Source organism: Acipenser ruthenus, chromosome 7 (genome assembly GCF_902713425.1).
Source record: "Acipenser ruthenus chromosome 7, fAciRut3.2 maternal haplotype, whole genome shotgun sequence".
Taxonomy (NCBI): domain Eukaryota; kingdom Metazoa; phylum Chordata; class Actinopteri; order Acipenseriformes; family Acipenseridae; genus Acipenser; species Acipenser ruthenus.
Genome location: NC_081195.1, coordinates 48923118 through 49067296, shown reverse-complemented (window position 1 = coordinate 49067296; position 144179 = coordinate 48923118). Strand labels below are relative to the sequence as shown.

The following is a 144179-nucleotide window of genomic DNA, read 5'->3' as shown; positions in this document are numbered from 1 at the left end:
GAATTATGAAGTATGTATATATTGTAACAATCTCGGTTCCCGTAGGCGGGGTTTCTCACAGGCGGAGGTGCGACGCAAACCCGGGACCTCCCGCACTGAAGCATAGCGCCGATACCGCTGTACAAAAGAGCCCTGACCCCTACCCCTGTGCACACTACTATTTATATATAAAGGGGCATTCAGAACAGAAAATAGGAGGCACTTTTTTACACAGAGAATTGTGAGGGTCTGGAACCAACTCCCCAGTAATGTTTTTGAAGCTGACACCCTGGGATCCTTCAAGAAGCTGCTTGATGAGATTCTGGGATCAATAAGCTACTAACAACCAAACGAGCAAGATGGGCTGAATGGCCTCCTCTCGTTTGTAAACTTTCTTATGTTCTTATATATATATATATATATATATATATATATACTGTATATATATATATATATTCAAGCTAAAATCTTTGATCTTTGTAACTTTATTTGTATGAGTATAATTGTACTTACTTTTTCATTTAGATCTTTAACATTTAGCTCATTTATTTTTTTCTGCAAGGCATCCAAATCTTCTGGTAAACTTGCTTTATCAAGCAGACCAATCGCCTTTTCCCTGGTGTTTCTCGATTGATCGATGGTAGGCTGGGTATCTTTTACTCTCTGTTCAGTATTGTTGGAATCCTTGTAGTGCTTTTTAATGGTGTTGTAGACATCTGTCAATTAAAATAAACATATTACTCATATACAGCAATAGCTTTTACAATTTGGTTTGTCAGCAAAGATTCAATTTATTTGATGAACATTTAAAACATTATTTTCCAAAGTAAAGCAATTTTCAGAAAACATATTTTTGCCAATAGCTCTCATTCATCAGATCTATGGGGAAAGCAGAGAATAAAAAAAAAAAAAACAGGAGTAACTTTTCTTAACTTTTAAATGATACAGATGAAGCAAGTTGCTATGGAAACAAGATGACACTTTATTCTTCTACATCCCATAAATTAAAAGAACCTACCCAGTAATTTTGTAACATCGAATTTGAAAATCAACTTCACTCTATTTTTCAAATCATTGAAATGCAGATTAAGTTCATTTCTAATGCTATTAATCTTGCTGTTTAACACCGGCGTATCATCCACAACAATAGAGTTTGGATCAATTTGATCAGTTGTTCGTCTAAAAAAAGAGGAGAAAAAAGGAAGTAAGGATGCACATTTCCACAAACATTTGAATAATAATAACAGATCACACAAAATGCCATGTCTGTCTGTCTTTTTTTTTGTCAGAAAGGTGTGGCCAATCAGGGATGGTTGAAGAATGGATAGTTTGCCAGAGAGGAAATCTATATCTGTAATTTGTAATAGCCTTCCACCAGAAATTACAAAAAAAATTGTTCAGCAATAAATATTAAGTTTTTGATGAAAGGCCTTCTGCACAGTTTGAAAGAGCTTTCATTTTCAAGCTTCTTGGAAGATGTTAAACAGCAATATTGTACTGCAAGCAGCCTTAAATAATAAACAGGTTTGGAGAAATGTACCTGATTTGGTCACATAATTCTTCTGCCTTTTGAACTTCCTCTAGAGATGCCACTGGGCTGTTCAGAAGCCTCTGAACTTCAGCCAGTTTCTTCTCCAGCTCTTCAAACTGTTTTTCATAAGTGGGGAGCTTATCATCATGTGTAACTGATGCAGCTTTAATCAGTTTCTGAAGAGTTTGACGAATGTCACTGACATTCTTGTCCCAGAGCTCAAAGCAGGGGTGGCAGCCAGTGCATGCTGGGAACTCTGGAAGAAACCCTCGAGCACACTGATCGCAGAACTTCCCTATGACGCCAGTTCGGCAGTTACAGGTCCCAGTGTATTGATCACACACGGGTCTTTCTGTTCCTTCAATTGTACAATTACAGGCTGTAATACAATAAAAGATTTAGTGACCAACAGTAACATGCCTTTTATTAAAACTCAAGCAGTGTTCAGGACACATTCTGTCTGTCCATTACCTGTCTGAGGTACTTAAAAAATGTATTGTCACCTTAGGAGTAATTTGTATTATCAGCATATAACTGTAATCAATAAGTGATCTGTGTACTGTAGAACCAGTTTCAAGTCTCACTCTTGTTTTTATTACCAAGCTAAATACTTACAAATACACCCAAATTTGGGGTTTCCAAAAAAGTTTTGGCCACATTCATTGCATCGCTTTCCTTCAAATTCTGGTCTGCATTGACACTGTCCAGAAAACTGTATAACAAACAGACACACCATTTTTAAATACACTAGACTGGATTGCTTTGCTTCTATATGAACTAATATAATTTCCTATTGAATCTACAAATTGGTTATAAATTACATAATTATTTATAAGACCAGCCTTATTCACAAAAGCTGCCACTTACTGTAAAATGTTTAGCAAATGTCAATATTCACTGAACATAATTAGCACTGTAACAGGTTTCAAAACATTAACATCAGAATGAAATACTGTAATACTGTATAATCTCCCATAAACGTATCTATTTAATAACATTTTATGTGTCATATTTGACATGTTCTATAAATCAGGGCGAAATTATTTCTTGAATTAATATTATATTTCAGTTTTGATGATATGGTCTTCAAGCAATTCATGCATTTTTACCCTTTTAAGGTACTTCTTGCAATCTAATCCTGAGACCTGTAAATTATATAGCACATGACAAACACAAATAGTTGCCTAACCTGATTGCACTGGTTGCTTAGAGAGTTCCCAGGCACACAGTCACATGTTTGGCATCCTCTTCCACTGCCCATGTCCCAGAACCCAGGTGCACACTCATTACAACTTGTACCAACCACATTTGGTAAACAGGGACACTGGCCAGTTGACTGGTCACAAATACATGTTTTGTTACTTGGGCAACTGTTGCAATCAGTGCCCAATGGATTGCAAACACATGCTTAAACAAACAAAAACAAAAAAAAGAGACAATTAAACCCCCAGAACTTTTCATTAACAGTATTTGGAGACAATGTCCCTGTGCAAGGAACTCCCTTACAATTGTTACAAGATATCACATTATTTTTACATACAATTACCCATTTATACAGTTGTGCTTTTTTACTGGAGCAATCTAGGTAAAGTACCTCGCTCAAGGGTACAGCAGCAGTGTCCCCACCGGGGATTAAACCTACGACCCTCCGGTCAAGAGTCCAGAGCCCTAACCACTACTCCACACTGCTGCAGGATAATCATTCAGTAATACTGTGTAGGTAACTTTCACAATATATTAAACTTCTGTGAATATAAGAATACAATACATTACTTTTCTTCTGCAAAACCACAAAAACTCCAATAATGATAAAATTCAGAAAGGAGACAACCACCAATGAAATTAAATGAATTATTTATTGAAATGACAGATAAACTTGATAAATGATACGTTATTTGAATGTGGCCCATGGCCTTGCCCATTGGAGCTCGTTATCCGCCTAATGCCAGCGGGCAGGACAATGGCACCCGAGGCCACCTTCCTCCTAGACAAGGCACGCTGCAAGGTGGAGGCAGGGGAGGAGGGGGACCAAACAAACAACGAACGATAAGGGCCATAGATGAAAGAGGGTATTACGTATTTGATTAGGGGGCAGTTTCTCCTTTCAGAAATACAACTGCATTTCCAAAGGTTGAAAATAAATCCTTTAACACAAACATTTCTCCCAACATCTTAGGCACAATCCTTTTGTATAATAGTTTATAAAACTTTATGAAGCATTTACAAAATATAGCAGTCACACATTTAAATGCATGTGTTTGCTTTGCTAACAAAAATGATCAAACCTGATAAACCATGATTAGAAAATGTCTGGTTTGCTTACTGTACAGCGCTTGGGTTACAACATCACAATAAAAAAAAGAACTCTTCCGATGTCCCGTTACTTCAGGCAACACAAGGTGCCCCAAGAAACCAACCATTATAGACTCAATGCACATTTGTTCAATCGAAATGTGAAAACGCACTTCTCAGATATACAGTAGGATAGAAACATATTTTGAGCTTGCATACCTATACAGTTCTGTTGGAGAGCTGATCCAAAATAGCCTGGCCTGCAGAATTGACAGTTGGGTCCATCAGTGTTGTAGAGACATTTCAAGCATTCCCCTGTTAACCCATCACAGGCATCCGGTTCTGTCGGGTCTATGTTGTTGTTACAATGGCACTGCTGACAGCGATCCTCTGCTCGAGTCAAACTGCCGTAGTACCCAGCAGGGCACTTGTCACAGTGGGCACCTAACATATAATCAAAACATATTGTAATACATACAATTCTCATGGTCAACATCCAAGATATATTTGTTGGTTTCTGATAGCATGATAATGTGTTTAAAAAAAAAAAAAAAAAAAGTGTATATATTTTTTCTCTAATTTGTACAATATATTTCAAAACATAAACATATAGCGTATAAAACAAGCAATGAAAAGTAAGGTTTAAAATTGAACTGTTAAAAAAGGTTGAACATTCTAATCCCCACCTGCATAGCCTTCAATACAGTTACAGACTTCTTGTAGGGCATTATGATCCTTGTTACAAGAATGAGCAAAGTAACGACCACTAGCCTTAGTATCAGGGCATAGGCAGGGTTCACAAGGTTCTCTAAAAGTGGGGTCTCCGTGGTAACCTTCCAGACATCTAAAACAAATGTAGTAGTTAATATTTAGCTTATATCTGTCCTACACTGCACCTACACAATTTGGAATAGTGTAGCTTAATAATGAAGTACCAGTTTACCTTTCACAGTTGTTTCCCATTGAAAACCCTCTGCAATTGAGACATGCACCAGTTCTAGGATCACAGATCTCTGAATTGCCATTGCACTGGCATGGGCGGCATTGAGGGAAACCAAAGTACCCTGGCTGGCACTGGCTACACTGCCGTCCATAAATCTCTCTCCGACAGGGACACTGTCCATTTGCCTGGTCACACATTTCACTGACAGAGCCCTGCGGGTCACAGTCACAGGCTAGTGCAAAAAGGACAATGTTAGTACTGTTAGAATGTATAATGTTTCATTAAAATCATATTTTTCTTTAAGAAGATATTCAAAGATGATCGCTGAACACTAAATTATGCTAAATCGGATCTCTTGCAAATCAGATTTTTGTGGTATCTGTAACTTTGTTTTCTACACAGAGGCAAAAAATAAGCTTGGTTGAAGTCAAAGTGTTACTTACGTGTACAGCCACTGGATCCAAACCCGAAGGAACTGGGAGCACATGTATCACAGCAGCGCCCAATCACATTGGGCTTGCACTGACACTGACCTCCAAACTTACTGCAAGCAGCACTAACAGAGCCTTGAGCATTGCACTTGCAGGCTGGAATGTTACAAACAAAAGAACACAATCAGAGTCTGCAATTTAAATACAGTACATAGGTAATGACCTTTACCTCTGTGATCCTATCTTGTTTATGATATTGGCAGTTTCTTGCAGTGTCTGATCCAAATGTACAGTCCTGTACAGGCAGTAGTCTGTCAAATTCATTACAGAGAACTACATTTTCAGGAAAAAAAAATTGTGTTTACTTCAGATGAATTCATGTAAAACAGTTTAGTACTTACAAACTGCCCCGTTGTGTATTCGTGCTGACATGCTTGCAATAAGTCTCTCGCACACCTCTGGTAGCAGCTGGGATCCAACTTCAGAGGCAATCTCAATGCACTGATAACGCCGATACTCATCTAAATCAGTTCTTGAACAGAAATTCTGAAGGGACTCAATCTTTGGAATAAGACCAATCTAGAAAATAAAAATTGTAATTTTACATTGTAATATACTCAATGTTCAAAAGTGATTCTAAAATACACACATACACACACGCACGCACGCACGCACGCACGCACGCACACACACATATATATTCTTTTTATTGCTGCGACACGGTCGACCCAGGATATGATAATGTGTTTCTTGTAAACTTGTTTCTTGCAAATACCTACATAAATTTCTAAATGTAATCAAAAGTGAAGAATTGCAGCAACATGCTTACTGAATCAACAAGGATGTGGGAGTCTGTACCATAAGGCTGTCTGAAAATAATGTCCACAAAGTACCTCCCGTCACTGTCCAGGCACACAGGAGTATCCAAAATAGCAATCCTGCAAAACAGATGTTAATTTTCTTATGATAAGGTCCAACAAATGACACGAAACATCTATATTTAAACTAAATTCAAATTGATTAAGATATCTGTGCTTCTTATTTTTTAAGGGCACATGTGTCGGATCCTGATATGGCATGGGAACTTGGTTTTTATTTAGATGTAAAAAATATATCTGATACCAAAACGGTTCCTCTAGCTCTGTAAATTGTACTTCAACTACAAGAGTAAGTCAATTTATATTGCGTAATTGTTAGAGAGATGGACTGGTAGCCAGGAACTAGTAATGAATTCCACTAAACCCCCTTAACTTTCTCTGCAAGACACATATAGAATCCCCAGAAATCAATAATGACAAATAGATATGGAGAGAGTGTTTGCCATAATATGAGCTTATCTGAACACTTTTTGAGTCTAATCAGATCATCTAATTGGTGGCCTAAATACCACCATCATTAGGGGGAGATTGTGAAAACCACCATCTATAGCAGTGTGTGAGAGTCTCTTTAGTGTATTTTTGTATTTAAGAGTAAGTACAATTCCATGTTTGATCCTATATCAATATTCAAACAATGACATTATTGAGAACTCATTTTTACTTGTACATTGCACAGGCTCTGTCATAGCTCCTCCTTTTAGAACTCATTTTTACTTGTACATTGCACAGGCTCTGTCATAGCTCCTCCTTTTAGAACTCATTTTTACTTGTACATTGCTCAGGCCCTGTGATAGCTCGTCCTTTTAGAACTCAATTTTTACTTGTACACTGCACAGGTTCTGTGATAGCTCCTCCTTTAAGAACTCATTTTTACTTGTACATTGCACAGGCCCTGTGATAGCACCTCCTTACCTTGACGAAGCCGATAGGGTGGCTGTTTTAGTCTCAAGTTCCTGATTTGGGCAACGTCCATCACTAGGTATACTAATGGGGGTGACTTTGATCTCTGCTGTCCAGTCATCTGAAGACTTCAACAAGGGAAACAACTATATGTGTTACCAGTAGAACCCCCAGTTTATTAACAACTATATGCATTGAACTGGGGAGAAGCTATTAAATACAAATCCAGTTATTTTAAGCAGTTCACTTTTACCTTTCTAAAGCAATATTTGTGCTTCAAGAATGTTTACTCTAGCTAAGTCTATGGACCTATTTTAATAATCAAAACATCAGCAATTTTAATATCACCACTCTTTAATTGTATATTAATCCCCCTGGTGCTTTCCATCATACGTGCTCTACTGGCCCCCATAATAAAATCACAAAAGGCAATAAAAAACAGCATCACAGGTGAGAAGAACAGCATCACAGTACAGACTGTGTTATCAAGAGAGTTGGGCCACAAAGCATCTCTCAAACCTTATAAACTGGGCTCTTCCAGTTGTCTGTTTGAAGCCATGCCATGAAAGTGTATCCCTTCTACATAGAATAGCTTTCAATCTGGCTTTGACTTAAGTCAAGGAGAGGTGATTTGTCCTTAAGAGTACACAGTAAATTAAAGTAAATGGGATTTGAAGTATTTGGCTCACAAGATTAGTTGACTACCTACTGACTTGCCCCCAAGGGTCTCACACCAAGCTTCCAGCAATTAAGCCCTTTTAAGATTCTTACCTCAGGTTCATAGCGGATAACAATAGAATAGTCCAGGAATGCAGGGATGTTATTAACAGTGAATCTCAGCCCTGCTCCATCCTGGACTCTCACAAATCCAGGGCCAGTCCATGTGACAGGCCTGTCATGGGAGCGCTGTCTGAAAATAATCTGTAACGGGGACCCTGGATCAAGGGGGATTGTGTTCTGCTGGCAATTTAAAAATAAATAAATATATCAATAAATACAGTAAAACCTGTCTAATCCAGGCCCTCTACAAACTGGCATTCTGAATGATTCTGCAATATTTTGGGGTCCCGACCAAATTCCTATTGAAATGAATAGCATGTTCCTCTACAATCTGAAACCTGTCCAGTCTTGAATCTGGCAGTATAAATCTGACTGTTCAGTCGAAGATTAAATCATGTGATTTTTCTTTTCTAAGTTCATAATCAAGCATGTTGATTCCACAAGTATGTCATGCAGGCACATCTGCAGTAAAATCCTTTTTTATAATATGGAGAAAGTAAAATTAAAATTGATACAATCCTTCAATTACAGGATATACCTGGACAGTACTTCTACTGTATGTACTGTAATAGAGTTTTTTAAAAGTGTGCAAATGATTATACCTTTTTTGTTTCTTTTAGGTACAGTATTAGATTTTACAGTATTATTATTTGTTTATTGAGCAGACGCCTTTATCCAAGGCAACTTACAGAGACTAGGGTGTGTGAACAATGCATCAGCTGCAGAGTCACTTACAACTACATCTCACCCGAAAGACGGAGCACAAGGAGGTTAAGTGACTTGCTCGGGGTCACACAATGAGGCAGTGGCTGAGGTGGGATTTGAACCAGGGACCTCCTGGTTACAAGCCCTTTTCTTTAACCATTGGACCACACAGTACCTCTGTAAACCATCACACTGTACAATCCTACACAATTTTCCGGTCCCAGTCACTTGCATGCAACTGCACGGATTTAAATCCTGCTCTACCAGTGAAATACAAATACATTGTATTAAAGTCACAGATATGAAATTTATAATTAAAGTTCGGGAGGAGGGTCAGACACCAATCTCCGCATCACCAAATTGAATCATTCAATTTACACATTAGCTAATTTAAATTGTTAGCACTATAAATACCATCTTCACTTATCTCTCAGTTGCGTTTTGATTTCATCGTAACCCACCACCTCCCCATCTCCACCTTTCTTAATAACAGTTTTTATGTTTTATCAAATGGGGGTCTTAGCCTCGTCCAGTTGGCCAGGCAGCGAACCCTCAAACCAAGTTAGGTTTGATGCCAAATGAATGTGTATATACAGCATACTTTTCTGTTAAATCGCATACTCCGCATTCTCTACAATAAATATTTGTACTAAAACATTTTGTGATTGGTGTTTGTCCCGAACTACTGAAATATTTGTAATCACATATTTAATTGCAGCTTACGAAACCTAATATTAAAAACTATTATTATTAAAATGGAAGAGTAATAGTGCAAACTCAAAGCCTCCGTTTCAGTTAGTTCTCATACACCCCCTTTTAATCCCTGCTTGGTTATTTGTATTTTTCCGTTATTAAATGTATTTATTACAATGTAAATAATATTACCTGAGCTTGCTGCTTTTCCTGGATGCTGCGTTTAGCTATCTTGGTTAAGACAAATTTACCATTACGAAATTTAAACGCATATCCTCGCTGTCGGAAATAAGCTTCACACTTAGGAAGGGATGTTGGATTGACCTGGAAAGAGAAAATGGTGGACCAGTATAATTTATTATTATTATTATTATTATTATTATTATTATTATTATTATTATTACTTTTATATATTGTACATATTATCTTACCAAAGAAGCAGCATTTCCTAAAGGAGCAGCATACTCAGCTTCATAAATGTAGTAGTCTAATGGAGCAAAGAAGTAGCCAGGTGCTGGGTCATTGCATCTACGACCAATAATGTGAGGGAGACACTGACACTGTCCATCAGTCAAAGAGCACCTAAGAAAAAACAATTTACTTTAAAAATGTCTTTTTTAAATAAATATGTCCTCACTGCAAGTTCAGCTGTTTTTTTTTTTTTTTTGTATATCCACCAGGGGCAGTGTTTTGCAGAGGTTACACTCTTGTGTGTCAGCTATGCTTAGAGAGAATGCCTCAGAGCCCTTTTGAGATGACACGGATGCTTTAAAATTATTTTTAAAAAGTCACTAGGATGTGATGACTAAAAGAAAAATAATAAACAAAACGATTCTAAAAAAGAAGAATTAAAGTTAATATAATTGTGATATCTCACACCCATACCAAGTTGTTCTTTAAGAGGACACACTTTAAAGTATATACAAGAACATACATGACATACTTACATATCATTATAAGCTCCGCCAATATCACAGTCACAGAGAGAACAGCTATATACTGTATTTCCAAGGCCCCAGTATCCTTGCTGCAAAAGTGAACAAAACACATTAAGGCTTTCTGCATGACAAACAATTAAAGCCCAAAATAATTCTGTTTAAAAAGATGCCTACCAAGCACTGATCACATAAGGGTCCAAAAGCAAAGCGTTGGCAAAAACATTCTCCAGTAACTGGGTCACAGGGTGATGGAGTTGAAACACTTCCCAGCCTGTTACATCTGCAGTCTACAAAGATTTGAGATGTTAGAAATACATTCTTATCAGGTCAGAAAGAAAACAAAAACTAGTATGAATTACATCATTTAATTTCTGTAGCAAGCAGAACACAAAGCAAGACATATTTCTGAGTATTATCCACCAAGACAAAGCAAATGTCTGCATGTAGTCTCATTAGATAGTGTAAATAAATCAGTTGCTTAGCTTGACCAAAAAAGTTTAGTCTAATGCCAATAACTTTAGGTATAAAAACAAATAATTATTATACCATATTGAGTAGAAATACGTACATTGGCAACCCTGTGGATTGTCTCGGCTTATCCCAAAAAACCCACTCTTGCAGCGATCACATCTCACTCCTTCTACATTCTCCTTACATATGCAGCGGCCAGCCACTGTTCTGGAGCTGGGATCCGTGCGAGACTCACACATTCCATTATTCAAAGAGCCTTCTGGGTCACAGTCACAGGCTGTTTAAATCAAGGGGGGCACATCAGAAAAGACACCGTATGCAATAGCTCATGAGCAAGTAGAGGGAATGTAATTCTCTTTGGCACGAGGGTGCAGGAGATAGTTTGAGTCCTTAAACACCCCAGGGGAAATGTCAGGATGGGGTTATAAAGTTACAAAATGAATTAACAATATAACAAATTTCAGTAAATTGGTGGTACTGTAGTGCTGCAGCAAGAAAAGACCAAGAAGGAAGCTGAGCAGAAGGTGTAGGCTTTGTTTTTTTATTGACTTAATTTAATGTGAAATGTGCATTAAAATACCATTTGCATATGTTAAACAGACTCACAAATGTGTGGATGCATATATATATATATTCTGTTTGAATATATATAGTAGAAAGTCATGCATGAAATAAATACATTAAAATTTTCACAATTTAGTACCTGTAGTCTGTGCTGTTTAAATGTTTAATAATATTAGCTTCTACAAAACCTAATTCAGTGAGGTTCCTCTGTAGAACACGTAGTTTGGAGGTGTGTAATGCATTTAAAATTATGTTTTGTAAAAAAAAAAAAAAAAGAAAGAAACATCTTATTATGCAAATTAGAGCTTTTTTTAAATGCTTCGATTACTGTTTCTTCAACATTAGCAAACTTACGGATACACGCATAAGGATCTTCATAAAAGAATGGTCTGCACTGCTCACAGTTTGGTCCGATTCTATTGTGTTGGCAATTCTCACAAACACCTCCACTGACTCCACCACTAGCTAAATACACTGCCATGTCAAAATGGCAGCTCTCTGAATGTCCATTGCAGTTGCATTCTGGAAAACAATAGTTTGCTCATTAGTTCTTTTATTTTTTTATTATTTTGTAATGCAATTTATTTATTATAGCAATGAAATGAGAGAAAACAAACAATTAATTATATTGTAAATGGTCTATAATAGCACATCTGGACTAACTTAATATTATTGTATAGGCCATCTGTACAACTCATGTTTACAATATAAGAAACAACTAAAGATTCAAGTTATAATGCTACAGTTGTGTAGTACACTAGAATCAATAAAAGTAATCGCATTACTTTTACAGCCATTTATGCTTGATTTCTCAGCTGGCCTCCAGGGGGCATCATTGTAAAAGTCTTTGCATCTCTCGCAGTTCAAACCATCAGTGTTGTGCTGGCAAACACATCTTCCATGGACCTGCAAGAAATAAGTCAAATTGCTGGGTAAGATTTAAATGTTGCTCTTAGCATAAATGAAAAACCTGTCTAACCAGATAATGTGCATGCACTATTAACTTGTTATGACTAGGCCTTTTAGCCTTCGCTACTAGTATATCCCTTACCATTCTTTGTTCTCTAAATACATCTCCTCTTGCATTGTCCACTGGCATACACTGACTGGCATGGCCATTGCAAAAGCAGCTCCCGCGGACAACCATTTCATAGAGAGCGTAGTAATACTTCTCTTGAGGATTCCTCTTCCGTCTTAATAGCAAAGTGTCTCCGAGTGTCAGAAGCCTGGTGAAGTTTACTCGAAGGTTTGTCATAGTTATGAGCTCTGAAGTGAATAAAACAAACCATTAAAAAGAAACTGCAACGTTAAAATGCTCAATACTATACAATGTCTCAATATTATAGTTGAATTTTTCTTTACAATCCCCTATTAATAAGTAAACAGATAAGTGCAACATTGATCTATAGTAAATAGATAGACTACTTTTTTTGGTATATAATTGTGACTCTTAACACTCTATGAACAGTACCTTGTTCCTTCACATATTTTTTGTTGTACATGTACTGTATATTTAAAAATGGTGTGTGTAGACCTTAACTTTGAAACCACTCCTATATCAGAAAAAAGAACAAATAATAGAAAAAATCCCTAAATGATACCAACCTTGTATATGTGGATTATAAGGATTCTCTATTTGAAAGTTAGGATCCAATGCTTTTAAAACAACCTGTAAAATAAATATACCGTTGCTTGTTAAAGTAGCCATTGATTTGGTCAGTTACTGCATTACCTGCATTAAATATGAAGTTTAGCTCAAAGAGACTGTTACTACCTTTATCTTTATTAATGTATTTATCTGGGCAGAGTGACCCAAGGTTATATGTATTGACATCAGACATGATCAGCGACTGAAACAATTGTCAATAAAGTGACAGCACACAGAAAACTGAAAGCAGTATATAGTATTACACTTTTAGACCTGTTTTTTTCCTAATGAAGATATTCTTTTGCCAGATTGTTTTCCAAATCTTTCAATCATTTTTAAAATACATTACAGCAATATAACAAAGTCACTTTGGCTAAGCATACCTCTCCATCAGTGGACGGCTCTGTGCCAGAGTATTTGGAATCACAAATGACATCTTCAATCCTTTGTGCTGGGCCAGTTGGAATACCGGGGAAAGATGATTCACAATCCTGAGAAAAATATCGGAACACCTTCCATGTCTGACCATTGTCTCTGGATCTTTCGATTAGCATTTCAGCAGGACGAAAGGTCTGTTTTATGGAAGGAAAAATGTATATGTATACAGTATATACAGCATTTTAACATTAGATTCTACCCACAGGCTTTAAACAAATAACACAATAAAAGTATGTTGGCTCTGTGTTCTAGGCACATCGTGTAAAACCACATGTGTCACTTATCAGTACCTGGACTGAGAAACGTGAATACTGCTGGTAGAATTATGTCCCATGCATAACATTTAGTTATTGGTTTGTTGGATGCATACTATTCTGTAATGCTAAAAGAGGAACCCTTTACCTTAAATGTCAGAACAAGGTGGCTGAATTGAAAAAGTGCTTCCAAATCTAGCCGAATACTGACACGATCAACACCTGCAAAATATATTTTAGAAATTTCTCAGAGAACAAAAAGGTACAAAATAAATACTTTTAAAATGCTTTAAAACTTGCTGTCAACAAAATTTTTGGTAAGGTAAAACTCATATGAAACTAAAGGGCTGATTTGGTGGTAAACCTATACACTGCACAGATATGGATGGATTTGTTTTTTATTTACAATACCGAGGAATAATCCCAGGTTTACCTCTAAAAATAAGTGGTGAATGCACTTCCTCGTCCTTTCTTGTATTTTACTTTTATTTTTATCTGCCTAAGAGTATTCTTCATGTAATGGCGTAAATAACCCCTGCGGGTTAAAGGTTGATCAAACCACCCCTCAGCTGACAAACATTTCAACTAGTGCCTGAAAAATAGTGTGAAAGTCTGAACACAGATAAATGCCTATTAATACCATCTAGATATGTGGACACTTACTGGTCTGTTCATACTGAAAACAAAGTGGTACTGCCTTCTAACAACACTGCAGGGTTATCAGAACATATCCATCTGTTAAAAAAAAACTACAGGGCCCATTTTATAGCTTTGACTTTAGAGGTGTTTTTTTATTTGGTCTTTTTGGATTGGTTACATGAATTGAACTTCAATACTAATTATTAAAATAATCAAAAATAATCTAGAACAGTTTAATGACTGCCAAACTATTTATTTCCATCAAAGCAGATTCGTTGGTTTTGAAAATAGAGTCTATAGTTTGGTATAAATTTAACCTTGCACAATTTATGCTTCTAATATTTAAGCAATCAAAAAAAAAAAAAAAGATATCTAAGTTGCTTCCACAGTTCTTGTAATAAATTTTAAAACAATTCAAATTAAATGGAAAATATACACAAAAAGTACCATTTTCTGATTGCCACCATTTCAATTTTCGATCAGGTTCAAAAGTTGTGATGATGTTCTCGATTTGATGGCTATAAGGGTTGTTATAGCGATTATAAGGGTAACTAGAGTCGCAAGTGAAGCATTTCTGTTCATTCTGTGAAACAAAACAAATATGAAATTAAAATTTAGATAATGTAAAGCAATTTCAATGTTTAAGTTGAAGTAAATAAACAGATATTCTACTACCAACATTTAATAAATCAAATACATAGACTGTAAATATCTCAATGGATACACTTTCATTAAAAGCAAACACAAAACATAGTTCATGTCTAGCCATGCTATTATATGGGTCTACAGAAATAATAATTTACAGAAAAATGAATTTCATCTAATTAATTTATTATTCTCAGATGAATTTCAGAACTTTGAATTAATCCGTTTTAATTTGTGTTCTTGTGTCTTAACCCATTAAGTACCAAATACACTTCCTTTAAAAAAAATCTGAACACAAGCTGTATTTATGTAATTTGATACATTACTTTTAGACTTAACTTTTGCGGTTAACACAATTAGAGTAAGTTAACATAGCAATATAGTTAAAGAGAACATTGAAATAACAGGTAGATGCCAGTTAAAAATGTTTCAAAAAATGTCAAAGTAGCCTGTCCTCAAAGAAGGGTAATGGCACTTAATGGGTCAACGGTGTTTTGGAATAGATTTGTTTTTGAGGTATACTTTTGTGCACTTGGCCTAGCTCAATAAGTATGACTGGAAAAGAAGATAAAGAGTTTAAGTTATTGCTCATATGGTAATGTCATGTGAATTGGCTGTACTCTTCTTTAGAACTTCTGTCAGCATTTAACCCAGTTGGAATGCTGTCTGGATGGAATTCTGCTCTATCCATTCCTCCTCTGGCTGCAGATCTGAACATGTTCTGTGTGCATCTGTACAATAAAACCCGGAGGTGAGATCTAAATATGCATCCTGTCATTTGGAAACGCATTTGTACATTTGACTCAAAGCACAAGCCAATGGTGGAGGGGTATTCACTGCCCTAGAAGAAGAGATTTGCTCCCCAACCTCTCAGGGCTGGGAGAGGCTGAATGTCTGGCTTCCCACTCATCTTCCCTGTAAAATAAAAGCTGACTCCACAAGGTGTTAATCTTTGTAGTTATTATTGTTACATTGATGTGTACATGAAAGAGCCTCTCGTTAGTATGTCAGGAGCAGCCGGTATGAACAAGGACAATTAGAAAGAAATCATTTTGTGCAAGTCATTTTGGGGTTGCTGAATAACAGAGGTTCCGTTTGTATCCATATCCATGGATGGAATTTAATGCACAATTGTAATCTTGCATAATATCTTACAAACCATTTTTCTAATTATCCCTTTTTAGTCTATAATACCCCTAGATTGCAGATTGCTTGTCAGTGAGTTGTTTCTGTTTCTGATAAAGATATATATTGCATTACTTTATTTCCATGCAACAGTGTTGAGTAATATGATAATCATCCAAACTGGCATTTTTTCATTTCTGAATTTACTGCCTTTCTGCTCATACTGTACTGACCTCTAGGTATCCCAAGATGCAGTACTTCTGAGGTCCATTCAAACCACAGGTTGAAGTTGCTGAAAGCTGAGAGCTGCGGCCTATCAGCAGATCTCCAAGTTGTGGATGACACGAGTTCCTGATACATTCATCTTGAGCATAGACAACAGCAGCCAGTACTAGAAATACACAATACCCATGTTAATATCCTGGGCTGGATTAGAACCACAAAACAGTATCATTTTTTAATACTTTACAAATTGGTTTTGGTGCTCCACATTAACTACTAACAGTAATGTTTATTTGTTTCTATTATGAAATAAATAAGTACATATTCTATAAATTGGTAAAAGCTTTCTTTTGTGCTAGTCAAGTTGGGCCTTGTTTAAGCTTGTGTGTATGAATAGTTCAAAAACTCTGTTATGGAGTTTATCACTAACTTGGCTAAACTTGCAGATTCAGAATAGAACAATGCAAACCAACCACGAAGCAGCCGACAGGACACGAATTGCAGTTACTTACTGGATTTAAACATTAACAAAAGTAACATGAGAATGGCATTGTGCAGCTCTCAGCTGCTGCAATTGCGGGGAACCTGTGTTATGACAGTATAATATGTTTCATAAAGCTAAATCTCTTCTTAGTTGGTTAGGTTTAAATACTGTCCTGACATTTTTTACAAACAAGGGTTTTACAGTTCCAATCCTTCTGTAGTGGATGAGGGTTTACTTAGAAGAACCATATCCACACTTGTTTAAACATAATGTTTAAATAATATAAAACAGAAAATGTCTTGTTTCATATTTTTCTCAAATTACGAATTTAAGTATTCAAGTATAAAACATGCATTCCTAACATATGTAGAAATACTACAATACACTAGTAAACTAGTCTTATATAAACATTAAACACAAACACAAATGCTATTAAGATTGTAATAGTAACCAATAAATAATGTATACTAACAAACAACATTTATCAGTTCATTGGTATTCTACCACTGATTTGATCATACAAATCCAGCACCTTCCTAGACAAGCCCTATTGGTTTTTGTAGTAGGTGTTTCCACAAGTCCAGTATTTTAGGTGGTTCCAGGAACAGTAGATGATATATTCTTGTTTGCAGCAGTCAGGCCATCCAGTGAGAAAAGAGGAGGCTGCTCACAGGAAACACCCTCAGGAGAAGGTGTCATATGGACTGCAGTGCCAATGAGAATGGATAAAACCTAAGAGACCCTAGTCCAGAAAGGAGCTAATACTGGACAATTCCTGATCGAAACAAAATAATAGCTGCCTGCAAGCTCCCGCTGGTTCAAAAATGGATTTCCTTTGTGGGAAGTGAATAGGCATGGAAACCTAACCCTTTTTATATACTTATTTATAGATTACACATAACATTTGACCTCTCAAGATTTATTTTCTTCTTTTTTTCAAACAACATTGCCTTCAAGTGATTTCAACAGTATGGAAACAAGAAAACAGAACAATATCTATACTTGAAGATTTCAGATGTTGTTTTGGGACCTTTTAATACTTACAGATAATGAGCAGCTGCATCTCTCGAGTTCTGCTGAAGAAAAAAATATTGCTAGAAAAGAGAAAAGATATTTTCTTTTAGCAAACTACATCTGGGTAAAAGAGAGAAACCTAATTGAGTTATCTGGAAACTCGCTGAGGCACTGTGACAAAGACAGAATGATTCTTGGTGATAAATCTCCCTTCCGACCTTTGAGAGCACTGTGTATAGGGAACAGAGAGCCCTGGACTGGACGGAAGTCGGTCATCTAGAAAGGGGGTGGAGCTACGGTACACTAAATCATCGACCTGGAAGGGAAACGATGTGGCATCCGCGGATTGGAGGAGCGGTTGCAATCGTTAAACAGGGGGGGCGTGATTGACGGTACAAAAGGGGACGTAACAAAGTGATCTGTTCCTTTGTATGGTTAAAGCTGGACCGGAAGGAGAACGTGTATTGTAATCATGAGTGTTTGTTTGTTTTGTTGTGTCTAAGGAACCACTTTGTTTGTTGTTATTAGACGGTTGAACACGATCCGGAGCTGTGGCGAAAGACCAGCACTTACCCAGACATCACTGCACATCGTTCACAAATAAACTTTAATTACACCAGGAGCACTAAACCACTCACTGTGGACTTGTGTTTGTGTTTTGTGTTACATGTGGGTGTTTAGGAAACGGGACTGTTATTATTTTGGGACCAACCCGTGGATTAAAACAGAGCAATACACGCCGCTGTATTGCCTGTTAGCATTGTTATTATTTACTGTCTTTGTGTCATCTGGATTATCATTGTCTGTCTGTTTCTTGATAACCGCTGCATTCCTGCATCTGCACACTGTTAACCACTTTGCCATAGGCACATACTGTCTGTGGCACACACAGACAGTTACTTTATTATTATTTGTATTACTACGTTTTAAGCTTCAAGGCATATTCTATTGTAACTCAACCAAAAAACACAACAGTAGCACAATCATACATTTTAAACAAAAGGGGTCTACAACAGACCCCTGTAGCATTCAGATGTAATTAAGTAATGAGGTCACACCCTGCAGTGATGTCAATCAGTTGTTGCCTATTTCTATGATTCAAACTTTTTCATCAAGCCAAGTTATACAGAAAATGAGACAGACAATAGGATGTAGCAGCTGTGAACAATTCAAATAATCTTCAAACCATAATGGGTTTGGAGCTTAGAAGTGGTCATCATTCACATAGCATTTAATAAACGGTTGGTGTTGTTGTGTCTGATATATACACAAGATTCTATAATAACCAGTTATTGCTTTCAATATTAACACATTTGGACATAATAAAATGCCCAGTTACAGCTACATGCTAATATGTATTTGTAATAGGGTAGCGTCACAGCCAAGCTGTTACTGTCAGGGAGAGAGATTCAGAGATAAGAAAGCTGTAGTGACGCACTAATGCGCACGTTTATGTACAAAAACACAGGACAAATAACAAACACACCAAACAAACCAAATAGGCGCAGTGGCCAAAATAAACAGGTGAAACATAAGCAAAACTCTACACATTTGTTCTATTATACATTTCCCAACACCATATATCTCCACTCCCCTAAACACCAACTAGTACCAACTAACATACATTAACCTCACCCCACACTCAATTCACATTCAACTCTAACATTACCACCCCTGATTCACCCTTTTTATACACCCGTGACTGGAGTCTAATTAATCATCATTTATTCAATTCACGGCTCCAGCCACATTCCCACGTGATTTCTGGCAGGGAGGAATTTAACCCCCTTCCTGCTAACCCAATATTCCCTACACACCGGCAGTGCTTTCACCTTGCCACAATTTCAACACATAAACAGCATTTCAAAATAAAACACACGGTAAACTCAGTTAATAATTTGGACACACCCAGACCTGCCCACACATTACGAATTTCACTGCCTCCAGTTGTTATTTGTAAACAGCATCTCAAAATACAGCTCTTGTTTTAAACATCCCTTTTGACCCCATCACTGTTTTCCAGGTTGTGGAAGTTCAAAATGTGATTGTAACCTGCCAGAAGCACATAGGGTCAAGCTCTTTGTCTAAGCGTGTATGAAGACAAAGAGTCTTATTGTATGTTCACCATATTGTTATAAATTGGCCAGCATGTTCATTACAGCATCATAATTTATTATTATTATTTGCTTCTTAGCAGACGCCCTTATCCAGGAAGACTTACAATTTTTACAAGATATCACATTATTTTTACATACAATTACATTTTATTTATTTATTTATTTTATTTATTATTTTTTTTTTTGTGATAGGGTTAATTTGGATTAATTTGCTGTTAATTTTAGCCATTTCTGCTCAGAAAGGCCCTACGAGCCTTGAGAATGTAATAGCACACTACAGAAACTGCCTTGGAAATGTATTGCCAGGACAGTAAGAATCCTACACTTTCACTTTATGCGAATCCTAATTTAAGGGCACATTCACAATTCTCCTGAAAAATATTTAAACAACATTAGTTGTGGATAAAATGCTCTTTTGTATTGAAATGTACAGTGTGCACAGCAGTTGTACATGTGATATGAATAAATGTGGTCTAAATCAAAAAGACACACATACATTCTCTAGGGATTTACTATACTGAATCTGAGAACCCTAGTACTTCTGTAGACCAAAAAACCTTAAAACAACATAAAAAATTCCATAAATTCTGGACATAAATTTAACAAGCTAAGGGCCTGGCAGCTGCAGGTTCACACAGGTAATGCAAGACAGGCCCAAGCAAATAGCAAAAAAGCAATCACCAAAGATTTTTTCATTACAAAAACATTTCCTGATTTAAGCTATTTTACAAATAATACCAGAACATGAAATGAATTAAATCAAGAGCGCTGATTCTTTTTTTTTTTTTTTTTTTTATGGCACGGTTTACAAATTGATGTTTACTTCATATGAATTAAAAAGGAAATTCATTCTACAATTAACTGTAACTGTGCTATTGCATTTGTTTTAGAATAAACCAAATGTGTCTGGTCTGGTTGAAATGTCTGATCTACTGGAAAAGCTTTCCTAGGTTTCTAAAATGTGTACTAAGATTATATTAGTGAAATAAAATGGTAAATTGCAACAGAACTGCAATAAATAATTCTGCATTTTTAATGTTCTTCTGACTATGCCCAGGTATTAAAGTTGAACAAGTTTTCTAAAGGTCTTCCAAGCATTTATCTAACTGCAAATTCAAACAATTCACATGCAATAAAGGGAGCATATACTAATTTTAAACATTTTGATAAAAATCTATGCATTAAAGCCCATTATACTTGTAAAAAATGCCTTTTCTGTTAAAAGAAATAGTAAAGAAACTTACCTGCTCTTGGCAGTGCTTTGTAAGGCTATGAATCCCTGCAAAAATAGCTTCAGCATGTAAAGACACACCTGAGCTACTCTCAAATAAAAAAGAAATGTTTCCCCTCAGGCTGCAGGGTGTCAAAGATAAGGTTTCTTGCATATCTGACAACTACAGATGTGATTTATGAATTACTATTTGCTATTTGAATGCAACAAATATATGTTAGTGAATCTAGGGGACTATATTATATCCGTCTCCTGAACTGATTTAAGATTGTATGTGACTTTACTGTACACATATTTAAAATGCCTTGTATCACTTTTCACATTTACAAGAGTAAAGGTAACACTGAGCTATTGTGTACCTCTCATTGTCACAGCTCCGCTTTTACCAGTGAACTTCAAAATGTTATTATGTTTCGGTCATTTTGGAAATGTGGGGGTTTGTGTCATACAGTATGTAGTATATCCATTAAAGGTTCTGCGGCACTTATTTGTATCTCTTATTAGTGACTACAACATTATATCTGCCCTGCTTCTCTTGTGTTAAATATCTTTCATTCTTTGCTTGTTTGTTAGACTTTCATTTAGGGTGTACAGCTCAATTACAATTGGCAGCTTCCAAACTGGTGGTCATTTAAAAATGAAATATCTGCCTTTTAATATGGGCTTTAGTGATGAACCTGGAGAAGTTATGGAAATACATTAGATGAAAAGTTTAACAGCAATCATAATGGTACTAATGTTAGGTGATATGTTAGTGGGACTGTGGCTGGAACACATCAAGTCGAGTCAGTTTAAAGGGGTACACTTTTTGAAGGAAAGAATAAACTGTTCTATATGTGTTGTTGTAATGTAAGTTTTTCCAAGCTGCAGGCACATTTGAAACAACTCTATTCACTGGATAATTTTGATCTTTGACATCTATTGCACAGCAGTTAGAGACATTCCAGGCTTCACTGGTAGCTTAATTAAACCTGCCTGGGCTTGTGTCTTTAATATTTTCTTAATTTAATTCAGTGTGACTGTGGCAATGTGCTCCGCCCCTGTGTGCGTTTCTGTGTTGTATGTTGCATGTGGTGTGTTTAATGTTGGTGTATAGAGATGGCTGCACGGGATATAAATGGGTGTGTGCAGCACAAGTTATTTAAAATGTATAATTGTATTTAGGCTCTGGATTGCACATCACTTCACGTGCATTTAAAGTATATAATATGTGAGCACGAGGTTGCACATAATTGATTCACGTGGTGGGATTAAGTGAATAATTAATTGGTAATTGAATCCCAGCACAACAGTATATATAGATGCACGTTTTACTCACTCGGGGTTGGGTGTTCGGTGAGTAGTGAACGGGAGAGAGGAGGAGGAGAAGAAGAAGAAGAAGAAGAAGAAGAAGAAGAAGAAGAAGAAGAAGAAGAAGAAGAAATAAAGTTAACGTTAAAGTTTAATGTCAATTGCTATTGCGTGCTGGTACGACCAGCACGATACTTGTTAATTTAAACTCACCGTGTTAGTTTGTGTGTCCGTGCACCGTTTGTTAAGTGTTAGTCCGTTTTGTTTGTCTATTTATTTTGGCGTAAAGTGCCGTGTCCTGTCTTCTGTTTAAACCTTTTATTTATAATAAACAGCGCAACAGCGCTTTCATCATTTCACCTCATCTGTCCTGTCTCTGTGTATTCATTTCCTGGTTCTGACGTCACCACTCAGTCAGCCGTGTGACATATGGTGTCCTGCGTGGGATAACGGCGCCTCCAAGCATCAGACCAGGAGAGGTGTTTTTGTGAAAAAAAAAATAATAATTCTTTCCCCTTTTGAAAAAAAAAAAGGGGAAATGGAAGGCTGGAGAGAAGGCTGCCGGAACCTGGAGGACCTCCTCGGGGGCCTTGAGGACCAAGGCTGGTGCCTTGCCTGTGTGGTCTATGGACACACAGTGAAGATCTGCCCCTTCCAAGAGGAGGAGGAGGAACCAGCCCAGGTAGGGAGGAGGAGTAAGAAGAGAAGGGGGAAAGGAAAGCTGCAGCAGCAGGTGTGGAGAGAGGTCCCGGAGGATCCACAGCCCAGGAGGGAGGAGACAGAGCCTTTCCCATCCTCTGAGGAGATGCTGGACTGGGTGTCGGACCCAGAGTGGAACTGGGAGGACCTCCCAAAGGTTGTTGACCTGCTGTGGGCCAGAGATGGGGAACATTGGGAACACTGGGAACAACACTACTACCCAGTGCCCTTTGTGAACCCGGCAGCCGTGGTAATCAACTACTTGGCTGCCGATATGGGTCTTCCCCAGCAGGTTGACTTCCAAGTAGGAGGAGCCACGCCTACCTGCACCCTCACTGGGCTCGAGGGAAAATGCCTGCTGTCCCCATCTCAACCAGCAGAGGAAGAATGCCTGCTGGTTTCCCCTTCCGAGGCAGAGCCGCACCAGTCCCCTGCAATAGGGGGAGAGCCACACCAGTCCCCTGCAATAGTGGGAGCACCGCACCAGTCCCCTGCAATAGGGGGAGACTACACGCTGCTCCCACCTTCGTCGCCAGGAGACTACACGCTGCTCCCACCTTTGTCGCCAGGAGACTACACGCTGCTCCCACCTTTGTCGCCAGGAGACTACACGCTGCTCCCACCTTCGTCGCCAGGAGACTACACGCTGCTCCCACCTTCACCGGCAGGAGCAGAGCAGCAGGAGCTGCCTCTACCTCCGCAACTTCCACCAGAAGAGGGTGAATGCCTACTGGGTCTACTTCCACCAGCAGAGGGTCAATGCCTGCTGGGTCCACTTCCACCAGCAGAGGGTCAAGGCCTACTTCAGGCGGACTAACTTTAGGACAAGAAAAACTGTAGGAACTGAACAAATTTAGTACCAATTGCAGTATACTAATCAGAAGATCCAGTTAGTTAGTTTATTAGTTTAGCTGATCTGATCAAGTGGACCAAGTTAGATTGATCATGGGACCTAACCCATCAGCCAGTGTATAGAAAATATAGACCATCATTTTAGATGATTTGAAGAAACATTTTCTGCGCGCTGCAGTGCAAATATAATTGCACAACAATTCCGCCCCTCTATATTGATTATTGTTTTTTTCCCTGTATTCATTTTTAACAGCGGACGTAGATTAATATTATCTGTCATAAAAAAGGTAAGGGGAATCCACCGATCTACACAATGTGCATGCTCTAAAACAGTGCACATTAGTATGCAAAAAAATCCCATCTAAACTGAAATTAATAATATGTATAATTTGCATGGGGAATTTTCAGAATAAAATATACTAAGAAATCAAAGATACATTTTAGTGAGTTCATAATTTGTTCCGTTCTTAATATTTATAGACTCAACACGGTTTATTGTTATAGATTCTGTATTACTAAGGTTCAAAGCTGAAACAACATTCATATTTTTTGAGGTGGGGGGGGGGGGGGGGGGGGGCGGCAAATTCCTTTGTTCTCGCCGCACACGACTGTTTCCCGAGACACCTTTCCTCATTTATTTTGCTGCATATTCGGAGTGAGGCTGCAAGAGATTTCATTGTGTGATAGTAGGCCTACAACGCATTGTAACCCAGGACGAGTATTAGGCACTGTTTTCTTTATGCTTATTTTTGGCTTATGGTTTTTGTTTACGCTTGCTTTGTCAGACTTTTTTTTAACTGCACTTTTACATAGTATTTTATTTATTTTGAAAATCTTTGTTTATTAGTTGAAACACTTTAATAATATATTCAATTTGAATGTATTTTGGCTATTGGCTTTCTTGCATTGAATATATTATTAGTGGAACTTGCTTGTATGAAATAATCCATCTTGCTTATTGATGTTAATTACTATCTAGATCCATGACTAATAGCACACTACTCGACATAATAATGTTTTGGAACTCAAATTTTTATCCTGTGCTATATTTTAAGATACAGCTGATAATTCAGTTATTCTGATTATATTGTAAATAACTTTTTATATATCAGTTATCTCTTATTCTTTAAGAAAGTTTCTAGAACTTTTACACTTAAAATGCTGCTGTATGACACATTTTTTATCTTTTATCTTTTAATTGCCTCATCCTTCATGTTGTTTAATTATATTTATAAAAGCATATTATATTTATATTAAGCATATTTTTATGTTGATATATATATATATATATATATATATATATATATATACATCAGTGTCTCTGTATTTTTCATTTGATTGAAAAGCACCCACAGTGGGTATAGGTGTTGTGATCATCTGATTGGCTGATCGGGCTTTACACCCTTGGTTGTTACAGTATTAAAAAAAAAAAAAAAAACATAGCTGTGTAATATGTGAAAGCCTTGTAAAGCACGAATTAGTAGAACAATAACCATTAAAAAAACTGTAAATGCACAGCATTAATATTGGAAAAGCAATTGAAAGTATAATGTAAAATTACCATGACCATTTTTATAAGGGCTGCAAGGCTGTACTGTATTAGAAGTTTAAAGCACTTAGGTTTATTAAAAATATAACTTATTCCAGGGAGATGTAAAATAGACACAAGAAACTTAAAGAATAATGTTTTCATGTGCATAATCCATATTACACAGATTTGCAAATACATATTGAGATAAATGGGAGAAATCAGAGGAAGCATACTAGCGTAGTCAGGAACTTCACGGTACTAACTTATTCTATTTAATGTGAATCCTTTTTGTGGCCGCGTGGGTCTGGTTTAGTACACTGCACTTGATCTGGTTTAACTGATGATCACAATGATCTAATCGACTTTTGGTACAGTGGAATTGGGATTAGGAATGGTACTAATGTTAGAAGATAAGAACATAAGAAAGTTTACAAACGAGAGGAGGCCATTCGGCCCATCTTCCTCGTTTGGTTGTTAGCTTATTGATCCCAGAATCTAATCAAGCAGCTTCTTGAAGGATCCCAGGTTGTTAGCTTCAACAACATTACTGGGGAGTTGGTTCCAGACCCTCACAATTCTCTGTGTAATCTCCATTTGTGAGCCCTTTTTTCAGGTCGAAAAAGTCCCCTGGGTCAACATTGTCAATACCTTTTAGAATTTTGAATGCTTGAATCAGATCATCGCGTAGTCTTCTTTGTTCAAGACTGAATAGATTCAATTCTTTTAGCCTGTCTGCATACGACATGCCATGATAGTCCAAGCAAGTGGAGCAAACTCACATAATCCTTGTTGGGCAAATCAAGTGGACTAAATTTGGTACTCTGCAATTGACTCTAAATAAGTTTAAATGTTTTTCTTGTTTCTTTTTCTGGTATAGAATTATGTCTGGATATGGATAGCTAGTGTACAGGAATGATGGTACCAGTTTTGGCTGTTTTTAATTTTATTAAATTTAAATCCTTCAACTATTCCTTATGTTCCCTGGTTTACTTAGAAAATGTAAACCAGTAAGCTTAGCTTCTGTGTTATCAGAAACAACTGTTTGTAATTGTCAAAAGGAGTCATTAACATTAAGAACATCTCACAAAATAAAAAAATTAAATTTTAAATAGCATCTTGTTTGTTTCTGTATTCTATTGTGTATATTAAATGCAATTACACATTATAAAAACATAATCCTTTCTATCTGCTAAAAAAAAGCCATACTTATAGACTGCATATGCTCTCCCTTCACATGTATGTGTTGAATAAATAATATACACAGTAATTATATGCAAGAAGTTTTATTGATTTCAATAGTTTAAAGTAAACAGAGGTGCCCTAATAATACCATCACCAGAAAGAGTTTCATTGTAATTTAACTTCATCAGCTTGTTACTGGAAATACAATAAGAGAAATGTTTTGAATTGGAAATTATTTCCCAGGACAGTCCTCACAGTTACAGCCTGTTACATAAGTGTACTCAAAACGCCTGGTATTAGATCCAGAGCAGGCCAAAGTTGCAATTCTTTTTTCTTCAGTCTTTGGCTGGCAACACTTGCAAATTGTCATCATAGATCCGGAACTGGAATCCGTGTTTAAAAAGAAGCTACAAAAATAAAAACCCAAGTGAGTATCAGTGTTTGACCGTATACATTAAATATGTTTGATTAATACACAAGCAGTTTTTGGTCAGCTATTTAAGGAAACACTGAAGGTATACAGTACATTGGTGAGGCCTGTCAGTTGTATGCTATGAATCACTGCACTAAAAAGCAGCATTGTGAAGGTCCTGATATAAAATACATCGTAATGCAGATTTTAAATTGCAGTCCTATCAAATTTAAATTACCATATGAATAGTGGATAGAGGCCACAACGAAATGAATAAATATAGAATCAAAACTGTGTGTTAATAGTGCACACACACACCTGGCCATGTAAAAAGTTTCTATTTAGTATTACTGTAAATTACATTGTTTATGGTTATGAGATGAGACACAAGACTATAATTACAAATGATGATCTTCACAGTGCAAAACACTGATATACAGAGCACAGAAAAAGATGTATGAAACAGCTCAGAAAAATTATTCAAATATAAGCAAAAGGTTTAAATGAGCATACCTTCTCACAACTAAAAATGCTAACTGTAAGCAAACCTAATGTAATTTATTAAAACACAAATAGATATGGTGAAAGCTGATTTTGGAAATTAATTATGTAGGAGCTTTGAATACATTTTGACAAAGGAGCCTGATTTTTTGCAACATGGTCATTTACATACCTTGATCCAGATTGGCATTGGCCTTCACATTCGGTCACTGTCACAACTGCTGAACAATCTTCGATCTGTATAGTTTTATTAGAGGTCTTTGGTACACATGATTCTTTACCTAAAACAAGAACATTGAATATAAATTGTGGGGTACAAACCTCTGAATTGACTTTTCTAAATATATTTTTAAAGTGGTAACAAATTGCTTTATATTACATTATATCAAAAAGATACATGTTTAATTTTTTTTTTTTTTTTTGTTCACTGAGACAGTAACTTAAGGTTTCAAAACTAGCAGTCCAACTGCAGTCAATCACAGGAAGGATACCTACAGTAATACACTGAGCAATTGATCACAGAGCCCTGCCAAGCAGACCTGTTGAATATGGCTTCCTGAGGATTCTGTGGAGGATATGAGCATGTGCTTGAACTGTACACTAGCATGCTTACAGAACAATAGCATAACACTGACGTGACTGGGAACAAAGGTACAACGTGTTAGCACAAGAACAGGAACCTCGAATTGTGCGCATGCTTCAAGTACTGATCTTGAATAATATTGTTAACGTGTGTCAGCAGATAAGACCTGGTTGTTTTATACACTGATGATGTTCACTTTGGGAATCACGGACAGTTCACATACAGTCTCCTCTGGTCTTTAGATACTGCTCTTTAAACTTACATGTGTAGCAGCACTTGTTGTCGTCCCAAACTTTATGGCTCTAAAGATTGAACACAAAACATAATTAATAAGGAATTGTTAAAGCAATGTTTAGAAACTATACAAATAGATAATTTAGATTAGTAAATAGTGTCAGCACTGTAACAATAATGTCCCTCTTTTGAATCTATATTTAATATTTTATGCTTTCAAATTTCAATTTTACACAACTAGAGAATACATACGTCAAGGCAGTTTTGTGCAGGGCACACTTGAATCTTCTCGTTAATGCCACTCTTGACACAGCTGTAAGAATGGCATGGCTGTTTTGCATCACGCCATTGATCTCCAATCTATATGAAGGAATCCAAACACAAACAACTTAGTACTGAAAAGGTTATTTTATCAGTGCATCATTTTAGTTGCCCAATTCACAAAGCTTTAACTCTCTCTCTCTCTCTCTCTCTCTCTCTCTCTCTCTCTCTCTCTCTCTCTCTCTCTCTCTCTCTCTCTCTCTATATATATATATATATATATATATATATACAATATATATACAGTATATATACAGTATATATATATATATAAAATAGCCTAGAAAAGTTGCACAGTATGCAATAAAGTTAAAACTGTATTTAATCCATCTAGTTGTGTTCAGCATTTTCTTTCTCATATATAGTTGGCCATGAGTTCTGATACCCTCAAGAAAATCTGCTAAGGAATGTCCCATACAAGTGTCACAATTTGTTAAACAGGATATAATGAATATTTTAAGTGGGACTTACATACTGTATGGTTTTGTAAATTGCAATTTTCTATGACAAACCAAGCGCCTTTTTCCTTAATAAATGTGATAAAATAATATATTTAATAAATAACACTGTGTAACAATTTTTTTTTTTTTTTTTTTGGTTCCTGGGTAGTAAGTGTTATTTCCTAATTGCTTATGCCTCAAAAGTATAGAAAATGGCTATTATTCCCCACAAACTTTGCTTTTGTGACCAGGATAGTGATATTTTGAAATTTACCTATTTCCAGAACTTTCCTGGTAGATTCAGTGCTGAGTAAACTTGGAGTAACTTCTAGAACTTTCTAGAACTTTCCAGTAATATAAATAGTAGTATAAATACAGGGGCCTTAAGCCCACCAGTTCAGTTTAGTTCCAGTTGCCTAATTGGATACATATCTGCATTTTTCTGAGATGGCATCAAGGTCATAGGAGACTTCAAAATTGTGGCATTCCTGATGGGTCTCCAAGGCGGTTTTACCAAGTTTCCCTGCTATCTTTGCCTTTGGGACAGCAGGGACACCAAGGCGCACTACCACAGGCGGGACTGGCCACAGCGGACCGAGTTCTCTGTGGGGAGGAACAACGTCAAGTGGGAGCCACTGGTGGACCCCCGGAAGGTGCTGATGCCACCACTGCACATCAAATTGGGCCTTATGAAACAATTTGTCAGAGCTCTAGATAAGGAGTCAGCAGCCTTCAAGTACCTTCAACACTTCTTCTACGGCACAATGGGCTGTAGGATGTCCTTCAAAGTCCATATCCTTGATGCTCATCTTGATAAATTCAAGGAGAACATGGGAGCGTACTCAGAGGAGCAAGGCGAGTGCTTCTACCAGGATATACTGGACTTTGTACGCCGCTACCAAGGATAGTATAACGAGAACATGATGGGAGACTACATTTGGGGGCTGATTCGTGAAAGTGATTTACAGTATAATCGTAAATCTCGAAAAACTACTCACTTCTAAATCTTTTGTAGTCATTTTTGTATTATTTTAGTATAAATACATGTTAATTTGGATTCATATGTTGTTTTTTTCTGACTTTATGTGAACGAAAAGACACAAATTCGCCCGTTTTCTCTTTGGAAATAGGTAAATTTCAAAATATCACTGTCCTGGTCACAAAAGCAAAGTTTGTGGGGAATAATAGCCATTTTCTATACTTTTGAGGCATAAGCAATTAGGAGATAACACTTACTACCCAGGAACAAAAATTGTGTTACATAGTGTAATCGAATGGGAAAAAATACCTTCTTGAAAGACCTTTAGAAAAAGAGTATATGTATTACTCCAGTTCCAATTATCAGCCACATATCTTTCTTTTTAAGGACATTTAGCTTTTGGCAGTAGACCAAATGTAAAACAAATTAGAAAAAATAAATAAAAGTACATTGTTGTTTACCTGATATGTTTGCCCTCCATGCTCACAGGTTATATTGACTAGAAAACAAAACAATATGTTTACTGTTTAAACAAATAAAGCCACACAATGGGAATCAATACTGTTATTAATATTACATTTGGTTATGTTTCTTTTTTAAATATGTATCTGCATTAAATCCTTATTTTTGACCTAGATTCTACATATTAAAACACTGAACTTAAACATTAAAGGGAAGTAAGTCCATAACACATTAAATAAAAATATGTCTGCATCATAGCAACTTTACATCACTTAGGAACACACAGTTTCATACTTTACTAAAGTATAAGGAATACGTAATACACTTCATAATAGTACTATAGTGACATACCAATACATTGTGATTAACTGAGCCATTTTCTTATAAAAATAAAATAAAAAGACTATATATTTATTTTTTGCGTGACTGTGTATGTATGTCTTGTTTCAACTTTTGAGAGCGTTGTATGAGCTATATAAAATTCTTTTACTATCTTCTTCTGACTGCTTTAAAATGGACCACTGTAATTTGAACCACAGACCAAGGAGACAAAGTCAGTAACTACAACTCGAGGCTGCACACTAGAGACAACTTTCCATCTGCCTTTTTCTGCTAGAAATACCAAATGAAGCCTAATGTGTTCAAAGAATTAAAAGTACAAACCTTTCCCAGGTTTCATTACTCAAAACTAGCTGAATAGCAATTACTGTATGTAATGTCAACTTTTTTGAACCTCATACATAGTTTGAAATGCTTACCACAATGTGGAATTTCACAGGAATCAGTTGCATTGTTGACTACCAGAGTTTGATAATCCTCACAGGATGGTGTTACACGCTCCTCACCAACACATTCTTCCATCAGTGTGCTTTTGCTACATGTGCAATTTTTGCAATTGTATTTCCATGTCTCTCCAATCTAAAAAGCAGCAATGTTGTAATTATTATTTCTATTTACCCTTCAATATTTTTTTCCTTTTAAAATCCCTACATACCACAATAAAGTCAAAAACAAATACTGAAGTCAACCCTCCCAGTCAGTTTTATTACTTTTTGTATTAGTGCTTGCACTATTAAGATTTACCTGTGCTGACCCTGTGGGCACAAAGTGAATGAACTGAACTAAACTAAAACATGTCGAACACAAACCTATTGAGGACAGGAATTGTTTTTATCGATTTTTATACTTTAACATTGTTAATATGACATTGCCAATCATGAAACTACATCAGTACATTTAAATAGACATTTAAGTAAGTATTTAGACAACAAGGAAGACGAGCATTACAGGTCAGCAAAGGGTGCTTGTTCACTCTAGTCTGACTTGGCTGTAGATTACAGAAGATCTATTAAGAACATCTAGAATTGTAAATGCTGACCTCTCTGTGCTCTCCATTTGGTCCTTTGCAGTCTACAAAAAGGAAGAAAAGGTATTATTTTTTATTGCATCACCCAACGTCAGTTTTATCTCACAGAAAATGTTTTTTTTTTCATATTTGTGTTTGTCTAATGGCCATTGACCTACACATTTTCAACAGAGACAACAAGATTATTGTGAAATAAAACATATTCCACAATATAGCTAGAACCTAGAGCAGTGTTAATATCAGTTACTTGCAGCTGCAGGGTAACCCTTTGTATATCCTGTGTGATACTTAAAGGACTGATAAGAGGAATCCCCATTTTCACATTTGTGCCCATTATAACATTGCACTCGCAAGTGTCAATATTAGACAGCTTTGCTTTTCTGTTTAAAAGTTGCTACTTGTATCAACATAATCAAATCCCACCCATGTGCTTCTGGTTAATTTTACAGCACAAATCTTTTTATATATTTGTTTATTTATATAAATTGTTACTTATTGCTAATATTATGAGCCAAACAAGTCTTCATCATTCTGTATGATTTTAAATTTGTTTAAGTTTTATATTTTGTCATGTAACCAATGTGTTGGTTTCCATTATTTTCCCCTTACTCCTTAATTGTATGATTGTACCACCGAGAACTAGCTGTATCCAGAGATGTTCAAATCTACGTCTTGAATCTCTCTCACACATAATAACCATTCACAATACCATACAGGTTAACATCTCCCTTAATGTTTTTTTTTTTTTATTTGGAGGATGCGGTTATTGACTCTGAACACATGCACAGTATATGATTACTTACAGGTGCAGTTTCGAATACATTTAGCACTGTTTTTATCAGCACGAATTAGACCATCAGGGCAGAAGCATCCAGATGTCATTTCTCCCAAGTCGTGTCCAGATTTACGCTCTCTGAAGAAACATTTTTAAATAAATTAGGAAACTTTAAGAACACAAATTAACCAAATGTTTTCATTTAATTACTGAATCAGTTTTATTCAGTGAGATGCAGCATCTTGTTTAATACATTTGAGAAGGCTGACATTTATCAAGGCCCAGGGTTCTACTGGTAATTGTCCACAATGTAGACAGCACTTACTGTAGCACCTTGGTTAAAATGTTCAGGCTCATCCAATTAATATTTTATAATAGAAAGCTATTGGATGCAGTGGATGCTTAGTTTTAAATAAAAGTGCACCTTTGGGAAGAAGTCTAAAAAAGAGTGTGCAGTGTAAAAACACATGGTGAAAGGCTGTTTACATTCTGTACATATAATGTACACAATGTCCAAAAGGTGGACAAATCATTAGAACAATAATGTAATCCTGGGTTTGAGAAGCAATGCATTTATACTTCCACATTGCATACCAAAACACTGCTAATATGCCATCCTCCACGTTTAAGACACCCTTGGTAATTATGTGAATTAGTTAAGTGAATTTTGTTCCATGTATAAGTGAACTTGCACTTCACTCCCAGAGTTGAGGAAAAACACGTGTCAATAAAAAAAATTCAGACCTCAAGGTACAAAATAACATTTATGAACTAACTGGTCTATCTACTGTAAGCTTGTCTGGTTCCTAGTAGCGGATTGATTTCAAAGCTTTGTCAGAATGGATCTTAAACGATCCAAGTGGTTCTTCCTCAACAACATGACTAGGTAACCCATTCCATACCCTCACCACTCTCTGTGTGAATTGAAGAGTTGCTTCTTGTTAGTGTTGCAACTGTTTTGATTAACTGGCACATACTGTAGTAAAAATACTGCTGACAGTATAAAAATATGTTAATTGTTATCTGTTCTGTTGATTCTTTAAGCATGAAATACTACAACACAATTGTACTTACCCTGCCTGGCAGTAATCATCCATCCCTTTGCGACATGCACCATAAACCAATCCCTCGGAGCAGTTTTGATCTGAAATATGAAACCCATGCTCTTTAAACATTACTTACTTTAATGTTAAACTTACATACAACTAAATAAATTGTTTTATTTTATTGACTATTCTGGTTTGGCTGTGAAGGTCTTTCTCTATGGTCTATGACTTTGCACATTCATCGGTTGTTGTAAATAATAGGAATTTAGGTAGTGGCTTAACTTTTAAAATACACAGTATTGTTCAGAATTATTGGTATGGTTTGTGGTGCTGGAGGTGGGATGTTTGTTGACTATTTATTTATTTATTTATTTTGCAACTTAAGACTGCTTATCGTTGCCCCTTCAAATATATGCCAATAATTTAAAGAGCAAAATCTCACAAGAGCAGTGGTACTGGGAAATGTTATCAGTTTCTGGCAATGATGGGGCTGGGGTGGGGTGTTTTATGGGCTGGGGTGTTTTATGACCTTTTAGCCCCAATGAGACCCTTGTTTATTACACTGCTTGGTAATTGTCCCCAACATTAGGCAAACGTTTTTAATAAGCGATATGACCCACAAAAGTACTGCCCCCACAATTGTTACCCACTTACACCAGTTCAAAATGACTGAAATGATCTTCTGCATTTTACACAAAAAAGGTTTCTGCAATGGTGACTGTCCAAAGAGATATTACACTAAATGTTATACCTTTCTAAAATGTTGAAGAAAATTGTTTGAAACTCAAACTCTTGGTCTTAGAGAACACAGGGTAAACAGAAAGGCATTTCTTTTTATTTTTTTTTATTGGAGGGCTTCTAATGCATAAAGCAATCTTATAACTTTCTCCAAAACAGAATTCAAAAGTAATTAATTAGAAAGACTAAAAGAAAGAGCGAGAATTACTTAGACATGGTTAATATACTAAAAACTAATTTTAATTTTAAAACAAAACTTACCACATATCCCATTTGTATGTTTAGTCCATTCCACACAGATATTATTTTCCATACAACGCTCTGCAGCTCGTGCTATACTTGAACAGTCCAGTTTTGTATTGTTTAACATGCAGTGATCATATTGGCAGGCCGCTTCATAGTCTGAAAGACTTACTTGTTTTCGACATTCGGCAAAAATACTGAAATAAGGAAGATATTAAGAAACAGTTCATTTTCAATTTGACAAGGGGCATAGAACATAGTGACTGCAATGCAGAAACAATATGTGTACAGCAAACAGTTGCTGCTGCAATTATCATCGGGTTAACGTTGTTAAAGAAAATATTCTTAACCAAGGAACAAGAAAATACAAAGACTGCATTGAAAACCTTTGCAGACATACAAATAATTAAACAATACTTAACAACCATCAGGGAGACTACACATTTATTACATTTCCCTGGTGAAGCTCAACCCAATCCAGGCCAATTGTATACAGTGTGTCCGCAAGAAAGACGGTGAGGAGGTGAGGAATGCCAACCTAATTCTCCCAGTGCACTGCAGGTAGTAAAGCCAAATAATCTGTTTGCCAAAACTGCAAGTCTCACATTTTCCATTGATATGGGCAGAAGTTTCTATAACACCAGACCACTGTTCAGCATTAAACCTGTAGCTGTACTTTTTTAATTATTCTATTTAACTATACATTATAAAAAATATTGTATAGGTTGCTGTAAGATACAAGCTGCTTCCAGCCCTTACCTCTTGTGGGGTGGCTATATCAGCTTCTTTCAAACAGCACACTATATAATATTCTATAATTATTATTATTTATTTCTTAGCAGACGGCCTTATCCAGGGTGACTTACAATTGTTACAAGATATCACATTATTTTTTACATACGATTACCCATTTATACAGTTGGGTTTTTACTGGAGCAATCTAGGTAAAGTACCTTGCTCAAGGGTACAGCAGCAGTGTCCCCCACCTGGGATTGAACCCACAACCCTAACCACTACTCCACACTGCTGCCCAGTAGTTGCTGTGACACCCTATTTACACTGGAACCCGATGTGTACAAGGTATAATGGGAAATCCTGCATACACTCTTAAAATTAGTAGAATGTTCAGACAATGAAATAACTCACTGTGTTAGATTAGGAGGACCCCCTGTGTATGTGTGTGTGTGTGTGCATTTGTTTTATTATTGAAATATGTTTGCTATTCATTAAACTGTTCTAGACTGTTGCTGACCTTGTACAAATCTTTTTTTTTGCTTGTATGTTGTATTGGCTTGAACTTCTACTTCTGGAGTAAAGGTAAACGGATGCACACAAACTGCAACACTTCAAAAGAAACATCCCATGCCAGCTGTCCAAACAGAAGCGAGTTAGATGGAAGCAGGGGTAGATGAAACTGAACTTACGTACCTACTGCTGAGTAGCCAACATAAAATGGTATTATTTTTCGTTGGTTTTGAAGAGCATGGGGGTGGAGTGGGAGGGGGTTCACTGCAAGGCACGTTTTTGGGGGCTGACTTGCAGTATGGTTTACTGGCATCGTCGTATATCCAGTCAGAGGCAGTCTTGTCACAGCAGGAATCAATTTCATTCCTCCCATCTTTACGGATACAGGATGCTCCACCGCACACACCTTAATACAGGAGGGATACACGTGATGTATGTTTCATGGGATACAATAATTTAATTAAGTGTTTACTGTTAATATAATTTTTACATACCACACTGTCCTTGTGTATTGTTCTCAAAAATACTCCTTGGCACTCTGATATTGATTTCATTGTAACTCGCTAGGGATACCCTAGTTTGAATTGCAGGAATAAAGACTTTTACTAAAGTCCCTGTTGACTCCAGCTGAATTCCATCATTTTCATAGGGAAAATTCACCTGCATATTGTTGAACTTAGACTAAAAAAAGAAAAAAAGAATAACGTGAATGCTTAAACCTTTTTTTTTTCATTTTCAGGAACAGAAAAGAAAAAATATATAATTATTATACAGACAATTATAAAGATACATAACAATTATACAATTCTGCAGTAGACCAAAAAAGATAAAAATACAGTAATTACAAGTGAATCAAAGACACAAGAAAGGTGTAGTAAATACAGTATGGTCAGCTGGCGATTTAAATTGAGCGGGGAGGGCTATATAAAATTAGCAACCCATTCAGGGCAAATTACTGTACATTTCATGTTTGAGGCGGGGCATCTTAAGAAAAAGTCTCAAAGATGGAGTTACAGAATGGAGATTCAACTCAGTCCTTTTAATCCCAATGTCTGCCGACCAATAACTCATTTAGCTATATATACTGGCACGACAGATGGTAGGCCAGTGATAATGTTACTAAAGTTAATAATATCAGGGAGGTTGCTGACACATAGTTAATTCATTAATTTTTTTTTTTTTAAATAATCAGGGACTACTGATCAAATGCAAGTTTTCAATTATATGATATGATTTGAGGAAAGGACATCAAAACAAAACATTAAATTGGCATTAGAAGCTGATTTTGCATCAATAGTCTCTGTGCTGTATATTACGGGTTCAAATCCAGCTCAGGTTGCATCAGTCCACATGACAAAACCACCACATTAGTATATAAAATTGATTCACTTACCACAATTTTATAATTCACTATGCTGAGTGTCACAATATTGCTTTTATATTTTAATATAAGGCCTCTGGCACAAGATGCTTTGTAACCCGGAATACAATTATAATTGTCAACTGCAACTGAAAAATTATGTATTGGAGCCTTTTCTTCAACAAGGGTATAGGTGCAGTTCTCCAAGAAGGTATACGCTGTCCCACTAAAGGTTTTATAATGAGGATCTCCATATACTTCACATTGACCTTAAAGAAAAATAATAAAGAAAAGTAAGCGTCCTTTAAATGTGTTAATTATTCAGAAATTACACTAATCAAAACTGAAGGCTATAAAATCTAGGGTAAAGTTCATACTCACAGTCACAGTCCCATTTTTTACAACAACCATCCTCGACCAGTCTAGGCACTACATCATTCTGACACGTAGGTTTGGACTGTATCAGGCATTCATGACTTTCAATAATGTGATTATTTGTGCATGTATAGTTGAAACAAGGCACAGACCAGTTGTCACCGCACTTATATGTAATTCCACTGGGGGCGATGCAATAACAGGGTGTAGGAGGAGGTATTGTTGATGTTGTTGTTGACGCTGTAAAACAGAAAGGGAAAGATATTTTTTTCAGTTTTATTAACTATAAGCTTTAAATTTAAAAGCAAGCAATGCAATGTTATAGACAGATGTCATAATTTAATACTGCTAACATTTCCTGAAATCTCAGGTAATACAATGCATATGACTGATTGGAAAAGTAATTCTCTAAAAAAGGGTGACGTGTGATGTGCATGTATATATCTATATGTATATATACAGTATACAGTACGGCCATCATACAAGGGGAAGATCGCTTAAGTAAAATTCAGCTGAAACGTGAATTAGATATTTTACCTGATGTTATTGTTGTTGTTGTTGTTGGTGGTGGTGTTGGTATTGTGGTTTCCGTTGTTATTGATGTTGTTGTTGTTGTTGTTGCTGTTGTTGTTGGTGGTGGTGGTGTTGTGGTTTCATGTGGTGTTGTGGTTTCAGGTCCAGTTGTCGTAGTTGTTGAAGGAGTAATGGCAGCACAACAAATTCTTATCTTATAATCATTACACTGATTATTATTTTGCTCTCTATTATAACAAATTAACCCTTTGTCTTTGTCACATGTCACTTTTTGCACAGCAGAACCAGTTGTAGTAGATTGGCACTGAATGTTTTCAATTCCATTAGTACATGTGGAGTTGTTTACTGACTCAAAATCCCCATCATTTACAGAAGTTGGTTTCATCGTGTTCATCCATTCTGACCATCTCCCTGAACATGGAGGCTCTGTAAAGAAAACAAACACATGGATGGGAGTTTTTACTGTACTGTACTAGGTAAACTACAAAGCCCAGTTTTGAAAAACTTAAGAAACAAAATCTAATTTTAAAATTATTATGAACTGTATCTGGAGAACGACCTTTTTTAATTGTCATGAAACCTTGAAGTAACATTATTAGCTTAAGTTATGAAGAAAGTCGGAATCCCCTTTAATTGCACGCCTGGCTGTTTTGTACGTTGGTTGGAAAGTGTGTCGTTGCAAGTTCAAGATCAGCCACTGTCTGTTACGGTTGTGCAAATCAATGCTGACATAAACACTCCCATAGCATTCATTCTTGGGTCTCTCAGAAATAAACTGGTTTTGAAAATTGGACAGCGGGCTACTTTGAGACCACCAGATCAACAGGTTAAAAAGGTTTTACAAAATGGAAATAAGTATGCCAGAAACATACTGCACATCCCCTGCCACGGCTGTATCAAGAACTTATGCTAAGTAGTGTTAATACTGAGTTTTTTGATAATTGTACAAGTGGTTCTCCAAATGTACGTAAAAGTGACATGCAGATGCACAGACAGACACCCCTGTATATTTTCAGGATCCGATATTGTAAACTTAACCTAGATAATGATAATACCAAGTCTCATGACAATTGGATATGCAGTTCTCAAAAAAAGGGTGACATGTGACATACGAATGACCGCCCCACTATATCCCCCTCGAAGGAGAATTCATCCCAGACAGGAATAACAATTTTGTTTCTCTACTTAAGCCCATTGTATTGCCTTTTTTTCCCTTTGTTTGTTTATGAATTTCTTGAAGTACAAATGTGTCTCGTCTTTGACAACTTTTCCTGTTGTTACTTGGGGAAAGAAAATACTTAGCTATGAAAATAGTTCATGTATTTTTTTTTTAACCTTATGCACAATTTAAATTACCTATTGTAAAATCATGGAAATGAACAATCATTTTTACAAATGTTTTTAGAACCTTTGTTGGAGAGTGCAGCCAGAGGCTGATGTTGATTCGCAGGGAAGCATGCAGAGCACAGAGAAGAGTGGTGTAAAACCAATTATTTTTATTTAAGAACAATGATTAACAAAAAGCTAATTGAACCAAATATCAAACAATTTGAAGAAAGAAAAAGTGGAAACCAAAAATAACTATTTATAATCACCTAATCACAGGTACTGACTTCAATAACTGAGTCCAACCATAGAGCTACAAAACTGCTCTCTGATCTACACAAAAGGAAAATCCTGACTGAACCAAATGACAGCCTTTATACCTTTCCAGGCCTACCCCTCCCCCCAGAATAAACCATTATGCAGGTGGTTATATAAGAACAAAACAGCAAACAGTTATCAATAATAAATAAAGTATTCAAAAAGAAACAAATCAATGAATATGTATATATACTAAACATTAATCTAACACATGCATTAATACTATGCTTTAAAACAAGCAGAGGGAAACTTAATTAAAATCAGCTATCCCCCCTTTCAATATCTTCTGCAGGTACTGCCCTGCTACAGGAAGTCAGTACCCATGGAAGTCAATAAAAGCTTCCCTCACCAACATGGCTGGTTCCCCACTTCCTGTAAAGATGGAGGACCATACCACCACACCCAACTCAGGTTACCTAAACCATTGCATATCAAAAAAACATGCACATTAAAATAACTGTTGTTCATTTTATCTTACCAATAGTACTGCAATACATTGTTCTGGAAGTGTGCACCCTTCCAAACCAATTGTCTAAACAGTACTCTTGATTAACCTTTCTTTTGTTTTTCCGGACACTCCCAACCACAGGCCTCCAGTCCTGATACACCAGGTAAGTGAATTTTGTTTTTATTATTTTCCTTACTAGACCCAAGGTTCAGCAACACAATACACAAACAGTTAAAAACCAATTTGCAGAAAATGTCCAGATACATACTGAGACAAATGTGAGGGTCTCCTCCCTCACAACCTTACTTTCATTAGAAACCTTCTCTATGTCTCGGTATGTATAACTCCCATTGCTGTCAGCCACCAGACAGTACGGCCATCATACAAGGGGAAGATCGCTTAAGTAAAATTCAGCTGAAACGTGAATTAGATATTTTACCTGGTGTTATTGTTGTTGTTGTTGGTGGTGGTGTTCGTATTGTGGTTTCCGTTGTTATTGATGTTGTTGTTGTTGTCGTTGCTGTTGTTGTTGGTGGTGGCGGTGTTGTGGTTTCATATGGTGTTGTGATTTCAGGTCCAGTTGTCGTAGTTGTTGAAGGAGTAATGGCAGCACAACAAATTCTTATCTTATAATCATTACACTGATTATTATTTTGCTCTCTATTATAACAAATTAACCCTTTGTCTTTGTCACATGTCACTTTTTGCACAGCAGAACCAGTTGTAGTAGATTGGCACTGAATGTTTTCAATTCCATTAGTACATGTGGAGTTGTTTACTGACTCAAAATCCCCATCATTTACAGAAGTTGGTTTCATCGTGTTCATCCATTCTGACCATCTCCCTGAACATGGAGGCTCTGTAAAGAAAACAAACACATGGATGGGAGTTTTTACTGTACTGTACTAGGTAAACTACAAAGCCCAGTTTTGAAAAACTTAAGAAACAAAATCTAATTTTAAAATTATTATGAACTGTATCTGGAGAACGACCTTTTTTAATTGTCATGAAACCTTGAAGTAACATTATTAGCTTAAGTTATGAAGAAAGTCGGAATCCCCTTTAATTGCACGCCTGGCTGTTTTGTACGTTGGTTGGAAAGTGTGTCGTTGCAAGTTCAAGATCAGCCACTGTCTGTTACGGTTGTGCAAATCAATGCTGACATAAACACTCCCATAGCATTCATTCTTGGGTCTCTCAGAAATAAACTGGTTTTGAAAATTGGACAGCGGGCTACTTTGAGACCACCAGATCAACAGGTTAAAAAGGTTTTACAAAATGGAAATAAGTATGCCAGAAACATACTGCACATCCCCTGCCACGGCTGTGAATTCATAAATTAGAGGCATCGGAATGATGAAAAGGTTGATGACCCTGGCGTATGTAAAGTGTATTACAGAATAGTATACAATAACAATTACCAATTCAATGTTTAATCACAATTCTATAAGTCAATTCTCTAGATTAATGCAAAAATGTAAGTGTGGCATACAGACTGGTGGACGAAAGGACATGAAGAAAACCCATATTTCTCCAGAACCTGACATTATCAAGAACTTATGCTAAGTAGTGTTAATACTGAGTTTTTTCGATAATTGCACAAGTGGTTCTCCAAATGTACGTAAAAGCGACATGCAGATGCACAGACAGACACCCCTGTATATTTTCAGGATCCGATATTGTAAACTTAACCTAGATAATGATAATACCAAGTCTCATGACAATTGGATATGCAGTTCTTAAAAAAAGGGTGACATGTGACATACGAATGACCGCCCCACTATATCCCCCTCGAAGGAGAATTCATCCCAGACAGGAATAACAATTTTGTTTTTCTACTTAAGCCCATTGTATTGCCTTTTTTTCCCTTTGTTTGTTTATGAATTTCTTGAAGTACAAATGTGTCTCGTCTTTGACAACTTTTCCTGTTGTTACTTGGGGAAAGAAAATACTTAGCTATGAAAATAGTTCATGTATTTTTTTTTTAACCTTATGCACAATTTAAATTACCTATTGTAAAATCATGGAAATGAACAATCATTTTTACAAATGTTTTTAGAACCTTACTTTCATTAGAAACCTTGTCTATGTCTCGGTATGTATAACTCCCATTGCTGTCAGCCACCAGACAGTACGGCCATCATACAAGGGGAAGATCGCTTAAGTAAAATTCAGCTCAAACGTGAATTAGATATTTTACCTGGTGTTATTGTTGTTGTTGGTGGTGGTGGTGGTGGTGGTGTTCGTATTGTGGTTTCCGTTGTTATTGATGTTGTTGTTGTTGTTGCTGTTGTTGTTGGTGGTGGTGGTGTTGTGGTTTCATGTGGTGTTGTGGTTTCATGTGGTGTTGTGGTTTCAGGTCCAGTTGTCGTAGTTGTTGAAGGAGTAATGGCAGCACAACAAATTCTTATCTTATAATCATTACACTGATTATTATTTTGCTCTCTATTATAACAAATTAACCCTTTGTCTTTGTCACATGTCACTTTTTGCACAGCAGAACCAGTTGTAGTAGATTGGCACTGAATGTTTTCAATTCCATTAGTACATGTGGAGTTGTTTACTGACTCAAAATCCCCATCATTTACAGAAGTTGGTTTCATCGTGTTCATCCATTCTGACCATCTCCCTGAACATGGAGGCTCTGTAAAGAAAACAAACACATGGATGGGAGTTTTTACTGTACTGTACTAGGTAAACTACAAAGCCCAGTTTTGAAAAACTTAAGAAACAAAATCTAATTTTAAAATTATTATGACCTGTATCTGGAGAACGACCTTTTTTAATTGTCATGAAACCTTGAAGTAACATTATTAGCTTAAGTTATGAAGAAAGTCGGAATCCCCTTTAATTGCACGCCTGGCTGTTTTGTACGTTGGTTGGAAAGTGTGTCGTTGCAAGTTCAAGATCAGCCACTGTCTGTTACGGTTGTGCAAATCAATGCTGACATAAACACTCCCATAGCATTCATTCTTGGGTCTCTCAGAAATAAACTGGTTTTGAAAATTGGACAGCGGGCTACTTTGAGACCACCAGATCAACAGGTTAAAAAGGTTTTACAAAATGGAAATAAGTATGCCAGAAACATACTGCACATCCCCTGCCACGGCTGTGAATTCATAAATTAGAGGCATCGGAATGATGAAAAGGTTGATGACCCTGGCGTATGTAAAGTGTATTACAGAATAGTATACAATAACAATTACCAATTCAATGTTTAATCACAATTCTATAAGTCAATTCTCTAGATTAATGCAAAAATGTAAGTGTGGCATACAGACTGGTGGACGAAAGGACATGAAGAAAACCCATATTTCTCCAGAACCTGACATTATCAAGAACTTATGCTAAGTAGTGTTAATACTGAGCTTTTTGATAATTGCACAAGTGGTTCTCCAAATGTACGTAAAAGTGACATGCAGATGCACAGACAGACACCCCTGTATATTTTCAGGATCCGATATTGTAAACTTAACCTAGATAATGATAATACCAAGTCTCATGACAATTGGATATGCAGTTCTCAAAAAAAGGGTGACATGTGACATACGAATGACCACCCCACTATATCCCCCTCGAAGGAGAATTCATCCCAGACAGGAATAACAATTTTGTTTTCTACTTAAGCCCATTGTATTGCCTTTTTTTCCCTTTGTTTGTTTATGAATTTCTTGAAGTACAAATGTGTCTCGTCTTTGACAACTTTTCCTGTTGTTACTTGGGGAAAGAAAATACTTAGCTATGAAAATAGTTCATGTATTTTTTTTTTAACCTTATGCACAATTTAAATTACCTATTGTAAAATTATGGAAATGAACAATCATTTTTACAAATGTTTTTAGAACCTTACTTTCATTAGAAACCTTGTCTATGTCTCGGTATGTATAACTCCCATTGCTGTCAGCCACCAGACAGTACGGCCATCATACAAGGGGAAGATCGCTTAAGTAAAATTCAGCTGAAACGTGAATTAGATATTTTACCTGGTGTTATTGTTGTTGTTGTTGGTGGTGGTGTTCGTATTGTGGTTTCCGTTGTTATTGATGTTGTTGTTGTTGTCGTTGCTGTTGTTGTTGGTGGTGGTGGTGTTGTGGTTTCATGTGGTGTTGTGGTTTCAGGTCCAGTTGTCGTAGTTGTTGAAGGAGTAATGGCAGCACAACAAATTCTTATCTTATAATCATTACACTGATTATTATTTTGCTCTCTATTATAACAAATTAACCCTTTGTCTTTGTCACATGTCACTTTTTGCACAGCAGAACCAGTTGTAGTAGATTGGCACTGAATGTTTTCAATTCCATTAGTACATGTGGAGTTGTTTACTGACTCAAAATCCCCATCATTTACAGAAGTTGGTTTCATCGTGTTCATCCATTCTGACCATCTCCCTGAACATGGAGGCTCTGTAAAGAAAACAAACACATGGATGGGAGTTTTTACTGTACTGTACTAGGTAAACTACAAAGCCCAGTTTTGAAAAACTTAAGAAACAAAATCTAATTTTAAAATTATTATGAACTGTATCTGGAGAACGACCTTTTTTAATTGTCATGAAACCTTGAAGTAACATTATTAGCTTAAGTTATGAAGAAAGTCGGAATCCCCTTTAATTGCACGCCTGGCTGTTTTGTACGTTGGTTGGAAAGTGTGTCGTTGCAAGTTCAAGATCAGCCACTGTCTGTTACGGTTGTGCAAATCAATGCTGACATAAACACTCCCATAGCATTCATTCTTGGGTCTCTCAGAAATAAACTGGTTTTGAAAATTGGACAGCGGGCTACTTTGAGACCACCAGATCAACAGGTTAAAAAGGTTTTACAAAATGGAAATAAGTATGCCAGAAACATACTGCACATCCCCTGCCACGGCTGTGAATTCATAAATTAGAGGCATCGGAATGATGAAAAGGTTGATGACCCTGGCGTATGTAAAGTGTATTACAGAATAGTATACAATAACAATTACCAATTCAATGTTTAATCACAATTCTATAAGTCAATTCTCTAGATTAATGCAAAAATGTAAGTGTGGCATACAGACTGGTGGACGAAAGGACATGAAGAAAACCCATATTTCTCCAGAACCTGACATTATCAAGAACTTATGCTAAGTAGTGTTAATACTGAGTTTTTTGATAATTGCACAAGTGGTTCTCCAAATGTACGTAAAAGCGACATGCAGATGCACAGACAGACACCCCTGTATATTTTCAGGATCCGATATTGTAAACTTAACCTAGATAATGATAATACCAAGTCTCATGACAATTGGATATGCAGTTCTCAAAAAAAGGGTGACATGTGACATACGAATGACCGCCCCACTATATCCCCCTCGAAGGAGAATTCATCCCAGACAGGAATAACAATTTTGTTTTTCTACTTAAGCCCATTGTATTGCCTTTTTTCCCTTTGTTTGTTTATGAATTTCTTGAAGTACAAATGTGTCTCGTCTTTGACAACTTTCCCTGTTGTTACTTGGGGAAAGAAAATACTTAGCTATGAAAATAGTTCATGTATTTTTTTTTTTAACCTTATGCACAATTTAAATTACCTATTGTAAAATCATGGAAATGAACAATCATTTTTACAAATGTTTTTAGAACCTTACTTTCATTAGAAACCTTGTCTATGTCTCGGTATGTATAACTCCCATTGCTGTCAGCCACCAGACAGTACGGCCATCATACAAGGGGAAGATCGCTTAAGTAAAATTCAGCTGAAACGTGAATTAGATATTTTACCTGGTGTTATTGTTGTTGTTGTTGGTGGTGGTGTTCGTATTGTGGTTTCCGTTGTTATTGATGTTGTTGTTGTTGTCGTTGCTGTTGTTGTTGGTGGTGGTGGTGTTGTGGTTTCATGTGGTGTTGTGGTTTCAGGTCCAGTTGTCGTAGTTGTTGAAGGAGTAATGGCAGCACAACAAATTCTTATCTTATAATCATTACACTGATTATTATTTTGCTCTCTATTATAACAAATTAACCCTTTGTCTTTGTCACATGTCACTTTTTGCACAGCAGAACCAGTTGTAGTAGATTGGCACTGAATGTTTTCAATTCCATTAGTACATGTGGAGTTGTTTACTGACTCAAAATCCCCATCATTTACAGAAGTTGGTTTCATCGTGTTCATCCATTCTGACCATCTCCCTGAACATGGAGGCTCTGTAAAGAAAACAAACACATGGATGGGAGTTTTTACTGTACTGTACTAGGTAAACTACAAAGCCCAGTTTTGAAAAACTTAAGAAACAAAATCTAATTTTAAAATTATTATGAACTGTATCTGGAGAACGACCTTTTTTAATTGTCATGAAACCTTGAAGTAACATTATTAGCTTAAGTTATGAAGAAAGTCGGAATCCCCTTTAATTGCACGCCTGGCTGTTTTGTACGTTGGTTGGAAAGTGTGTCGTTGCAAGTTCAAGATCAGCCACTGTCTGTTACGGTTGTGCAAATCAATGCTGACATGAACACTCCCATAGCATTCATTCTTGGGTCTCTCAGAAATAAACTGGTTTTGAAAATTGGACAGCGGGCTACTTTGAGACCACCAGATCAACAGGTTAAAAAGGTTTTACAAAATGGAAATAAGTATGCCAGAAACATACTGCACATCCCCTGCCACGGCTGTGAATTCATAAATTAGAGGCATCGGAATGATGAAAAGGTTGATGACCCTGGCGTATGTAAAGTGTATTACAGAATAGTATACAATAACAATTACCAATTCAATGTTTAATCACAATTCTATAAGTCAATTCTCTAGATTAATGCAAAAATGTAAGTGTGGCATACAGACTGGTGGACGAAAGGACATGAAGAAAACCCATATTTCTCCAGAACCTGACATTATCAAGAACTTATGCTAAGTAGTGTTAATACTGAGTTTTTTGATAATTGCACAAGTGGTTCTCCAAATGTACGTAAAAGCGACATGCAGATGCACAGACAGACACCCCTGTATATTTTCAGGATCCGATATTGTAAACTTAACCTAGATAATGATAATACCAAGTCTCATGACAATTGGATATGCAGTTCTCAAAAAAAGGGTGACATGTGACATACGAATGACCGCCCCACTATATCCCCCTCGAAGGAGAATTCATCCCAGACAGGAATAACAATTTTGTTTTTCTACTTAAGCCCATTGTATTGCCTTTTTTCCCTTTGTTTGTTTATGAATTTCTTGAAGTACAAATGTGTCTCGTCTTTGACAACTTTCCCTGTTGTTACTTGGGGAAAGAAAATACTTAGCTATGAAAATAGTTCATGTATTTTTTTTTTTAACCTTATGCACAATTTAAATTACCTATTGTAAAATCATGGAAATGAACAATCATTTTTACAAATGTTTTTAGAACCTTACTTTCATTAGAAACCTTGTCTATGTCTCGGTATGTATAACTCCCATTGCTGTCAGCCACCAGACAGTACGGCCATCATACAAGGGGAAGATCGCTTAAGTAAAATTCAGCTGAAACGTGAATTAGATATTTTACCTGGTGTTATTGTTGTTGTTGTTGGTGGTGGTGTTCGTATTGTGGTTTCCGTTGTTATTGATGTTGTTGTTGTTGTCGTTGCTGTTGTTGTTGGTGGTGGTGGTGTTGTGGTTTCATGTGGTGTTGTGGTTTCAGGTCCAGTTGTCGTAGTTGTTGAAGGAGTAATGGCAGCACAACAAATTCTTATCTTATAATCATTACACTGATTATTATTTTGCTCTCTATTATAACAAATTAACCCTTTGTCTTTGTCACATGTCACTTTTTGCACAGCAGAACCAGTTGTAGTAGATTGGCACTGAATGTTTTCAATTCCATTAGTACATGTGGAGTTGTTTACTGACTCAAAATCCCCATCATTTACAGAAGTTGGTTTCATCGTGTTCATCCATTCTGACCATCTCCCTGAACATGGAGGCTCTGTAAAGAAAACAAACACATGGATGGGAGTTTTTACTGTACTGTACTAGGTAAACTACAAAGCCCAGTTTTGAAAAACTTAAGAAACAAAATCTAATTTTAAAATTATTATGAACTGTATCTGGAGAACGACCTTTTTTAATTGTCATGAAACCTTGAAGTAACATTATTAGCTTAAGTTATGAAGAAAGTCGGAATCCCCTTTAATTGCACGCCTGGCTGTTTTGTACGTTGGTTGGAAAGTGTGTCGTTGCAAGTTCAAGATCAGCCACTGTCTGTTACGGTTGTGCAAATCAATGCTGACATGAACACTCCCATAGCATTCATTCTTGGGTCTCTCAGAAATAAACTGGTTTTGAAAATTGGACAGCGGGCTACTTTGAGACCACCAGATCAACAGGTTAAAAAGGTTTTACAAAATGGAAATAAGTATGCCAGAAACATACTGCACATCCCCTGCCACGGCTGTGAATTCATAAATTAGAGGCATCGGAATGATGAAAAGGTTGATGACCCTGGCATATGTAAAGTGTATTACAGAATAGTATACAATAACAATTACCAATTCAATGTTTAATCACAATTCTATAAGTCAATTCTCTAGATTAATGCAAAAATGTAAGTGTGGCATACAGACTGGTGGACGAAAGGACATGAAGAAAACCCATATTTCTCCAGAACCTGACATTATCAAGAACTTATGCTAAGTAGTGTTAATACTGAGTTTTTTGATAATTGCACAAGTGGTTCTCCAAATGTACGTAAAAGCGACATGCAGATGCACAGACAGACACCCCTGTATATTTTCAGGATCCGATATTGTAAACTTAACCTAGATAATGATAATACCAAGTCTCATGACAATTGGATATGCAGTTCTCAAAAAAAGGGTGACATGTGACATACGAATGACCGCCCCACTATATCCCCCTCGAAGGAGAATTCATCCCAGACAGGAATAACAATTTTGTTTTTCTACTTAAGCCCATTGTATTGCCTTTTTTTCCCTTTGTTTGTTTATGAATTTCTTGAAGTACAAATGTGTCTCGTCTTTGACAACTTTTCCTGTTGTTACTTGGGGAAAGAAAATACTTAGCTATGAAAATAGTTCATGTATTTTTTTTTTAACCTTATGCACCATTTAAATTACCTATTGTTAAATCATGGAAATGAACAATCATTTTTACAAATGTTTTTAGAACCTTACTTTCATTAGAAACCTTGTCTATGTCTCGGTATGTATAACTCCCATTGCTGTCAGCCACCAGACAGTACGGCCATCATACAAGGGGAAGATCGCTTAAGTAAAATTCAGCTCAAACGTGAATTAGATATTTTACCTGGTGTTATTGTTGTTGTTGGTGGTGGTGGTGGTGGTGGTGTTCGTATTGTGGTTTCCGTTGTTATTGATGTTGTTGTTGTTGTTGCTGTTGTTGTTGGTGGTGGTGGTGTTGTGGTTTCATGTGGTGTTGTGGTTTCATGTGGTGTTGTGGTTTCAGGTCCAGTTGTCGTAGTTGTTGAAGGAGTAATGGCAGCACAACAAATTCTTATCTTATAATCATTACACTGATTATTATTTTGCTCTCTATTATAACAAATTAACCCTTTGTCTTTGTCACATGTCACTTTTTGCACAGCAGAACCAGTTGTAGTAGATTGGCACTGAATGTTTTCAATTCCATTAGTACATGTGGAGTTGTTTACTGACTCAAAATCCCCATCATTTACAGAAGTTGGTTTCATCGTGTTCATCCATTCTGACCATCTCCCTGAACATGGAGGCTCTGTAAAGAAAACAAACACATGGATGGGAGTTTTTACTGTACTGTACTAGGTAAACTACAAAGCCCAGTTTTGAAAAACTTAAGAAACAAAATCTAATTTTAAAATTATTATGACCTGTATCTGGAGAACGACCTTTTTTAATTGTCATGAAACCTTGAAGTAACATTATTAGCTTAAGTTATGAAGAAAGTCGGAATCCCCTTTAATTGCACGCCTGGCTGTTTTGTACGTTGGTTGGAAAGTGTGTCGTTGCAAGTTCAAGATCAGCCACTGTCTGTTACGGTTGTGCAAATCAATGCTGACATAAACACTCCCATAGCATTCATTCTTGGGTCTCTCAGAAATAAACTGGTTTTGAAAATTGGACAGCGGGCTACTTTGAGACCACCAGATCAACAGGTTAAAAAGGTTTTACAAAATGGAAATAAGTATGCCAGAAACATACTGCACATCCCCTGCCACGGCTGTGAATTCATAAATTAGAGGCATCGGAATGATGAAAAGGTTGATGACCCTGGCGTATGTAAAGTGTATTACAGAATAGTATACAATAACAATTACCAATTCAATGTTTAATCACAATTCTATAAGTCAATTCTCTAGATTAATGCAAAAATGTAAGTGTGGCATACAGACTGGTGGACGAAAGGACATGAAGAAAACCCATATTTCTCCAGAACCTGACATTATCAAGAACTTATGCTAAGTAGTGTTAATACTGAGTTTTTTCGATAATTGCACAAGTGGTTCTCCAAATGTACGTAAAAGCGACATGCAGATGCACAGACAGACACCCCTGTATATTTTCAGGATCCGATATTGTAAACTTAACCTAGATAATGATAATACCAAGTCTCATGACAATTGGATATGCAGTTCTCAAAAAAAGGGTGACATGTGACATACGAATGACCGCCCCACTATATCCCCCTCGAAGGAGAATTCATCCCAGACAGGAATAACAATTTTGTTTTTCTACTTAAGCCCATTGTATTGCCTTTTTTTCCCTTTGTTTGTTTATGAATTTCTTGAAGTACAAATGTGTCTCGTCTTTGACAACTTTTCCTGTTGTTACTTGGGGAAAGAAAATACTTAGCTATGAAAATAGTTCATGTATTTTTTTTTTAACCTTATGCACCATTTAAATTACCTATTGTAAAATCATGGAAATGAACAATCATTTTTACAAATGTTTTTAGAACCTTACTTTCATTAGAAACCTTGTCTATGTCTCGGTATGTATAACTCCCATTGCTGTCAGCCACCAGACAGTACGGCCATCATACAAGGGGAAGATCGCTTAAGTAAAATTCAGCTGAAACGTGAATTAGATATTTTACCTGGTGTTATTGTTGTTGTTGTTGGTGGTGGTGTTCGTATTGTGGTTTCCGTTGTTATTGATGTTGTTGTTGTTGTCGTTGCTGTTGTTGTTGGTGGTGGTGGTGTTGTGGTTTCATGTGGTGTTGTGGTTTCAGGTCCAGTTGTCGTAGTTGTTGAAGGAGTAATGGCAGCACAACAAATTCTTATCTTATAATCATTACACTGATTATTATTTTGCTCTCTATTATAACAAATTAACCCTTTGTCTTTGTCACATGTCACTTTTTGCACAGCAGAACCAGTTGTAGTAGATTGGCACTGAATGTTTTCAATTCCATTAGTACATGTGGAGTTGTTTACTGACTCAAAATCCCCATCATTTACAGAAGTTGGTTTCATCGTGTTCATCCATTCTGACCATCTCCCTGAACATGGAGGCTCTGTAAAGAAAACAAACACATGGATGGGAGTTTTTACTGTACTGTACTAGGTAAACTACAAAGCCCAGTTTTGAAAAACTTAAGAAACAAAATCTAATTTTAAAATTATTATGAACTGTATCTGGAGAACGACCTTTTTTAATTGTCATGAAACCTTGAAGTAACATTATTAGCTTAAGTTATGAAGAAAGTCGGAATCCCCTTTAATTGCACGCCTGGCTGTTTTGTACGTTGGTTGGAAAGTGTGTCGTTGCAAGTTCAAGATCAGCCACTGTCTGTTACGGTTGTGCAAATCAATGCTGACATAAACACTCCCATAGCATTCATTCTTGGGTCTCTCAGAAATAAACTGGTTTTGAAAATTGGACAGCGGGCTACTTTGAGACCACCAGATCAACAGGTTAAAAAGGTTTTACAAAATGGAAATAAGTATGCCAGAAACATACTGCACATCCCCTGCCACGGCTGTGAATTCATAAATTAGAGGCATCGGAATGATGAAAAGGTTGATGACCCTGGCATATGTAAAGTGTATTACAGAATAGTATACAATAACAATTACCAATTCAATGTTTAATCACAATTCTATAAGTCAATTCTCCAGATTAATGCAAAAATGTAAGTGTGGCATACAGACTGGTGGACGAAAGGACATGAAGAAAACCCATATTTCTCCAGAACCTGACATTATCAAGAACTTATGCTAAGTAGTGTTAATACTGAGTTTTTTGATAATTGTACAAGTGATTCTCCAAATGTACGTAAAAGTGACATGCAGATGCACAGACAGACACCCCTGTATATTTTCAGGATCCGATATTGTAAACTTAACCTAGATAATGATAATACCAAGTCTCATGACAATTGGATATGCAGTTCTCAAAAAAAGGGTGACATGTGACATACGAATGACCGCCCCACTATATCCCCCTCGAAGGAGAATTCATCCCAGACAGGAATAACAATTTTGTTTTTCTACTTAAGCCCATTGTATTGCCTTTTTTTCCCTTTGTTTGTTTATGAATTTCTTGAAGTACAAATGTGTCTCGTCTTTGACAACTTTTCCTGTTGTTACTTGGGGAAAGAAAATACTTAGCTATGAAAATAGTTCATGTATTTTTTTTTTAACCTTATGCACAATTTAAATTACCTATTGTAAAATCATGGAAATGAACAATCATTTTTACAAATGTTTTTAGAACCTTACTTTCATTAGAAACCTTGTCTATGTCTCGGTATGTATAACTCCCATTGCTGTCAGCCACCAGACAGTACGGCCATCATACAAGGGGAAGATCGCTTAAGTAAAATTCAGCTGAAACGTGAATTAGATATTTTACCTGGTGTTATTGTTGTTGTTGTTGGTGGTGGTGTTCGTATTGTGGTTTCCGTTGTTATTGATGTTGTTGTTGTTGTCGTTGCTGTTGTTGTTGGTGGTGGTGGTGTTGTGGTTTCATGTGGTGTTGTGGTTTCAGGTCCAGTTGTCGTAGTTGTTGAAGGAGTAATGGCAGCACAACAAATTCTTATCTTATAATCATTACACTGATTATTATTTTGCTCTCTATTATAACAAATTAACCCTTTGTCTTTGTCACATGTCACTTTTTGCACAGCAGAACCAGTTGTAGTAGATTGGCACTGAATGTTTTCAATTCCATTAGTACATGTGGAGTTGTTTACTGACTCAAAATCCCCATCATTTACAGAAGTTGGTTTCATCGTGTTCATCCATTCTGACCATCTCCCTGAACATGGAGGCTCTGTAAAGAAAACAAACACATGGATGGGAGTTTTTACTGTACTGTACTAGGTAAACTACAAAGCCCAGTTTTGAAAAACTTAAGAAACAAAATCTAATTTTAAAATTATTATGAACTGTATCTGGAGAACGACCTTTTTTAATTGTCATGAAACCTTGAAGTAACATTATTAGCTTAAGTTATGAAGAAAGTCGGAATCCCCTTTAATTGCACGCCTGGCTGTTTTGTACGTTGGTTGGAAAGTGTGTCGTTGCAAGTTCAAGATCAGCCACTGTCTGTTACGGTTGTGCAAATCAATGCTGACATGAACACTCCCATAGCATTCATTCTTGGGTCTCTCAGAAATAAACTGGTTTTGAAAATTGGACAGCGGGCTACTTTGAGACCACCAGATCAACAGGTTAAAAAGGTTTTACAAAATGGAAATAAGTATGCCAGAAACATACTGCACATCCCCTGCCACGGCTGTGAATTCATAAATTAGAGGCATCGGAATGATGAAAAGGTTGATGACCCTGGCGTATGTAAAGTGTATTACAGAATAGTATACAATAACAATTACCAATTCAATGTTTAATCACAATTCTATAAGTCAATTCTCTAGATTAATGCAAAAATGTAAGTGTGGCATACAGACTGGTGGACGAAAGGACATGAAGAAAACCCATATTTCTCCAGAACCTGACATTATCAAGAACTTATGCTAAGTAGTGTTAATACTGAGTTTTTTGATAATTGCACAAGTGGTTCTCCAAATGTACGTAAAAGCGACATGCAGATGCACAGACAGACACCCCTGTATATTTTCAGGATCCGATATTGTAAACTTAACCTAGATAATGATAATACCAAGTCTCATGACAATTGGATATGCAGTTCTCAAAAAAAGGGTGACATGTGACATACGAATGACCGCCCCACTATATCCCCCTCGAAGGAGAATTCATCCCAGACAGGAATAACAATTTTGTTTTTCTACTTAAGCCCATTGTATTGCCTTTTTTCCCTTTGTTTGTTTATGAATTTCTTGAAGTACAAATGTGTCTCGTCTTTGACAACTTTCCCTGTTGTTACTTGGGGAAAGAAAATACTTAGCTATGAAAATAGTTCATGTATTTTTTTTTTTAACCTTATGCACAATTTAAATTACCTATTGTAAAATCATGGAAATGAACAATCATTTTTACAAATGTTTTTAGAACCTTACTTTCATTAGAAACCTTGTCTATGTCTCGGTATGTATAACTCCCATTGCTGTCAGCCACCAGACAGTACGGCCATCATACAAGGGGAAGATCGCTTAAGTAAAATTCAGCTGAAACGTGAATTAGATATTTTACCTGGTGTTATTGTTGTTGTTGTTGGTGGTGGTGTTCGTATTGTGGTTTCCGTTGTTATTGATGTTGTTGTTGTTGTCGTTGCTGTTGTTGTTGGTGGTGGTGGTGTTGTGGTTTCATGTGGTGTTGTGGTTTCAGGTCCAGTTGTCGTAGTTGTTGAAGGAGTAATGGCAGCACAACAAATTCTTATCTTATAATCATTACACTGATTATTATTTTGCTCTCTATTATAACAAATTAACCCTTTGTCTTTGTCACATGTCACTTTTTGCACAGCAGAACCAGTTGTAGTAGATTGGCACTGAATGTTTTCAATTCCATTAGTACATGTGGAGTTGTTTACTGACTCAAAATCCCCATCATTTACAGAAGTTGGTTTCATCGTGTTCATCCATTCTGACCATCTCCCTGAACATGGAGGCTCTGTAAAGAAAACAAACACATGGATGGGAGTTTTTACTGTACTGTACTAGGTAAACTACAAAGCCCAGTTTTGAAAAACTTAAGAAACAAAATCTAATTTTAAAATTATTATGAACTGTATCTGGAGAACGACCTTTTTTAATTGTCATGAAACCTTGAAGTAACATTATTAGCTTAAGTTATGAAGAAAGTCGGAATCCCCTTTAATTGCACGCCTGGCTGTTTTGTACGTTGGTTGGAAAGTGTGTCGTTGCAAGTTCAAGATCAGCCACTGTCTGTTACGGTTGTGCAAATCAATGCTGACATGAACACTCCCATAGCATTCATTCTTGGGTCTCTCAGAAATAAACTGGTTTTGAAAATTGGACAGCGGGCTACTTTGAGACCACCAGATCAACAGGTTAAAAAGGTTTTACAAAATGGAAATAAGTATGCCAGAAACATACTGCACATCCCCTGCCACGGCTGTGAATTCATAAATTAGAGGCATCGGAATGATGAAAAGGTTGATGACCCTGGCATATGTAAAGTGTATTACAGAATAGTATACAATAACAATTACCAATTCAATGTTTAATCACAATTCTATAAGTCAATTCTCTAGATTAATGCAAAAATGTAAGTGTGGCATACAGACTGGTGGAAGAAAGGACATGAAGAAAACCCATATTTCTCCAGAACCTGACATTATCAAGAACTTATGCTAAGTAGTGTTAATACTGAGTTTTTTGATAATTGCACAAGTGGTTCTCCAAATGTACGTAAAAGCGACATGCAGATGCACAGACAGACACCCCTGTATATTTTCAGGATCCGATATTGTAAACTTAACCTAGATAATGATAATACCAAGTCTCATGACAATTGGATATGCAGTTCTCAAAAAAAGGGTGACATGTGACATACGAATGACCGCCCCACTATATCCCCCTCGAAGGAGAATTCATCCCAGACAGGAATAACAATTTTGTTTTTCTACTTAAGCCCATTGTATTGCCTTTTTTTCCCTTTGTTTGTTTATGAATTTCTTGAAGTACAAATGTGTCTCGTCTTTGACAACTTTTCCTGTTGTTACTTGGGGAAAGAAAATACTTAGCTATGAAAATAGTTCATGTATTTTTTTTTTAACCTTATGCACCATTTAAATTACCTATTGTTAAATCATGGAAATGAACAATCATTTTTACAAATGTTTTTAGAACCTTACTTTCATTAGAAACCTTGTCTATGTCTCGGTATGTATAACTCCCATTGCTGTCAGCCACCAGACAGTACGGCCATCATACAAGGGGAAGATCGCTTAAGTAAAATTCAGCTCAAACGTGAATTAGATATTTTACCTGGTGTTATTGTTGTTGTTGGTGGTGGTGGTGGTGGTGGTGTTCGTATTGTGGTTTCCGTTGTTATTGATGTTGTTGTTGTTGTTGCTGTTGTTGTTGGTGGTGGTGGTGTTGTGGTTTCATGTGGTGTTGTGGTTTCATGTGGTGTTGTGGTTTCAGGTCCAGTTGTCGTAGTTGTTGAAGGAGTAATGGCAGCACAACAAATTCTTATCTTATAATCATTACACTGATTATTATTTTGCTCTCTATTATAACAAATTAACCCTTTGTCTTTGTCACATGTCACTTTTTGCACAGCAGAACCAGTTGTAGTAGATTGGCACTGAATGTTTTCAATTCCATTAGTACATGTGGAGTTGTTTACTGACTCAAAATCCCCATCATTTACAGAAGTTGGTTTCATCGTGTTCATCCATTCTGACCATCTCCCTGAACATGGAGGCTCTGTAAAGAAAACAAACACATGGATGGGAGTTTTTACTGTACTGTACTAGGTAAACTACAAAGCCCAGTTTTGAAAAACTTAAGAAACAAAATCTAATTTTAAAATTATTATGACCTGTATCTGGAGAACGACCTTTTTTAATTGTCATGAAACCTTGAAGTAACATTATTAGCTTAAGTTATGAAGAAAGTCGGAATCCCCTTTAATTGCACGCCTGGCTGTTTTGTACGTTGGTTGGAAAGTGTGTCGTTGCAAGTTCAAGATCAGCCACTGTCTGTTACGGTTGTGCAAATCAATGCTGACATAAACACTCCCATAGCATTCATTCTTGGGTCTCTCAGAAATAAACTGGTTTTGAAAATTGGACAGCGGGCTACTTTGAGACCACCAGATCAACAGGTTAAAAAGGTTTTACAAAATGGAAATAAGTATGCCAGAAACATACTGCACATCCCCTGCCACGGCTGTGAATTCATAAATTAGAGGCATCGGAATGATGAAAAGGTTGATGACCCTGGCGTATGTAAAGTGTATTACAGAATAGTATACAATAACAATTACCAATTCAATGTTTAATCACAATTCTATAAGTCAATTCTCTAGATTAATGCAAAAATGTAAGTGTGGCATACAGACTGGTGGACGAAAGGACATGAAGAAAACCCATATTTCTCCAGAACCTGACATTATCAAGAACTTATGCTAAGTAGTGTTAATACTGAGTTTTTTGATAATTGCACAAGTGGTTCTCCAAATGTACGTAAAAGCGACATGCAGATGCACAGACAGACACCCCTGTATATTTTCAGGATCCGATATTGTAAACTTAACCTAGATAATGATAATACCAAGTCTCATGACAATTGGATATGCAGTTCTCAAAAAAAGGGTGACATGTGACATACGAATGACCGCCCCACTATATCCCCCTCGAAGGAGAATTCATCCCAGACAGGAATAACAATTTTGTTTTTCTACTTAAGCCCATTGTATTGCCTTTTTTTCCCTTTGTTTGTTTATGAATTTCTTGAAGTACAAATGTGTCTCGTCTTTGACAACTTTTCCTGTTGTTACTTGGGGAAAGAAAATACTTAGCTATGAAAATAGTTCATGTATTTTTTTTTTAACCTTATGCACCATTTAAATTACCTATTGTTAAATCATGGAAATGAACAATCATTTTTACAAATGTTTTTAGAACCTTACTTTCATTAGAAACCTTGTCTATGTCTCGGTATGTATAACTCCCATTGCTGTCAGCCACCAGACAGTACGGCCATCATACAAGGGGAAGATCGCTTAAGTAAAATTCAGCTCAAACGTGAATTAGATATTTTACCTGGTGTTATTGTTGTTGTTGGTGGTGGTGGTGGTGGTGGTGTTCGTATTGTGGTTTCCGTTGTTATTGATGTTGTTGTTGTTGTTGCTGTTGTTGTTGGTGGTGGTGGTGTTGTGGTTTCATGTGGTGTTGTGGTTTCATGTGGTGTTGTGGTTTCAGGTCCAGTTGTCGTAGTTGTTGAAGGAGTAATGGCAGCACAACAAATTCTTATCTTATAATCATTACACTGATTATTATTTTGCTCTCTATTATAACAAATTAACCCTTTGTCTTTGTCACATGTCACTTTTTGCACAGCAGAACCAGTTGTAGTAGATTGGCACTGAATGTTTTCAATTCCATTAGTACATGTGGAGTTGTTTACTGACTCAAAATCCCCATCATTTACAGAAGTTGGTTTCATCGTGTTCATCCATTCTGACCATCTCCCTGAACATGGAGGCTCTGTAAAGAAAACAAACACATGGATGGGAGTTTTTACTGTACTGTACTAGGTAAACTACAAAGCCCAGTTTTGAAAAACTTAAGAAACAAAATCTAATTTTAAAATTATTATGACCTGTATCTGGAGAACGACCTTTTTTAATTGTCATGAAACCTTGAAGTAACATTGTTAGCTTAAGTTATGAAGAAAGTCGGAATCCCCTTTAATTGCACGCCTGGCTGTTTTGTACGTTGGTTGGAAAGTGTGTCGTTGCAAGTTCAAGATCAGCCACTGTCTGTTACGGTTGTGCAAATCAATGCTGACATAAACACTCCCATAGCATTCATTCTTGGGTCTCTCAGAAATAAACTGGTTTTGAAAATTGGACAGCGGGCTACTTTGAGACCACCAGATCAACAGGTTAAAAAGGTTTTACAAAATGGAAATAAGTATGCCAGAAACATACTGCACATCCCCTGCCACGGCTGTGAATTCATAAATTAGAGGCATCGGAATGATGAAAAGGTTGATGACCCTGGCGTATGTAAAGTGTATTACAGAATAGTATACAATAACAATTACCAATTCAATGTTTAATCACAATTCTATAAGTCAATTCTCTAGATTAATGCAAAAATGTAAGTGTGGCATACAGACTGGTGGACGAAAGGACATGAAGAAAACCCATATTTCTCCAGAACCTGACATTATCAAGAACTTATGCTAAGTAGTGTTAATACTGAGTTTTTTGATAATTGCACAAGTGGTTCTCCAAATGTACGTAAAAGCGACATGCAGATGCACAGACAGACACCCCTGTATATTTTCAGGATCCGATATTGTAAACTTAACCTAGATAATGATAATACCAAGTCTCATGACAATTGGATATGCAGTTCTCAAAAAAAGGGTGACATGTGACATACGAATGACCGCCCCACTATATCCCCCTCGAAGGAGAATTCATCCCAGACAGGAATAACAATTTTGTTTTTCTACTTAAGCCCATTGTATTGCCTTTTTTTCCCTTTGTTTGTTTATGAATTTCTTGAAGTACAAATGTGTCTCGTCTTTGACAACTTTTCCTGTTGTTACTTGGGGAAAGAAAATACTTAGCTATGAAAATAGTTCATGTATTTTTTTTTTAACCTTATGCACCATTTAAATTACCTATTGTTAAATCATGGAAATGAACAATCATTTTTACAAATGTTTTTAGAACCTTACTTTCATTAGAAACCTTGTCTATGTCTCGGTATGTATAACTCCCATTGCTGTCAGCCACCAGACAGTACGGCCATCATACAAGGGGAAGATCGCTTAAGTAAAATTCAGCTCAAACGTGAATTAGATATTTTACCTGGTGTTATTGTTGTTGTTGGTGGTGGTGGTGGTGGTGGTGTTCGTATTGTGGTTTCCGTTGTTATTGATGTTGTTGTTGTTGTTGCTGTTGTTGTTGGTGGTGGTGGTGTTGTGGTTTCATGTGGTGTTGTGGTTTCATGTGGTGTTGTGGTTTCAGGTCCAGTTGTCGTAGTTGTTGAAGGAGTAATGGCAGCACAACAAATTCTTATCTTATAATCATTACACTGATTATTATTTTGCTCTCTATTATAACAAATTAACCCTTTGTCTTTGTCACATGTCACTTTTTGCACAGCAGAACCAGTTGTAGTAGATTGGCACTGAATGTTTTCAATTCCATTAGTACATGTGGAGTTGTTTACTGACTCAAAATCCCCATCATTTACAGAAGTTGGTTTCATCGTGTTCATCCATTCTGACCATCTCCCTGAACATGGAGGCTCTGTAAAGAAAACAAACACATGGATGGGAGTTTTTACTGTACTGTACTAGGTAAACTACAAAGCCCAGTTTTGAAAAACTTAAGAAACAAAATCTAATTTTAAAATTATTATGAACTGTATCTGGAGAACGACCTTTTTTAATTGTCATGAAACCTTGAAGTAACATTATTAGCTTAAGTTATGAAGAAAGTCGGAATCCCCTTTAATTGCACGCCTGGCTGTTTTGTACGTTGGTTGGAAAGTGTGTCGTTGCAAGTTCAAGATCAGCCACTGTCTGTTACGGTTGTGCAAATCAATGCTGACATAAACACTCCCATAGCATTCATTCTTGGGTCTCTCAGAAATAAACTGGTTTTGAAAATTGGACAGCGGGCTACTTTGAGACCACCAGATCAACAGGTTAAAAAGGTTTTACAAAATGGAAATAAGTATGCCAGAAACATACTGCACATCCCCTGCCACGGCTGTGAATTCATAAATTAGAGGCATCGGAATGATGAAAAGGTTGATGACCCTGGCATATGTAAAGTGTATTACAGAATAGTATACAATAACAATTACCAATTCAATGTTTAATCACAATTCTATAAGTCAATTCTCCAGATTAATGCAAAAATGTAAGTGTGGCATACAGACTGGTGGACGAAAGGACATGAAGAAAACCCATATTTCTCCAGAACCTGACATTATCAAGAACTTATGCTAAGTAGTGTTAATACTGAGTTTTTTGATAATTGTACAAGTGATTCTCCAAATGTACGTAAAAGTGACATGCAGATGCACAGACAGACACCCCTGTATATTTTCAGGATCCGATATTGTAAACTTAACCTAGATAATGATAATACCAAGTCTCATGACAATTGGATATGCAGTTCTCAAAAAAAGGGTGACATGTGACATACGAATGACCGCCCCACTATATCCCCCTCGAAGGAGAATTCATCCCAGACAGGAATAACAATTTTGTTTTTCTACTTAAGCCCATTGTATTGCCTTTTTTTCCCTTTGTTTGTTTATGAATTTCTTGAAGTACAAATGTGTCTCGTCTTTGACAACTTTTCCTGTTGTTACTTGGGGAAAGAAAATACTTAGCTATGAAAATAGTTCATGTATTTTTTTTTTAACCTTATGCACAATTTAAATTACCTATTGTAAAATCATGGAAATGAACAATCATTTTTACAAATGTTTTTAGAACCTTACTTTCATTAGAAACCTTGTCTATGTCTCGGTATGTATAACTCCCATTGCTGTCAGCCACCAGACAGTACGGCCATCATACAAGGGGAAGATCGCTTAAGTAAAATTCAGCTGAAACGTGAATTAGATATTTTACCTGGTGTTATTGTTGTTGTTGTTGGTGGTGGTGTTCGTATTGTGGTTTCCGTTGTTATTGATGTTGTTGTTGTTGTCGTTGCTGTTGTTGTTGGTGGTGGTGGTGTTGTGGTTTCAGGTCCAGTTGTCGTAGTTGTTGAAGGAGTAATGGCAGCACAACAAATTCTTATCTTATAATCATTACACTGATTATTATTTTGCTCTCTATTATAACAAATTAACCCTTTGTCTTTGTCACATGTCACTTTTTGCACAGCAGAACCAGTTGTAGTAGATTGGCACTGAATGTTTTCAATTCCATTAGTACATGTGGAGTTGTTTACTGACTCAAAATCCCCATCATTTACAGAAGTTGGTTTCATCGTGTTCATCCATTCTGACCATCTCCCTGAACATGGAGGCTCTGTAAAGAAAACAAACACATGGATGGGAGTTTTTACTGTACTGTACTAGGTAAACTACAAAGCCCAGTTTTGAAAAACTTAAGAAACAAAATCTAATTTTAAAATTATTATGAACTGTATCTGGAGAACGACCTTTTTTAATTGTCATGAAACCTTGAAGTAACATTATTAGCTTAAGTTATGAAGAAAGTCGGAATCCCCTTTAATTGCACGCCTGGCTGTTTTGTACGTTGGTTGGAAAGTGTGTCGTTGCAAGTTCAAGATCAGCCACTGTCTGTTACGGTTGTGCAAATCAATGCTGACATAAACACTCCCATAGCATTCATTCTTGGGTCTCTCAGAAATAAACTGGTTTTGAAAATTGGACAGCGGGCTACTTTGAGACCACCAGATCAACAGGTTAAAAAGGTTTTACAAAATGGAAATAAGTATGCCAGAAACATACTGCACATCCCCTGCCACGGCTGTGAATTCATAAATTAGAGGCATCGGAATGATGAAAAGGTTGATGACCCTGGCGTATGTAAAGTGTATTACAGAATAGTATACAATAACAATTACCAATTCAATGTTTAATCACAATTCTATAAGTCAATTCTCTAGATTAATGCAAAAATGTAAGTGTGGCATACAGACTGGTGGACGAAAGGACATGAAGAAAACCCATATTTCCCCAGAACCTGACATTATCAAGAACTTATGCTAAGTAGTGTTAATACTGAGTTTTTTGATAATTGCACAAGTGGTTCTCCAAATGTACGTAAAAGTGACATGCAGATGCACAGACAGACACCCCTGTATATTTTCAGGATCCGATATTGTAAACTTAACCTAGATAATGATAATACCAAGTCTCATGACAATTGGATATGCAGTTCTCAAAAAAAGGGTGACATGTGACATACGAATGACCACCCCACTATATCCCCCTCGAAGGAGAATTCATCCCAGACAGGAATAACAATTTTGTTTTTCTACTTAAGCCCATTGTATTGCCTTTTTTTTCCTTTGTTTATGAATTTCTTGAAGTACAAATGTGTCTCGTCTTTGACAACTTTTACTGTTGTTACTGGGGGAAAGAAAATACTTAGCTATGAAAATAGTTCATGTATTTTCTTTTTAAACCTTATGCACAATTTAAATTACCTATTGTAAAATCATGGAAATGAACAATCATTTTTACAAATGTTTTTAGAACCTTACTTTCATTAGAAACCTTGTCTATGTCTCGGTATGTATAACTCCCATTGCTGTCAGCCACCAGACAGTACGGCCATCATACAAGGGGAAGATCGCTTAAGTAAAATTCAGCTGAAACGTGAATTAGATATTTTACCTGGTGTTATTGTTGTTGTTGTTGTTGGTGGTGGTGTTCGTATTGTGGTTTCCGTTGTTATTGATGTTGTTGTTGTTGTTGTTGCTGTTGTTGTTGGTGGTGGTGGTGTTGTGGTTTCAGGTCCAGTTGTCGTAGTTGTTGAAGGAGTAATGGCAGCACAACAAATTCTTATCTTATAATCATTACACTGATTATTATTTTGCTCTCTATTATAACAAATTAACCCTTTGTCTTTGTCACATGTCACTTTTTGCACAGCAGAACCAGTTGTAGTAGATTGGCACTGAATGTTTTCAATTCCATTAGTACATGTGGAGTTGTTTACTGACTCAAAATCCCCATCATTTACAGAAGTTGGTTTCATCGTGTTCATCCATTCTGACCATCTCCCTGAACATGGAGGCTCTGTAAAGAAAACAAACACATGGATGGGAGTTTTTACTGTACTGTACTAGGTAAACTACAAAGCCCAGTTTTGAAAAACTTAAGAAACAAAATCTAATTTTAAAATTATTATGAACTGTATCTGGAGAACGACCTTTTTTAATTGTCATGAAACCTTGAAGTAACATTATTAGCTTAAGTTATGAAGAAAGTCGGAATCCCCTTTAATTGCACGCCTGGCTGTTTTGTACGTTGGTTGGAAAGTGTGTCGTTGCAAGTTCAAGATCAGCCACTGTCTGTTACGGTTGTGCAAATCAATGCTGACATAAACACTCCCATAGCATTCATTCTTGGGTCTCTCAGAAATATACTGGTTTTGAAAATTGGACAGCGGGCTACTTTGAGACCACCAGATCAACAGGTTAAAAAGGTTTTACAAAATGGAAATAAGTATGCCAGAAACATACTGCACATCCCCTGCCACGGCTGTGAATTCATAAATTAGAGGCATCGGAATGATGAAAAGGTTGATGACCCTGGCATATGTAAAGTGCATTACAGAATAGTATACAATAACAATTACCAATTCAATGGTTAATCACAATTCTATAAATCAATTCTCCAGATTAATACAAAAATGTAAGTGTGGCATACAGACTGGTGGACGAATGGACATAAAGACAACCCCATATTTCTCCAGAACCTGATATTATCAATAACTTATGCTAAATATTGTTAATACTGAGTTTTTTGATAATTATACAGGCGGTTCTCCAAATGTACGTAAAAGCGACATGCAGATGAACAGACAGACACCCCTGTATATTTGCAGGATTCAATATCCTAAACTTAACATCGATAATGATAATACCAAGCTTCATGACAACTGGATAAGCAGTTCTCTAAAAAAAAAAGGTGATGTGTGACATATGTACATACGTACAACCGCTCCACTATATCCCCTTTGAAGGAGATTGCATCCCAGACGGCAATAACAATTACATTTTTCTGCTTAATCCCACTGTATTTCATTTTTTCCCCCCTTTTTTTTTGTTTCTGAATTTCATAAACTCCAAATGTGTCTCATCTTTGATAACTTTTCCTGTTGTTACTAGGGACAAAAACAAATGCATTTAGCTATAAAAATTGTCAATGTGTTTTTTTATTTTTAAATACCTATTATAAAATCATGGAAATAAATACTCATTTTTGCAGATATTTTTAGAACTTGACTTTCGTTAGTTAGTTAGTTTAGTTAGTAGGGCCATCATACAAGGGAAAGAGTGCTTAAGAGCAATTTCCATTCAACTCTACAATTCCAAGTACCTGTTGTTGTTGCTTGCACTTGTGGTGATGTTACTGTTGAAAATAGAAAGGGATTCATTATTTAAATTATTTTGAAAGAAACATCAACATGTTATAAAATATAAGCTTCAAATTTAAAAGCAAACAATAAAATGTTATAGATTGATGTCATATTTTAACAGGGCTCGATTAAGGCTTGTTCATTTGCCCAGGACAGACATGTTGATGGTGTAACGTCAGAAAATGCATCCCTTTGAAAAATGCATTCCTTGGTCATATGCACATGTGCAATAGCTCTGTCGGTCATATGGGCTTGTGCAATACCTGTTTCAATAATCCCCGCTTCACTCTTTTGTCCTGCTTACTTATTTTTTGCAACCCAGCCTCTGTCAAATAATTTAGACTAGTGAGATTCAGTTCAAATAGTTTTATTGCCACAAATAATTTTACAGGATTTTTCTTTTTTTAATTTCCCAAATAATTGTACTGGGTTTATATTCTGCCTTCCTGCTGTGTTAAGAAAGCCCATTTTCAACGGATAAAATGAAATAATTCTTCCCCAAATAAAACGATCAATTATATAAAAAAAGATTTTCACAGGGCTCCAGTTATTCTGTTTAAAATGGCTTATTGAGCAAAAAAAAAAAAAAACTCCTCGCTGGTTCTCGTTGGTCGCTGCATGGTAAGATTGACAGAGGAACCAACCAACGGTCAACACGATCCCAATTGGGTTGTATATACACATTAAATATTCCAAAAAGTCTTTTCTATTTTCTTGATTGCTCCAATTTTTTTTTTTTTCGATCGAGCATTTTTTTCTTTTTCTGTAAATAAACTGTTAAATCACATTTGTTGACTGCCTTTTGATCTCAAGTTAGTTTATGTATTTTATGCTGTAGTCGTGCCGCTGCTTAACTTACTGTTAGCAGAGCTCCATCATGGAAAGCACATTACAAATGTATTAATAGTTCTATGAAAATATTATCTTGTCCGTAACACGTTTCCCGCTTTAAATATGTGAAATATCTGTCTTGCTAATATCCATTGTTCCTACTGCCTTTCCACTGACAACATGCTTCACGGAAAACACCATAAATTCTTCTGGGAACGTTTAATGTTCCTTATTTAAGATACATTCATATTTATATATGCATATGTTATTTTTACATGTTAGTGTCAGTATATGAAATATGTCTACATAACTTTAAAGTTATTTTTAATATAACGTTGGTATTAAGTCATGTATTTGAAAACTGACTCTTTTTTTTTACTATTTAAGTCAAATATTTGAATATTAATTTTTAAAAAAAATAATATTTAAAAAAAGATTTGTTTTTGTTTCTGAAAAATAACTAATGGCATTTCGATCCTTTACTCTGCATTGAATTCCCAACTAACCCCACCCCCCTTTAAAATTTAGAAATCACGCAGTATATGGGGGTATCACTAAATCCCTCTTTTTTCCTGTTTATGTGTCCAAATGTGTCACACCATTGATATATTTGTCTGGTGTGCCTGAGAAAAAAAACAAAACATACTTTGTTATAAAAAATAGTTTATGTATTTGTATTCAAATATTGTGCACAGGGTTAATTACCTATTGTAAATTCATAGAATAAATAATGTTTGCAAAAGCTAACATTGTCTGTAATTTATAACACTTATTTTATTCTCCTCACAAAAAAAAATACAGACAAGCTCCAAGTTTACTCTCCTCAAAATATGCCACAAAAATGTTAAACAGTTTTTTTTGTTTAATTCTTTGTGAAGCAGACATGTATGAAAACATATATACATTACCTATAGTGGATGTAGATCCTGTTACAGAAATTAAAAAAAGATAAAACAATTGATTAAGGCAGGCATTCATGCACACATTTTTGTTGCTTAAACAAGATGTAGCAAAAGTATAATTATTTTTACAAATGTTTCTTTTTAAATTGCACTGTATTGGGATTGATTAAATATTTTTATTGTAATAGTTACCTATCATAGTTACAACAGTTGGCCTTGCAGTTGTTCCTGTACAAAGGAAGAACATTGTATTAATAAATGTGACAAAGAAGAAAATAAACAACAGGTCAGTGAAATTCATACATATTTTGCTCAAGACAACTAAAAAGAAGTGGTTTGCGCTGCTGGTAATACCAATAATGAATCACATCAGCACAACACCACAAGATTTATTGATAAAAGTTATTATAAAAATCATTTTTAATTGAATCTAGGTTGTATCATAAAGGTCTGAAAAACTGCTACTTTGTAGCCATCTGATGATGCCTTAATAAACAACTTGAAACAATACCCTGAAATGTTGAAGACTTGCTAGAAAATACGACTTAGAAACAATAATTACTTAGCGTTCTTTTTCTTTAAGTGTATGCTATGGTCTTAAATGATCAATAGCGCTAGCAGTGTTGAAATCAACCAATCACATATTAGAATCAGATTACTGTGCTCAAGGGGTCCCCAAGTTGCTCAACTGGTAAATCTATGGCTGTGATGTCCATGCAAAGTCGCAAAGGGGATTTCAGAGAGAGGTTCCATTGGCTGTAGCGCTCCTACAGGTTAGAGGCAAAACTCTCAGGGAGTTTGCCCTCATTGCGCTACAGTGGACCCTACTGGCCAGGCGCCTGGTAAACGCAAACGGACACCTGCAGGGCTGACAGTAGCTCACTGACATCCTCTCTCAAGTTCCTGAGTGTAAAGAGCAAACAGGCTTGGTCGTGGGATCGGAGGATGCCCACTGAATTTTCAGTTCTCCTGAGTTGTGTGGGGAATGGCTGTGATGAGGGAGTGTAAATTACTAAGATCTTGTGAAAAGAACATTTGACTACATCAGATTCAGTAGCAGGAATGCCATTGGTTAACTTTTGGTTGAATTTTCAGTATAATTAAATAAAGGGTTTCATTTTATTTTTGCCTTTTGCTTCTGCTGGTTGAGGCATGATGTCTGTAAGATTTCTTTACCCATTAAAATGAGTTACAGTGATTCATATTATTAAGGGGGGGGGGGGGGGGGGGTTTATAAGGTTGTTAGAGCCATTAATAAAATCAGCATAGCTGAAACACCATTAAAGTGTTGTGTGGCATTGTAGACCTGGACAATCTACCCCCCAATAATATACTTAAATGCTACAGAATTCTGGATGTTGGTTGCTTGCTCTCTATGGTAAAATTAATGTCCATTGAAGTACATTGGGCGATCAATACTAACTCCGGCCAATAGGTGGTGTCGAGTGTTCAAGCAGCAGAGTAATAAAAGGTGAAGCTGCAATGCACACGCAGTGCCTCGTTGTTTATGCTGTAAACAACGCCAATGGTTCATGTATGATCGGCCAGTGTAAAAAAAGATATTTTTTGGTTTTTCAGGTAAGATCTGTAAATATTGTTACACAAGAAGTAATATGTTTACAATATCTTAAGTAAGATATATATTTAGTATTATTTGCCGTGTTCAAAATTATATGCAAAGTTATTTGTGATGTTTATGTTCACAACGTGGTCTGCTCGGTGATACTATAGTTGTCTTATGATTTAATTGTGTAGCTTACTAATATGGAGTATTGACGATCGAATAACGGCAGGGACACTGTAAGAGTAACGTGTTCTATGTAATGTTGTTTTAAATGAAACTGTTTATAATATTGTAACGGGCACGGCTGGACTGACTCGCCGTTGCCACCTGTCGGCGAATAAGGCGCTGTGCCCGGAGCCAGTCCCCTACATTTGGTTAATGTGCAGCAGAGGATGCTGGGAGTACGAACTATGGTAGGGGAGAAACTGAATTATTGTTGTTGTGTTTAATTGTTGTCCCTGTAAAAGTTCCAGTATTATTTCATGCATTTTCCTGTAATCGTTATTACCCTTCCTGTGTTATGTGTTAAATATGTTAATGTCACCCTGAGAGGCAGAGTAGTGCTCTGGGGTGGGGAAGGGCTGTGTGTGTGTGTTCAAGGAGGGCGCTGACGTGCTGTTAGCTGCTTATTAAACTGCATTACCTAAAAGAGCTATTGTGTGCGTGTCTCTGTTAATCCCTGTGCTCGCTACATTGGTGTCAGAAGCGGGATGGATGACACGCACTTGATCTGCAGCTGGAAGATGGACGAAGAGATCCAGAGGATGGAGCAGCAGATCGCCCAGCTGACGGGACAGATGCAGAACACCCAGCGGCGAAGCGGAGAAGCAAGACTCGCGTTTCAGAAGACCCACAGCGGCGAACTCTTGCTGCAGCAAAAAGAAGCTGGCAGCCAAGCGCGCCACCTCCGGAGAGACGCCGATGACGGCAACCAGGCGGGATGCCTCGGGAGCAGCAGCCTAGACGGGGCTAGCCGAGCGGGCTACTCCAGGAGAGGCTACGAGCACGCCGGTGGCGGGAAAGAGGACGGCCGAGAACGGAACCGAAGTGGCGTGAACCCTTATCAGCCTGGGCGGCCCCAGCCCCCTGCCGCGGTGGAAACAGCGCAACCTGCCAACAAGAGTACTGTGAAGGCAGGCCGCTATGACGGGACTGCGCCCTGGGAAGCCTACCAAGCAAAGTTCCGCCTCGCAGCCTTGGCAAACAACTGGAGAATAGAAGAACAGGCGGGGCAGCTGGCGGCGGCACTGGAAGGGAAGGCGATGCAAGCATTGCTCGATTTAGACCCAGAGGAGCCGTGTGACTTCCATACCCTATCCACGGCTCTCCAGCGCCGCTTTGGACAAGTGGAGTCAGCCGTCAGCCTGCGCGATCGCCTCGCTACGCGCAAGAGAGCCAGTGGCGAGAAACTCGGGATCCTGGCCGCGGACACTAAATACTTGGCACGGAGGGGGTATCCTGGTTTACCTCCGGCTGTACAAGAAGACCTGGCGACGGAGGCGTTTATCCGTGGCCTGAACCCCACCGCGCTCAGACAACAGGTTCGGCTCATTGCCCCAACCTCCCTAGAGCAGGCTTTAACCCATGCCCTAAGGATTGAGGCCGTGCTCGAGGAGGGTGAGCGAGTCCGGATCCCCAAAGTCCGCGCGGTCAGAGAAAAGGAAGATAGCGATGGAGACGAGGATACTGCCACTGTCAGGCAGACCACGCCTGTAAGACGCTGCTGGAACTGCGGAAGCCCGGGTCACCTGCATGCACAATGCCGCCGCCGCCGTCACCCAGTACCGGCTGAACAAGAGACGTCGTCGGCGGGAAACGAAAATGGAGCGGCGTAAACGGGGGCCCGCCGCTCCTTCACCTTCCTTCCCCCACCCATCGAGACAATGAGAACGACGCTGTGGCAATGGTGGGCCGTGTTGGCCAGGGCAACAGTCTGCATGCACCCTGCCTCTTAAATGGGGTGCAGTGCAAGGCCTTGGTCGACACGGGCTCCACCATCTCCATCCTGCGGCCCGGGGTCCTCCCCAGAGAAGGTGACGGATGGCTGGGAGGCTGGACGCCCACCGAGATTTGCCTCCGCACTGTCACCGGCCAGGTCGCGTCCATGCTGGGACGACGGCGTCTGGAGATCCAGCTCGGAGACTGCACGATCCAACACGAGTTTTGGCTGGCGGAGATACAAGATCGCTGCATTCTGGGTTTGGACATCCTGAACAAAGTAGGAGCCACCATCGACTTGGCTGAGGGAACCCTGTGCCTTGGCCGGAGCCAACTGCGCCTGATTCCGGGTCGGGAGAAGGAAGGGGAGCAACGCCGCACCAGATCCACCGTGCGGCATATTCCGACCAAGGAGTTTCGTCGGACGCGGAGGGGCAGGACCCGGCCTCTCCCAGAAGCAGAGTTTGCAAGGGTTTCAACTGTCTCCGCCCCCTCCCCTGCAGAACGTTCATCGCCCCCCGCAACCACAACTGGTGGAACTCAGGACTGCAGGATAACTGATGCGGTGAAAGCGCTGTGGCAGAGGAGTAAGGAGGGTCTATCTCAGGGCCAGCAGGACCAGTTATGGGAACTATTAAGGGGGTACTTGGACATTTTTGCTGCAAACATAGAGGACTGTGGGCGGACTGGATTAGTTCAGCACAGCATTAACACGGGAGACGCGGCTCCGATCCGGGAGCGACCACGGCGGCTACCCTTGGCAAAGCGGGAAGCGGCCGAGGGCATGATTCTGGAAATGGCCGCTGCCGGGGTAATTGAACCATCGGCTAGCCCCTGGGCCGCGCCAGCCCTACTAGTAAAAAAAAAAAGACGGGTCACTGCGGTTCTGTGTGGATTATCGCAAACTGAATGCAGTGACCCACAAGGACTCGTACCCCCTTCCCAGAATCGATGAAGCTCTGGACTACATCGCAGGCTCCCGCTGGTTCAGCTCCCTCGACCTGCGCAGCGGATACTGGCAGGTCGAGCTGGCCCCTGAGGCACGTCAGAAAACTGCATTCTCCATTGGCCAGGGTCTGTGGCAGTTTTCAGTGATGCCCTTTGGACTGTGCAATGCCCCAGCAACGTTCGAGCGCCTGATGGAGCGGGTGCTCACCGGAGTTCCACGGACCCATTGTGTTGTATACCTGGACGACTTACTGGTGCACGCCGCCACCTTTTCGGCGGCACTGCAAAACTTGCAGACTGTGTTCGAGCGCATCCGTGGAGCTGGCTTGAAACTTCACCCTGGGAAGTGCAACCTGCTGAGAAGAGAAACACACTTCCTCGGACATGTTGTCGGGGCAGACGGCATTGCCACAGACCCCGCTAAAGTGACTGCTGTAAAGGACTGGCCGGTCCCCAGGACTGTGACGGAGGTGCGTAGCTTTCTGGGCCTGGCGTCTTATTACCGCCGCTTTGTGAAGGACTTTGCTCAGATCGCCAGGCCCTTGCACCGCCTGACCGAGAAGGGGGGCCGGTTCAGCTGGGACACCGACTGCGCAGCTGCCTTTGGGGAATTGCGAGAGGCTCTTGTGAAGGCCCCAGTCTTGGCGTTCCCTGACCCCCAAAAACCGTTCATCCTGGACACGGACGCGAGCGATGTAGGGATCGGAGCAGTACTAGCCCAGGAAGGCCCGGACGGGGAACAAGTGGTCGCGTACTACAGCCAGGCTCTTAGTAAAACAGAGCAGAACTATTGTGTGACTCGCCGGGAACTGTTGGCTGTAGTACGGGCCGTGCACCACTTTCGTCCCTATCTCTACGGGCGAAGATTCAAGCTGCGCACGGATCATGCCTCCCTGCGGTGGCTGCTCAACTTCCGCGAGCCCGAAGGACAGGTGGCTCGCTGGATAGAGACACTGCAAGGGTATGACTACTCCGTCCAGCACCGGGCTGGCCGCCTACACAATAATGCAGATGCCCTGTCCCGTCGCCCCTGCTTCTCGGAGGACTGTAAGCACTGCCATCGGATGGAGGAGCGAGAGGCGCAGCGATACGTGGAGGAGCGAGTAAGTGCTGCCACTGTAGCTGTGGAGACAGGGTCTGGACAGGGTCTGGATGCTGAGCTGGCACCGCTGATCCGCTGGTTATCGGCGGGTCAGCGCCCAGCCAGACGTGCGGTGTCAGCCCTCTCCCCGGAGGTAAAAGCGCTGTTGGCGCAATGGGAATGTTTGAGCCTCCGGGAAAGTGTGCTGTACCGTGCCTGGACAGACCCTGCGACCGGGCGCAAGCAGCTACAAGTGGTGGTTCCTCAAGCTCTCCGAGAGACCGTCCAAGACCCTGGGTCGGCTTCGGGAGCGGTTCTACTGGGGGCGGTGCCGACGTGATGTGGAGACGTATGTGCGACGCTGTGACCAGTGCACCGCCCGGAAGGGCCCCTTGGACCGCTCTCATGCCCCGCTCCAGCAGTACCAGGTGGGGGCACCATTAGAGCGCGTCGGTGTGGACATCTTAGGGCCGTTCCCACGGACGGAGGGGGGCAACCGGTACGTCCTGGTGGCCATGGATTACTTTACTAAATGGCCCGAGGCGTACGCAGTCCCCGATCAGAGCGCAACTACCTGCGCGGAGGCACTGCTGGAAGGCATGTTCTGCCGGTTTGGGGTTCCCGAGGAGCTACACAGTGACCAGGGGCGTAACTTTGAAGCGCAGGTGTTCGGGGAGGTGTGCAGGCGGCTGGGTATTAAGAAAACCAGGACGACCCCACTCCACCCGCAGAGCGATGGATTGGTGGAGCGGTTCAACCGCACCCTTGCCACCCAGCTGACCATGTGGACCTCCCAGCACCAGCGTGACTGGGATCAATGCTTGCCCTTGGTCCTAATGGCCTACCGGACTGCAGTGCAGGAATCTACCGGGTGCACGCCAGCGGCTCTTATGTTTGGGAGAGAGCTCCGCACCCCAGTGGACCTTGTGTTCGGCCGGCCACCTCAGCTCCACACTCCGGAACCTGCCGGCCCGGAATACCTCCAACAGCTACAGGACCGATTGGACACTGCCCATGCTTATGCTCGGAAGCACCTCACCTCGGCTGGCCAGCGTCAGAAACGGGCATACGATACTCACTGCAAGGGCCGGGGATTTCAAGCTGGGGAGCAGGTCTGGGTTCATTGCCCCCGGCGAAGAAAAGGACTCTGCCCCAAGCTGGCCAGTCACTGGGAGGGCCCCTGTGTTGTTCTGGAGAGGCTCTCTGAGGTGACTTATCGAGTGCGGCTGCGGACCCGTAGCCGGGCGGTTGTGCTCCACCAAGACCGCTTGGCCCCCTACCGCCCTGGAACAAACTCGGTTGTCCCTGCGGCCAGCCCGGAGGCCAGCTCCCAGGACAGGGAAAGCGCTTCCCCCTTGCAGCAGTCGAATAGTTCACCAGCTGGTGGCCCACGAAGGGGCATTCCGGCTCCAGCTGACTCCCAGCCCGCTGCACCTGTGCTCCAGCGCGGCCAGCGTATCCGTCGACCACCCCCGGGACTCTCGGACTTTGTGAGACATTAAGTGTTGGGCCGACGGGACGTTCGGCCCTAAGAAGGGGGCTGTGTAACGGGCACGGCTGGACTGACTCGCCGTTGCCACTTGTCGGCGAATAAGGCGCTGTGCCCGGAGCCAGTCCCCTACATTTGGTTAATGTGCAGCAGAGGATGCTGGGAGTACGAACTATGGTAGGGGAGAAACTGAATTATTGTTGTTGTGTTTAATTGTTGTCCCTGTAAAAGTTCCAGTATTATTTCATGCATTTTCCTGTAATCGTTATTACCCTTCCTGTGTTATGTGTTAAATATGTGAATGTCACCCTGAGAGGCAGAGTAGTGCTCTGGGGTGGGGAAGGGCTGTGTGTGTGTGTTCGAGGAGGGCGCTGACGTGCTGTTAGCTGCTTATTAAACTGCATTACCTAAAAGAGCTATTGTGTGCGTGTCTCTGTTAATCCCTGTGCTCGCTACAATATATTTATATTATATGACAGAAACTGCATTGCATACGCAGTGCCTCGTTGTTTATGCTGTAAACAAGGCCAGTGGTTCATGTATGATCGGCCAGTGTAAAAATAAGATATTTTTTGCTTTTTCAGTGTGCTTGGAAATAAAGACCATTAACCGGAGAACACAGTTTTCGTCCATTGTTATTCAAAGTTGCAACAGTTGCATACAGCTATAAGAGAATAGCGAATAGCAGCTTACCAGTGCAGGCAGACTAACTTCAGGACTAGAAAATCCCCAGGAACTGAACAGAATGATTCCCAATTGCAGCGTACTAATTGGAAGATCCAGTTAATTAGTTTAACTAATCTGATCAAGTGGACCAAGTTAGACTGATCATGGGAACCAACCTATAGACCCGTACATAGAAAATATAAACCAGGATCTGAAGACAATTTGAAGAAACATTTTCTGTGTGCGTTATAGTGCAAATATAATTAGACCACATTATTTCCCACCTATTTATATAGTTAATTTACATGATTTTACCATTTTCTCCCCTGTATTCATTTTAAACATCGACTAATATTATCTTTCATATAAAAGGCAAATTGAATCCACCATACACAATACATAGGCTGTAAAAAAAGTGTATATTTGCAACACATTCTACACAACCCCTTTGGGCTCTGCATACATGTTAATGCATGCTGCAATTGGGATTCTCAGTGGTACTGACATTAGTCCAAGCAAGTAGATCAAACACTTAACCCCCCAGTTGGGTAAATCTAGTGTACTAAATTTAGTACACTACAATTGACCCTATGGCTTTAATGAATAGCTCATCATATAATTTTCAAATACCTGTTGTTGTTTTTGTTGTTGTTGTGGGCGATTCTGTAGTTGTCGTGGGTGTGGTTGTTGGTGTTTCTATAGTTGTGGTTGTTGTGGGTGTGGTTGTTGGTGTTTCTATAGTTGTGGTTGATGGTGTTTCTATCGTTGTGGTTGATGGTGTTTCTATAGTTGTGGTTGATGGTGTTTCTATAGTTGTGGTTGTTGGTGTTTCTATAGTTGTGGTTGTTGGTGTTTCTGTAGTTGTGGTTGTTGTGGGTGGGGTTGTTGGTGTTTCTATAGTTGTGGTTGATGGTGTTTCTATAGTTGTGGTTGTTGGTGTTTCTATAGTTGTGGTTGATGGTGTTTCTATAGTTGTGGTTGTTGTGGGTGGGGTTGTTGGTGTTTCTATAGTTGTGGTTGTTGGTGTTTCTATAGTTGTGGTTGTTGGTGTTTCTATAGTTGTGGTTGTTGTGGGTGGGGTTGTTGGTGTTTCTATAGTTGTGGTTGTTGTGGGTGTGGTTGTTGGTGTTTCTATAGTTGTGGTTGTTGGTGTTTCTATAGTTGTGGTTGTTGGTGTTTCTATAGTTGTGGTTGTTGGTGTTTCTGTAGTTGTGGTTGTTGTGGGTGGGGTTGTTGGTGTTTCTATAGTTGTGGTTGATGGTGTTTCTATAGTTGTGGTTGTTGGTGTTTCTATAGTTGTGGTTGTTGGTGTTTCTATAGTTGTGGTTGTTGGTGTTTCTATAGTTGTGGTTGATGGTGTTTCTATAGTTGTGGTTGTTGTGGGTGGTGTTGTTGGTGTTTCTATAGTTGTGGTTGATGGTGTTTCTATAGTTGTGGTTGTTGGTGTTTCTATAGTTGTGGTTGTTGGTGTTTCTATAGTTGTGGTTGATGGTGTTTCTATAGTTGTGGTTGTTGTGGGTGGGGTTGTTGGTGTTTCTATAGTTGTGGTTGTTGGTGTTTCTATAGTTGTGGTTGTTGGTGTTTCTATAGTTGTGGTTGTTGTGGGTGGGGTTGTTGGTGTTTCTATAGTTGTGGTTGATGGTGTTTCTATAGTTGTGGTTGTTGGTGTTTCTATAGTTGTGGTTGTTGTGGGTGTGGTTGTTGGTGTTTCTATAGTTGTGGTTGTTGTGGGTGTGGTTGTTGGTGTTTCTATAGTTGTGGTTGATGGTGTTTCTATAGTTGTGGTTGTTGGTGTTTCTGTAGTTGTGGTTGTTGGTGTTTCTATAGTTGTGGTTGTTGTGGGTGGGGTTGTTGGTGTTTCTATAGTTGTGGTTGTTGGTGTTTCTATAGTTGTGGTTGTTGGTGTTTCTATAGTTGTGGTTGATGGTGTTTCTGTAGTTGTGGTTGTTGGTGTTTCTATAGTTGTGGTTGTTGTTGGTGTGGATGGTGGTGGTGGTGGTGGTGGTGGTGGTGGTGTACCTACAAATGGTTAATAAACAAGTTATATTATGTTTTAATAAAGTGCATTCACATTGACTGGAGAGCAGTATAAGTTAAACTATTCAAATGTATTATTTCCAGAAAATACATAAAAACAACACCACAGAACGGCAATGAGATATGAGAAATATACATTCTCAAAACTGCAGACTGTTCATATCATACAGGAAACATAATACCATTAAAAACACTTTTCTAATATACTAATATGTACATATATAACCAATAATACTTCATTTTCAGTGCATTGATTTGAATCATTTATCTGAGGTTAGGCTTTATATAAATTACTTTGTGTAAAAATTACTTTATTCACATACTTTTTAGTACAGTTACGTAATTGTTCATCATTTTGAAATGTGTTTTATTGTCCTCAAAAAGGTTATCCGTGGTATATAGCTTTACCTTAGACACCAGGAGTAAATTTGTATTACAGAGACTTGGGGACAGATATAAGTAAATCTGCATCTTCAGAATTAGTCAAATTTTTCTGCTGGACAATGGTAATATATCAAACAGGATTATTTCCTTTATTCATGATATACTTGAGTAATGAAAAGTACTTACATATCAGCACACCATTTATGCATTTACTGAAAAAAAAAAACGTAGACAAATTAATCATATATGTTGTGGACGATGATTATCCAATGCTAGCATGATAAAATAATGAAATAATGTCTAAAAAAAATAATAAATAAAATGTGTGTGTGTATATATATATATATATATATATATATATATATATATATATATATATATATATATATAAAAAATATATATATAATATATATATACAGCTCTGGAAAAAATTAAGAGACCACTGCAAAATTATCAGTTTCTCTGGTTTTACTATTTATAGGTATGTGTTTGGGTAAAATGAACATTTTTGTTTTATTCTATAAACTACTGACAACATTTCTCCCAAATTCCAAATAAAAATATTGTCATTTAGAGCATTTATTTGCAGAAAATGACAACTGGTCAAAATAACAAAAAAGATGCAGTGTTGTCAGACCTCGAATAATGCAAAGAAAATAAGTTCATATTCATTTTTAAACAACACAATACTAATGTTTTAACTTAGGAAGAGTTCAGAAATCAATATTTGGTGGAATAACCCTGATTTTCAAGCACAGCTTTCATGCATCTTGGCATGCTCTCCACCAGTCTTTCACATTGATGTTGGGTGACTTTATGCCACTCCTGGCGCAAAAATTCAAGCAGCTCAGCTTTGTTTGATGGCTTGTGACCATCCATCTTCCTCTTGATCACATTCCAGAGGTTTTCAATGGGGTTCAGGTCTGGAGATTGGGCTGGCCATGACAGGGTCTTGATCTGGTGGTCCTCCATCCACACCTTGATTGACCTGGCTGTGTGGCATGGAGCATTGTCCTGCTAGAAAAACCAATCCTCAGAGTTGGGGAACATTGTCAGAGCAGAGAAGCAAGTTTTCTTCCGGGACAACCTTGTACTTGGCTTGATTCATGCCAAAGCTGCCCGATTCCAGCCTTGCTGAAGCACCCCCAGATCATCACCGATCCTCCACCACATTTCACAGTGGGTGCAAGACACTGTGGCTTGTAGGCCTCTCCAGGTCTCCGTCTAACCATTAGATGGCCAGGTGTTGGGCAAAGCTGAAAATTGGACTCATCTGGGGGTGCTTCAGCAAAGCTGGAGTCGGGCAGATTTGTCTTTGTGAAGGACGCATGAATCAAGCCAAGTACAGGTTGTCCTGGAAGAAAACTTGCTTCCTTCTGCTCTGACAATGTTCCCCAACTCTGAGGATTGGTTTTTCCAGCAGGACAATGCTCCATGCCACACAGCCAGGTCATTCAAGGTGTGGATGGAGGACCACCAGATCAAGACCCTGTCATGGCCAGCCCAATCTCCAGACCTGAACCCCATTGAAAACCTCTGGAATGTGATCAAGAGGAAGATGGGTGGTCACAAGCCATCAAACAAAGCTGAGCTGCTTGAATTTTTGCGCCAGGAGTGGCATAAAGTCATCCAACATCAATGTGAAAGACTGGTGGAGAGCATGCCAAGACGCATGAAAGCTGTGCTTGAAAATCAGGGTTATTCCACCAAATATTGATTTCTGAACTCTTCCTAAGTTAAAACATTAGTATTGTGGTGTTTAAAAATGAATATGAACTTATTTTCTTTGCATTATTCGAGGTCTGACAACACTGCATCTTTTTTGTTATTTTGACCAGTTGTCATTTTCTGCAAATAAATGCTCTAAATGACAATATTTTTACTTGGAATTTGGGAGAAATGTTGTCAGTAGTTTATAGAATAAAACAAAAATGTTCATTTTACCCAAACACATACCTATAAATAGTAAAACCAGAGAAACTGATAATTTTGCAGTGGTCACTTTATTTTTTCCAGAGCTCTATATATATATATATATATATATATATATATATATATATATATATATATATATATATATATATATATTTATTAGTCATTTCACATAATGTCTGTGGGCTATCAGTGCAAGTGGGCCAATAAAGGCAGTCACTCGCAGCATGAAACACTCTCCCAACAGCAGAGGAATGTGAGTGTTTCCCATTCAGAGTCACTGCAAATACTGGCTCAATGGTTTTGATGGTGCAAAAAAAATGTTTGACATGGTGGAGCCAGTGAACTGTTTAATGCAACAACACATTATTTTTATAAAAAGTATGAAAGCAATACTGTTAATACAAATCCATACAGTGGTATTTTAAATCATAATAGTATGTAAATAACTTACCAGGTTTGGTTGCAGTCATTTTGTATGGTTTCGCCTGGTTGCATTATTTGATTATAAAGACAGGTGCAGTCTTCTAAAGCAGAACACCGCATTGTGTTCTCATCAAGATAAGGTTTATTGTCTGGACACTTTGCATAGCAGCCTACATAAAACAGAAAATGAAAGGAGAAGATTGAATTAGCAAGACTGCAGCATCTGTGGCTAGGTTTACCCTGTTGTCATACCAAACAAAAGTTTGACCCTGCTTTTCCGACATCACACTACAATAGGACAGCACGATAGTTCACATATTTATCTCAGCACCTAATTATTTATAGTGCTACTAAATAATTCAGTACCAAGGTTGACCCATAACAATGAATTTACCTTCAAGCTTTGCAGAGAATGTCTTAGAAGTCACTTTATTACCACAGGTCTTTGTGGCAATCGTTCCGCAAGGTTTGTAATGCCAACTGCATTTTCCTGGATCATTGTAATAGTCACAATATACAGCTGTAATGAAATCACAGCATTTAGTTATACAATTTTTTTTATTTATTTACAACAGATTTAGCTTCTTAATGAGTTAAAGATAAGAGAAAAAATGTCTTTGTTCTCATTTAGGAGATGGCTACTTGCTATTTTCTTTATCACTTCTAAGTTTTATTATTATTATTATTATTATTATTATTATTATTATTTTTTATTTCTTAGCAGACGCCCTTATCCAGGGTGACTTACAATCGTAAGCAAATACATTTCAAGTGTTACAGTACAAGTAATACAATAAGAGCAAGATAAATACGTATTTATACAAATTATATTTATACAAATTAATCAACTTAAAGGTTACAAAATAATTTTGTAGAGAGAGCTATACTTTCGCTATGTTATATTTGTATAAAATACAACACAACTAGAAGCATTTTGTTTCCCGTAGAAAATTAAAAACAAAAACCTGTTAATACCTGGTTTTATGGTTTTATTTATTCACACTGAAGCTATTTAATTAGTAATTAAGTCATAAAGATAACAAAGAGATTTTGCTGTTGGCTTTTTAATAACATTGTTAAGTTATCAAAATGTTTTAATTTTACATTTATTAGCATATCATTACAGATTCTAATAAAACAGTACATCAACATGTCTTTGTGTACACACTTCAGCTCGTTTATGTGTACAAGGATATCTTCTGTAGCTGTCTATACTGTACCTTATTAGAAACCTGTCTTGTCTAAATATATAAATACTTTTACATTTACGTACATTGATTTAATGTATCCTACGGAACGCTAGATTTAAAAAAATAATGACTTCCTTTAGTAACCTAATCCTCTTGTATTTACATTTTTTTTAAAATAATATTACACCTTACTCGAAGTGTTGTTACATGTAAGAGCAAGAAAAAAGCTAGTGGTAAATATATCATAAAACACAAACCATTTCATGTAATTACACACTTATTCCACTGGTAGTTAATATGAAAAAGCATGAAAACTAATGGCATGGTTATTAATTCTCTGTAACCTAAAGTGCTACCACTTTTTTACTTTAATGTATTTCTTTTTTGTTAGAATTTTTTTTAAAAAAGCCCTTGGCCACCAATACATACGGCACAAATCTGGGGTCCGCCACGTTATACAGACATCAGCCTCATTGCAAGCCTCTGCATATGCAGCAACAGCAGTGCAAAATCCAAGGTATTGTCCCTCTAGCTCACAGACACATGACTCTTTAACACAAACATCATAATATGGCTGGGGGTCCACCTAAATATAAAAAAAATGCACAATGAAGAGTAAAATATAAACCCATGGATGAACTATAAATTTATTACTGTTTTATTGGTCCCTTAACAATAAATATGTTTCTATTTCAAGTAAACTTTTCCCAAAGAAATGAACTACTGATTAAATCCTCAAAATAAATGACTGAAGTGTTTATTTTTGATTTTTTATTTTCTATAAAAGAGTGACCGAGTCATCACGTACTTCTAAAGAAAACAGGCCCTGCAGTTGAGTGTTTTTTTACAAACTTTTATTTGCATAAAATAACAAAGTCCATGGAAACAAAAGTTGCCTATAAGGGGCTTTAACAAAATTGATCTCTTGGGTTCAGAGCTAATGATGATTTGGAGTAAAAGTTTTGGGAATCTAGACCTTAGATTCTACAGGAAAACAATAATTGCACTAAATCTTTACCTTCTTATGACATTCTTGAAAGATTTCATCAGTAATGATCTTGCACCTTCTCTCTGCCCATGCATTACAGTACCAGTGTTTCTCACAGGGGGATGTCTGGTTTACTGTATTGGCACAACTGGGATTGACTTTCCAACTGTTGCCAAATTCCAGTACTTTTGTAACTTCTGATTTTCCTCTGGTTATCATGTCATTTTTAGAGTCCCCGTCAAAGTTTCCACAGAGACCACAGAGACCTTTATTCTGCAAATAACAGAAAAAAAACATGTGCAATGTAAACTATCTAAGATATGTAAGGAGGAGAACAACCTGGTTCTCCATTGAAAAAGATAAGATGATCAAAATAAAATGTAAATAAAAATTAATTTCACATTTTATAAAATTATTTAAAAAACTGTACCCCTTCTGTCTGAAGGTGTCAGCTCAAGCACCCCATTCCAATTTTTCGCTTTTCTAAATGGTGCCACAGCTGCAACACACTCAATCGAAATCATGTATACATATACTAATACATTCTAATAAATCCTGTACCTGTGGTTGAAACAGGTGTTGATCCTGGTTTAAAACTGAGATATAGTTCAAATGTTGTTACAGTCAAGTCCTGTCTTTGGAATTTCTTATGTTTCATACAAATCATGAACACCAAGGTCCTAATAGCATGTCTTTATATCACGTCTTTATTGTTATTAGATACTAATTTCAGATTAACGACAGGCATTTCCAAGTTAAAATGGAGTTTGTTTAGTACCATGTAGAAATAATCACTATGGTAAATGAGGGACTGTGGCATCCCATTTAGAACTGCTTGTCCAACTTCAAATACAGATAAACTGCTTATTGGGTCTATCATATACTGCTTGTTCAATTAAAAAGTGAAATGTAAATTCAGACTTACTTTCCATTTGGGGTCCAATATAATGGTTACTCTTGTATGCTTGTCCCACAACAACGTAATGCCATTCTTCAGAGTGATAATTAGGTAGAGGCCCACTGTATGAACCGAGTAGTTTGTCGCTGTCCCAGCCTCACATTTGTTTGATTTCTTTTCTAAAATTTTCATATCTCGTAATTCTATTTCTTCACCCTGTATAATTGCAAATCATATTAGACAGCTGGTATAAAAATGTAAAAAAAACTGAACTCAGATAAAAGTAAAAATTCCAACCATACCTGGTAGTTAATTTTAATAGCCCTTGAGCATGTAACTGCTTCATCACAGCAGGGAACACTTTCTGCTGCTATTCGGAAAGTGCCTTTCGAACCACAGTAGTCCTAAAACCAAACAAACTGCATGGTCACATTGAAACCAAAATCTTTTTTAAAAAGGGCTGATGTAAATATTCATATTTGAATATACAGGTATTATGAATAGAAAACGCTTGTTTTCCAGCAACAACAAAAAATTAAGTTGGTAGCTCTGAATCTCTTAGAAATGCACAGATCCTTACCTCTACAAGAGTATATTCACAATTCCCATCGTAGCTGTACCACTTTAAATCAAAGGTTTGAAAGTGTCCATCTCCATAAACTTGGCATTTTCCTTTGCATTCTTCTTCTGTACAACTCCACCGTCCCCTGATGCAAGTGCTGAACAAAAACAGATTTAGAAATATTACATATTTATATTTGTAGATATTATTTGATTCAAACTGCTTTAGACATGTCTTTCACCCTACCAATTATTGCATCCACTTGTGACCGTTTCCCCTGCAGAGTAGCTTTTGACCCCAAACAAGCATGTGCATTCTTCCTGAGGAACGCATTTGCCATTCTGATCTTCATAATATCCATCTTGACAATAGCAGCCACTTTCACAGTTATCACTGGCCTATAAAAGGAGAACAATTTGAGTCTGGTCTATCTAAAAAACATTTTCAATTAATGCAACAAAAGGGCTGTTAATGTCAACTAAGAATAGTAATACTGCAAAAACAACCCTGGGAAACAGATTTTGGTATCATCATATCCGAACATGCATGGGACAGAATGTGGAAACACTTTCATCAGATTACTGATAATGAAAATCTGAGGTTAATTTGGTGTACATTTAAAAGAACATGCTCCTAGGGGGATTAAAAACCGTATACCATGAACAATCATTCAGTATTCTGTTTATACCACAAATATATTTTTAAAATAAAGAGCAATAAAATGTGTAACTTTGTATATTAAATCAATTAATTCATGGACTTATATACCTGGCAGGTCTTTACTTTCACTATCAACAGACAGTGCTTCGACGCAGATTTATTTCGAACCCTGTTTATGGCCTCTTCGCAACCATCTTTTTAGATAGAACCTTGAGCTCAGTCTGTCAATTTGCAGTCTCTCTGTTGTTTCCTATCGTTATTGGTGGTAATAAAGGGGCTACAGGCTGTTAGGAGAAGTCTGACGCAGGCAGATCAGTAGATGGCATTTCTTGACTAAACTCATTCTCAAGGAAATCGGAGTCCAAATGAAAACAACAATAGACATTTAAAATAATGTCAGATGTATCGGTGCCAGTGTTGTTTGAACTACCAAAGCGCAGTGGATTAAATATAAACAAAGACACATTCAAAACTAATCCCAGTAAGCATGTTATCCACTCATCTTATCCTACTGAAGTGGAATAACAAAAAAGTATCCCACACTAGATAAACCCATGCTTGTGGTATAAAACTCCATATTATATATCAATGTATGTATTTTAAAATGAATAAATTTATTGTGGCAGAGCAAGAGCCCTACCTGTAAATAAAGCATGGTGTTGGTCGTGGTTGGTAGGGATGGAGCTAATGCCTGTCCCTGCCAAATACATGTGAGAATGTGGCTGTTCTCAAATTGAATAATTGGTGCTAATTGGGAACAGCCACATGCTATAAAAAAGAGAACTTAAGGAGAGACTACCAGGGAGCGGGAAACAGAGAGAACGTATGGCGTTTGAAACTTACATTTGAATAAATGTTGTTTTTTTGTGACTGGTAAACAGCTTAGCTGTCCGGCGTAGCTTAGAAATGAAAAGTTAGCAGTTAGTGCATTTTTAAATTGGACTTACTGGTAAATTTAGACTTTCACATGTTTTTCCAGACGTTGGGCCTGAATAGTTAGAACATCTGATATATTTCTTGCCCTCTGTGCAGGCTAAAAAAAAGATAAACAAAGTAAAAGTTATAATCACCTAGTAACAGAGTGGGACACATACACTAGAAACATTTCCACTGTTTTGCGAGGGAAAAGTGCGCTTCCTTAGCACATTGTTTTGCACTGCTAATTTACACAATACTAAAAAGATGTATCAACTTTTCTGGTGATACTCTTTAATAGGATCAGCTAATATGTAATAAAAATATACATGCTGGCTTTCGCAACCACAATGGTCTGTTCAGATGAAAAGTGAAAATTGGAGACAAAATTCCTCTCACAGACTGAGACAACAAATTTACACCACTTCACATCAAAAGTACAAAATTATTATACACCTTACTGATCAAATATTTAAAATAGCTTATTCATATGATTGTAAAATATGTATGTATGTGTCTGGTTATACAACATACTTATCAGTGGTTTGCAGTCCAGGTTTCCATTTTGGCAAACACTGAAAGAAAATAATTGAAACACAAATGTCAGTGTACTTTCTGGTTAGCACATTATACTTACAAACACATTACGTACCACCACCACATAAATTATATTAGAACATTTATTGGACGATTTTACTATTTTTGTTCCAGTGGAAAATGTGAACATACTTTTTGTAAGTAAATGCAAACTGTGAAAATTGCAAAACCAGTAAATGCACATACATAGCTGCGTAAAATGTATATGACATCTAGGAGTCTATGACAAAAGTTTGTATAGGATTTAAGTAATCATAGTGAGACAGTCATAAAAAAACAAACCAATAAACAGCTGAGGTACAAGTTGGAGGACTTGAATTAATGAGTAGGTAATACACATAGGAAGAAACTCACCAGGAATGTCCATCAATTTCATTTTGCCCCAGACTAACTTGAGTTTGACCATAGTAGCACGGGCATTGCGTTTCTGCAACACACATCCCTTTGCTGTTCAAATGTTTTTCTAAGCAGCCACATCCATCAACTGGGACATCTTCCACTTCACAGGCAAAGTCAGACCCTGATAGTGACTGGCAGGTACTATTGCAGGCCTTCATGTTGTATGAAAACTTCTGATTGTTAGAACATTTCTTATCTATAAAAAAATTTTTTAAAAAGGATTTAGGATCAAGTAAAATGACTGCTACTTCCACTTATGAAGCTGAATTTAAAGATTGACAACCATACTGCATGTAGGGACAAAGCTTTCAGGGTTTAACCTACAGTACTATTGCAAATTGTGTAGGTGTACTAATAAAAAATAAAAAAAACTATACATTTACAGTACCCACTCAAAGAAAATGAAACTTACCACAATCGTCCTTTCTCCAGTTTTCCACAATCAAGCCTTTAGCAGCACAGGCCTTTGCATAATTACCCAGCGCTACACACGTGCATTCTGCAGGATTGGCACAGCATTTTGCGCTACTTATGCATTTCTGGGGAAAAAAACAATCAAAGATTGTAATGTTAATTTTAAAACAAAACATAAGACTACTAAAACATTACTGAGCTTTCCCCTTTTTGTAAATGTTTGGTAAATCTACTATGCTATAGCAATCTCAGGTTTTATGTACTGCATAAGCTATGTTCTCGGTTGCCATATATGACGGCCAAATCAGGGTTGACCATGTTAATTATTCATGGATGAACAAGCCTGTGGGTCTATTTTTGTAATACACGGCTGTCAATTCCATGCATTTTTAACAACAATGAAACAGCCACTTCATTACAAAAGAGTACACAACTCAATTGAAAGTACACATTACTATTGAATGTTGGTATTGTTTTTTTTTAGTACATTTGTAAATGGAAATTTGTGATTTATTATATCGTACAATTATATAATTTACCTCAAGATAAGGTGTATAATCGACATGAGAATGGCATTTAGCAAATACAGGGTCCTTCAGGTAGGCACACTTTTCTTTTCCATATTTTTCTGCAATAACATAAAAATATTACATTCTTGGGTCTGTCAGAACATTTCAAGAAAGAGAGACCCTTCAAACAGTTTACCATACAGCAGGTAATCTGCACAGCATTTGCAGTTTCATATACTTTACTCTATGCGTTAGTCAAACCCAATTACAATGCCAGGTGCATTTTAGATGTAGCATCTGTCTTTTGAGCTTATCTCCAGCCAGTCATATTACTAAATCACTAAAAAACACAAGCAGATCTTTTATCAATGCCTGTTTAATAGCTTGATGACACTTCCATGTCATTAGGAAATCAATAATCAACATTTGTACTATTATTATTATTCTGCAAAAAAACCAAGAACAAAACAAGAAATCCCTGTTTTTGGAATGACATTCTTACCATTGTCTGTGTTCATGCAGATGGGAGAGATCTCGGCACACTCTTGTGTCTGTCTCCTCCAGGATTTGGCAAAGGATTTGGAATCCTCCACAATTCCACTACTTGCCATGAATTCATCATCACTTTTGTCATTGTAGTTGCCACACAATCCTAAAGAATGTGAATTGGCAAATCAAGTAATTAATCATTTTATTTGGGCATGTGTGACAATCAAAATTACTATGTGTACTTTTTGCATTGCTCAGTGTAAATAAAAGTTGAAGAGTGAAAATAATACAAAAAATACACTATGATAGGTAAACCACACAGCAGTCCTACCTTTTGTAACCCCCTTTGCAATGGCAGGTAATGTCACATACAGCTGCATAAAAGGACTCCTCTGAATTTGCATCTTCATACCAAACTTTGTTTGAACCTGAATGTATAATGAAGACTGCGGGAAAAATTGCACATTTTCTGAAAGAAATTTACAAAAAGACGTTAACAGACGTGAAGCTAAGAAAATAAATACCATATGAAAATGCTGATGAGACAATTTCAAGATAACAGAATCTTTCAACAATGATTCATGTAACAGGAGCAAGGGCTACGTGGAGTAACAACTGGGATGGAGTAACAACTAGGAATTGAAATAGGTATGTATGTGTATGTGCTTGTGACTTTAGAAAGAGGACTGGATTTCCCCTTGGCTCGCGGAGAGCCGCCCTCGCGGAGGTGAGGCCAAACCAATTGGCCTCCAAGGCTGCAAAGCAAATGTTACTTCCCCCAAGGCGAAATTAAAAAAAGAATAGTGGATAGATCAAAGAGAAGACGAAGTCTCCCCAGCTTACAAGGATCGCCTACGATTAGGGAGGCCGGCGAAGCCAGAATTCCGAGGCTGAAACAGACAGGGAGACAGGAAATCTGAAAGAAAGGAAAAAATAACACACAAAGAAGGTGTCTCCAGAGAGGGACACTGGCACAGAAGAACGCAGATAGTTAGTAGAGTACAGGGTTTGCCCTTGGCTCACAGAAAGCTGCACTCAGGAAATTAACTTCACTTGCCCCCAGAGGGAGACCATTGCAGAGGTGGAGCAGCATAGTGGAGGAAGAGAGGAAGGTGGTGGAAAATGAAAAAACAAGCGAGAATAGGGTGAATTGCAGAGTTTAGAGGGTGATTTGGCAGTGGTGGAGATCTATTTTGAAGTACAAAAATAAAAGTACAGTACATTTTTATGGTCTTTACCTTGCACTTGCTTTTAAAATGGTTCCTTTTTTCTACTTACCTGAATTGTACCTTTCATTAGTGTCTTTCTCATCAATGTAGATGTTTTGTTCAGTGAAAGAGTAGGTGATTGTCTGTGAATATTTATGATTATTTTTTAAAATAATTAAATAAAAATAATAAAAAAAAAACTGTTCACTATTGATAAGATTTTAATTCCAGAATAAATTACAATAATGTTATATAACAGAAACAACACTATTATAGAATTCACAACATGTGAAAACAACAATAAAGAAAATATACTTGCTTAAGCTGTTGCATGGGTTAAACTACTGAATCAGTGTTACATGCAGTATTACATTTTCTTGTGGATCCACTCATGACATCCTAAATCCAGTGGACATATGAGGGTGGGGCAGGGTGGGGGTTTCTAATTAAATGTCTGACCAACATAGTAGCAAAGGCCAAGGTGTCAGATTACATTAATAATTTGACCTTACTTGCATTTCATTGCAAACACACCATTTAATTTAAAAATACATGTACCAGTATTCTCAATCTGAAAACTTACTTGGTTACCAGTGATTTCAAGTTCCACCTTTGTCAGGCAAGTCACTCTGCTGTCACACTTACTCAGCTGAATTATTAATTTCCAGTTATCCCCCTATAAGTAGATACAGAAATAATAATTTTAAAAAATGTTTAATGGAAAACATTTACATTTTAAGTTATTCAGGTGGTGGCTGAATTTGCATGGTATTTTTGCTGTTCACCAGCATTTACTGTGCTTTACAAAATGTAGCAGGGACGCAGCTGGCAATGCTAGGCATCCCCTTGCTGGGGAGTTCAGGGGCTGTACTCCCTGGCTTATATGAAAAAGACGGTAGTGGGTGGAGAATCATGGGTACCCGTTCTGTGTTATCATTCGTTGTATTTTGTAGGTTTTGGTGGAGTAAGTTACCTTTCTGGCGGTAACAACAGTAATGTGCTGTTGCAGATCTGTGACTTGGGAACTCAAATTTCAGTGAAACTTATTTCAAATGATATATGTAAACCAATGTTAGGGCAAACAAATTAAATATACTGCAGCAAGAAGAGATAGTGACACTTAATATAGAAGATTACAGCTTTGTTTACTTACATAACTGTACCTAACAATATATATATATATATATATAAACTTATATTCTGATATCACTGTTGATAGATAGTCTTGCTTTAATTTGAACAAATCATGTTAAATATAATTTTTATAAGAATATACATATGATGAAGCTTAAAACATAAGTTACCATAGCAGCATAGTACTTGCAGTTTCCATGCAATGTGTACTCTTTGCCATCAAATGTATGGATGAAAGACCCCCCTTCAATTGTGCATCTTGAAAGACAATCCTTTTTTTGACAATTCCATTCTCCACTTTCACAAGTACTGATAAAAAAATGTTTAAAATATGTTAATGCAATGGAAGAAAGTATTATTATTAATGAATTAATTAATTAATTAATTAATTAATTAATTAATGCACAAAATGGACTCACCATGATGAACACAATTCTGTACGTGTGCTATTTGGTTTATAAATCTGTCCATCGAATTTGCAGGGGCAGTCTTCTTTTTCCACACATTTATTTTGCCCAAGGCGGTCATCAAGAATTTTACCTTTTGAAAAAAATAGTTAAACCATTAACTTGCACCTTTAGTAAAAGGATGAGACACACTTTTAAAGATACTTATTTTAATAATAAATGCATAGTTTGAAGGACCCTGTTAAATCAATACTTATTCCACTCAACTCCTGGTGCAAGCTCTGTACTCTCCAGATTGGATGACTGTAACTCTCTCCTTGCTGGTCTACCCCCTTCAGCTCATTCAGAATTCGGCTTCTTGTTTTGTTTTCTCCCAACCTTGCAACTCTCATGCTACCCCTCTGCTTCACACCCTTCACTGGCTACCTATCTCTGCTTATATTGAATTCAAGATTGTCACTCTCCATCCTCCCATGCCTGCTCCTTCTCTTCCCTAGCTCCTCTGTGGTGGAACCAGCTACTGGAGAACTTCAGGACTGCTCCCTCTCAATGACTTCCGCCTCCTCCTCAAGACCCACCTGTTTAGTCTGCACTTGTTGATGTCTTGATCTACCTCTCCTATTATGCGTTGGACTTGCCTGACCTAAGCACCATGTTACTGGACACTCAGCCGATGCACTATCCTTCCACTATTGTACTACTATTATGTCTTTGTAGATACAAATTGTCTTCATCCAAAATTGTTACTTCGTATCTCATATTGTATTCTAGTAGGGCAGCAGTGTGGAGTAGCGGTTAGGTCTCTTGACCGGAGGGTCATGGTTTCAATCCCAGGTGGGGGACACTGCTGCTGTACCCTTGAGCAAAGTACTTTACCTAGATTGCTCCAGTAAAAACCCAACTGTATAAATGGGTAATTGTATGTAAAAATAATGTGATATTTTGTAACAATTATAAGTCACCCTGGATAAGGGCGCCTGCTAAGAAATAAATAATAATAATGTAGTAGTATTTGCACCTACTGTAAACTACACTGTATTTAAATATTGTTCTTGCACTGTAACCTTGTATTACCCTGTATCACCTGTAAGTCGCCTTAGATAAAGGTGTCTGCCAAATAAACTAATAATAATAACGCCTACTTCTATGTGGTATAAGTGATGTCAATAATACAAATTCCAAAACTGTTTTATGTAGTAAAAACATTTACAAATACTTAAACACTGTTCGTAAGAGTAATATCTTTGTGGAGTTTTACTGAGAGTGAGTGGACACCACCCTCCTGATTTAAACATTTCTAAATATATATTTACCTTCAGGACAAACACAAGTGCTTATTAGTTTCTTATCGGAATATGTTGGATTTGAGCATGTTCGCATGAAGGCAGGGCCATTATCTTTAAACTTCTGGTTTCCAGGGCAGGTGGGTGTAGCTGTATTTTATATGAGAACAAAAAAGGCTTAGTTATATGACAGTTTATATCAGACATATATACACATCATTCTACATTGTATAAAATCTGTAAACGTGACATAATCCATTTATGTTTCCTAAATTTTTCAAATAGCAAACAGTATTTTACAATTGGAGCCCATTTCAAAAGATTATTTTACAGAAGTGGTTGAAAAGGGCAATTCTTTCTTAAATATTTAGTACTGCTAAGTCTGGAAACCAAAGATATTTGTAAATCGATTTATTATGGTCTTCAACAGCTTGGTTTTCTTCCCTGCATCCAACAGTCCACTGTGGGTAACCCCTTTGTTTATCTCCTTGGGGGGATTTTGATTGCCTTATCACTTTATTTAAGTGGATATTGTCCTGACTTCAGGAACCATTTGTTTTCCATCTCTTATTAATTTTTAGTTTGAAATAATATGGGATCACCTGTGCTTCTGATTGCGGTGAACACCTTTATTTTCATGAACAATGTTCCCTCAAACTTTATCACAATATAATATATTAATTTCCATAATAACTTACAACAGTCCTTTCTCCAGTTGTAGGTTCTTTCTGTGACTATGTCACAGTTACGAGCCATTTCTTCAAAAACAGGACACACATGTTTCTTATCTTGTAGGCCATTACAAACCTCCATTTGGCAAATTTCAATATATTCAGAAGTTAATGGTCCACTGCAAGAAGTCAAGTAATTTGATATGGTCATCTGGCAAACCTAAAACAAAAGAGTGCACCGCATTCCTTATTTAGCTTAAAGAGAAACTGATTACATCTATTGCAAAACAAAAAAAGCACATACTGAACAGATTTTATCCTAACTTATCTGTCTGGTATAAATAACTAACAGTGCTCCAATAATACAAATCTATATTAAAACAAACATTGCATTAGTGAATTACTTTTTTTCTTTGTACAGTATCAATTGACACTTACAATGGAGTCACCTTCACATGTTTGTATAACATCAAAGTCTTCACAGTCTTCTCCACTAAAATGTTTACTTTCTTGATTACTTCCTAAATAGAAGAACAAAAAAGTGTTAAGTGTATATTACTATATTACTATGTAGTAATGACAAAGTTGTAAGATAATATGCATCTTTCCACAACTCCCCCCCGCCAAAATTAAATAATAAAAAAGATTATTACCACCAGCACATAGACCACTAGTTTTTTCTTGGTAGTCAGATTTAAGATTCATCTATTAGAAAAAAGGAAATAATAAAATATCATTTGGATTGAGCTGTTATGATATTATGGAAGCTCACATAGCAAGACCCATTCATTGCTCTACAGTACAAAACATATATCTTTACTTTTTAAAGTTAAGGCATAAGGTGCGTGTCCACAATACATATTTTAGGATATATCCATAATACATGTGTCATTAATTAAAACCTGAATTACAGAGTTGATAAAGTTTGACATCTTACCCAAAAGGCATCTATGCCATTTCCCTGATTATTCCACAGCACTGACAGGAATTCTCTCCTACTCCTCAGTCTTGTGTAAATGCCGTATTTATGGATATTAATTGATTTGTGATCAAATGGAAGGGAAATCCTGTGAATTCCAAAGTAATGTAAATATCATAATGGCAATGCTGCAATACACACACACACAGTAGAAGCGCATTCAATTTATATTCTGAAGTGACCATGGGTCAACTAAGCCTGATATGGCATATTCCTATGGAATATTTTAAATAGAATGTATGTTTTGGTAATTGTACTAGTTTAATAATAATGTAATTGAAGTTATCTTTATCACAGTATTTGTTGTTTTATACAAATATTTATATATTTCACTATTCTGTATATTTTATTTCACATAGACTTAAAATACTTACCTTGCTCCATCAACAGAAACGGTTCCATTTTCCACAACAGTTTCAATACTGTCTACAGTGATTTTAATTTTAGCCAGAATACCATCTTTCCCTCGCTGTATTATTATTTGAAACTGAGCATCAGTCTCATCTGATTGGCTGAACACAAATGCACAAGTTGATCTCAAATAGCGAAAGCTGTTTTTGAAGGTCCTGAGTGATCCACTTCCAAATGTACTGCACACCCCTGCAATCAGATTACAGTAAATCCTGAATCAGTCAGAATCATTTTAATGTACAGCAAGTCAGTTCTCTTTTCTTCAAGAACAATACATACACAAATATTATTCCTATTGTTTTTATTATGTTTGCAATTATTCAGATTATGCACGGACATTGAATACAAACCAGTGGATATCTTGTGAGAGAGAGAGAGAGAGAGAGAGAGAGAGAATGTATGCATGACTCCATGGAAACGCACACAACCAGAAACTACTACCAAAATAGAAAAAGGTGAGACTTATGTTTCTTTTTTCATGGAAACTGCCCCACTGTCTCGTGAACATATGGTACGGCTGTTGAACTTGTTTTCATGGGGGAAAAAAAAAAGCCTAGCCTTTAACCAATTTGCGCAGCCTTTAGTGTAATAAGGTGGTTTACCCACCCTTGTTTTGGCCAGGCACTTGCTGTAGCGTGAGGAATGTGTGTGATATGTGCATTCTATGTCATATTCTCACTTGAAGAGAGAATTTGGAGTTTCTAATTTGCATGTAAACCAAGCCAGTGTTTGTCTCGTTTTATAAGCTTCTCTTTAGGAGCATTCCATGCCAAATCAACCAATTTCTAAGAACATCATTAGTTGCCCCCCCTAAACCAAACTCTTTTCAGAGACAGATGCATGTATATTCAGCACATTGCACAAATAGGCCCTCATTTAGTTGGAAGTATTCATTCAATCCTTTTTACCCAGCCCGACCCCTGCTCTAGACTTCTTTTAATTAACTGTGTACATAAAAACACTGAAAAATGTAGTACGGTTTGTCTCTCAATTTTTTTTTATTTTTTTTGTAAATCTACCTTGCCAAAATCACAAACTAAACAGAAGAAATTTTTTAAAACAAATGAAAAAGTATGTACTATAAACGTGAAAATGCAAATGTATGTTAAAAACTATGCATTAACAATTTATTCATTTCCATCACAGTAAATAAAAACAAACAACTGACTATGATGAAATAGCTGCCTTAACATTGGCATTATTGACATTACTACAATTGAATTTGATGCAGATTTCCTTAACACCAGTGTAAAGAGAGCATTGTTAAATCGATTAGAGATCTGTGAGAGAATTTACTTTTTGGTATTTTGTTTTGTGAACCTTTTTAAATACAAATAAAAGTGTGCTAAGAAAAGCACTGAACGACACACCCTGGCTGAACTGACTTGTTACACGCTCTTAAAAAGTTGACATCTCTGTTCTTGTTAATTTAATGCCATGTGTGGCGACTGGTTGGTGTCTCTCAAGTGTCCCTTTTTTCCCTTTTCATCTTTACGACACTAAGGTAACCACTGAGCATGTGCAAAGTATGACACCATGTCTAGGATCCCAGCTAATAAGCCGGACAAGATACAGTAAACCCATCAAAATGCTGAATAGCATGTCTTCTGTCCTTGATAAATTATTTGATAACTTCCAGGTGTAAATATCCATAGTTTAATGTGTAATTAAACACATTCCTTTGTACTAATACTAATGTTGTACAGTTTACATAAATCCAAATGATAACATGTCCTTGTGTTTGTGTAGTTCATTGTATAAATGTTTGTAACAGAATTGACTGAGTTTGATCTGAATTTATAAAATAATTGGAACTTTTACATACCTATTTCCTCATCAGAAGCAATCATGTCTCCAATACCCTTTGGAATGCCTGAAAATACAAGTATGAAATATAATAAAACTATTTAAAGAGGACTGTAATTACAGTAGTCTGTAATAAGAATTCTCTCAGGATAAACAGTAAGTTTGTTTTTAGACTGGGTTACAAAATGTTCCTAAGACTAAAAAGTTTACAGTAACTTACCATTAGACTCACTGGTGGCTGTAATGACGCCTAGTAAAGACAAGAAGAAGCATACGCATTAACATGCTTTACTTTTTATTTAACATGATACTGAAGGCTGACATTACCTAAAACATTATTCTATACCCCCCTTATAATCCTGCATACAAGTGCTTAGCTGACATACTTTATACCTATTGTAAACATGAATCTATTTTAAACATAAGGATGACTTACCTTTGAGTAGAGAAAGTCCACTCAGAAGGACTATCACTGCAAGCTTCATGTTGTTACTTGGGACAAACACCAACACATGCAGCATAGATAGTGCCACACTTCTTGGGGTCTCTTATATTGCATTTCGTCCAGCCTAATTTGAATAACATAAGGACGTCAAGGTAACTATGTAATCAAACATATCAAAATAGGTGTCTTCCAATGGTAAATAGTATAAAAAAAACAACTTTGTACATTAAATTAGGGTTGGCCCTGATCCAGCTTTGATAGCTCTGGCTGCAGGGTGGCTCCGGGAGCTCAGCTCCAGCTCCAGGCTAGTTACAGAGCTGGTGGAGACCGCCTGATCCAGCTCCAGGCTAGTTACAGAGCTGGTGGAGACCCCCTGATCCAGCTCCAGGCTAGTTACAGAGCTGGTGGAGACCGCCTGATCCAGCTCCAGGCTAGTTACAGAGCTGGTGGAGACCGCCTGATGCAGCTCCAGGCTAGTTACAGAGCTGGTGGAGACCCCCTGATCCAGCTCCAGGCTAGTTACAGAGCTGGTGGAGACCGCCTGATCCAGCTCCAGGCTAGTTACAGAGCTGGTGGAGACCGCCTGATGCAGCTCCAGGCTAGTTGCAGAGCTGGTGGAGACCGCCTGATCCAGCTCCAGGCTAGTTACAGAGCTGGTGGAGACCCCCTGATCCAGCTCCAGGCTAGTTACAGAGCTGGTGGAGACCCCCTGATCCAGCTCCAGGCTAGTTGCAGAGCTGGTGGAGACCGCCTGATCCAGCTCCAGGCTAGTTACAGAGCTGGTGGAGACCGCATGATGCAGCTCCAGGCTAGTTACAGAGCTGGTGGAGACCCCCTGATCCAGCTCCAGGCTAGTTACAGAGCTGGTGGAGACCCCCTGATCCAGCTCCAAGCTAGTTACAGAGCTGGTGGAGACCCCCTGATCTAGCTCCAGGCTCATTACAGAGCTGGTGGAGACTCCCTGATCCAGCTCCAGGCTAGTTACAGAGCTGGTGGAGACCGCCTGATCCAGCTCCAGGCTAGTTACAGAGCTGATGGAGACTGCCTGATCCAGCTTCAGGCTAGTTGCAGAGCTGGTGGAGACCCCCTGATCCAGCTCCAGGCTAGTTGCAGAGCTGGTGGAGACCCCCTGATCAAGCTCCAGACTGGCTCCAGCTTCGGGGGTCGAGGGCAGTGTACGCTTTTTGATAAAAACAATTCTGACATTTTTATATCACTTGAAACATTCCCATGCCTATACTATACATTTACATTATACATTTCATTTAACAGTCTGTCACACAATACATGATAGCCTCCTTGATTTTGTACCAATATTCACCAAGCTTTTATTATAGTATTCAATTCTAGCATCCGATGTATGTTTCAGAATGCATTTGACTATAAGCTTTCACTCACTGTCCTCTTACCATGCGATTATGCCTGCACTGGTTTTCATAAAATCTAATGGCTGCAGATACCACAATGCATGATTCAAGTTGATAATTTTGGAGGAACTCTTATATCAATGGAAATATTATGTACATTAAAGTACTTCTGAATTTACATTTAGTTATTTGATATGCTTATTTATTTTGTTAATTCAAATGTTTAAACTGAATAATTCAGGAAGGATTTTTTTAAATGTGAAAGTCAGGAAATATTGGAGATTTTATTGTGTTTCCAAAATCTAGATTAATTGATTTTTGATATTTTCAAATTTGTCATTTCTGACTACTTTTTTATCCTTAGAAAAACAAACACACGCAATTCAAATATCAGGTTACAGTTTTTTTGTTTGTTTTTTTGTTTTACTTTTTATTTTATCCCTTTTGATATACTGTTATTAATTTATCAACTAAGATAGACAAGCTCTCCAGGAGGTAAAAAAATGACTTTTAAATAATTAAAATGTCTATTAACTAACATCTTTGTATCAAATGTTTCTTTAAATTTAAATATATTTGGTCATTCTTCATTATTTTGCTGTGTTGAATTTTTTAAATGGTAAATATAATAAACAGATTCTTGCTCAGTACTGATTAGGTTATAGGACCACATTACTGCTCAGAGGGGAGATGGCTACCATTAAGTCACTTACAAGCATTTGGTAATGTGAGATGACCTGTACAGGGATATGAAAGGGTCTTTAAAATCTTTAGACTCCAAATTATTATTTGTGCAGATATTGCAGATGTGTCATGGAAGAGGCTGATGTGAAATCAACAAAGGGTTACCTGTTCATTAAATCAGGTTAAAACAGGACTTTGTTTCACTGTATTTTTATTGTAATTATTAAGTTGGCCAATAAATCACCCCAGGAGAAAACCCCAGCTGGGCTCATATAGTTATGGTTATAGAGTATTTAGATCTGCTACTGTTTATATTATTAACATAGACCCCAAAATCACAGCCAGTCTGGTGTCTGTAATGTGAAAAAGTTTGTCACCACGAGTGAAATCAACAACATGCAGAACTTCTTGGAACACACATAGAATGGTTAATCATATTCAGTCTTCATTAGTCAAACCAATCAAGAATATAAATCAATTAAAATGAGATCTTCAAAGACGTGTTAAAGAAAGTCCATACAGAAATTGAATGTTTTCACCCCAGATATTCTGTAGTTAAAGAAATACATGTGATTTGTTAGCTGAGATGCCCAAATATTTGCCAGTTTTCAAGGATGTTCATCCCCATCCAGGATATCCCCATGTACAGGATATCCTGTTTAATATCTTTTGATGAACAGATATTACTCAACAATCATTATATATTAAATATTTGAATAATAGGTTGTGGTAGTGGTTTAACCTGTCTAACTTTCAAAACCCACATTATATCCAATACAAATTAAATTATTAGTTATTTATAAAAATGCAAGATTTAAAAGAAAATCACAAAGAATTATTCAGTTATAAACAATTTCAAAACCAATATTAGATTTCAGAGTTATAAAGCCCCTGTTTTCTGTAAAAAAAAAAATGTAATACATTTGGGATCAAGTTTATGAAGAGATTAAAATGTAGTTTGTTTACAGTTTACATATTTGCATATACTTAATGAAAAACTGACAAAAATAAAAAGACATTTAGAAATCTAACGTGAAAATACTGTACTATTATTGTGGCTTCCAGTGGACTTTTGTGATATCATTTTGTAATTTCTTGATTACATGATGTTAAATAAAATATGTAAATTATGTTCATATAGTTTTTTTTTTAAAGTATGTCTTAATCCTAAAATTCCAGGTGATGCAAAACTCTTGGCCATAGCTGTGTATTTGTAATTGAAATAATAGTCAATCATGGGGTTTCCATGCGTGTTTGTTTTTTTAGCTCAAGAAAAATGTCTTGTGTAAAATGCTTTTTGGGGTTTCCAGTCACTCAGTTTTTCACTCGGGTAAACCAGGCTTTTCACCCAGCGTCATACAAATGAATGCGAAAGGTGTACAAGTTAAAACCACCTATGTAAAGTAGAAAAAACAAAAGATGACTGACAATGGGGGACAAAAAAAAAATCAGTCGTTGTCTGCCCATTAGTACTTAAGTTTAAAGTTCATAATGAATCTTACAGATTTGATTTAATATAACGAGAAGGGTCTTACCAGACAGTAAAGCCCTCTTCTTCAGGTTTTATTGCTATTAGAAAATGGATACATTAAAACATTTGGGTAGTTTTTTCTGTTTGGTTTCTTTCGTGATTTTATGCAGCACTATTTTTTGTTGCTAATGATACAAACGTTGGTCTGGTAACCTTCAGGCTTCATTACCCCAGAGGTGGACTATGTCGTGTCGTGGGTATTTTCAATAGCCTTAATAATACCTCAATACTGGGAAAAAAATCATCTACTTACAAGGAGCTGCTCTTCAGTTCAGGTACCTCGTACACAAAAGTGAACATGTATTGTGAACTGTTTGTAAAACATGTAAAAGAATAGAAATACAGCTAATTAGGATTTCAGTGCATGTTTGTGTATTTCTGTAGTTTCAATATTTAAGTTACTGTTAGGTCCTAAAATTTTAGTAATTTTAAACATTTAGTAGTCTGCATGTGCTAATGCTGATCATAGTTTGTTCAGAAACTTGTTCACAGTGTGTTCATAGAGTTTATTCAAAGCCTCCTCCTGGCTTTGTTAGGGAAGAGAGCAACATTCTGTGTTGTTACTGTGATATGCTGAAATAACATTGCTGAAAGTAATCAGACTGCATCCTGTTTGATTCAAACCGGAGACTAGTTGCTATTGTGGTTACTCTGTTGCTGCTGACAGCAAACACTATTCTCGTGTATTTTATTTTATTTTTTTATTTTTACTTTATTTCTTAAATTAAATTGAATCAGAGTTAGGAAGCAGACTACATTGACAGACAACATTCAGAGATGTTCTTTCATCTAGCAGAAAAAAAGGTAGAATACACGAATACTGTATTTACGTGTTTTCTGGAAGATTGATTTGGAACAGTGATTAAACAAAGTTTGAATGATAACATTCAAGGTCCTTACCAGGAATTAAAGGACCTCATATTGACCAATCTCCCTTCACATGTATGTGTTGAATAAATAAGATACGCAGTAATCATATGCAAGAAGTTTTATTGATTTCAGTAGTTTAAAGTAAACAGAGGCGCCCTAATAATACCATCACCAGAAAGAGTTTCATTGTAATTTAACTTCATCAGCTTGTTACTGGAAATACAATAAGAGAAATGTTTTGCATTGGAAATTATTTCCCAGGACAGTCCTCACAGTTACAGCCTGTTACATAAGTGTACTCAAAACGCCTGGTATTAGATCCAGAGCAGGCCAAAGTTGCAATTCTTTTTTCTTCAGTCTTTGGCTGGCAACACTTGCAAATTGTCATCATAGATCCGGAACTGGAATCCGTGTTTAAAAAGAAGCTAAAAAAATAAAAACCCAAGTGAGTATCAGTGTTTGACCGTATACATTAAATATGTTTGATTAATACACAAGCAGTTTTTGGTCAGCTATTTAAGGAAACACTGAAGGTATACAGTACATTGGTGAGGCCTGTCAGTTGTATGCTATGAATCACTGCACTAAAAAGCAGCATTGTGAAGGTCCTGATATAAAATACATCGTAATGCAGATTTTAAATTGCAGTCCTATCAAATTTAAATTACCATATAATTAGTGGATAGAGGCCACAATGAAATGAATAAATATAGAATCAAAACTGTGTGTTAATAGTGCACACACACACCTGGCCATGTAAAAAGTTTCTATTTAGTATTACTGTAAATTACATTGTTTATGGTTATGAGATGAGACACAAGACTATAATTACAAATGATGATCTTCACAGTGCAAAACACTGATATACAGAGCACAGAAAAAGATGTATGAAACAGCTCAGAAAAATTACTCAAATATAAGCAAAAGGTTTGAATATGCGTACCATCTCACAACTAAAAATGCTATCTGTAAGCAAACCTAATGTCATTTATTAAGGCGCAATAAATATGGTGAAAGTTATGAGTTGATTTTGGACAATTTTGAATGTGTTAATTATATATGAGCTTTGAATACATTCTGACAAAGAAGCTTGAACACTCTTGTTTGTGCAACATGGTCATTTACATACCTTGATCCAGATTGGCATTGGCCTTCACATTCGGTCACTGTCACAACTGCTGAACAATCTTCGATCTGTATAGTTTTATTAGAGGTCTTCGGTTTACATGATTCTTTGCCTAAAACAAGAACATTGAATATATAAAATTGTGGGGTGCAAACCTCTGAATTGACTGTTCTAAATATATGTTTAACATGGTAGCAAATTGCTTTATATTACATTATATCAAAAAGATACATGTTTAAATAATACCCTAGCCCTGCTCGACTATTTTTTTCAGAGACAATAACTCAAGGTTTTGCCTCATTCTTTTGTCCTGTCTACTTATTTTTTGCACTCCAGCCTCTGTGAAATCATTTAAACTAGTGAGATTGAGATGAAATAGTTTTATTGCCACAAATAATTGTACAGTATTTTTCTTTTTTTAATTTTCTTGGTTTATACATTTGGGAAGGAGTAAAATTTGTGCCGCGGCAGAGCACTACTTTACACTCTGCCAATTTAGCACTGCGCCGGTTGATCTTGATACGTGTCCCCAATGAGTAAAAGTCAACCAATCACATATTACAATAACATTACTAATATTCCAGCTCTGTAACATGAAATACGTGACAATGCTGCTCCTGCCAAAACTAAACAAGCCAGTCAAAAGCTGGCTGCCCTCAAATCACTAGACTGGTACCCTAACTTCGATATCCCTACAGAACCTAGCCTGTAGTTACGAGATTGGGAGATGTACCACTGTGTCTCATTTCAGCTCTGTAACGTGAAATAAGTATGCCAGAAACATACTGTACACCCCCTGCCGCGGCTGTAAATTCAAAATTAGAGCTCAGTATAATGAAAAAGTTGTTGACCCTGGCATACATCAACTGTATTACAGAATAGTATAAAATAACAATTACCAATTCAATGTTTAATCACAATTTGATAAGCAATTCTCCAGATTAATGCAAAAATGTAAGTGTGGCATACAGACTGGTGGACGAATGGACATAAAGACTACCCCATATTTCTCCAGAACCTCATATTAATCAATAACTCAGTTTTTTAATAATTGTACAAGCGGTTCTCCAAATATACGTAAAAGCGACATGCAGATGCACAGACACCCTGTATATTTCTAGGATCCGATATTCTAAACTTAACCTAAATAATCATAATATGAAGTTTCATGACAATTGGATAAGCAGCTCTCAAAAAAAAAGGGAGACTTGTGACATACGTACAACCGCCCCACTATATCCCCTTCGAAGGAGATTTCATACCAGACGGGAATAACAATTACATTTTTCTGCTTAATCCCACTGTATTTCCTTTTTTTTTCTTTTTTTCTGATTTTCTTAAACTCCAAATGTGTCTCATCTTTGATAACTTTTCCTGTTGTTACTAGGGAAGAAAACAAATGCACTTAGCTATAAAAATAGTAAATGTATTTTTTTAATTACCTATTGTAAAATCATGGAAATAAATACTCATTTTTGCAGATATTTTTAGAACTTGACTTTCGTTAGTTAGTTAGTTTAGTTAGTAGGGCCATCATACAAGGGAAAGAGTGCTTAAGAGCAATTTCCATTCAACTCTACAATTCCAAGTACCTGTTGTTGTTGATTGCACTTGTGGTGATGTTACTGTTGAAAATAGAAAGGGATTCATTATTTAAATTATTTTGAAAGAAACATCAACATGTTATAAAATATAAGCTTCAAATTTAAAAGCAAACAATAAAATGTTATAGATTGATGTCATATTTTAACAGGGCTCGATTAAGGCTTGTTCATTTGCCCAGGACAGACATGTTGATGGTGTAACGTCAGAAAATGCATCCCTTTGAAAAATGCATTCCTTGGTCATATGCACATGTGCAATAGCTCTGTCGGTCATATGGGCTTGTGCAATACCTGTTTCAATAATCCCCGCTTCACTCTTTTGTCCTGCTTACTTATTTTTTGCAACCCAGCCTCTGTCAAATAATTTAGACTAGTGAGATTCAGTTCAAATAGTTTTATTGCCACAAATAATTTTACAGGATTTTTCTTTTTTTAATTTCCCAAATAATTGTACTGGGTTTATATTCTGCCTTCCTGCTGTGTTAAGAAAGCTCATTTTCAACGGATAAAATGAAATAATTCTTCCCCAAATAAAACTATCAATTATATAAAAAAAGATTTTCACAGGGCTCCAGTTATTCTGTTTAAAATGGCTTATTGAGCAAAAAAATAAAAAAACTCCTCGCTGGTTCTCGTTGGTCGCTGCATGGTAAGATTGACAGAGGAACCAACCAATGGTCAACACAATCCCAATTGGGTTGTATATACACATTAAATATTCCAAAAAGTCTTTTCTATTTTCTTGATTGCTCCAATTTTCTTTTTCGATCGAGCATTTTTTCTTTTTCTGTAAATAAACTGTTAAATCACATTTGTTGACTGCCTTTTGATCTCAAGTTAGTTTATGTATTTTATGCTGTAGTCGTGCCGCTGCTTAACTTACTGTTAGCAGAGCTCCATCATGGAAAGCACATTACAAATGTATTAATAGTTCTATGAAAATATTATCTTGTCTGTAACACGTTTCCCTCTTTAAATATGTGAAATATCTGTCTTGCTAATATCCATTGTTCCTACAGCCTTTCCACTGACAACATGCTTCACGGAAAACACCATGAATTCTTCTGGGAACGTTTAATGTTCCTTATTTAAGATACATTCATATTTATATATGCATATGTTATTTTTACATGTTAGTGTCAGTATATGAAATATGTCTACATAACTTTAAAGTTATTTTTAATATAACGTTGGTATTAAGTCATGTATTTGAAAACTGACTCTCTTTTTTACTATTTAAGTCAAATAATTGAACATTAATTAAAAAAATATATATATATATATATTAAAAAAGCTTTGTTTTTGTTTCTGAAAAATAACTAATGGCAGTTCAGTCCTTTAATCTGCATTGAATTCCCAACTAACCCCACCCCCCTTTAAAATTTAGAAATCACGCAGTATATGGGGGTATCACTAAATCCCTCTTTTTCCTGTTTATGTGTCCAGATGTGTCACACCATTGATATATTTGTCTGGTGTGCCTGAGAAAAAAAAACCCAACATACTTTGTTATAAAAAATAGTTTATGTATTTGTATTCAAATATTATGCACAGGGTTAATTACCTATTGTAAATTCATAGAAATAAATACTGTTTGCAAATGTTTTAAGAAGCAAAAAAAGCATATATTATAAACTAGTAAGATATAATTAAGTTGCAGACAGGGTCATTTATAGCTAACATTGTCTGTAATTTATAACACTTATTTTATTCTCCTCATAAAAAAAAAATACAGACAAGCTCCAAGTTTACTCTCCTCAAAATATGCCACAAAAATGTTAAACAGTTTTTTTTGTTTAATTCTTTGTGAAGCAGACATGTATGAAAACATATATACATTACCTATAGTGGATGTAGATCCTGTTACAGAAATTTAAAAAAGATAAAACAATTGATTAAGGCAGGCATTCATGCACACATTTTTGTTGCTTAAACAAGATGTAGCAAAAGTATAATTATTTTTACAAATGTTTCTTTTTAAATTGCACTGTATTGGGATTGATTAAATATTTTTATTGTAATAGTTACCTATCATAGTTACAACAGTTGGCCTTGCAGTTGTTCCTGTAAAGGAAGCACATTGTATTAATAAATGTGACAAAGAAGAAAATAAACAACAGGTCAGTGAAATTCATATCTATTTTGCTCAAGACAACTAAAAATAAGTGGTTTTTGGTGCTGGTAATACTGGTAATGAATCACATCATTATAACAACACAAGATTTATTGATATGTTATTATAAAAATATTTTTTAATTGAATCTAGCATTCTAGGTTGTATCATAAAGGTCTGAAAAACTGCTACTTTGTAGCCATCTGATGATGCCTTAATAAACAACTTGAAACAATATCTTGAAATGTTGAAGACTTGCTAGAAAATACAACTTAGAAACTATAACTACTTAGGGTTTTTTTTTTCTTTAAGTGTATGCTATGGTCAATAGCGCTAACAGTGTTGAAATCAACCAATCACATATTAGAATCAGATTACTGTGCTCAAGGGGTCCCCAAGTTGCTCAACTGGTAAATCTATGGCTGTGATGTCCATGCAAAGTCGCAAAGGGGATTTCAGAGAGAGGTTCCATTGGCTGTAGCGCTCCTACAGGTTAGAGGCAAAACTGTCAGGGAGTTTGCCCTCATTGCGCTACAGTGGACCCTACTGGCCAGGCGCCTGGTAAAGGCAAACGGACACCTGCAGGGCTGACAGTAGCTCACTGACATCCTCTCTCAAGTTCCTGGGTGTAAAGAGCAAACAGGCTTGGTCGTGGGATCGGAGGATGCCCACTGAATTTTCAGTTCTCCTGAGTTGTGTGGGGAATGGCTGTGATGAGGGAGTGTAAATTACTAAGATCTTGTGAAAAGAACATTTGACTACATCAGATTCAGTAGCAGGAATGCCATTGGTTAAGTTTTGGTTGAATTTTCAGTATAATTAAATAAAGGGTTTCATTTTATTTTTGCCTTTTGCTTCTGCTGGTAGAGACATGATGTCTGTAAGATTTCTTTACCCATTAAAATGAGTTACAGTAATTCATATTAATAAGGGGGGGTTATAAGGATGTTAGAGCCATTAATAAAAGCAGCATAGCTGAAACACCATTAAAGTGTTGCATACAGCTATAAGAGACTAGCGAACAGCAGCGTACCAGTGCTTTAGTCCGCTTTAGGCAGACTAACTTCAAGACTAGAAAATCCCCAGGAACTGAACAGAATGATTCCCAATTGCAGCGTACTAATTGGAAGATCCAGTTAATTAGTTTAACTAATCTGATCAAGGGGACCAAGTTAGACTGATCATGGGAACCAACCTATAGACCCGTATACAGAAAATATAAACCAGGATCTGAAGACAATTTGAAGAAACATTTTCTGTGTGCGTTATAGTGCAAATATAATTGAATCCACCATACACAATGCATAGGCTGTAAAAAAGTGTATATTTGCAGCACATTCTACACCACCCCATTGGGCTCTGCATATGTTAATGCATGCTGCAATTGGGATTATCAATGGTACTAACATTAGTCCAAGCAAGTAGATCAAACTCACTTAACCCCCCAGTTGGGTGAATCTAGTGTACTAAATTTGGTACACAGAAATTGACCCTGTGGCTTTAATGAATAGCCCATTATCCATATTATTCACATTTAACATACAGAATTATCATATAAGTATTAAATACCTGTTGTTATTTCTGTGGTTGTTGTTGTTGTGGGCGATTCTGTAGTTGTAGTTGTCGTGGGTGTGGTTTTTGGTGTTTCTATAGTTGTGGTCGTTGGTGTTTCTATAGTGGTGGTTGTTGTCAGTGTGGTTGTTGGTGTTTCTATAGTTGTGGTTGTTGGTGTCTCTATAGTTGTGGTTGTTGTGGGTGTGGTTGTTGGTGTTTCTATAGTTGTGGTTGTTGGTGTCTCTATAGTTGTGGTTGTTGTAGGTGGGGTTGTTGGTGTTTCTGTAGTTGTGGTTGTTGTAGGTGGGGTTGTTGGTGTTTCTATAGTTGATGTTGATGGTGTTTCTATAGTTGTGGTTGTTGGTGTTTCTATAGTTGTGGTTGTTGTGGGTGTGGTTGTTGGTGTTTCTATAGTTGTGGTTGTTGTAGGTAGGGTTGTTGGTGTTTCTATAGTTGTGGTTGTTGGTGTTTCTATAGTTGTGGTTGTTGGTGTCTTTATAGTTGTGGTTGTTGGTGTTTCTATAGTTGTGGTTGTTGTAGGTGGGGTTGTTGGTGTTTCTATAGTTGTGGTTGATGGTGTTTCTATAGTTGTGGTTGTTGGTGTTTCTATAGTTGTGGTTGATGGTGTTTCTATAGTTGTGGTTGATGGTGTTTCTATAGTTGTGGTTGATGGTGTTTCTATAGTTGTGGTTGATGGTGTTTCTATAGTTGTGGTTGATGGTGTTTCTATAGTTGTGGTTGATGGTGTTTCTATAGTTGTGGTTGTTGTAGGTGGTGTTGTTGGTGTTTCTATAGTTGTGGTTGATGGTGTTTCTATAGTTGTTGTTGTTGGTGTTTCTATAGTTGTGGTTGATGGTGTTTCTATAGTTGTGGTTGATGGTGTTTCTATAGTTGTGGTTGTTGGTGTTTCTATAGTTGTGGTTGTTGGTGTTTCTATAGTTGTGGTTGTTGGTGTCTCTATAGTTGTAGTTGTTGTCAGTGTGGTTGTTGGTGTTTCTATAGTTGTGGTTGTTGGTGTTTCTATAGTTGTGGTTGATGGTGTTTCTATAGTTGTGGTTGTTGGTGTTTCTATAGTTGTGGTTGTTGTGGGTGGGGTTGTTGGTGTTTCTATAGTTGTGGTTGATGGTGTTTCTATAGTTGTGGTTGATGGTGTTTCTATAGTTGTGGTTGTTGTGGGTGGGGTTGTTGGTGTTTCTATAGTTGTGGTTGATGGTGTTTCTATAGTTGTGGTTGTTGGTGTTTCTATAGTTGTGGTTGATGGTGTTTCTATAGTTGTGGTTGTTGGTGTTTCTATAGTTGTGGTTGTTGTAGGTGGGGTTGTTGGTGTTTCTATAGTTGTGGTTGTTGGTGTCTCTATAGTTGTAGTTGTTGTCAGTGTGGTTGTTGGTGTTTCTATAGTTGTGGTTGTTGGTGTTTCTATAGTTGTGGTTGTTGGTGTTTCTATAGTTGTGGTTGTTGTGGGTGGGGTTGTTGGTGTTTCTATAGTTGTGGTTGATGGTGTTTCTATAGTTGTGGTTGTTGGTGTTTCTATAGTTGTGGTTGATGGTGTTTCTATAGTTGTGGTTGATGGTGTTTCTATAGTTGTGGTTGTTGGTGTTTCTATAGTTGTGGTTGTTGTAGGTGGGGTTGTTGGTGTTTCTATAGTTGTGGTTGTTGGTGTCTCTATAGTTGTAGTTGTTGTCAGTGTGGTTGTTGGTGTTTCTATAGTTGTGGTTGTTGGTGTTTCTATAGTTGTGGTTGATGGTGTTTCTATAGTTGTGGTTGTTGGTGTTTCTATAGTTGTGGTTGTTGTGGGTGGTGTTGTTGGTGTTTCTATAGTTGTGGTTGATGGTGTTTCTATAGTTGTGGTTGTTGGTGTTTCTATAGTTGTGGTTGATGGTGTTTTTGTAGTTGTGGTTGTTGTGGGTGTGGTTGATGGTGTTTCTATAGTTGTGGTTGTTGTGGGTGGGGTTGTTGGTGTTTCTATAGTTGTGGTTGATGGTGTTTCTATAGTTGTGGTTGATGGTGTTTCTATAGTTGTGGTTGTTGGTGTTTCTATAGTTGTGGTTGTTGTAGGTGGGGTTGTTGGTGTTTCTATAGTTCTGGTTGTTGGTGTTTCTATAGTTGTGGTTGATGGTGTTTCTATAGTTGTGGTTGTTGGTGTTTCTATAGTTGTGGTTGTTGTGGGTGGGGTTGTTGGTGTTTCTATAGTTGTGGTTGTTGGTGTCTCTATAGTTGTAGTTGTTGTCACTGTGGTTGTTGGTGTTTCTATAGTTGTGGTTGTTGTAGGTGGGGTTGTTGGTGTTTTTATAGTTGTGGTTGATGGTGTTTCTATAGTTGTGGTTGTTGGTGTTTCTATAGTTGTGGTTGTTGGTGTTTCTATAGTTGTGGTTGATGGTGTTTCTATAGTTGTGGTTGTTGGTGTTTCTATAGTTGTGGTTGTTGTAGGTGGGGTTGTTGGTGTTTCTATAGTTGTGGTTGTTGGTGTCTCTATAGTTGTAGTTGTTGTCAGTGTGGTTGTTGGTGTTTCTATAGTTGTGGTTGTTGTAGGTGGGGTTGTTGGTGTTTCTATAGTTGTGGTTGTTGGTGTCTCTATAGTTGTAGTTGTTGTCAGTGTGGTTGTTGGTGTTTCTATAGTTGTGGTTGTTGTGGGTGGGGTTGTTGGTGTTTCTATAGTTGTGGTTGATGGTGTTTCTATAGTTGTGGTTGATGGTGTTTCTATAGTTGTGGTTGTTGGTGTTTCTATAGTTGTGGTTGTTGGTGTTTCTATAGTTGTGGTTGTTGTGGGTGGGGTTGTTGGTGTTTCTATAGTTGTGGTTGATGGTGTTTCTATAATTGTGGTTGTTGGTGTTTCTATAGTTGTGGTTGATGGTGTTTCTATAGTTGTGGTTGTTGGTGTTTCTATAGTTGTGGTTGATGGTGTTTCTATAGTTGTGGTTGTTGGTGTTTCTATAGTTGTGGTTGTTGTGGGTGGGGTTGTTGGTGTTTCTATAGTTGTGGTTGTTGGTGTCTCTATAGTTGTAGTTGTTGTAGGTGGGGTTGTTGGTGTTTCTATAGTTGTGGTTGATGGTGTTTCTATAGTTGTGGTTGTTGGTGTTTCTATAGTTGTGGTTGATGGTGTTTCTATAGTTGTGGTTGATGGTGTTTCTATAGTTGTGGTTGTTGGTGTTTCTATAGTTGTGGTTGATGCTGTTTCTATAGTTGTGGTTGATGGTGTTTCTATAGTTGTGGTTGTTGGTGTTTCTATAGTTGTGGTTGTTGTAGGTGGTGTTGTTGGTGTTTCTATAGTTGTGGTTGATGGTGTTTCTATAGTTGTGGTTGTTGGTGTTTCTATAGTTGTGGTTGATGGTGTTTCTATAGTTGTGGTTGATGGTGTTTCTATAGTTGTGGTTGATGGTGTTTCTATAGTTGTGGTTGTTGTAGGTGGGGTTGTTGGTGTTTCTATAGTTGTGGTTGTTGGTGTCTCTATAGTTGTAGTTGTCAGTGTGGTTGTTGGTGTTTCTATAGTTGTGGTTGTTGGTGTTTCTATAGTTGTGGTTGATGGTGTTTCTATAGTTGTGGTTGTTGGTGTTTCTATAGTTGTGGTTGTTGTGGGTGGGGTTGTTGGTGTTTCTATAGTTGTGGTTGATGGTGTTTCTATAGTTGTGGTTGATGGTGTTTCTATAGTTGTGGTTGTTGTGGGTGGGGTTGTTGGTGTTTCTATAGTTGTGGTTGATGGTGTTTCTATAGTTGTGGTTGTTGGTGTTTCTATAGTTGTGGTTGATGGTGTTTCTATAGTTGTGGTTGTTGGTGTTTCTATAGTTGTGGTTGTTGGTGTTTCTATAGTTGTGGTTGTTGGTGTTTCTATAGTTGTGGTTGATGGTGTTTCTATAGTTGTGGTTGTTGGTGTTTCTGTAGTTGTGGTTGTTGGTGTTTCTATAGTTGTGGTTGTTGGTGTCTCTATAGTTGTAGTTGTTGTCAGTGTGGTTGTTGGTGTTTCTATAGTTGTGGTTGTTGGTGTTTCTATAGTTGTGGTTGTTGGTGTTTCTGTAGTTGAGGTTGTTGTGGGTGTGGTTGTTGGTGTTTCTATAGTTGTGGTTGTTGGTGTTTCTATAGTTGTGGTTGTTGGTGTTTCTATAGTTGTGGTTGTTGGTGTTTCTATAGTTGTGGTTGATGGTGTTTCTATAGTTGTGGTTGTTGGTGTCTCTATAGTTGTAGTTGTTGTAGGTGGGGTTGTTGGTGTTTCTATAGTTGTGGTTGATGGTGTTTCTATAGTTGTGGTTGTTGGTGGTGTTTCTATAGTTGTGGTTGATGGTGTTTCTATAGTTGTGGTTGATGGTGTTTCTATAGTTGTGGTTGATGGTGTTTCTATAGTTGTGGTTGATGGTGTTTCTATAGTTGTGGTTGATGGTGTTTCTATAGTTGTGGTTGATGGTGTTTCTATAGTTGTGGTTGTTGTAGGTGGTGTTGTTGGTGTTTCTATAGTTGTGGTTGATGGTGTTTCTATAGTTGTTGTTGTTGGTGTTTCTATAGTTGTGGTTGATGGTGTTTCTATAGTTGTGGTTGATGGTGTTTCTATAGTTGTGGTTGTTGGTGTTTCTATAGTTGTGGTTGTTGTAGGTGGGGTTGTTGGTGTTTCTATAGTTGTGGTTGTTGGTGTCTCTATAGTTGTAGTTGTTGTCAGTGTGGTTGTTGGTGTTTCTATAGTTGTGGTTGTTGGTGTTTCTATAGTTGTGGTTGATGGTGTTTCTATAGTTGTGGTTGTTGGTGTTTCTATAGTTGTGGTTGTTGTGGGTGGGGTTGTTGGTGTTTCTATAGTTGTGGTTGATGGTGTTTCTATAGTTGTGGTTGATGGTGTTTCTATAGTTGTGGTTGTTGTGGGTGGGGTTGTTGGTGTTTCTATAGTTGTGGTTGATGGTGTTTCTATAGTTGTGGTTGTTGGTGTTTCTATAGTTGTGGTTGATGGTGTTTCTATAGTTGTGGTTGTTGGTGTTTCTATAGTTGTGGTTGTTGTAGGTGGGGTTGTTGGTGTTTCTATAGTTGTGGTTGTTGGTGTCTCTATAGTTGTAGTTGTTGTCAGTGTGGTTGTTGGTGTTTCTATAGTTGTGGTTGTTGGTGTTTCTATAGTTGTGGTTGATGGTGTTTCTATAGTTGTGGTTGTTGGTGTTTCTATAGTTGTGGTTGTTGTGGGTGGGGTTGTTGGTGTTTCTATAGTTGTGGTTGATGGTGTTTCTATAGTTGTGGTTGTTGGTGTTTCTATAGTTGTGGTTGTTGGTGTTTCTGTAGTTGTGGTTGTTGTGGGTGTGGTTGTTGGTGTTTCTATAGTTGTGGTTGTTGGTGTTTCTATAGTTGTGGTTGTTGGTGTTTCTATAGTTGTTGTTGTTGGTGTTTCTATAGTTGTGGTTGATGGTGTTTCTATAGTTGTGGTTGTTGGTGTCTCTATAGTTGTAGTTGTTGTCAGTGTGGTTGTTGGTGTTTCTATAGTTGTGGTTGTTGGTGTTTCTATAGTTGTGGTTGATGGTGTTTCTATAGTTGTGGTTGTTGGTGTTTCTATAGTTGTGGTTGTTGTGGGTGGGGTTGTTGGTGTTTCTATAGTTGTGGTTGATGGTGTTTCTATAGTTGTGGTTGTTGGTGTTTCTATAGTTGTGGTTGTTGGTGTTTCTGTAGTTGTGGTTGTTGTGGGTGTGGTTGTTGGTGTTTCTATAGTTGTGGTTGTTGGTGTTTCTATAGTTGTGGTTGTTGGTGTTTCTATAGTTGTTGTTGTTGGTGTTTCTATAGTTGTGGTTGATGGTGTTTCTATAGTTGTGGTTGTTGGTGTCTCTATAGTTGTAGTTGTTGTAGGTGGGGTTGTTGGTGTTTCTATAGTTGTGGTTGATGGTGTTTCTATAGTTGTGGTTGTTGGTGTTTCTATAGTTGTGGTTGATGGTGTTTCTATAGTTGTGGTTGTTGGTGTTTCTATAGTTGTGGTTGATGGTGTTTCTATAGTTGTGGTTGATGGTGTTTCTATAGTTGTGGTTGATGGTGTTTCTATAGTTGTGGTTGTTGTAGGTGGTGTTGTTGGTGTTTCTATAGTTGTGGTTGATGGTGTTTCTATAGTTGTTGTTGTTGGTGTTTCTATAGTTGTGGTTGATGGTGTTTCTATAGTTGTGGTTGATGGTGTTTCTATAGTTGTGGTTGTTGGTGTTTCTATAGTTGTGGTTGTTGTAGGTGGGGTTGTTGGTGTTTCTATAGTTGTGGTTGTTGGTGTCTCTATAGTTGTAGTTGTTGTCAGTGTGGTTGTTGGTGTTTCTATAGTTGTGGTTGTTGGTGTTTCTATAGCTGTGGTTGATGGTGTTTCTATAGTTGTGGTTGTTGGTGTTTCTATAGTTGTGGTTGTTGTGGGTGGGGTTGTTGGTGTTTCTATAGTTGTGGTTGATGGTGTTTCTATAGTTGTGGTTGATGGTGTTTCTATAGTTGTGGTTGTTGTGGGTGGGGTTGTTGGTGTTTCTATAGTTGTGGTTGATGGTGTTTCTATAGTTGTGGTTGTTGGTGTTTCTATAGTTGTGGTTGATGGTGTTTCTATAGTTGTGGTTGTTGGTGTTTCTATAGTTGTGGTTGTTGTAGGTGGGGTTGTTGGTGTTTCTATAGTTGTGGTTGTTGGTGTCTCTATAGTTGTAGTTGTTGTCAGTGTGGTTGTTGGTGTTTCTATAGTTGTGGTTGTTGGTGTTTCTATAGTTGTGGTTGATGGTGTTTCTATAGTTGTGGTTGTTGGTGTTTCTATAGTTGTGGTTGTTGTGGGTGGGGTTGTTGGTGTTTCTATAGTTGTGGTTGATGGTGTTTCTATAGTTGTGGTTGATGGTGTTTCTATAGTTGTGGTTGTTGGTGTTTCTATAGTTGTGGTTGTTGGTGTTTCTATAGTTGATGTTGTAGGTGGGGTTGTTGGTGTTTCTATAGTTGTGGTTGTTGGTGTCTCTATAGTTGTAGTTGTTGTCAGTGTGGTTGTTGGTGTTTCTATAGTTGTGGTTGTTGGTGTTTCTATAGTTGTGGTTGATGGTGTTTCTATAGTTGTGGTTGTTGGTGTTTCTATAGTTGTGGTTGTTGTGGGTGGTGTTGTTGGTGTTTCTATAGTTGTGGTTGTTGGTGTTTCTATAGTTGTGGTTGATGGTGTTTCTGTAGTTGTGGTTGTTGTGGGTGTGGTTGATGGTGTTTCTATAGTTGTGGTTGTTGTGGGTGGGGTTGTTGGTGTTTCTATAGTTGTGGTTGATGGTGTTTCTATAGTTGTGGTTGATGGTGTTTCTATAGTTGTGGTTGTTGGTGTTTCTATAGTTGTGGTTGTTGTGGGTGGGGTTGTTGGTGTTTCTATAGTTGTGGTTGTTGGTGTTTCTATAGTTGTGGTTGATGGTGTTTCTATAGTTGTGGTTGTTGGTGTTTCTATAGTTGTGGTTGTTGTAGGTTGGGTTGTTGGTGTTTCTATAGTTGTGGTTGTTGGTGTCTCTATAGTTGTAGTTGTTGTCAGTGTGGTTGTTGGTGTTTCTATAGTTGTGGTTGTTGGTGTTTCTATAGTTGTGGTTGATGGTGTTTCTATAGTTGTGGTTGTTGGTGTTTCTATAGTTGTGGTTGTTGTGGGTGGGGTTGTTGGTGTTTCTATAGTTGTGGTTGATGGTGTTTCTATAGTTGTGGTTGTTGGTGTTTCTATAGTTGTGGTTGATGGTGTTTCTATAGTTGTGGTTGTTGGTGTTTCTATAGTTGTGGTTGATGGTGTTTCTATCGTTGTGGTTGATGGTGTTTCTATAGTTGTGGTTGATGGTGTTTCTATAGTTGTGGTTGATGGTGTTTCTATAGTTGTGGTTGTTGGTGTTTCTGTAGTTGTGGTTGTTGTAGGTTGGGTTGTTGGTGTTTCTATAGTTGTGGTTGTTGGTGTCTCTATAGTTGTAGTTGTTGTCAGTGTGGTTGTTGGTGTTTCTATAGTTGTGGTTGTTGGTGTTTCTATAGTTGTGGTTGATGGTGTTTCTATAGTTGTGGTTGTTGGTGTTTCTATAGTTGTGGTTGTTGTGGGTGGGGTTGTTGGTGTTTCTATAGTTGTGGTTGATGGTGTTTCTATAGTTGTGGTTGTTGGTGTTTCTATAGTTGTGGTTGATGGTGTTTCTATAGTTGTGGTTGTTGGTGTTTCTATAGTTGTGGTTGATGGTGTTTCTATAGTTGTGGTTGATGGTGTTTCTATAGTTGTGGTTGTTGGTGTTTCTATAGTTGTGGTTGATGGTGTTTCTATCGTTGTGGTTGATGGTGTTTCTATAGTTGTGGTTGATGGTGTTTCTATAGTTGTGGTTGATGGTGTTTCTATAGTTGTGGTTGTTGGTGTTTCTGTAGTTGTGGTTGTTGGTATTTCTGTAGTTGTGGTTGTTGTGGGTGTGGTTGTTGGTATTTTTGTAGTTGTGGTTGTTATGGGTGTGGTTGTTGATAATTCTGTGCCTACAAATGGTAAATAAACAAGTTATATTATGTTTTAATAAAGTGCATTAACATTTGCTGAAGAGCAATATAAGTTAAACTATTCACATGTATTATTTCCAGAAAATACATAAAAACACCACCACAGAATGGCATACAGATATGAGAAATATACATTCTCAAAACTGCAGACTGCTCATACAGGAAACATAATACCATTAAAAAACTGTTCTAATATACTAATATGTACATATATAACCAATAATACTTCATTTTCAGTGCATTGATTTGAAACAGTCATTTATCTGAGGTTAAGCTTTATATAAATTACTCTGTGTAAAAATTAGTTAATTCACATACTTTTAAGTACAGTTATGTAATTGTTCATTATTTTGAAATGTGTTTTATTGTCCCCAAAAAGGTTATCAGTGGTATATAGCTTTACCTTAGACACCAGGAGTAAATTTGTGTTACATAGACTTGGGGACAGATATAAGTAAATCTGCATCTTCAGAATTAGTCAAATTTTTCTGCTGGACGATGGTAATATATCAAACAGGATTATTTCCTTTATTCATGATATACTTGAGTAATGAAAAGTACTTACATATCGGCACACCATTTATGCATTTACTGAAAAAAAAACGTAGACAAATTAATCATATATGTTGTGGACGATGATTATCCAATGCTAGCATGATAAAATAATGCAATAATGTATATTTAAATATATGTGGTCATTTCAGATAATGTCTTTGGGCTATCAGTGCAAGTTGTCCAAGAAAGACAGTCACTCACAGCATGAAACACTCTCCCAAAAGCAGAGGAATGTGAGTATTTCCCATTCAGAGTCACTGCAAATACTGGCTCAATGGTATTTATGGTGCAAAAAAAAAAAGTTTGAGCCAGTGAACGGTTTAATGCAACAACACATTTTAAAAAAAAAAAATCTGAAAGCAATACTGTTAATACAAATCCATACAGTGGTATTTTAAATCATAATAGTATGTAAATAACTTACCAAGTTTGGTTGCAGTCATTTTGTATGGTTTCGCCTGGTTGCATTATTTGATTATAAAGACAGGTGCAGTCTTCTAAAGCAGAACACCGCATTGTGTTCTCATCAAGATAAGGTTTATTGTCTGGACACTTTGCATAGCAGCCTACATAAAACAGAAAATGAAAGGAGAAGATTGAATTAGCAAGACTGCAGCATCTGCGGGTATACCACATCATATCGGCACGGTTTAAAAATGATTAAGAGTGTCCAATCTTGTCTATTTAGCAGTTAACCAGGGTCCTTATTTGGCCAAGAAATACATGACAATTGTTTTCCTTTTAAAAAGCCATTATCTGACAGCACATGCCAAGAAAGCACACAGGTTACATTTTCTATAGAGTACGTCTAGGCTGAATAGTGGAGCATGATAGTTCACATATTTATCTCCGTACCAGATTATTTATAGTGCTACTAAATAATTTAGTACCAAGGTTGACCCATAACAATGAATTTACCTTCAAGCTTTGCAGAGAACGTCTCAGAAATCACGTTATTACCACAGGTCTTTGTGGCAATCGTTCCGCAAGGTTTGTAATGCCAACTGCATTTTCCTGGATCATTGTAATAGTCACAATATACAGCTGTAATGAAATCACAACATTTAGTTATACAATTGTTTTATTTATTTACAACAGATTTAGCGTCTTAATGAGTTAAAGATAAGAGCAAACATGTCTTTGTTCTCATTTAGGTGATGGCTACTTGCTATTTTCTTTATCACTTCTAAGTTTTAGGCAAATTAATCAACTTAAAGGTTACGAAATAATTTTGTAGAGAGAGCTATACTTTTGCTATGTTATATTTGTATAAAATACAACACAACTAGAAGCATTTTGTTTCCCATAGAAAATTAAAAACATAAATCTGTTAATACCTGGTTTTATGGTTTTATTTATTCACACTGAAGCTACTTAATTAGTAATTAAGTCATAAAGATAACAAAGAGATTTTGCTGTTGGCTTTTTAATAACATTGTTAAGTTATCAAAATGTTTTAATTTGACATTTATTAGCATATCATTACAGATTCTAATAAAACAGTACATCAACATGTCTTTGTGTACACACTTCAGCTCGTTTATGTGTGCAAGGATATCTTCTGTATCTTTCTATACTGTCCCTTATTATAAACCCGTCTTGTCTAAATATATAAATACTTTACCATTTATGAAGATTGATTTAATGTATTCTACGGAATGCTAGATTAACAAAAAAATAATGACTTCCTTTAGTAACTTAATCCTCTTGTATTTGCATTTAAAAAAAAAAAATATTACAGCTTACTCGAAGTGTTGTTACATGTAAGAGCAAGAAAAAAGCTAGTGGTAAATATATCATAAAACACAAACCATTTCATGTAATTACACACTTATTCCACTGGTAGTTAATATGAAAAAGCATGAAAACTAATGGCATGGTTATTAATTCTCTGTAACCTGAAGTGCTACCACTTTTTTACTTTAATGTACTTATTTTTTGTTAGAATTAAAAAAAAAAAAAAGCCCTTGGCCACCAATACATACGGCACAAATCTGGGGTCCGCCACGTTATACAGACATCAGCCTCATTGCAAGCCTCCGCATATGCAGCAACAGCAGTGCAAAATCCAAGGTATTGTCCCCCTAGCTCACAGACACATGACTCTTTAACACAAACATCATAATATGGCTGGGGGTCCACCTAAATATAAAAAAAATGCACAATGAAGAGTAAAATATAAACCCATGGATGAACTATAAATGTATTATTCTTTTATTGGTCCCTTAACAATAAATACGTTTCTATTTCAAGTAAACTTTTCCCAAAGAAATGAACTACTGATTAAATCCTCAAAATAAATGACTGAAGTGTTTATTTTTGATTTTTTATTTTCTATAAAAGAGTGACCGAGTCATCACGTACTTCTAAAGAAAACAGGCCCTGCAGTTTTTTTACAAACTTTTATTTGCATAAAATAACAAAGTCCATGGAAACAAAAGTTGCCTATAAGGGGCTTTAACAAAATTGATCTCTTGGGTTCAGAGCTAATGATGATTTGGAGTAAAAGTTTTGGGAATCTAGACCTTAGATTCTACAGGAAAACAATAATTGCACTAAATCTTTACCTTCTTATGACATTCTTGAAAGATTTCATCAGTAATGATCTTGCACCTTCTCTCTGCCCATGCATTACAGTACCAGTGTTTCTCACAGGGGGATGTCTGGTTTACTGTATTGGCACAACTGGGATTGACTTTCCAACTGTTGCCAAATTCCAGTACTTTTGTAACTTCTGATTTTCCTCTGGTTATCATGTCATTTTTAGAGTCCCCGTCAAAGTTTCCACAGAGACCACAGAGACCTTTATTCTGCAAATAACAGAAAAAAAACATGTGCAATGTAAACTATCTAAGATATGTAAGGAGGAGAACAACCTGGTTCTCCATTAAAAAAGATAAGATGATAAAAAAAAATAAGTTAATTTCACATTTTATCAATTTTTTTTAAAAACTGTACCCCTTCTGTCTGAAGGTGTCAGCTCAAGCACCCCGTTACAATTTTTCGCTTTTCTAAATGGTGCCACAGCTGCAACACACTCAATCGAAATCACGTATACATATACTAATACATTCTAATAAATCCTGTACCTGTGGTTGAAACAGGTGTTGATCCTGGTTTAAAACTGAGATATAGTTCAAATGTTGTTACAGTCAAGTCCTGTCTTTGGAATTTCTTATGTTTCATACAAATCATGAACACCAAGGTCCTAATAGCATGTCTTTATATCACGTCTTTATTGTTATTAGATACTAATTTCAGATTAACGACAGGCATTTCCAAGTTAAAATGGAGTTTGTTTAGTACCATGTAGAAATAATCACTATGGTAAATGAGAGACTGTGGCATCCCATTTAGAACTGCTTGTCCAACTTCAAATACAGATAAACTGCTTATTGGGTCTATCATATACTGCTTGTTCAATTAAAAAGTGAAATGTAAATTCAGACTTACTTTCCATTTGGGGTCCAATATAATGGTTACTCTTGTATGCTTGTCCCACAACAACGTAATGCCATTCTTCAGAGTGATAATTAGGTAGAGGCCCACTGTATGAACCGAGTAGTTTGTCGCTGTCCCAGACTCACATTTGTTTGATTTCTTTTCTAAAATTTTCATATCTCGTAATTCTATTTCTTCACCCTGTATAATTGCAAATCATATTAGACAGCCGGTATAAAAAAGTTTAAAAAACTGAACTCAGATAAAAATAAAGATTCCAACCATACCTGGTAGTTAATTTTAATAGCCCTTGAGCATGTAACTGATTCCTCACAGCAGGGAACACTTTCTGCTGCTATTCGGAAAGTGCCATTCGAACCACAGTAATCCTAAAACCAAACAAACTGCATGGTCACATTGAAACCAAAATCTTTGTTAAAAAGGGCTGATGTAAATATTCATATTTGAATATACAGGTATTATGAATAGAGAATGTTTGATTTCCAGCAATAACAAAAAATCAAGCTCTGAATCTCTTAGAAATGCACAGATCCTTACCTCTACAAGAGTATATTCACAATTCCCATCGTAGCTGTACCACTTTAAATCAAAGGTTTGAAAGTGTCCATCTCCATAAACTTGGCATTTTCCTTTGCATTCTTCTTCTGTACAACTCCACTTTCCCCTGATGCAAGTGCTGAACAAAAACAGATTTAGAAATATTACATATTTATATTTGTAGATACTATTTGATTCAAACTGCTTTAGACATGTCTTTCACCCTACCAATTATTGCATCCACTTGTGACCGTTTCCCCTGCAGAGTAGCTTTTGACCCCAAACAAGCATGTGCATTCTTCCTGACGAACGCATTTGCCATTATGATCTTCATAATATCCATCTTGACAATAGCAGCCACTTTCACAGTTATCACTAGCCTATAAAAGGAGAACAATTTGAGTCTGGTACAGAATGTGGAAACACTCTCATCAAATTACTGATAATGAAAATCTGAGATTAATTTGGTGTACATTTGTTCATCTTATTTACTATACGAAAGCAAACCTAGATACATTTCAAGCAAATATTTTTCCATCCTGTCCAAAATGTATAATTCATTATATAAATATTGTTCATGCTTTTTGGTCATATATGAAAGTCCAATTGTTGTGAGAAAAAGTTCTTAATACTACAGCCAAAGCTTCCAACATTGTAATACTTGAGCATTGATTATTAGGAGAATGTATTAATGGTACCCCTTTCCTCCAACAACCCTTACATATATAACATCACATGCATCTTTAATAGTAAAAAAAAAACAAAAAAAAACAAATACTGGACTTAAATAATGGAAACAAACAGAGGTACCTTAATAACACATTTAGGCTATATAATATGACACATGAAGGTATATATAAACAGATACTTAATAAGTATAATATATATATATATATATATATACACACACACACTGAATAATAGTTAATGGTATAAGGTTTTTATTCGCCAAAGGAGGATGTCACAGTAAATCACGAGTCCTGACAGGGTCAAGTGGTTTATGTAAGAACATGCTCCTAAGGGTATTAAAAACCATATATGATGAACGATCATTCAGTATTCTGTTTATACCACAAGCATATATTTAAAATAAAGACCAATAAAATGTGTAACTTTTTTATAATAAATCAATTAATTCAGGGTCTTATATACCTGATGGGTCTTTACTTTCACTATTAACAGACAGTGCATCGACGCAGATTTATTTCGAACCCTGTTTATGGCCTTTTCACAACCATCTTTAGATAGAACCTTGAGCTCAGTCTGTCAATTTGCAGCCTCTCTATTGTTTCCTACTGTTACTGGAGGCAATAAAGGGGCTACAGGCTATTCGGTTGAGTCTGATGCAGATTGGTAACGGGCATTTCTTGACTAAACTTGTTCTCAAGGAAGTCAGAGTCCAAAAGTTGTTGTTTGAACTACCAAAGTGCACTGGATTAAATGTAAACAAAGACACATTCAAAACTAATCCCAGTAAGCATGTTATCCACTCATGTTATTCACTCTTATGAAGTGGAATACCAAAAATGTATCCCACGCTAGATATACCCATGCTTGTGGTAATAATAATAATAATAATAATAATAATAATAATAATAATAATATATTTATTTAGTATGGCGCGTTTCATTAAAATAAATTACAAAGCGCTTTACAATTATACATAAAATACATCAAAATACATAAATATACTGTACATAAAACAATACAATAAAAATGTAGCAGCAAAGCAGATCCTTGATGTAAGATGGACCCAGGGTATTCAAGGCCTTGAAGGTCAGCAGCAAGATCTTAAAGTCAGTTCTATATTTAACTGGTAACCACAAGAGATGCTAAAACTGGTGTTATGAGGTCATGCTTTCTTTTTCTTCTTAAAACTCGAGCAGCAGAGTTTTGAATGTATTGTAACCTCTTAAGAACATTAATGGAAACACCCGCAAACAAGTCATCACAGTAGTCAATTCTCGATGAAATGAAGGCATGTATCAGTCTCTCCGCATCAAACATTGACAAAGATGATCTAAGGCGAGTGATATTTCGTAGATGAAAAAAAGATACTCTACAGATATTTCTAACGTGGGCCTCAGAAGACAGCGCAGAGAGGTATAAAACTCCATATTATATATTGATTTATGTATATTGTATTAAAATGAATAAATGTACCTATGGGAAAAAGAATCCACTTATCTATGTTATTATTCATAATCTATTACTCTACATTTGTATATTAACTAAACATTGTACTTGAAAAATTGAATAATAAAACATAGGAACTTTAAAGTGTTAAAACTATATAGCAGTTAATCCACTTTTTAATCAGACATTTCCCCTACTTTTTCATCTTTCTCTTTTACTTGCTTAAGGTTCAATTTCTGATTCCTAGAAATGTAAATAATAAATGACTTACCTACTGGTGTTTAATATATGAATGTTTAATATTTTTTGCTCTTTTTATTGTTTATCAAAAAACCCTTTTTTTTAAATTGGACTTACTGGTAAATTTAGACTTGCACATGTTTTTCCAGATGTTGGGCCTGAATATTTAGAACATTTGATATATTTCTTGCCCTCTGTGCAGTCTAAAAAAGAAATACAAAGTAAAAGTTATAATCACCTAGTAACAGAGTGGGACACATACACTAGAAACATTTCCATTGTTTTGCGAGGGAAAAGTGCGCTTCCTTAGCACATTAATATTGTTTTGCACTGCTAATTTACACAATACTAAAAAGATGTATCAACTTTTCTGGTGATACTCTTTAATAAGATCAGCTAATATGTAATAAAAATATACATGCTGGCTTTCGCAACCACAATGGTCTGTTCTTCAGGTGAAAAGTGAAAATTGGAGACAAAAAAAATTCCTCTCACAGACTGAGACATTAAAAATCAAAACGTAAGTAAAATATTAAATAACAACAGTAAAAAAAAAAGACTAGGATTGTCCATTCACATTGGGTCACAGTCAGCTCAAACCAAAACGGGGTCAGCACTAACATTTCTAACTAAGTGAAATCAAATGTAAGTAAACTTGGATTACAGTGAGATCAGAGATTAGTCAGATCAGCCCACTGATGAATAATAATCAGGCCTGACAAATTTACACCACTTTACATCAAAAGTACATAATTATTATACACCTTACTGATCAAATATTTCAAATAGCTTATTTCTGTGATTGTAAAATATGTATATATGTGCCATGTTATACAACATACTTAGCAGTGGTTTGCAGTCCAGGTTTCCATTTTGGCAAACACTGAAAGGAGAGAATTGAAACACAAACTTCAGTGTACTTTCTGTTCAGCACATTATATTTATAAAAACATCACGTACCACCACCACATAAATTACATTAGAACATTTATTGGATAATTTTTTTTTTTTTTTACTATTTTTGCTCCAGTGGAAAATGTGAAGAAACTCACCAGGAGAGTCCATCAATTTCATTTTGTCCCAGACTAACTGGAGTTTGATCATAATAGCACGGGCATTGAGTTTCTGCAACACACATCCCTTTGCTGTTCAAATGTTTTTCTAAGCAGCCACATCCATCAACTGGGACATCTTCCACTTCACAGGCAAAGTCAGACCCTGATAGTGACTGGCAGGTACTATTGCAGGCCTTCATGTTGTATGCAAACTTCTGATTTTTAGAACATATTTCAACTATATAAAAAAAAAGGATTTAGGATCAACTAACACATTAAACACATTTCAGTTTTCCAGTAAAATGACTGCTACTTCCACTTATGAAGATGAATTTAAAGATTGACAACCATTGAATTTAAAGATCTACAAAAAAAACAAAACTATACGTTTACAGTACCCACTCAAAGAAAATGAAACTTACCACAATCGTCCTTTCTCCAGTTTTCCACAATCAAGCCTTTAGCAGCACAGGCCTTTGCATAATTACCCAGTGCTACACACGTGCATTCTGCAGGATTGGCACAGCATTTTGCGCTACTTACGCATTTCTGGAAAACAAAACAACAATCAAAGATTGTAATGTTAATTTTAAAACAAAACACAAGACTACTAAAACATTACTGAGCCTTCCCCTTTTTGTTTGGTAAATCTATTATGCTATAGCAATCTCAGGTTTTATGTACTGCATAAACAATGTTCCCGGTTGCCATATATGACGGCCAAATCAGGGTTGACCATGTTAATTATTCATGGATGAACGAGCCTGTGGGCCTATTGTTGTACACGGCTGTCAATTCTATACATTTTTAACAACAATGAAACAGCCACTTCATTACAAAAGAGTACACAACTCAATTGAAAGTGCACATTACTATTGAATGTTGGTATTGTTTTTTTTTACTACATTTGTAAATGGAAATTTGTGATTTATTATATCGTACAATTATATAATTTACCTCAAGATAAGGTGTATAATCGACACGAGAATGGCATTTAGCAAATACAGGGTCCTTCAGGTAGGCACACTTCTCTTTTCCATATTTTTCTGCAATAACATAAAAATATTACATTCTTGGGTCTGTCAGAACATTTCAAGAAAGAGAGACCCTTCAAACAGTTTACCATACAGCAGGTAATCTGCACAGCATTTGCAGTTTCACATACTTTTCTCTACTCTATGCGTTAGTGTGACAGAAATATAATGAGTTCTGGTTGTAAATCTCCCTCCCGACCTGTGAGGACGCGAAGCAGCGAGTACAGAGTTCTTTTGACGGGCTGGACTCACAGTTCTTTCTCGGGTCGGGGAGTTGGCTAGTCTGGAAGAAGGCGACTCTCTGTTGCAAGAACGTATTGACCCGGAAGGTAAACAATGTAGCAGCCGCTGATTGTAAGGCAGCTGCATTAGTTTACCAAGGGGTCATGCGTGACAGCATAAAAAGGGGACAGAGACTTGTAATCGGTTCCTTCGTTTGGTTTTCAGAGACGCACAGAACTGGAAGGACCGGTAGAGTTCCCAAAAATAAATAATAAATATTTGTGAGTGTTTTGTTTGTTTGTAGCACTGTTAGTAATTGTCTTTTGTTTGTAAATTCACTAGACGTCTCCGGAGCTGTCGCCTTGGGCCAGCACTACCCGGAACAACAACACCACAGTCACTGTTATTTGTTATCACCCACCTTGAGCACTACTGCACGCACCCGGACTGGTGATTTGTGTTAGTAGTATTGTGGGAGCGGATAACGTGTTATTATTTGTTTGTGTTTACATATCGTTATTATTTTCCTGCCGAGCTTTACACCAGGGGTGTGTTGCCGGAGGATTATTGTTTGGTCGCCAGACCAGGATTTCTGTTAAAATAAAAAGAACATTTTCCAAATTGGATTACAGTTTTCACGTGTGATTGTTTCTGCACTGCATCACCTCTGCATCTGGTCTTAATCAGCAGCCACTTTGCCACAGTTAGTCAAACACAATTACAATGCCAGGTGCATTTTAGATGTAGCATCTGTCTTTTGAGCTTATCTCCAGCCAGTCATATTACTAAATCACTAAAAAAACACAAGCAGATCTTTTATCAATGCCTGTTTAATAGCTTGATGACACTTCCATGTCATTAGGAAATCAATAATCAATATTTCTACTATTATTATTATGGTGCAAAAAAACCAAGAACAAAACAAGAAATCCCTGTTTTTGGAATAACATTCTTACCATTTTCTGTGTTCATGCAGATGGGAGAGATCTCGGCACACTCTTGTACCTGTCTCCTCCAGGATTTGGCAAAGGATTTGGAATCCTCCACAATTCCATTACTTGCCATGAATTCATCATCACTTTTGTCATTGTAGTTGCCACACAACCCTAAAGATTACATGGATAATAACAGTCAACATATGATTCTGTGAATTGGTGAATCAAGTAATTAAACATTTTATTTGGGCCTGTGTGACAATCAGAATTACTATGTGTACTTTTTGCATTGTTCAGTGTAAATAAAAGAGTGAAAATAAGACAAAAAATACACTATGACAGGTAAACCACACAGCAGTCATACCTTTTGTAACCCCCTTTGCAATGGCAGGTAATGTCACATACAGCTGCATAAAAGGACTCCTCTGAATTTGCATCTTCATACCAAAATTTGTTTGAACCTGAATGTACAATGAAGACTGCGGGAAAAATTGCACATTTTCTGAAAGAAATTTACAAAAAGACGTTAACATACGTGCAGCTAAGAAAATAAATACCATATGAAAATGCTGATAAGACAATTTCAAGATAACAGAATCTTTCAACAATGATTCACGTAACAGGAGCAAGGGCTGCGTGGAGTAACAACTAGGAATTGAAATAGGTATGTATGTGTATGTGCTTGTGACTTTAGAAAGAGGACTGGATTTCCCCTTGGCTCGCGGAGAGCCACCCTCGCGGAGGTGAAGCCAAACCAATTGGCCTCCAAGGCTGGGAAGCAAACGTTACTTCCCCCAAGGCAAAATTAAAAAAAGAATAGTGGATAGATCAAAGAGAAGACTAGAAGTCTCCCCGGCTTACAAGGATCGCCTACGATTAGGGAGGTCAGCGAAGTCAGAATTCCGAGGCTGAAACAGACAGGGAGACAGGAAATCTGAAAGAAAGGAAAAAATAACACACAAAGAAGGTGTCTCCAGAGAGGGACACTGGCACAGAAGAACGCAGATAGTTAGTAGAGTACAGGGTTTGCCCTTGGCTCACAGAGAGCTGCACTCGGAAATGAACTTCACTTGCCTCCAGAGGGAGACCATTGCAGAGGTGGAGCAGCATAGTGGAGGAAGAGAGGAAGGTGGTGGAAAACGAAAAAACAAGTGAGAATAGAGTGAATTGCAAGGTTAGAGGGTGATTAATTTTTGGCAGTGGTGGCGATCTAGCTCCTGCCCCTCAAATTAAACTTAAGTTTAGAAAACAGCTTAAATATATATGACTTACTGGGCCCTATTTTAAAGTACAAAGGAACAAAAGTACAGTACATTTTTATGGTATAAAACTAGTCTTTACCTTACACCTGCTTTTAAAATAGGTTCCGTTTTTCTACTTACCTGAATTGTACCTTTCATTGGTGTCTTTCTCATCAATGTAGATGTTTTGTTCAGTGAAAGAGTAGATGATTGTCTGTGAATATTTATGATTATGTTTTTAAAATAATTAAATAAAAATAATTTAAAAAAACAAGTTCACTGTTGATAAGATTTTAATTCCAGTATAAATTACAATAATGTTATATAACAGAAACGACTCTATTATAGAGTTCAACACAATTGAAAGCAACAATAAAGAAAATATACTTGCTTAAGCTGTTGCATGGGTTAAACTACTGAATCAGTGTTACATGCAGTATTACATTTTCTAGTAGATCCACTCATGACATCCTAAATCCAGTGGACATATGAGGGTGGGGCAGGGTGGGGTTTCTAAGTAAATGTCTGACCAACATAGTAGCAAAGGCCAAGGTGTCAGATTGCACTAATAATTTGATCTTACTTGCATTTCATTGCAAACACACCATTTAATTAAAAAATATATGTACCAGTATTCTCAATCTGAAAACTTACTTGGTTATCAGTGATTTCAAGTTCCACCTTTGTCAGGCAAGTCACTCTGCTGTCACACTTACTCAGCTGAATTATTAATTTCCAGTTATCCCCCTATAAGTACATACAGAAATAATAATTTTAAAAAATGTTTAATGGAAAACATTTACATTTTAAATTATTCAGGTGGTGGCTGAATTTGCATGGTATTTTTACTGTTCACCAGCATTTACTGTGCTTTACCAAATATAGCAGGGAAGCAGCTGGCAATGCTAGGCATCCCCTTGCTGGGGAGTTCAGGGGCTGTACTCCCTGGCTTATATGAAAAAGACGATGGTGGGTGGAGAATCATGGGTACCCGTTCTGTGTTATCATTTGTTGTATTTTGTAGGTTTTAGTGGAGTAAGTTACCTTTCTGGGGGTAACAACAATAATGTGCTGTTGCAGATCTGTGACTTGGGAACTCAAATTTCAGTGAAGTTTATTTCAAATGATATATGTAAACCAATGTTAGGGCAAACAAATTAAATATACTGCAGCAAGAAGAGATAGTGACACTTAATATAGAAGATTACAGCTTTGTTTACTTACATAACTGTACCTAACAATATATATATATATATATATATATATATATATATATATATATATATATATATATATATATATATATATAAACTTATATTCTGATATCACTGTAGATAGATAGTCTTGCTTTAATTTGAACAAATCATGTTAAATATAATTTTTATAAGAATATACATATGATGAAGCTTAAAACATAAGTTACCATAGCAGCATAGTACTTGCAGTTTCCATGCAATGTGTACTCTTTGCCATCAAATGTATGGATGAAAGACCCCCCTTCAACTGTGCATCTTGAAAGGCAATCCTTTTTTTGACAATTCCATTCTCCACTTTCACAAGTACTGATAAGAAAATGTTTAAACTATGTTAATGCAATGGAAGAAAGTATTATTATTATTATTATTTATTTACTTATTTATTTATGTATTTATTTATGTATTTAGGCACTAAATGGACTCACCATGATGAACACAATTCTGTACGTGTGCTATTTGGTTTATAAATCTGTCCATCGAATTTGCAGGGGCAGTCTTCTTTTTCCACACATTTATTTTGCCCAAGGCGGTCATCAAGAATTTTACCTTTTGGAAAAAAAAGTTAAACCATTAACTTGCACCTTCAGTAAAAGGGTGAAACACACGTTTAAAGATACTTATTTTAATAATAAATGCATAGTTTGAAGAACCCTGTTAAATCAATACTTATTCCACTCAACTCCGGGTGCAAGCTCTGTACTCTCCAGATTGGATGACTGTAACTCTCTCCTTGCTGGTCTACCCCCTTCAGCTCATTCAGAATTCGGCTGCTTGTTTTGTTTTCTCCCAACCTTGCTACTCTCATGCTACCCCTCTGCTTCACACCCTTCACTGGCTACCTATCTCTGCTTATATTGAATTCAAGATTGTCACTCTCCATCCTCCCATGCCTGCTCCTTCTCTTCCCTAGCTCCTCTGTGGTGGAACCAGCTACTGGAGAACTTCAGGACTGCTCCCTCTCAATGACTTCCGCCTCCTCCTCAAGACCCACCTGTTTAGTCTGCACTTGTTGATGTCTTGATCTACCTCTCCTATTATGCGTTGGACTTGCCTGACCTAAGCACCATGTTACTGGACACTCAGCCGATGCACTATCCTTCCACTATTGCACTACTATTATGTCTTTGTAGATACAAATTGTCTTCATCCAAAATTGTTACTTCGTATCTCATATTGTATTCTAGTAGGGCAGCAGTGTGGAGTAGCGGTTAGGACTCTTGACCGGAGGGTCATGGTTTCAATCCCAGGTGGGGGACACTGCTGCTGTACCCTTGAGCAAGGTACTTTACCTAGATTGCTCCAGTAAAAACCCAACTGTATAAATGGGTAATTGTATGTAAAAATAATGTGATATTTTGTAACAATTATAAGTCGCCCTGGATAAGGGCGTCTGCTAAGAAATAAATAATAATAATAGTAGTAGTATTTGCACCTACTGTAAACTACACTGTATTTAAATATTGTTCTTGCACTGTAACCTTGTATTACCCTGTATCACCTGTAAGTCGTCTTAGATAAAGGTGTCTGCCAAATAAACTAATAATAATAACGCCTACTTCTATGTGGTATAAGTGATGTCAATAATACAAATTCCAAAACTGTTTTATGTAGTAAAAACATTTACAAATACTTAAACACTGTTCGTAAGAGTAATATCTTTGTGGAGTTTTACTGAGAGTGAGTGGACACCACCCTCCTGATTTAAACATTTCTAAATATATATTTACCTTCAGGACAAACACAAGTGCTTATTAGTTTCTCATCGGAATATGTTGGATTTGAGCATGTTTGCATGAAGGCAGGGCCATTATCTTTAAACTTCTGGTTTCCAGGGCAGGTGGGTGTAGCTGTATTTTATATGAGAACAAAAAAGGCTTAGTTATATGACAGTTTATATCAGACATATATACACATCATTCTACATTGTATAAAATCTGTAAACGTGGCATAATCCATTTATGTTTCCTAAATTTTTCAAATAGTAAACAGTATTTTACAATTTAGAGCCCATTTCAAAAGATTATTTTACAGAAGTGGTTGAAAAGGGCAATTTTTTCTTAAATATTTAGTACTGCTAAGTCTGGAAACCAAAGATATTTGTAAATCGATTTATTGTGGTCTTCAACAGCTTGGTTTTCTTCCCTGCATCCAACAGTCCACTGTGGGTAACCCCTTTGTTTATCTCCTTGGGGGGATTTTGATTGCCTTATCACTTTATTTAAGTGGATGTTGTCCTGACTTCAGGAACCATTTGTTTTCCTTCTCTTATTAATTTTTAGTTTGAAATAATATGGGATCACCTGTGCTTCTGATTGCTGTGAACACCTTTATTTTCATGAACAATGTTCCCTCAAACTTTATCACAATATAATATATTCATTTCCATAATAACTTACAACAGTCCTTTCTCCAGTTGTAGGTTTTTTCTGTGACTATGTCACAGTTACGAGCCATTTCTTCAAAAACAGGACACACATGTTTCTTATCTTGTAGGCCATTACAAACCTCCATTTGGCAAATTTTAATATATTCAGAAGTTAATGGTTCACTGCAAGAAGTCAAGTAATTTGATATGGTCATCTGGCAAACCTAAAACAAAAGAGTGCACCGCATTCCTTATTTAGCTTAAAGAGAAACTGATTACATCTATTGCAAAACAAAAAAAGCACATACTGAACAGATTTTATCCTAACTTATCTATCTGGTATAAATAACTAACAGTGCTCCAATAATACAAATCTATATTAAAACAAACATTGCATTAGTGAATTACTTTTTTTCTTTGTACAGTATCAATTGACACTTACAATGGAGTCACCTTCACATGTTTGTATAACATCAAAGTCTTCACAGTCTTCTCCAGTAAAATGTCTACTTTCTTGATAACTTGCTAAATGGAAGAACAAAAAGTGTTAAGTGTATATTACTATTTTACTATGTAGTAATGACAAAGTTGTAAGATAATATGCATCATTCCACAACTTCCCCCCCGCCAAAATTAAATAATAAAAAAGATTATTACCACCAGCACATAGACCACTAGTTTTTTCTTGGTAGTCAGATTTAAGATTCATCTATTAGAAAAAAGGAAATAATAAAATATCATTTGGATTGAGCTGTTATGATATTATGGAAGCTCACATAGCAAGACCCATTCATTGCTCTACAGTACAAAACATATATCTTTACTTTTTAAAGTTAAGGCATAAGGTGCGTGTCCACAATACATATTTTAGGATATATCCATAATACATGTGTCATTAATTAAAACCTGAATTACAGAGTTGATAAAGTTTGACATCTTACCCAAAGGGCATCTATGCCATTTCCCTGATTATTCCACAGCACTGACAGGAATTCTCTCCTACTCCTCAGTCTTGTGTAAATGCCGTATTTATGGATATTAATTGATTTGTGATCAAATGGAAGGGAAATCCTGTGAATTCCAAAGTAATGTAAATATCATAATGGCAATGCTGCAATACACACACACAGTAGAAGCACATTCAATTTATATTCTGAAGTGACCATGGGTCAACTAAGCCTGATATGGCATATTCCTATGGAATATTTTAAATAGAATGTATGTTTTGGTAATTGTACTAGTTTAATAATAATGTAATTGAAGTTATCTTTATCACAGTATTTGTTGTTTTATACAAATATTTATAAATTTCACTATTCTGTATATTTTATTTCACATAGACTTAAAATACTTACCTTGCTCCATCAACAGAAACGGTTCCATTTTCCACAACAGTTTCAATACCGTCTACAGTGATTTTAATTTTAGCCAGAATACCATCTTTCCCTCGCTGTATTATTATTTGAAATTGAGCATCATTCTCATATGATTGGCTGAACACAAATGCACAAGTTGATCCCAAATAGCGAAAGTTGTTATTGAAGGTCCTGAGTGATCCACTTCCAAATGTACTGCACACCCCTGCAATCAGATTACAGTAAATCCTGAATCAGTCAGAATCATTTTAATGCACAGCTTGTCATTTCTCTTTTCTTCAAGAACAATACATACACAAATATGATTCCTGTTGTTTTTATTATGTTTGCAATTAGTCAGATTGCTATTGTGTAAATATTGATTTGTATGCATCTAATAGTCTGCTGTTGAAAATAGCTTTAAGTGGTACACTGTAATTTGAAGATATTTACTCTTTACAGTCTGCATCAGACAAAATGATATAAGAAAAGACACCAGGGCTTAGTTTACATTAAAAAATTAACTTTTTTGTCACGCTATTTTGGTGGTACTTTTTGGACAATTTGGATTTACATGAAGTTTTCTTTTAGGAAGAGGAATTCTCCTTCAAAATTCAAATGACCTACTTAATATTAAAATAGGGGAGGGAATATTTAAATGTTTCCGTCAGTGTTCCAATTTGGCTACTCAAAGACTAGTGTAACATGAATTGCATCTTATCTTACTGCTAAGGGACTGAAAAGTCTATGCTTAACGCAATCCGATATCCGATCACCAAATAAGTGTATTTGCTTTGCAAAGGGCTTATTATTATTATTATTATTATTATTATTATTATTATTATTATTATTATTATTATTATTATTATTATTATAAATGAATTGTGGTAGAGAAGCATTGGGATTTAAAAGAAAATCCAAACTAAAACTTTTGTTAAAAGTTTAGTTAAATGTAACAATGCCTCATAAATAATGATATTGTTTATTCAATTATCTAAAAACAGTGACAAAACACACCAAATATACAGGAGTCATAAATCTTTAATCCTTGTCTTGTCAGTCAGTGAAGGCATTGAAGTTAGGAAGCCTCCTGGGTGTTAGATATGGCTTACAGTGGAGGGGACAAGATTGCAGGAGCTTTCAGCCAACCACACAATACTCCAGAAATTCACAAGCCACATTTACAGCATTTCTAGCAGCTAGGACTGCCTAGAAAATGATGACTAATATTTTAGTTAATTACAGCAACACCTGAATTATTTTTGAATCCTAGGACGGTAAATACTATCTATTCAACTCCCCCTTTCCAATACAGTTATTGTGCAAATGGAGAGAAAAGTCTGAAAATGGGGGGAAATTCGTTCACCAATAGGGGGGTTTTATGAGTAGCATCGGGCAATCCTGGGAAGTGCGTGTCTAAAACTTTGTACAGCTTTAACGAGTGGGTAAACTGCCTTTGCATGCTAAAAGGCTGTAAAATTGACCAAAATATGTATTAAATTAGTAGAGCTGTGTTATTTCTGTGGGCTCACGACAACATCAGACTTGAGCCTAATTCATTGAGCAAGATTTGTTTTAAAAGGTCAAAAATATGAAAAAGGAAAAAAAAAAACAGTTCCGCGAATTTGTTCAAAAAGACAACTACTGGCGAAAGCCTTGCACTGCACCTGTGAAATAATTATTATTATTATTATTATTACTATTATTATTATTATTATTATAAGAACATCTTTTATGTAGGGCAGAAGTGTGGAGTAGTGGTTAGGGCTCTGGACTCTTGACTGGAGGGTTGTGGGTTCAATCCCCTGTTGTACCCTTGAGCAAGGTACTTTACCTAGATTGCTCCAGTAAAAACCCAACTGTATAAATGGGTAATTGTATGTAAAATAATGTGATAACTGTATAATGTGAAATAATGTATAATGTGATATCTTGTAATAATTGTAAGTCGCCCTGGATAAGGGCGTCTGCTAAGAAATTAATAATAATATGTAGTGGGAAATCCAGGTGAGTAGGGTAGCCTATTGTAGATATACTACCAATATTTAAAAAATGTACTGTATTAAACATTTTGACTGAATGATTTTTATATCATTAACCTAAAGTGCTGGTATTTTAGCTCAGTTTGATCAGAATTGCTGAAGCTACGGTTCTGTAGGAAAACTTGTATATATGCACGTTTATAATGGGTTTATAATAAATATGCAGTCAAAAAATATTTAGCAAATAATACAAGGATAGTACACTGTATTTCCTTAAGGAATGCTTTTTTTTTTTTTTTTTTTTGTACTGGTGGAACGCTATCTCATTTTTTTTTCTTTCCCAAAGTATTTTTATTACATTTTTTCGGTGGCCAAACGAGACAGGCTGCACTTGCGGTGCTTCAACACAAATGTATAACTTTGTGGAAACCCAGTTTAAGACAGCTGTACGATTTCAGTAGTCGCTTAATGCTAAATTGGAACTTAGATATTTAAATACACTCTCCCATATTTTAATATTAATTAGGTTATTTTCATTTTGAAGCAGAATTTCTCTAGCTAAAATAAAACTACATGGAAACATACAACTCGAAAGTACTACTAAAATAGAAAAAGATGAGTCTTATTTCCATGGAAATTGCCCAACTGTCTGGTGAACATATAGTATAGCTATTGAACTTGTTGCCATGTGGCAAAAAAAAAGTCTTTAACCAATTTGCATGATTAGGTGATTTAACCACCCTTGTTTTGGCCAGGCACTTGCTATAGCATGAGGAATGTGCGTGATATGTGCATTCTATGTCATATTCTCATGACAATGGAGAGAGAATTTGGAGTTTCTAATTTACATGTAAACCAAGCCAGTGTTTGTCTCATTTTATAAGCTTCTCTTTAGAAGCATTCCATGTCAATTTCCAAGAACATCATCAGCTGAACCCCTTAAACCAAACTCATTTCAGAGATAGTAGCATGTATATTTAGCACATTGCCCAAATTGGCCCTTATTCAACGGGAAGTATTCCTAGACTTATTTAATTGGAAGTATTCTAGACTTATTTTATCGGTAAATTAACTGTGTAAAAAAATCCCTTAGAAAATCCCAGTATTACTAATTAGTACAGTTTGTCTCTCAACATTGTTATGATTTTTTAAAAAAAAACAACCTTACTTGCCAAAATCACAAACTAAACAGAAGATATTTTTCAAAACAAATTAAAAAAGTATGTACTATTAACATGAAAATGTAAATATATGTTAAAAACTATGCATTAACAATTTATTAATTTCCATCACAGTAAGTAAAATCAAACAATTGAATATGATGAAAGAGCTGCCTTAACATTGGCATTTACTTTTTGGTATTTTGTTTTGTGAACCTTTTTAAATACAAATAAAAGTGTGCTAAGAAAAGCACTGAACTACACACCCTGGCTGAACTGACTTGTTACACGCTCTTAAAAAGTTGACATCTCTGTTCTTGTTAATTTAATGCCATGTGTGGTGACTGGTTGGTGTCTCTCAAGTGTCCCTTTTTTCCCTTTTCATCTTTACGACACTAAGGTAACCACTGAGCATGTGCAAAGTATGACACCATGTCTAGGATCCCAGCTAATAAGCCGGACAAGATACAGTAAACCCATCAAAATGCTGAATAGCATGTCTTCTGTCCTTGATAAATTTCTTGATAACTTCCAGGTGTAAATAGTTTACTGTGTAATTAAAGACACCCCTTTGTATTAATACTAATGTTGTACAGTTTACATAAATCCCAATAATAACATGTCCTTTTGTTTGTGTAGTTCATTGTATAAATGTTTGTAACAGAATTGACTGAGTTTGATCTGAATTTATAAAATAATTGGAACTTTTACATACCTATTTTCTCATCAAAAGCAATAATGTCTCCAATACCCTTTGGAATGCCTGAAAATACAAGTATGAAATATAATAAAACTATTTAAAGAGGACTGTAATTACAGTAGTCTGTAATAAGAATGTTCTCAGGATAAACAGTAAGTTTGTTTTTAGACTGGGTTACAAAATGTTCCTAAGACTAAAAAGTTTACAGTAACTTACCATTAGACTCACTGGTGGCTGTAATGACGCCTAGTAAAGACAAGAAGAAGCATACGCATTAACATGTTTTACATTTTATTTAACATGATACTGAAGGCTGACATTACCTAAAACATTATTCTATACCTTAGCTGACATACTTTACACCTATTGTAAACATTAATCTATTTTAAACATAAGGATGACTTACCTTTGAGTAGAGAAAGTCCACTCAGAAGGACTATCACTGCAAGCTTCATGTTGTTACTTGGGACAAACACCAACACATGCAGCATTGATAGGAGTGCAGCACTTCTTGGGGTCTCTTATACTACATTTTTTCCAGCCTGATTTGAATAACATAAGGAAGTCAAGGTAACTATGTAATCAAACATAAATAGGTGTCTTCCAATTAGTGAAAAATCAACAATCTAAAAAAACAACTTTGTACTTTAAATTAGGGTTGGCCCTGATCCAGCTTTGCTAGCTCTGGCTGCAGGGTGGCTCAGGGAGCTCAGCTCCAGCTCCAGGCTAGTTACAGAGCTGGTGGAGACCCCCTGATCCAGCTCCAGGCTAGTTACAGAGCTGGTGGAGACCCACTGATCCAGCTCCAGACTGGCTCTAGCAGCCACTGTTCCAGCTTTGGGGGTCAAGGGCAGTGTACGCTTTTTGATAAAACAATTATGACATTTTTATATAGCTTGAAGCATTCCCATGCCTATAATATACATTACACATTTACATTATACATTTCATTTAACAGTCTGTCTGTCACACAATGCATGATAGCCTCCTTGATTTTGTAGCAATATTCACCAAGCTTTTATTATAGTATTCAATTCTAGCATCCGATGTATTTTTCAGAATGCATTTGAATATAATCTTTCACTCACTGTCATCTTACTATGCGATTATGCCTGCACTGATTTTCATAAAATGTAATGGCTGCAGATACTGCAATGCATGACTCAAGTTGATAATTTTGGACGACCCCTTATATCAGTAGATATTATGTACATTAAAGTACTTCTAAATTTATATTTAATAAACCTATTTATTTTGTTCATTCAAATGTTTAAATTGAATAGTTCAGGAAGGATTTTTTTAAAATGTGAAAGTCAGGAAACATTGGAGCTGAGGTTCCCTTTAAATTCGAAGACGACCACCAAGCAATACTTTTGAGATATGCCTGCCACAGGTCAGGTATTCACTGAGCATTTTATATCAAAGCTGCCGATAGGCCCCTCTGTGGAGTGACGTCCTCGGTCCTGCCTCACCAAGGTAATAAATAATCACTAAACGGAGAACTCATTCTCTTTTGCTTCTCACCATCAGGTAGGTAAGGTAGGTAAAACTTATTCCTCTTACCTATCCGGACGCATGCAGTCTGTTTTCTATGCTGGATGCAGTGGTGTCGCAAACCCAGACATTTGTGGTGTCCCCCAAGGATCTGTTCTTGGGCCCCTTCGCTCCATTATCTACATGCTTCCCTTGGGTCACCTCATCCGCCAACACAGCCTCATGTTTCACTCCTATGCTGACAACACCCAGCTCTACTTAAAACTCGAACCTGGAAGCCCCTCTGCCATGGTCCGGCTCTCGGCTTGCATTCAAGACCTGGATGTCTGCCAATTTTCTTCAGCTGAATACTAGCAAATCTGAACTCCTTCTAGTAGGATCTAAAACTCAACTTCAGAATCTCAATATAGCTGCCCTGAACCTCGGAAACTGTCTGCTGCTGCCTTACCCCACAGTACGAAGCCTTGGTGTACTTCTTGACAGCAACCTCTCCTTTGATGCCCATCTCATCCGTGGTCAAATCTTCCTTCTACCATCTTCGAAACATCTCCAAAGTCCGTCCCTACCTTTCCCTCCTGGATGCTGAGATACTTTGTCATGCATTTGTCTCCTCTCAACTTGTGGTCTCCCGGCACGCACCATAAACCAACTGCAGCTAGTTCAGAATGCCACTGCCAGGATCCTTACCAGATGTAAAAAACGTGATCAGATCACCCCCGTCTTGCCCAGCTGCACTGGCTACCTGTAAAGTTCAGGCTTACTTTCAAAACTCTCCTGCTTTATTTCAACAGCCTACATCACTCGCTCATTGTAGGCTGCTTTCTAAGCTACAGCATCTGCTGTTTGTGTTTTTTCCTCTGCTCTTGCAGCTACAAAAAAAAAAAAATAACAGAGAGAGAAAGAGAGTCACTTCTTCCACCGGGGCCCAGCGCTGCCGTACCCACTGTCGAGTCGATGCAGCTGGGCGTACCATTGCCATCCCACTCGGTGTTTACCCTACCTTCAGCTCTGCTCTGTGTGTGTGTGTGTGTGTCATTTTTTGAAAATAAAAAAGTATACCTCTTTTTTTCTCGCTACTTTGTGTTTAGGCCTGTAGCCGTGCTCCACGCCGCTGTAAGCTTCGCACTGCCCCAGTTGTGTGACTACTCACGGGCCAGGCTTATACTGTCTGTAGACAGTGCTCCACACCGCTGCAAGCTGCGCGCTGTATCGGTTGTGTGACTGCATGAGGTCCAGACTAGACACTGGCCCAGCAACCTCGCTGCTTACGCCCCTGGTGCTTGGTGACTTTAGTGCCCTTGGTACCTTCGGGGCCTCGGTGCATCGGTGCACTCGACGCATTCGGTGCCTTAGAGCTCGCCGTTATCAGTGCTTAATCGCTGTCTACATTGGTGCCCCCATCGCAAGATATTCCCTGCGCACAGGCTCCTGCCCACCGAGCTCATAGCCGCTCATGGTCTCCCTCAAGGAGCAGTAGGCGAACCAGACACAGCAGGCAGGTGAAGGACATTTCGGACCTGAAGAGCCAGATGGCCCAAGTCCTTGAATATCTGGTCAGGCAACAGGCTTTGCCCCCCGTGCCTGCCTCAGCTCCGCGCCCGGCACCTGCCCCTTTACCGGCGGTCAACGAGGCGATGAGCGAAGGGGACCAGGACACGATTTCTGTCGCTGCCTCCTGGCATGGGGACTCCCTGGAGCAGCAGGAGACAGAGGTCCAGGAAGTGACTCAGGAGACAGGGCCCAGCTCTGAGATAGCCTCAGAGACTGATGTGATCCATCCGTTTGAGGGCCTGTGGCAGAGTGGTTGCAGTGACGTCACGGACCAGGAAGGAGTAAATTATAAACAAAGTGCTGGGCAAAACTGTAGCGCAACCGGCGCTCAGCGCGTTTATTAAATAATAAAACAAAATATTTAAACAGAACAAAAGACAGAAACAAAAGGGCACGTTGGCCAAACAAAACAAACAAACAAACACTTGTGCTAACAAATATTTTGCTGGCGATTCCAGCACAATAGCAGTTGTTTTCGCTTGTCTCGTCTCCTCTCCTTAACTCCTATTCCTTACTCCCTGAACACTCTCTCCTCGAGTGCAGAAAAGCTGCACGTTTTTATACAGGTGACCATCTCCCGATTAGCAACAATTAGTCAATTAATTAACTCGGGAGATGGTCACCGGCTGAATGGGGTTTCTAAATAACTAAACGAAACAAACAAACACACGGCTTTTCGCCGTCATCTCAAAATAATAACTAAGACGGACGGCTTCGTCCGCCTGCATAAAACTACAATAATAATAATAATAATTACAACAACAACAATAATAATAATAATAATAATAATAATAATAATAATAATAATAATAAATCATACATAAATAAATATAAAGGGGTGGGCACTTTGCCACAGGGCCCCTGAAGGCTTGCAGCCTCAGACCCATCCGTTCTCCCAAAGAAGAGCAACCAGAATTATCCTGGGCTTAAAAGGCATGTCGTATGCAGACAGGCTAAAAGAATTGAATCTATTCAGTCTTGAACAAAGAAGCCTACACGGCAATCTGATTCAAACATTTAAAATCCTAAAAGGTATAGACAGTGTCGACCCAGGGGACTTCTTTGACCTGAAAAAAGAAACAAGGACCAGGGGTCACAAATGGAGATTAGATAAAGGGGCTTTCAGAACATAAAATAGGAGGCACTTTTTTACACAGAGAATTGTGAGGGTCTGGAACCAACTCCCCAGTAATGTTGTTGAAGCTGACACACTGGGATCCTTCAAGAAGCTGCTTGATGAGATTCTGGGATCAATAAGCTACTAACAACCAAACAAGCAAGATGGGCTGAATGGCCTCCTCTCGTTTGTAAACTTTCTTATGTTCTTATGTTCTTAACATCAACTGCAATACTGGTGCAATTGCACCTCAGACTCCTGGGTGCTTGCCACCGTACAAGCCGGTTACGCACTGCAGTTCCACGCGGGACCTCCTCCCTTTCGAGGGATCACAGTTACATCCATGAGCGACCCTCTCCAGATCTTGGCTCTCAGGCAAGAAGTAGATACACTACTTCGAAAACAAGCCATCAGTCTCGTAGAACACACCTCTCACCAAGAAGGGTTCTACTCGAGATACTTTCTGGTGCCAAAGAATGACGGGGGCCTTGGCCCCATCCTAGACCTGAGACACCTCAACGGTTTCTTGAAGGAGAGGAGGTTCCACATGGTCACACATCGCCACATCCTCCAGTCAGTCCAGCTGAGCAACTTGTTTACCACTGTGGACTTAAAGGACACGTACTTTCACATCCCTATTCATCCTGCTCACAGGAAATACCTCCGCTTTGCTTTTCAGGGAAGTGATTTCGAGTTTTTTGCGCTGCCATTCGGCCTCTCCTTAGTCCCCTGCAAGTTTTCAAAGTTTTCTAGCTCCCTTGAGGCTGCAGGGGATCAGGGTGTTGAACTACCTGGATGACTGGTTGATTTGCTCCCAGTCTTAGGAGAGAGCAGTGATCCACACAGCAATCATGTCAGGGCATCTGGCGAGACTGGGTTTCACCCTGAACGATGCTAAAAGCCAATTAACACCGGTGCAAAGTATGATTTACTTGGTTCTTCGGCTGGATTCCCTTACAATGCGAGCCTACCTGTCAGACGACAGAGTGGCCGCCATTCAGAACTGTCTAGCCCTGATTCAACAGGGATCTACAGTACAGTTGGTGTTGTGTCAGAAACTGTTGGGTCTGATGGCCACAGCTTCATCAGCCATCTCACTAGGGTTACTCCACATGCGCCCGGCCCAGATGTGGCTCGATGCCTTCCAGCTACATCCCAAACGCGACAGACACCATCGGCTGACTGTGTCTGGTGTATGCTGAGAAGCCCTATGCTGGTAGAGGCCAGCCCCTCACCTGTGAGAAGGTGTAAGGATGGGAGTAATCCACAACCGTCAGGTGGTAACGACAGACGCATCCAACTCGGGTTGGGGTGCGGTCTGGGAAGGCAGAGGAGTCCGCGGATCCTAGTCAGACCGCTGGACATCTCTGCACATAAATGCACTGGAGCTTTGAGCGGTCCATCTCGCTCTTCAGCACATCCTCCCAGTGCTCTAGAGGAGACATGTCCTTGTCTGCACGGACAACATGTCTGTGGTAGCATATGTCAACCACCAGGGAGGACTTCGGTCCCCGGGGTTGCACCGCACAGTGTTTCAGCTGTTGACCTGGGCAAAGAGGCACTTGCTGTCCCCCCGGGCTATTCATCTCCTGGGAGCGGTGAATTGGGCGGCAGACCTTCTCTCCAGGGAGGGTCCTCATCTATCAGAATGGTGACTCCACCGTCAGGTGGTACAGCACATTTGGGAACGGTTCGGGAGGGCCCGAGTCGATTTCTTTGCCACGGCGGAGATGACTCACTACCCCCTATGGTTCTCCCTCCACCTCTCTGGCGGTCCACTAGATGTCGACGCACTAGCGCACAAGTGGCCCAGAACGCTTTTATATGCATTCCCACTGATACCGTTGCTCCCAGCTTTCCTAGAGAAAGTTCGGAGAGAAGAGGCAACAGTTCTCCTGGTGGCCCCAGATGGCCCAGGAGAATCTGGTTCATGAACCTTTGCCAGCTACTGCAAGGCCATCCCTGGGAGATCCCACTGCGCACGGACCTCCTCAGTCAGACGAGAGGCACTCTCTGGCACCCAGAACCGGCCAGACTCCAACTGTGGGTCCACCTTAGGGCTCTCAGACAAGGTAGTCAGTACACTGCAGAATGCTAGGGCATCCTCCACGAGGGCACTGCATGCCTATAAGTGGAGATATTTTCAAAATTTACCCCATTTATTGCCCTATAGCAACTATCCTACAGTTTCCGCAAGATCTGTTAGAAGAGGGTAGGTCCCTGTGGCGGATTGTCCCGCCCCTATATATATATTTATTATTATTTGTACTTTTGTTTGCGGCACAGATCAAAGCGCAGCGTATTTGTTGTTGTTTTTATAATTTAAAAACCTTGTGAGGATGCGTGGCTGATCAGCTACTGATTATTTAACTAGCTGATCAGCTACTGATTATTTAACTAGCTGACAGACGCATCCTTACTAAACTCGTGCAGACTGTGGCGGAGGGGTAATAAGATAATTAACAGCTAGTTAACCCCTCGGCCAGAATATAAGAACCTGCAGCTGTCCTTGCTCGGGGGAGAGTGTACAGAGGAGAGTACAGGGAGCGGAGAGAGCGAGGAGAGAGAAAACAAATTAAAAACAACTGCTAAGTATAGTGCTGGTGGTAAAACCAGCACACTTATTTGTTTATTTCTATTTGTTTGGCCAACACGCCTTTTTGTTTTGTGTTTTGTTCTGTTTAAATCTTTTGGTTTATTTAGTTAATAAACCGCTGAGCGCCGTTGCGTTCAGCTTCACCCGCCTATCCATTGTTTTGTTTCTGTTACTTCCTGGTCCATGACGTCACCTCATACGCCACTCAACAACTGCTCGACCACAGTCCCACTTTACACTGGAAGTGTACCTGGCAGCTATATCTGCATGCCATGTCCCCATTGAGTCAGTTTCCCCGGGTGCTAAAAGGTGCTCGGCGGCTTCGTCCTCCTAGAAATTACGATTTCCCCGAGTGGAGTCTGGATGTGGTATTGGAGGCTCTCACTAAGGCCCCGTTTGAGCCTATACAGTCCGTAGAGTTGAAATATCTCTCGATGAAGACAGCCTTTTTGCTAGCCATCACCTCTGCTATGCGGGTTAGTGAGATACAGGCTCTGTCTGTGCACAGTGCCTGTATACTTATTTGGGATGATGGAAACAGGGTATCGCTGTGCACAAACCCTACTATCCACTGGAACCAATCGGTGGAACTAGAGGCTTTCCATCCCCCTCCTTTTACTTCGGAGGAGGATCAGAGATTGAATTTCTTCTCAGAAGCTATGTGGACAGGACGACAGCTTTGCGTCAGTCTGACCAGCTCTTCATCTGTCATGTTGAAAGGACCCTGGGTCAAGCCCTCTCGAAACAGTGGCCGTTCCACTGGATTGTGAACACAGTTTCAAATGCATATACTCCTTCCGGCCTACCCCCACCTGGAAGAGTGGCCGCGTATTTGATTAGAGGAGTGGCTACGTCATGGGCCCTCTTTAGAAGTGCCTCATTGACTGATATTTGTACTCCAGCTAGTTGGGATACTCCACATACATTCACCAGGTTCTACCGACTTAATGTGGTAGATCCCTCTATGCCTTTATTAGGCACAAGGATCCTTGAGGTTGCACGCTCACATCACCAACACTAGTTGCGGTAGCGAGACGTCCCTCATAAGCTGTCCGATCATACTCCCTCCTGATGGCTTTGGTATACTTTCCCAAAAGTATTGGTGGGTGGTCGTCTTCGAATTGAAAGGGAAAGATAGGTTACGAATATAGAAATAGAAGACTTCCAACAAACCCTGCGATGCAAAAGAGAATGAGCTCCGTGTAGTGACTATTTATTACCTTGGTGAGGTGGGACCGAGGACGTCACTCCGCGGAGGGGACTATCGGCAGCTTTGATATAAAATACTCAGTGAATACCTGACCTGTGGCAGGCATATCCCAAAAGTCTTGGTTGGTGGTCGTCTGCTCTGGCTTCATGCTCCAGAGCACTCTGGTGGCCCAGCTCCAGCTCAGCTCCGCTCCGGCTTCATGCTCCAGAGCACTCTGGTGGCCCAGCTCCAGCTCAGCTCCGCTCCGGCTTCATGCTCCAGAGCACTCTGGTGGCCCAGCTCCAGCTCCAGCTCCGCTCCGCTCCGGCTCCATGCTCCAGAGCACTCTGGTGGCCCAGCTCCAGCTCCGCTCCGGCTCTGGAGCTCAGCTCAAGAAAACTGGGAAGCTCTGCTCCGGCTCTAGGGCTCTGGAGCATGACCAACCCTACTTTAAACATAGATATTTTATTGTGTTTCCAAAATCTAGATTAATTGATCTTATATTTGGATATTTCAATCTTATATTTGGATATGAAAGGGTCTTAAAAATCTTTAGACTCCAAATTATTATTCATGCAGATATTGCAGATGTGTCAAGGAAGAGGCTGATGTGAAATCAACAAAGGGTTATCTGTTCATTAAATCAGGTTAAAACAGGACTTTGTTTCACTTTATTTTTATTGTATGTAATTATTAAGTTGGCCAATAAATCACCCCAGGAGAAAACCCCAGCTGGACTCATATAGTTATGGTTATAGAGTATTTAGATCTGCTACTGTTTATATTATTAACATAGACCCCAAAATCACAGCCAGTCTGGTGTCTGTAATGTGAAAAAGTTTGTCACCACGAGTGAAATCAACAACATGCAGAACTTCTTGTAACACACATAGAATGGTTAATCACATTCAGTCTTCATTAATCAAACCAATCAAGAATATAAATCAATTAAAATGAGATCTTCAAAGATGTGTTAAAGAATGTCCATACAGAAATTGAATGATTTTGCCCCAGATATACTGTAGTTAAAGAAATACATGTGTGATTTGTTTGCGTAGATGCTCAAATATTTGCCAGTTTTCAAGGATGTTGATCCTCATCCAGGATATCGCCATATACAGGATATCCTTTTTAATATCCTTTGAAGAACAGATATTAATCAACAATAATTATATATTCAATATTTGATTAATAGGTTGTGGTAGTG

At 37.5% G+C, this 144179-nt stretch overlaps 4 protein-coding genes and 2 long non-coding RNA genes across 8 annotated transcripts in view; all 6 read right to left on the bottom strand.

Moving 5' to 3' along the window:
* lamb4 (laminin, beta 4) overlaps nucleotides 1-21039 on the bottom strand; it is a 27692-nt gene extending 6653 nt beyond the window's left edge. Inside the window, exons 1-28 of one of the 3 annotated variants that reach the window (XM_034024872.3) lie at nucleotides 20936-21039; nucleotides 17605-17654; nucleotides 16088-16245; nucleotides 14532-14667; nucleotides 13594-13667; nucleotides 13137-13325; nucleotides 12711-12774; nucleotides 12157-12371; nucleotides 11891-12011; nucleotides 11460-11627; nucleotides 10639-10818; nucleotides 10245-10357; nucleotides 10080-10159; nucleotides 9564-9714; nucleotides 9325-9456; nucleotides 7726-7914; nucleotides 6967-7082; nucleotides 6006-6114; nucleotides 5578-5755; nucleotides 5189-5332; nucleotides 4746-4977; nucleotides 4489-4646; nucleotides 4022-4246; nucleotides 2700-2917; nucleotides 2126-2222; nucleotides 1520-1889; nucleotides 998-1158; nucleotides 493-695 (exon numbers count right to left, since the gene is read on the bottom strand). In XM_034024872.3, coding sequence (XP_033880763.3) covers nucleotides 493-695; nucleotides 998-1158; nucleotides 1520-1889; nucleotides 2126-2222; nucleotides 2700-2917; nucleotides 4022-4246; nucleotides 4489-4646; nucleotides 4746-4977; nucleotides 5189-5332; nucleotides 5578-5755; nucleotides 6006-6114; nucleotides 6967-7082; nucleotides 7726-7914; nucleotides 9325-9456; nucleotides 9564-9714; nucleotides 10080-10159; nucleotides 10245-10357; nucleotides 10639-10818; nucleotides 11460-11627; nucleotides 11891-12011; nucleotides 12157-12371; nucleotides 12711-12774; nucleotides 13137-13325; nucleotides 13594-13667; nucleotides 14532-14667; nucleotides 16088-16245; nucleotides 17605-17654; nucleotides 20936-20991 — 4287 coding nt within the window. In that variant the 5' untranslated portion in view covers nucleotides 20992-21039. The remainder of the gene's footprint in view (nucleotides 1-492; nucleotides 696-997; nucleotides 1159-1519; nucleotides 1890-2125; nucleotides 2223-2699; nucleotides 2918-4021; nucleotides 4247-4488; nucleotides 4647-4745; nucleotides 4978-5188; nucleotides 5333-5577; nucleotides 5756-6005; nucleotides 6115-6966; nucleotides 7083-7725; nucleotides 7915-9324; nucleotides 9457-9563; nucleotides 9715-10079; nucleotides 10160-10244; nucleotides 10358-10638; nucleotides 10819-11459; nucleotides 11628-11890; nucleotides 12012-12156; nucleotides 12372-12710; nucleotides 12775-13136; nucleotides 13326-13593; nucleotides 13668-14531; nucleotides 14668-16087; nucleotides 16246-17604; nucleotides 17655-20935) is intronic. The other 2 variants (XM_059027197.1, XM_059027198.1) reach the window with 2 other exon arrangements.
* A 5528-nt stretch (nucleotides 21040-26567) lies between these two features.
* Nucleotides 26568-63620, bottom strand: LOC117416193 (mucin-2). The gene is made up of 28 exons (XM_059027196.1): nucleotides 63602-63620; nucleotides 61863-62264; nucleotides 60079-60522; nucleotides 58295-58738; nucleotides 56511-56954; nucleotides 54751-55170; nucleotides 52991-53410; nucleotides 51231-51650; nucleotides 49446-49889; nucleotides 47686-48105; nucleotides 45926-46345; nucleotides 44166-44585; nucleotides 42383-42826; nucleotides 40622-41041; nucleotides 37563-37796; nucleotides 37215-37450; nucleotides 36316-36502; nucleotides 36005-36227; nucleotides 34595-34773; nucleotides 33624-33693; nucleotides 32578-32687; nucleotides 31787-31818; nucleotides 31167-31326; nucleotides 30408-30445; nucleotides 28459-28566; nucleotides 28235-28274; nucleotides 27562-27670; nucleotides 26568-26883 (listed from the first exon to the last, which is right to left on the bottom strand). The coding sequence occupies exons 2-28, from the start codon at nucleotides 62230-62232 to the stop codon at nucleotides 26709-26711; spliced, it is 7431 nt and encodes a 2476-aa protein (XP_058883179.1). The 5' UTR covers nucleotides 62233-62264; nucleotides 63602-63620; the 3' UTR covers nucleotides 26568-26708.
* Nucleotides 63621-65324: 1704 nt separating this feature from the next.
* On the bottom strand, nucleotides 65325-67316 carry LOC131737529 (uncharacterized). The gene is made up of 3 exons (XR_009329176.1): nucleotides 67277-67316; nucleotides 67091-67108; nucleotides 65325-65344 (listed from the first exon to the last, which is right to left on the bottom strand). It is a non-coding gene; the product is annotated as an uncharacterized LOC131737529 (long non-coding RNA).
* A 12257-nt stretch (nucleotides 67317-79573) lies between these two features.
* Nucleotides 79574-88466, bottom strand: LOC117414594 (mucin-19-like). The gene is made up of 17 exons (XM_059027868.1): nucleotides 88449-88466; nucleotides 88014-88086; nucleotides 87460-87678; nucleotides 87184-87333; nucleotides 86712-86800; nucleotides 86171-86297; nucleotides 85714-85954; nucleotides 85297-85337; nucleotides 84795-84880; nucleotides 83434-83585; nucleotides 83206-83344; nucleotides 82928-83029; nucleotides 82653-82841; nucleotides 81758-82000; nucleotides 81169-81325; nucleotides 79944-80069; nucleotides 79574-79719 (listed from the first exon to the last, which is right to left on the bottom strand). Exons 1-17 carry the CDS (start codon nucleotides 88464-88466, stop codon nucleotides 79574-79576), a joined length of 2298 nt encoding a protein of 765 aa, XP_058883851.1.
* A 418-nt stretch (nucleotides 88467-88884) lies between these two features.
* LOC131737530 (uncharacterized) lies at nucleotides 88885-90073 on the bottom strand. The gene is made up of 3 exons (XR_009329177.1): nucleotides 89932-90073; nucleotides 89683-89821; nucleotides 88885-89054 (listed from the first exon to the last, which is right to left on the bottom strand). It is a non-coding gene; the product is annotated as an uncharacterized LOC131737530 (long non-coding RNA).
* A 9996-nt stretch (nucleotides 90074-100069) lies between these two features.
* LOC117414593 (mucin-2-like) lies at nucleotides 100070-135500 on the bottom strand. Its single transcript, XM_059027195.1, has 35 exons — nucleotides 135432-135500; nucleotides 135242-135271; nucleotides 135041-135088; nucleotides 131184-131409; nucleotides 130770-130899; nucleotides 130486-130537; nucleotides 130271-130353; nucleotides 129860-130052; nucleotides 129191-129310; nucleotides 127889-128009; nucleotides 127631-127769; nucleotides 126862-126954; nucleotides 126349-126421; nucleotides 125331-125468; nucleotides 124988-125137; nucleotides 123733-123821; nucleotides 123198-123324; nucleotides 122773-123013; nucleotides 122563-122603; nucleotides 121838-121923; nucleotides 119573-119724; nucleotides 119345-119483; nucleotides 119074-119175; nucleotides 118799-118987; nucleotides 117913-118155; nucleotides 117331-117487; nucleotides 116264-116389; nucleotides 115770-115911; nucleotides 115356-115381; nucleotides 106379-114769; nucleotides 104725-104760; nucleotides 104539-104556; nucleotides 102685-102717; nucleotides 101096-101204; nucleotides 100070-100391 (listed from the first exon to the last, which is right to left on the bottom strand). The coding sequence occupies exons 1-35, from the start codon at nucleotides 135478-135480 to the stop codon at nucleotides 100217-100219; spliced, it is 12267 nt and encodes a 4088-aa protein (XP_058883178.1). The 5' UTR covers nucleotides 135481-135500; the 3' UTR covers nucleotides 100070-100216.
* Between the last annotated feature and the right edge of the window lie 8679 nt (nucleotides 135501-144179).

Bases quoted from the DNA above. Each gene is read 5' to 3' on its own strand.
- LOC117416193 (XM_059027196.1), bottom strand. From the start codon at position 62,232: ATGAACACGATGAAACCAACTTCTGTAAATGATGGGGATTTTGAGTCA. The intron at 37,797-40,621 runs GTAAAATATCTA...TCTGTTTTACAG, and splicing joins AACAACAACAATAACACCAG to CGTCAACAACAACATCAACA. The intron at 28,567-30,407 runs GTAAACAACAAT...TCCTTCATATAG, and splicing joins ATGGAGGGCAAACATATCAG to ATTGGAGATCAATGGCGTGA.
- LOC117414594 (XM_059027868.1), bottom strand. The intron at 86,801-87,183 runs GTAAGAATGTCA...ATGTTATTGCAG, and splicing joins CTGCATGAACACAGACAATG to AAAAATATGGAAAAGAAAAG. The intron at 82,842-82,927 runs GTATGGTTGGAA...GCAATTATACAG, and splicing joins CTATTAAAATTAACTACCAG to GGTGAAGAAATAGAATTACG.
- LOC117414593 (XM_059027195.1), bottom strand. From the start codon at position 135,480: ATGAAGCTTGCAGTGATAGTCCTTCTGAGTGGACTTTCTCTACTCAAA. The intron at 135,089-135,241 runs GTAAGTTACTGT...TTGTATTTTCAG, and splicing joins AGCCACCAGTGAGTCTAATG to GCATTCCAAAGGGTATTGGA. The intron at 125,138-125,330 runs GTATGACTGCTG...TGTAATCTTTAG, and splicing joins TGCAAAGGGGGTTACAAAAG to GGTTGTGTGGCAACTACAAT.